Here is a 144,179-nt window from a genome sequence, read left to right on the forward strand (position 1 = left end):
TCACACATTGTACCCATGTCGGGAATTGAACTCAGGTCTTCGGCGTGACGAGCGAACGCTTTAACCACTAGGCTACCGGACCGCCCAAGCTGTAAAGAGGAACCATATGATCGATCACCAGTAAAACCTACGAAAAATACATCGTTCATAAGATTGCTTTTGTAAACTAAAATAAAAGTCACTCACTCGTCCATGAAATAACATCTTGCTAGCCTACTGAGATATGCCGAAGTCTAACAGTCGACTCGAGGCGGCCAGTCCTTGTTTTATACCTTTATACCATCGCCTTGTCTGTCATACAGATCCTAAAACAATAGGTGAGTTGCGTTTTAACACCACTTCCAGTTATATCACGGTGTGTCAGCTTAAAGTGGGAGGAAAGCCCGAAGTGATGCAGGTCTTAGACGTTCACCATTTTGTGGTACGCGTATTGCCCTGACAAACCAAAGAACATAATCGTGGCGAACCGGGATTCGAATCCACCATCATTGGTTTCTGGCGTGCCCAAGGGACGCAACTCTGCACAGCGAATCGCGGCGCATTAGACGACTTGGCCACACACAAATGGCATCGTGAATCAACATCAATGTTGTTACAAGATCTATCGGAGCAAGCCTCTTGACAGCCTACGTGATATATGTTCACATGATTAATATATATGTGGAATGTCTTGATCAGAAAATACATTTTGATTTAATCTGTAACCAGATATATTGCTTACTGGACGTTTTGGCGCGGAAGAAGTCATTCCAAATGAAGAAACGTATTGTAATCTCCTACTCGTGTTGCATTCTGTCATTCGTGCTGTTCAAAGTTGTGAAGACTGATGTTGGTGGCCTGATATTCGACAAACGGTGCATCAAAACGCAGCCAATGTCGTATTTGCAATGTCTTAAACGGCATTGTTTTCACACTTGTTCAATAATGCCATGGAAGAAAACAGTAAAGCAAAATGCTCGTTAAAGTTATTGCATTCGTAACTCTCCATAAGACGTATCCAAAGAGGGGAATCGCAGTCTTCTGTTGCTCGCCACTTCAACGTCCACCACAGCACCATTCACCGATTTGTGACCGATACACACAGTTCAATTTCACTGCAGACCGTCCGACAACCGGCCGACCAAGAGTTACCACCCATGCACAGGATCACATACACCACGAGATCTGACTTGGTTGTGGTTCAGGGAAATTTGAGAGCAAATCGCTACATGAATAAAATTCTTCAACCTCACCTACTTTCAATCATTGACCCCAGAGGGAGCTGTTTCAACAGAACAACGCTCCACCGCACGTGGCTCGTGTCACGGTAGACAACCTGCATAATGCCAACATCAACGTTTATCCCTGGCCGTCGAGATCTCCAGATCTCAACCAAATTGAACACGTCTGGAATGAACTCGATCGACGTGTACGTCAAAGTTACACGCAGAATGGCGCAGAATTCCGCAGGACAGAATTCGTACACTTGTCCAGTCAGTGCAGAGGAGATGCAGAGCCGTGATTGTTCCCCTGCCCCCACAAACCCGAATATCAAAAGGTCGGTCACCGACCTTGCCCCTAGGGCAATGTGTCGCGGATCAGCATCCCATGTGTCTGCTCTGTTACAACCCTTAATCCAAAAAATATAACAAAAGTGAAATCAAATGCATCCGTAACCCCGGATGTAAAAACAATATTTTTTTACACTAAGAGTTAATATCTTACATATTGCCCTTATTGTGAAAACAATCTTATGAACGAAGATTGACAGACATTTTGGGTATTTTTTTATGGTTTTACTATTTTTGCTCTGTTCCGTTCAATGATTCGCAATAGAATTTACTTTGCCTTCAACTTTGGGCATTTTCTGAGAAACTACAAAGAGTAGCGCCATGGAACTGGTATATGTGCACTGAACCTTTCGTATCGATCATATGGTTCCTCTTTACAGATGGGGCAGTCGGGTAGCCTAGTGGTTAAAACGTTCGCTCGTCACGCCGAAGACCCGGGTTCGATTCCCGACATGGGTACAATGTGTGAGGCCCATTTCTTGTGTCCCCTGCCGTGATGTTGCTGGAATATTGCTAAAAGCGACGTAAAACATCACTCACTCACTTAAACCTTCGAAGTTTCATGACTGTTCTATTATTATTAGTAGTAGTAGTAGTATTCATAGTAATATATGATATAAACATATTATTTGTCATTTCAACCCTCAATGTAAAAATGGGGCCGTCGGGTAGCCTAGTGGCTAAAGCGTTCGCTCGTCACGCCGAAGACTCTGCTTCGATTCCCGACATGGGTACAATGTGTGAAGCCCATTTCTGGTGTCCCCCGCCGTGATATTGCTGGAATATTGCTAAAAGCGGCGTAAAACCAAACTCAATCTATCATCTTCCATACTCACTCACTCACTCACTCACTCACTCAATGTAAAATAAAGTATTTTACATTAAGTGTTATAACAAGTGTTTAACCCGCAACCCTTTTAAGGAAAGTTTTGACATTAAGAGATGTAACACTGCTCTGTAGGTTTGTGTCATGACAGGGGACGGCTCGCACAACGTTAATAAATGGAGTAAGGCTCATTTAACTCAGTAAACATCGTATGCCTCAGGATTACTGGAAATGTGTCGTATGTCACTGCCACACTGTACGCCACACAGGCCGTATGTATTCACCAGCGATGGGGAAGATGTAGTGAACATGTTACAGTCAATGTGTAAAATGATTAATATTATCACTTGGGCAATTTAACAAATATACTGAAAATATGTCTACTTCTAGTTTATTATCACAAGGAATTCCATCCAGGTGTATGTTAGGTTTCACCTCACGGTGACTGAAACTTATAGGCTTAAACGAACACGAAAGGTAATATAAATTTATATATCTTCTTCAAAATATTTTTTTTTGATTTTTAAATTTTTGATATTTTGGGAAGAGAAGGAGGGGGGTACAATATGTGAAGCCCATTTCTGGTGTCCCCCGAAGAGATATTGCTAGAATATTGCTAAAAGCAGCGTAAAACCATACTCACTCTGTAAGCTGTTTCTAAGCTTGTTTCTAAGCCTTACACACAGGGTCTAATTTTTGGGTAAATATGTCAAATAAGTAGACAGATTTTTCAGACAGTTGACTGAAAAAGTTAAGCATTTTGTACATTAAGTGAATTACATTTTACACATTGACTGTGAAATAAACGAACAATGAGTTTGGTTTAACGCCGCTTTTAACAGTATTCCAGTTATATCACGGCGTGTCAGCTTAATGTGGGAGGAAAGCCCGAAGTGATGCAGGTCTCAGACGTTTACCATTTCGGCGAAACCCACAAGCACGGGTATGGTGCTGACAAACCTAGAAACATAATCGGGGCGAACCGGGTTTCGAACCCACGATCATAGGCTTCTGGCGTGCCCAGGGGACGCAACTCTGACAAGAGCATGAGCAGCTAGGGGTAGGATGCCGCACAATCACCCAGGTCATACAATATCGAACTCAGTGAAGACCCGGATTAGAGTTCACCTTCGGCCACCCAAGCTTGTTAGAGGTCAGATCTAACGGTAAGGGACGGTCATGTTCGCAGGCTTGGTCCATGCATGTCTTTGTATCCCAATTATCACGATGTCAATCACTGGATTGTCTGGTCCCAAACTCGATTATTTAGCGAGCGTCGTCATAGGGCTGGAATATTGCTGAGCGCGGCGTTGAACAACACAAAAACAAACTGGATTGTCAGGTACTGACTCGATTATTTACCGACCGTCGTCATACAGCGGGAATATTACTGAGTGCGGTGCCCAAAAACAAACAAACAGAAATGTCGACGCCCCCTACCGGTTCCATGCATGGGTACTGGGGAATTGAATACTCTCGGAAATTCCCATTGGCGTAGTACAAATTCTACTGTCCACTTTAGTCCATTAACATTTCAGAGACGAATCTAACATTTCAGAAATTCATTCAGTTTACAATCGTATGGGTTTACAACGTGAAAGCTATTTTGTGTTCAATAAATTATACCAACAAATCTTTATTCAAGCGTTGATATATTTACATAATCTTCAATTATTGATATTCATTTGGGAAATAGTTGTAAAATATTTCCATCATTTCCGGTTTAATCAAATGGATGAGATACACTTACGCTGTATTGGAATTCAAACAAATAGGAACAGTCGTGATAAACTAAGTTTTCTTCTTATATCCGTTCAATGGGCACCATAATTGGTAAAGAGATTGCACGTCAGGGCGCTCGGGAGACTAACATCTAGCCTCTGAAATGACTTTTTTAAAATTGAAAAACTGTTCTTAAATTATCTCAATAAGAACTCATAAATCAAGAGTGCAGGGGCTCTCTTCAAGCATTATTCTAGACTTTCCAACTATTCTAGACTTGCGTGGGATATATAGGATATATTTGTATCACGGTGTACATGACTGACAAGGACTGACCGCCTCGAGTTGACAGTTTAGCTGTGATAAAGTATCTCAGTAGGCTAGCACTATAAAAGCAGGAATAATCCTGCCTAGTACAAGAAGCGTCCCGTGAAGATTCGGGGTAAAATGTCATCAGTAACCCATGTTTGCGTAAAAGGCGACTATGCTTGTTGTAAGATGCGACTAACGGGATCGGGTGGTCAGGTTCAATGACTTGGTTGATGCATGTCATCGTATCCCAATTGCGCGGATCGATGCTCGTGATGTTAATCACTGGTCGATTATTTACAGACTGCCGCTGGAATATTCCTGGATGCGGCGTTAAACAACAAATAAATAAACAAACAAATGGTACAAGAAGCCGTACACACGTGCATCCTAAAATCTTGAACACGACGTTAAACCCCATGTCACTTCACAACTCCTTGCAGGCGTGTACAGGTTGTTTCCATGGAAACAGGATGTAGGAATTGGTTAAATGTCAACTTCCAATAATAACTAAACAGTAAGTAATGGGTATGTTGACAAAATAGCTCTAAGAACTATCTGCTGATGTGATCAAGATTGTTTTCGTTGTCGTGCAAGAGAGATGAAAATAACTTACATTATCCTTTCAAGCCATCAATTATTTAAACAACACCATTTATTTCTGTAGTTTACTATTCCTTAGTTATTTTGTATTGAATTAGTTGAATTAACTCCGCCCTGAACAGTGTTTCAATTATATCACTGTGTGTGTGCTAAAGATGGTTGACATTTAGAGAGGGAATAGATGGAGCTGATCATAGCATCCTGGAACGGTTAGGGAGGCAACACTCTTTCTTAAATGACAAAGAATATTCATACTGAAAATGTCCGAGATCTGTCACGTCAACATGACGTCACTTTTATTGTGACGTTAAAAGAAAACAAATACAACAAATTTAATACCAGCAAAAAAATATTTTTTTAAACAAAATAAAGACTCCGTTTCAATATGTTTCAATATGCCTTCCATGTGGGAGCGACCCACCCCTCCCTCACCAACAAACCACCTTAGACGTGACCTCAGCATTCCATACCAACTGACCGACCCACCCTTCCACCACTAACAGACCACCCTAGGCCTGACCTCAGTATTCCATACCAACTGACCGTCCCACCCCTCCCTCACCAACAAACCACCTTAGAGGTGACCTCAGCATTCCATACCAACTGACCGACCCACCCCTCCCCCATCAACAGACCACCCTAGTCCTGACCACAGCATTCCATACCAACTGACCGACCCACTCTCCTCCACTAATAGACCACCCTAGTCCTGACCACAGCATTCCATACCAACTGACCGACCCACTCTCCTCGACTAACAGACCACCCTAGTCCTGACCACAGCATCCCATACCAACTGACTGACCCACCCGTCCACCACCAACACACCACTCTAGGCCTGACCACAGCATACCATACCAAGTGACCGACCCACCCCTCCCCCACCAACAGACCACCCTAGGCCTGACCTCAGCATTCCATACCAACTGACCGTCCCACCCGTCCACCACTAACAGACCACCCTAGGCCTGACCACTGCATTCCATACCAACTGACCGACCCACCCTTCCACCACTAACAGACCACCCTAGTCCTGACCACAGCATCCCATGCCAACTGACCGACCCACCCTCCTCCACCACTAACAGACCACTCTAGGCCTGACCACAGCATTCCATACCAACTGACCGTCCCACTCTCCTCCACTAACAGACCACCCTAGTCCTGACCACAGCATTCCATACCAACTGACTGACCCACCCGTCCACCACTAACAGACCACCCTTGGCCTGACCACAGCATTCCATACCAACTGACTGACCCACCCGTCCACCACTAACAGACCACCCTTGGCCTGACCACAGCATGCCATACCAACTGACCGACCCACCTGTCCACCGCTAAAAGACCACCCTAATCCGGACCGCAGCATTTCATATCAAGTAACCGACCCACACTCCCCCAGTCAACAGACCACCCCAGGTCTGAGCACAGATTTCCGTACCAAATACCCGATGGTCGACCCCTTCTATCCTATCCGACTGTTCTCTTTATCATCAACAATACACTTCTCAAGTCAACATGCACCTACTCCAATCCAACCAAATAACCCCACTCCAACTACTACAAAACCCCCACCCCTCCATAATCAAGTCACACACACACACACACACACATCTCTCTCTCTCTCTCTCTCTCTCTCTCTCTCTCTCTCTCTCTCTCTCTCTCACACACACACACACACACATTGGCGCATGTTACACTATCACAGGAGTCGTAACCTAATTAACCTGCTGCACTGGTTCTTGAAGCTCTTCCCTCAGGGCGCAGTATCGGCTAATTAACCAGACGGCGTTATCCACAAGTCTTCACGAGCAAGAGACAGTTAGACCAAGCCGTGAATTATTGATGGCACGTGACGAATAACAAATGAATTATTAATAAAAAATAAACAATGAATGAATTATAGTGACAATCAGCATGTTTTCAATCTGTTCACGTCGTTATGTAAACATACTGCTATGTCCGTCGGTTGTCTTTGAAGTGGTAAAACAATGAGCGAACGAGGTTTTGCCATTTCTTGTCAGTTTCAACAAAATCAGTAATGGTACTCTCGTGTCTCTGAATACCCTAGTTCATCAATCACTTGATTGTCTGGTTTGTTTACGGGTTGACGTCGCGTGGCAGGAGTACTGCTGTGCTGAGGAGCGGTGGGTAAAGCGTTGGCTCGTCACGCCGAAGACCCGGGTTCGATTCCCGACATGGGTACAATGTGTGAAGCCCATTTCTGGTGTCACCCGCCGTGATATTGCGGGTATATTGCTAAAAGCGGCGTAAAACCATACTCACTCACTCACTGCTGCGTCAGGCAATAAATACTTACCATTTTATGCACATTGCATGAATGTCTGGTGTTACCGGTAGCGCGGGACATGTTCACCCTTTTCGCGAACACCTTGGGTAAGGTGAAATTGGGTTTAACGTCGCGTCCAAGATTATTGCACTTATATAGCGACGTGCATGTACGTGTGTGTGTTTGTGTGGCTGCTTGTACTAGTCCGGAATGATGCCGTTTTATAGTGCTAGCTCACTGAGATACCATGCCGCAGTTTAACATGAATACCCCACTCAGACACAGTATACTGATTCCGAGCCGACCAGTCCTTGTTTTAGCCCCTTAATGCCGAGCGCCAGACAGGGTAACAACAAGTACCATCTGTTAACGTCTTTTGGCATGACGCTGTCGGGGATCGAACCCCGGACCTTCAGCTCTCCGGGCGGACGCTCTACCATTAGACCACGGAGGCGGTCTGCGAACACCTTGTGTCATCACCGATTTTCAGCTGTCCATTCATATGATTTTCACAGCTATTTGCCCTTTACGCCAAGTGGAATATGTTTCGGTAGACAATCTAGGCTGGTTTTTGTCTTGCATTGACTTTTTATATTTAAAACTACGTGAGTATGGAGAATAATGTACAAAATGTAGACTTTTATCGTATAGTATAGGGGGCACGGGTGGCCCAGTCGTCTAAGGCGTCGCGATTCGCTGTGCAGAGTTGCGTTCCTTGGGCACGCCAGAAACCTAGGATTGTGGGTTTGAATCCCGGTCCTCCCCGATTATGTTTCTAGGTTTGTCAGCACCATACCCGTGCTCGTGGGTTTCACCGAAGTGGTAAACGTCTGAGACCTGCATTACTTCGGGCTTTCCTCCCACATCAATTTGACACGCCGTGATATAACTGGAATACTAATCAGAGCGGTGTTCACCCGACTCACTCACTCACTCTCGATTATCAGCTTATGTTGTTATTTTTTGCAGGTTATTGTATAACCCGCTCATTTATATAGGTTATTATATTCCTGTGTGAGTGAGTTTGGTTCAACACCGCTTTAAGCAGTTGTTCAGTCACGCGCAATCGCGAATCCAAAAAAGCGGATCCTTGCATACCGCAGGGACGCAACTCTGCAAAGAGTATTGCGACGCATCAGAACACTCAAACATTCTTGTGTCTGTCCCACTGTGAATCACGAATACAATAAAACCCCGTTAATCCGGACGTAGCAAAACACCGAACGGATTAAGAAGGGCAGGTAGAAATGCCCGTTTAACAGAGTATGGACGGTTTCCAATAATATGTCGACCGTTGCAACAGTAATACTGGGGATAACGGGTTTTGGTTCAGATTAAAGAGGTCCACATTAACAAGGTCTCACTTTATCATGATTTATTTCGCGTCTCTCCCATCCAGATTAGTTTTACCACAGCGGTCTGCAAATAGTGGAGCCTAACCCATTGATACTTTAACTAACGACACCCAGACCAGAAAGACATCGACGGTGACATCCAGGTTATTAAGTCGCCTCTTAAGAGGCGGACAAAGCAGCATCCTCACTGGTGATAGATGGACTAAATATAAAGAACATCATGGTTATAATAGGTCTTCAGCAACCCATGCTTGCCGTAAAAGGTGACTATGCGGGATCGGGTGGTCAGGTTCGCTGATTTGGTTGATGCATGTCATCGTTTCCCAAATGCGTAGATCGATGTTCATGATGTCACTCACTGAACTGTCTGGCCCAGACTTGATTATTTATAGACCGTCGTCATATAGCTGAAATATTGCTGAGTGCGACGTTAAACAACAAACAAACAAACAAACAAACAAAATGGAACACGTCTTAAAATTGCATTACTTCGGCCTTTTCTTCTACATCAAGCCATGATTTTATTGGCTCGATTATTTATCGACAACCGTCATAAAGCTGGAATATTGCTGAGTTCGAAGTTAAGCAACAAACAAATAAACTACATATAAGGATGCAACGAACGATTCAAGTAATGATTGTGATGTAACTGTTTACTCCACGTGTATTTGAGAAATTAGGGACGAGTGGGGGCTGTTTATCGTACAATAAAACAGTAGTAAAATAAGATTCAGTAAACTACGGTTATAACGAACACGCTTATAACGAACTTAAGGATAAAACGAACTTACTTTTTGGTCCGACTATTTGCTGTAGTTATGCTGTATATATGCTTATAACGAACTACGGTTATAACGAACTAAAATGAGTAGTCCCTTTGAGTTCGTTATAACCGTACTTTACGGTATATGAATGTGAAGCCCCGAGTCAACATGTCATCAACATGTTGTAAGACTTTGGAAGGATGTCAATAAATTATAGAAGCTTTAAAAACATTTACAGCGGTAGAAATTGGCACTAGTCCTATAGACCTTGCAAACTGACCAATGGTAAAGGTATCATAAGGACTAGTAGAAATTCGCCCTTTTTAAGGGTTTTGCTACATGTTATCATTAAAAGGACTAGCGGATGAATACTGTTTGTTTCTAAACTGATTTACTCGTACAGTAAACTACGGTTATAACGAATACGCTTATGACGAACTGACGGATATAACGAACGAACTTTTCAGTCCCGACTAGTTGCTGTAGTTATACTGTATATATGCTTATAACGAATTACGGTTATAACGAACTAAAATTAGAAGTCCCTTTGTGTTCGTTATAACCGTACTTTACGGTATATGAATGTGAAGCCCCGAGTCAACATGTCATCAACATGTTGTAAGACTTTGTAAGGATGTCAATAAATTGTACAAGCTTTAAAAACATTTACAGCATTAGAAATTGGCACTAGTCCTATAGACCTTGCAAACTGCCCAATGGTAAAGGTATCATAAGGACTAGTAGAAATTTGCCCTTTTTAAGGTTTTTGCTATATGTTATCACTATAAGGACTATCGGATGAATACTGTTTGTTTCTAAACTGATTTACTCGTACAGTAAACTACGGTTATAACGAACACGCTTATAACGAACTGACGGATATAACGAACGAACTTTTTAGTCCCGACTATTTGCTGTAGTTATACTGTATATATGCTTATGACGAATTACGGCTATAACGAACTAAAATTAGTAGTCCCTTTGAGTTCGTTATAACCGTAGTTTACTGTATTTAATAATGACTCCCCGAACAAAGCTTCATTTTGTGGAGGGCTAAGCATGGTATTCTCACAATCTTGACATCGATTATCTTCAACCCTTTCTCCCAATATCGATATATCTCTCCCACGTTTCGACCATTGCGATTATCTGCGCTGTCCAGGTCCATCTATGGGGAACAACTCAAGAGACACTTCCCTCTAAAAAATAACGTCGTCTAATTCACGACATCATCAAGTTGCGAGCGCATGTTCAAATCTCTACAAATGACATCAGACAGAACAATGTTTTGTCGTGAAAAAAACACACGCTTCGTTCTTCATTGTTCTGTACGATTTATGGCGTAGCTATCTTATCTAATTAGATATGCGTTTTTAAGTATTATAACTTGCCCTTTGATCCATTTGGATTTTGCTTTTCATTTTGTAAATACATATGTTTGAATAAAATAAATCGCTCTTTGATCCAATTGGATTATATTTTTTGTAGCTACATATAATGAAAAACGATAACTGATTTTCTTTGATCCATTTGAATTTTGTTCTTTATTTTGTAGATACATATATAAGGTAACTTGTAGACACATTTGTTAAACAATACCTTGTTCTGGGACCAAAGGTTTATAATCAACAAATGATGTGATTTTCCCACTAACATGAATGTGCATCTAATTCTACGAAGACTTAAGTTTGTTGTCTTTAAAAGAGGAAAGACGCTTCATACACAATACAGTAAACTACGGTTATAACGAACACGCTTATAACGAACTGACCGATATAACGGTTATAACGAGCTAAAATTAGTGGTCCATTTGAGTTCGTTATAACCGTAGTTTACCGTAGTCCTCGCCAGCCGTCTAAGGCGACGTGATTCGCTGTGCAGAGCTGCGTCCCTTGGGCATGCCAGAAACCTATGATTGTGGGTTTGAATCCCGGTTCGCCCCAATTATGTTTCTAGGTTTGTCAGCACCATACCCGTGCTCGTGGGTTTCACCGAAGTGGTAAACGTCTGAGACCTGCATCACTTCGGGCTTTCCTCCCACATTAAGCTGACACGCCGTGATATAACTGGAATACTGTTAAAAGCGGCGTTAAACCCAACTCACTCACCCCTCGCCACTTGAAATAGAATCACGAAATATCGTCATTATTAATTAATGAAGAAAGCTGTATGTGTGCTAATGTTTATGTCGTGAAAGCAAGCCATTCTTGAGATAAGAAATCCCTCTTACTGAATAACAAAATTTCAAAGTGCCCTTTTTAAGATACTTTGTAATGTATATCCATTTAGCTAGTGATACACATGATTGCTGCCTTTTGATAACGTGGTGACAATCCGGGAAAGGACTACCGAGTGGATATATTTAGCAGAACATGTACTTTCATATCAATCTGGGTCAATTGGTGATGGAGTGAGAGTCTTTAGTACTCCACACATTTGAAAATACAAAGCGCCAGAGAAAATGAACAGAAAATTATAACTTGGTGATATTAAATGTATTTTTTTTAAACGTAACCGTGTTGTACGCGGAAGGGAAATAGAATATGTTCGAGATGCAGGCACTACCAAATATACATCAGGACGTGCGTCTAGAGTTTAGATTTTACACATGGATGTTCGACAGATGTGTTACAACGGTCAGTTATCAATACACGTATAGATATGAATGTTCGAATATTGTCGTAATATAGATACTGATTGACGCACGTATGTACATGGATGTTCGACAGTAGTCTTACTGTAGACAGTTATTAATACGCGTATGTACATGGATGTTCGACAGTAATCTTACTGTAGACAGTCATTAATACGCGTATGTACATAGATGTTCGACAGTAGTCTTACTGTAGACAGTCATTAATACGCGTATGTACATGGATGTTCGACAGTAGTCTTACTGTAGACAGTCATTAATACGCGTATGTACATGGATGTTCGACAGTAGTCTTGCTGTAGACAGTCATTAATACGCGTATGTACATGGATGTTCGACAGTAGTCTTACTGTAGACAGTCATTAATACGCGTATGTACATGGATGTTTGACAGTAGTCTTACTGTAGACAGTTATTAATACGCGTATGTACATGGATGTTTGACAGTAGTCTTACTGTAGACAGTTATTAATAGACGTATGTACATGGATGTTCGACAGTAGTCTTACTGTAGACAGTTATTGATACATGTATGTAAATGTTTGTTCGAAAATTGTCTTACTATAAAAAGTTATAGATGCGAGTATGTACATGGATGTTCAACAGTTGACTTCCTATAGTCGGGTCCGTGACGGTGTCTCATTTAGTCACTGATTCGAGCCCCGGTCGAGTCCTGTCAAAAGACCTAAAAAAACACCAAAAAACACCAAAAAACACCCCCTAATAGTCCTGAATGCGACGTTTCACTAAAATTGGCAATAGACTGACTTAATACATGAAGCAATGGGACTCCCTACACAAGACAGTTCGAGTCGTGCACTGAACGCAAACATTGCCTACCATCAGTTTGAAAATGACCTGTTTTAAGTTACCGCGGAAATGTCAAAATATGATTCGTATGTACAAAACAAGGATCACACAATGAAGTATTATACATCAAACAACTGCCACAGATACGTGATTATAGTTACGTCTGGAGTGATCAGTCAGTCTTAAGAACTGGAGTATTTATTGCTGCTGATTGGCAATCTGGGAAAGATTTCAAACAGGTAGAACTCCTATCTACAATTACAGTCTTTTATATAATTACGCAAGCTTGTTTGTTTGTTGATTAACTCCGCAGAAAGGCCGAAGTGATGCAGTTCCAAGACGTGTTCCATTTTGTTTGTTTGTTTGTTTGTTGTTTAACGTCGCGCTTAGCAATATTCCAGCTACATGACGGCGGTCAGTAACTAATCGATCCTGGACTAGACAATCCAGTGATTGACATCATGAGCATCGATCCATGCAATTGGGATACGATGACATGCATCAACCAAGTCAGCGAGTCTGACCACCCGATCCCGTTTGTCGTCTCTTAGACTACCCCTGCATCTTCACGGGTCTAAATCGCAAATGATTCCGTGGCATTTGATTAGCTAACCAAACAATTCTGTTTTGCGTTGTTTTTCCATAAAGAAAATATTTAGCCACGATTAATGATATACCTTTTCCTCGTTGGCAGATAGGTAGAAGGGGCGGGTCTTGTGTTGCATTATTGTGCTGAACGATGCACTGATTCGTATGGTTGGATACAGATTTTTTCACTAACTATATATTTCTGGCAGTGTACTTTTCTTCCAGTTTTGAATCTGATCATTGTACTGAAACAAATGTTGCTTGAGAAACATTGTGCACTAGTTTGCCATATGAAACCAAACCACGTGAATCTCATATTCGTATTATTCATCTTCAGCCATGGACGGTCAGGTAGCCTAGTGGTTAAAACGTTCGCTCTTCACGCTGAAGACCCGGGTTCGAATCCCGACATGAGTACAATGTGTGAGGCCCATTTCTGGTGTCCCCTGCCGTGATATTGCTGGAATATTGCTAAAAGCGGCGCAAAACCATTTTCACTCACTCACTCACAACATGTATGGTATTCGCGTTTCTTTTGGCGGTGAGTATATATCGAAACTGGTCGAAGCTTGTGTCGATATCGTGATGATATATTAAATTTTGAAATCAAAAGATACTAAGGTGAGATATATCTATTTACTAATGCGATACATAGTTCGATACAAAAGGCGTTGAAGTGTCCAATACTCCTAGATATGCCATCGGACCCTTGTGCTGGCCTAGGAACATAATCACGAGGAACCCGGATTCTGGTACACCTATGGGACGCAACTCTGCACAGACTGTCATTAAATCTGTGTACACGATTATACACATTTGGATAGTTTAGGACAGTTTTAATAAAAAACATGTCTGTTAAGAGACATCTATCAAATTGGATCTGATAAATTACACAGCCTATGAAAACGTATGAATATCGATCCTATGATTTTTTTTGTCTTATAGATATTTGCATATTTTGGAATAATAACATCGCATAATTTTCTAGGCGATTGGTGAGCTCAAGCTGGTTCTGGAGATCTTTGGGCAGTTTGTGTTAGAGTTTAAACATATGCAATTGTTTGACCCAAATTCAGATTCTGAGGAGAGGAAGGTAAAGGATTCGATTATACACTTGCTAAGGCACTGTCAGGCCAAGGAAAGTATACACTTGGAAACATGATTTGAACAAAACAGACCCGTGAAGATTCGGGGTAGAATAAGATTTCAGCAATCCATGCTTGCCGTTAAAGGCGACTATGCTTGTCGTAAAAGGCGAACGGGATTGGATGGTCAGGCTCGCTGACTTGGTTGATGCATGTCATCGATCCCAATTGCGTGGATCGATGCTTATGACGTCAATCACTGGATAAGTGCGGCACTAAACAACAAACAAACAAAACTGTTCGTAAATTGACACGTGGCGTTACAATAAACATATGGTGACTCAAAGTTTCGACCTTTGGGCGTGCAACGAACCTATGGTCGTCAGTTTGAATCCCAGATGCTCCCTGATCAATCACCATGCCAATGCTCGTGGGTTTTACTCAAGTGGTGATAGTTTAAAACCTTCACAGACCCCATTCGCTCTCTCACTCCTCGTTTTGATTACGATGACACAAACAGCCTCGTAGATAGTGGACCACCTCATTACCTGTCTCGAATAAATTCCAAAAAGAGATAATTGCTTCCCGTTGAATACCATTAAAAAAACATCATCGGCTTGAAAACCTAGTTCTTTTTGAAATAAATTAGTCTCTTCAAAGTAGCATGCTCTTAGCCCGAATACCCACTCCTCACTGATAAACCATAATGCTATTGGCTGTGTTTACAACTGGAGGTATGATCATTCGGACGATATGTAAGTTCCTGGCTGTTTTAATTACCGTCGTTTTGGTTGGAAATCGATTGATGTGAGGTTTTAATGATATTTCATTGACATGTCTTTATCATCTAATAATCCCTCAATCGTTGCCATAACAACCGATTAATATCCAAACACTAGTCATGTTGAGAAAAAGGGGAAATGCTCGCATGATGAGTTAAATACCTTAAGATCACACAGGGGGTTTAACAAGGCTTGACTTTTGACGCGGAGCAAGCACGCAACGCTCTCGTGACTGCACCGCAGTGTTAAGATGAAGCTAAGCAAGGCATATAGTTGGCGTGCATATTGAATAGAGGATAAAGGAGAAATAACGGATTTTTTTTTCAAAAAACTCACAAAAAAACATTCTGTGAAGCGGGACAAATTTGGCTTTCATCACTTGCATATATTTTTGTTAATCTCATATACTCCTCAAGGTAATACACGACGCAGAAATGAGTGAGTGAGTGAGTGAGATTTACGCCGCTTTTAGCAATATTCCAGCAATATCACGGCGAGGGACACCAGAAATGGGCTTCACACATTGTACCCATGTCGGGAATCGAACCCGGGTCTTCGTCGTGACGAGCGAACGCTTTAACCACTAGGCTACCCGACCGCCCCTCCCAGAAGTGTGAATCCACTACACACACGTGTATAGAATGTACGCAGAGCAAAAATACATTGCGTCCCAAGGAACGCATACTGATATTCATTGTACCAAATTCTTGACAAGAAAGATATCAAATATCACAGTACTGTCAGTACACCAATTCATTACTTTACAGGACCATCATTTTTCCTGAAATTATTGAAAATAATTATTGAGAATCCACAGCATCCCCAGTTTTGAAAAAAGGCCTGATTTCTATTGGGTTTAACGTCGCGTCCAAGATTATTGCACTTATATAGCGACGTGCATGCACGTGTTTGTGTGTGGCTGCTTGTACTAGTCCGGACTGATACCGATTTATAGTGCTAGCTCACTGAGATACCATGCCGCAGTTTAACATGAATACCCCACTCAGACACAGTATACTGACTCCGAGCCGACCAGTCCTTGTTTTAGCCCCTTAATGCCGAGCGCCAGACAGGGTAACAACAAGTACCATCTTTTAACGTCTTTTGGTATGACGCGGCCGGGGATCAAACCCCGGACCTTCCGCTCTCCGGATGGACGCTCTACCACAAGACCACGGAGGCGGCTCTATAAAAAGAATGTCTTTCAGCAATATCACAGCAATATCACAACGGAAGATAAGAAATGTGCTTCAAACATTGTAACCATGTGGGGAATCGAACTCAGCGTGACGAGCGAACGCTTTAGCCACACGGCTGCCCCACCGTCAAGTTCATTTGACATCCCTTGAGTCTTGTATTTCTTTTCGGTTCTTTGAGGCATGATACGCGGATTCTTACAAAGGTTTGACATCGGTTTTTTCGAATAATACCAACATGAACCGAAAGAAATCCTTATAGGTACATTCGACAATGAAATATGTGATATCTACAATAGTTTAACCAGAAACAGTTGTATATATCAAAGCCGACAAAAATGACGAGATTCATAAACATTCCAGGTGTTGGAATACATACTGTGGCGTGACATGAATCAGGCGATTGATTAATTTATGCACATAACATGACACGCCCAGAAAATCAGTAGCCAATCAATGAAGGGTAGGTAGGATCAAAACAAAGCACCTGGTAATCAAAGCTGGAGGCGAGAAGAACTGCCACAGTCTGACTGTAACGAACCGGAACAAAAATGTCCGGGAGAAGGCGGCTGCTTCAAATGACATGGTCAGTTACCGATTCAAACATTAGTTCCCTGAGAACGGAAAGACACATTTGGAAAAATGCGAGTTAGAAATGAAACCAGAGGACATGGAATATGTATAACACAGGCGAGCGGAAACTTTGAGACGAGTGAACCTGCACGTTTGATATTTCTTTCCTTCTCGGCCTTCAGTTTCAAAGGGTAGTTTGGACAATGAATATGCATAACTTTCGTTAAACGTCCTGTGCATGACGATACAAATGAGCAGAAAGGGAATTCCCTCAACCGTAATATTGGGATGCCCCGACATTCTATAGTAATAAGGGGGCACGGGTGGCCCAGTCGTCTAGGAAGCCGCCATTCGCTGTGCAGTGTTGCGTCCCTTGGTCACGCCAGAAACCTAGGATTGTGGGTTCGAATCCCGGTTCGCCCCGATTATGTTTCTAGGTTTGTCAGCACCATACCCGTGCTCGTGGGTTTCACCGAAGTGGTAAACGTCTAAGACCTGCATCATTTCGGGCTTTCATCCCACATAAAGCTGACACGCCGTGATATAACTGGAATACTGTTAGAAGTGGCGTTAAACCCAACTCACTCACTCACTCACATAATCGGGACGAACCGGGATTCGAACCCACAATCATAGGCTTCTGGCGTGCCCAAGGGACGCAACCCTGCACAGCGAATCGCGGCGCCTTAGACGACTGGGCCACCCGTGCCCCCTGTCTGTACAAGAAATAGAATTTGCATCAGCAAAATGAACTGGAACATGTTCGCCAGTGTATTCTTTCAGGAAAATGGGACGATAGTTGCAAGGCATGCATATCCTTCCAAGATGAATCAACTATTTTGGACAGTTGGTCTTAGGAGGAACTATAGCTACAAGTAGGTTGGTGGTACCGACATCTCTGAGACGAAGCGTTGGCCATCTCAAGGGTCACCAAGGCACGTCTATGTGTTAAGGTGCAGTGGCCTGCAGAAGATAACGATAACTTCTTTCAGTGGCATTTAGAAGTTGGAGTGATGAAGTAAGACGAGTTCTATGGATGAACAACTTCTTTATTACAATTAGTGCGACGTTTCGGTGTAGATCCTAACACCTTTATCCCCATCTATTGCTTGATAAAGGTGTTAGGATCTACACCGAAACGTCGCACTAATTGTAATAAAGAAGTTGTTCATCCATAGAACTCGTCTTACTTCAGAAGATAACGATGTAGACGCCAAGTGTAAAGCTTGTCATGAGTGTCAACTAGTCAGTAAAGCCTACCCATGGCTTGTGCGCAGATACCCGACGGACCGTGGGTAGATGTCGCAGTTGACCTTGGCTCATCTCCAACTGGGGAGAAAATGTTGGTTGTTGTAGACAATTAGAGACGGTATTTTTGAGAACTGTCTCATCCGCAAGGATAATTGAATGTTTCGACCAGATGTTGGCGAGACACTGTCTTCCATGTACGCTTAAGACAAACAACGAACCTTAGTTTATTTCACAGGAAATGGGGGTCAATATTTTTCTCTAAACGTGATTCATCATCATAAGTGTCCCTCTTTGACGTCGTGCAAATGGTGAGGTAGAATAGAGCTTTGTTTAAATCTTTAATGATATTTCATTCCCAGAGTAAGGATTGGAGGCAAGAACTGCCACCATTTCGAACAAAACCTCATTCGACGACAGGCATCGGCCCTCCTCAGCTGATGTTTAGTCGACAAAGAGGACAAACTGTCAACTTTAAAAAATATGGCCAAACAAATCTTCAGTCAAGGACACAGGGTAGAAATTGAAAGGATGGTGATGAGACGAAGAAGACTAAGCCATATCATCTTCGACCAGGTGATGCAGTTCTTCTGAGGAGCCACATGAAAACAAATTGTCAACGACTTTTGAAAACAAGCCTTTCTGGAATGGAAATCAATTTGTGACACTATCACAATCCGGTGTGCAGTGTACAAGAAATGTTACTCATGTTACTTCAGCAGATAAAAGATCAGCAGTAGAAGTTTGTGTTGATGAGGAATCTTTAGATGATAGTGCAAATTGTATGTGTGCGAATGCTACCCAGCAAGTTATGTGTCGACACGACCTTACGAATTTCTAGGCAACCTGCCAGATTTCAAGATTATGACATGATCTTGAGGTGATGTGACTTAATGCGGAAATGTGATTGAACTGTTAATCGTATTGATTTGGTGATTTCAGCAAGAGTACATATGCTGTAGATCCGTGAAGATCCAGGTTAGAATAGGTCTTCAGCAACCCATTGTTGCCGGAAAAAAAAACGATGCTTGTCGTAAGAGGCGACTAACGGGATCGGGTGGTCAGGCTCGCTGACTTGGTTGATGCATGTCATCGTATCTCAATTTCGTGGATCAATGCTCATGGTATGAATCACTGAATTGTCTGGTCCAGACTCGATTATTTACAGACAGCCGTCATATAGCTGGAATATTACTGAGTGCGGCGTAAAACAACAAACAACAACACATTGGTGATTGAGTTAAAGCGAGAGCTAGCTACACAGTCAGTGAGTGAGTATGGTTTTACGCCGCGTGTAGCACTATTCCAGCAATATCATGAGGTGTTCTATTCCCAACATGGATACAATTTGTGAAGCCCATTTCTGGTTTCCCCTACCGTGATATTGCTGGAATATTAATAAAAGCGGCGTAAAACTATACTCAGTCATACTCATATGGTTATCCCAACCAACGGCAAGCGAAATGTACACAGCTCCACGCAGCGACTTGCGGTGCCTATAAATTTACGGCAAATTGCGAGCCTCAACCTACAGAAAAGGAGTTCAACATATGAACCATTTATTCACAAAAGGGAAACACTCCGAAATAATTACTTTTTAATGAACGCCTCATCATGCTCTCGTCTGAGCGGGGGTTGATTTAGAGGTTCAAACAAGCTCCTCAAAGCGATAGCCTGTTCGCGGAGCTCTCTATACTATCGCTTGCCGCCAGTCAAAGCTCCCAACTGTGATAGGTGACCACCAGCATGCTTGGAGTTGAACTCGCAACCGACGGACCGTTATGTTTACAAACAAGTGATGACTGCCGTGACGCCGAATAAGGTTTCAAGGGAGGCCACTCTGAAAACTCAGAAGGGAAACCTAAAGGTCATAATAAGTTGATCCTAACACTCAAGACCCGTGTTCTATTCTCGACATGTGTGCAATTCTTGATTTCCAAGCCGTTATAAACTGGTATTTCTCTTAAATTAACATGCAACGCTACACAATGACAATATGGAATTCAATTTAAACAATATACTGTCCTCATAAGGAGTTAATCAAAGTATGAACTTTAATCGACAACAAACTTGATACTGACACACGACATGTCACATAAACTTAATTAATTTCAAAGCGACGCGATTACAACAAGAATCGTGCGATGATGTTGATCGGAATCAACATTTCTCGTGTGGTCGGTTCTAAATTGAGAATGGCATATACAGTTACATGTAATTACGTATAAGTAACTTTATTCCATTTCGACATTATGTTTGCGCAATCATTTGGAAATGTCTAAAATGTCATAAGTTAATGTAGAAATAAATGTCTTTCTCCGGTAGACCCGTGAAGATCCGGATCAGAATAGATCTTCAGCAACCCATGCTTGCCGTAAAAGGCGACTAAGCTTGTCGTGAAAGGCGACTAACGCGATCGGGTGGTCAGGCTCGCTGACTTGGTTGATGCACATAGCTGGAATATTGCTGAGTGCGGCGTTAAACAACAAAACAACCAACTATGTCCGGTAACATGACATTGTACACATCTCAGTGAGGTATATACTCAACAACAAAACAAACTAATCATTCGTATTTACCATATGGTCGTGTGTAGTAAATCAAGGCTTCTCTTTTTGGTTTGAGTGAGTGAGTTAGGTTTAACGCCGTTTGTAGCAATATTCCAGCAATATCACGGCGGGGGAAACCAGAAATGGGCTTCACACATTGTACCCATGTCGGGAATCGAACCCGGGTCTTCTGCGTGACGAGCGAACGCTTTAACCACTAGGCTACCTGACCGCCCCTCCAGTTATATCAAGTTATGTCAACTTAATGAAGAAAGCCCAAATTGATGCAGGTCTCATGCGTTTACCACTTTGATGGAGCGAACGGGAATTCGAACCCAGAATCATAGGTTTCTGGCGTAACAAAGGGACGCAACTCTACACAGCAAATTGCGGCACCCCAGAAGACTGGGCCCCGGACCCCCACCATGTACATGTATATATTTTGTCTTCAATTTGTAGATTATTCTCCTTTCCCGCTGTTTTAGATTAATGTATTTTTAAGACAGTTCCAGACGAATTCTGCGTTTCGGCCGAAAGATTTGCAGAAAATGTAACTAACCGCAGAATTGCAGGAACATCTTGGAATACACTCTTTTTCATTACTTTCAAATTTTGCTATCGAATTTTGCACTTGGAAGATGCCCAAAAATGTAACACGTGTTTCAAACATACAAAATATGAATCCTGCAATATAACGAAGTTTGATTTTTTTAAATTTTCGTGTGGTATTATGACCACATAAACTATGTTTACATCTAACCTTGAATATCAGTGACACTATACTTATTTATTTTGTTTACATCTAACCATAAATATCAGTGACACTATAGATATTGATTTATGATGACCCTTTTTGGAATTTTTTCATTCGGATTTGGATTCCAGTTTTCGAAAAATGTGGTTATATCAATTTTTGAGGGGAAAAGTTTTGTTTTTACCGCGGAATATTTCAGTTGATAATATCTGCGCATAAATCATCTGGTACTGATACGAAATGGCAAACTTTGTCCTCTTATTGTTTTCTCACTTCAAAGACAACCGACGGCTACAGTATTGTGTTTGCATAACGATGTAAATGGATTTAAAACATGATGATTGCAACTGCAGCTCATTTATTGTCTATTTATGATTAATAATTCATTTGTTATTCGTCATCAATAATTCGCCATCAATAATTCACGGCTTACTCTAACTGTCGCATGCTCGTGAAGACATGTGGATAACGCCGGCTTGTTAATTAGCCGATACTGCGCCATGAGGGAAGAGCTTTAAGAACCAGTGCAGCAGGTTAATTAGGTTACGACTCCTGTGATAGTGTAACATGCGCCAATGTGTGTGTGTGTGTGTGTGTGTGTGTGTGTGTGTGTTTGTGTGTGAGAGAGAGAGAGAGAGAGAGAGAGAGAGAGAGAGAGAGAGAGAGAGAGAGAGAGAGAGACTTGGTTATGGAGGGGTGGGGTGTTGTATTGGTTGGGACGGGGTTATTGGGGTTGGATTGGAGTAGGTGCATGTTGACTTGAGGAGTGTATTGTTGATGATAAAGGGAACAGTCGGATAGGATAGAAAGGGTCGACCATCGGGTTTGTCTGTGTGTGTTTGTGTGTGCCTGTGTATGTGTGTGTGTTTGTGTGTTTGTGTGTGTATGTATGTGTGTGTGTCTACGATTGGTGTGTGTTTCTGTCTGTGTGTGTGTGTATGTATGTGTTTATGTATGTCTGTTTGTGTGAGTGTGTATGTGTTTGTGTTTGTGTGAGTATGCATGTGTATGTATGTCTGTGTTTCCTTGTGTTTGTGTGTATATGTGTGTGCTTCTTTGTGTGTGTGTGGTTCTTTGTCTGTTTGTGTGTGTGCTTCTTTGTGAGTTTATGTGTTTCTTTGTGTGTTTTGGTGTGTATTTATGTGTTTCTTTGTGTGTTTTGGTGTGTGTGTGTGTGTGTGTGTGTGTGTGTGTGTGTGTGTGTGTGTGTGTGTGTGTGTGTGTGTGTGTGTGTGTGTGATCCATATACCAGTCGGGAGAAATAACATCTTCTATGAAATTAAGTGAATGAGTGAGTTGGGGGTTGACGCCGCTTTGAACAATATTCCAGTTATATCACGACATGTCAGCTTAATGTGGGAGAGAAATCTGAATCGATGCAGGTTTCAGACGTTTACCACTTTGGTAAAACCACCGAGTACGTGTTGGTGACAAACCTAGAAATGTAATCGGGGCGAACCCGGATTCGAACCAACGACCATCGGTTTCTGTAGTGCCAAAGGGACATATCTCTTCACATGGCCTCGCGTGCCTGTATGTAAGGTGTGAAGAACGCCGCTCTCAACGACATTTCTGACTTTGGACACGGTGGAATATTTTCTTGAATGTAAAAACACGGGAACACATAGTACACGTCAAAACACTTTCTTATCGAAATTCCGCAATGCTTTACATGTTATGGTGAAAATATCTATATCTATATATAACAGCAGTTATACGGATAGTAGGAGAGTAGGCCGCTTTTAGCTGTACTCCAGCAATATCTCGGCGGGGGTCACAAGAAATGGGCTTCACACATTGTTCCCATGTGATAATCGAACCCGGGCCTTTGGTCTGAAAAGCGAACGATTTAACCACAGACGGAGATAGGCAACAGTTTGAAAGAGAAAGACAATTTGAGGCGTGACTTCAATTGATATTTTCAGGGTTGACTGCAATGATTGTTCAATCTGGAAATTCCATACAATCACAACAGTTATTCACCGTTGTTGTTGAGTTTATAAATGCCTTAAAGGGGTCGAGGGAAATGGGCTACTTTTTTTCAAAATCTTAAAAATTAAAAACATTATGGGGGACAAAGGACAATGTATGAGGTCACAGACGTCTACGCGTTGGATTATCACGTAAATAAAGTACTTTAAAGAACATATTAAATGGCATTTTCTTATTATTGCACCGCCTCCGTGGTCTAGTGGATAGATCATCTGCCTGGAGAGTAGAAGGTCGCTAGTTCGATTCCCAGCCGCCGCGCCATACCAAAAGACGTTAACAGAATTATGGTACTTGTTGTTACGCTGCCTGGCGTTCGTGGGGGCTAAAACAAGGACTGGTCGGCTCGGAATCAGTATACTATATCTGAGTGGGGTATCAATTTTAAACTAGCGGCATGGTATCTAAGTCGGCTAGCACTATAAAACCGTCATTCGTGAGGACTAGTACAGGCACACACGTCTCTATAGAAGGACAATACTCTGGAAACGCGTTAATCCAGTTTCACCTCACCTCACCTCACCTCACCTCACCTCACCTCTCCTTCATTGAAGTGCTCTTTTGGACCCCGCCTGAAACTTCACAAGGTATTTTACGGCGCCTCTGTGTGCTATATCCGCTCCTTGCTACTGACCGAGGTTGGCTGTATTTCCGTCGAGTGATAATTGAGTGATTTGTGATCTCAAAGATCGTCACTGGTGAAAATTCCAATACTAACCACTTTCCGGTGTCTTGTTCCTTTGGCACACTAACACTAATATGTGTTATTGTTAACCCATGAACCAGTGATGCGTGAGTGAGTATGGTTTGACGCCGCTTTCAGCAATATTCCAGCAATATCACGCATATTTTAAGCTATGTTAAGCTTTGACAAGAGGCTACGGAACACACCTAAATAACGTTTGTTGTAAGCATCAAGGAAACATAAGCCCCTTACACCACCCACCAAGTTAAAATGCTCCTATGGGGTCCAATATGCGTCCAATATGCCGTGTTACTTGTCAGTTAAAATGCTATTCTGTACTTCCATCTGGTTTTATCATTCTTTTGACTCTCGTTGGCCCGTGTTCTATATGATGTAAACATGGGGAATATTATATGATGATTATGATAACTCTGTGTTTGGAATGAGGATGTAAAGGATTCTTTTCTATTGCAGTTTGCTTTTTAAATTCCAATTATTTTGATATTATAATGTTGATGCAACAGTGGTCGTGTATTGTTAAGCTGCGGAACAAACCATGATGACTTTTGTTGTCAGTTAATATGCAGTTATTTGGTTTTATTTCAAGCGTCCAATTCGCTTTGACACTTGTTATCAGTTAAATGCTCTCAAAGAAGTTATCTCACGTGTCGAGCTTGCTGATATGATGATTATGATTATGATTACCCTGATATCAACGTTTCAGTAAGAATGGTATCATGCATAATAACGACCGTGACGCTTGGATTCCCATGGTGTTTTCATGTTCGCAGAAACCTTGGTCCAACGAGACGACTAAATGGATTGGATAGTCAGGTAGGAAGACTTGCAATTGGTTGTGGGGCGGTCGGGTAGCCTAGTGGTTAAAGTGTTCGCTCATCACGCCGAAGACCCGGGTTCGATTCCCGACATGGGTACAATGTGTGAAGCCCGTTTCTGGTGTCACCCGCCATGATTTTGCTGGAATATTGCTAAAAGCGGCGTAAAACCATACTCACTCACTGCAATTGGTTGATAGCGAGTCTCAGTACCTCGGTGACATGGATCGTTTCTCGTACTATCGGCCACTGCATTGTCTGGCCAAGACTCCATTATTTACAAGTTTGCAATCGTATAGCAGGAACATTGCAGGAACACTACACAGCACCCACACAAACAAACATATAATTCTTGGAACCTCTCTGCACCTTATTGTAGGCAATGGAAGTTTTAAGGAAGAACTAGAAGGTTTCATGTTGCATGCGCGCTTTATTCAAGGTCGTCGTCATCACAGTTCATACATTCAGAAGGCTATATATACAAACGTGTCTGGTGGTGCACGTTCATTGTCTTTATCAACATCGACAGGTTGTTAGTTTAATAATGTCCTGAAAAGAAAAGAACGATTAGTCAAATATGTGTCAATCAGCTATTGTGTCTGCACCTGCAACTCTGACAGACGATCTGTTGGGCCACGTCTGGAGCAGCGACGTTCAAAGGGAGAATAACCTGACTTACATGTTAAAATATGTTCTTTTCTCTGCGATCAATTGGATTGTTTAGGCAGAGTGAGTGAGTGAGTTTAACGCCTCGTTTAACAGTATTCCAGTTATATCATGGCGTATCAGGTTAATGTGGGAGGAAAGCCCGAAGTGATGCAGGTCTAAGACGTTTACTACTTCGGTGAAACCCACGAGCACGGGTATGGTGCTGACAAACCTAGAAACATAATCGGGGCGAATCGGGATTCGAACACACAATCATAGGTTTCTGGCGTGCCCAAGGGACACAAAACTCTGCACAGTGATTCGCGGTGCCTTAGACGACTGGGCCACCCGTGCCCCCTTGTTTAGGCAGAACATACTCCATGTAACAGTTATATTGTATTCATCTGAAGTGGCCATGAAGATGTATCTGCATTGTGGTGTAAGACATACTGGTACATGTACAGTGTAAGCATAATTTGGAAATTCAGTAAATTCATCAAGGCGTTTACAGTGCCACCTACCATATTTTCCAAACCCTCCGATTCCTCCAAACCCTCCAATTCCTCCGTATCCGAGACCTCCGTATCCAAGTCCTCCGTATCCAAGTCCTCCGTATCCAAGTCCACCGTATCCTCCAAGTCCTCCGAATCCTCCAAGTCCTCCAAATCCTCCCAGTCCTCCGTATCCGAGTCCTCCGTATCCTCCAAGTCCTCCAAGTCCGAGGCCTAATCCGTATCCTCCAAGTCCACCATATCCCAATCCTCCTCCTAATCCTCCAAATCCACCGTAAAGACCCTTACCGTAGCCAATAGGCTCGGCGACAGCGGCCGCCACCAGACATGCTACCAAGATAATGACGGAGTTCATGGTGCTGGCTTGCTGGAAAATAATTGGTATCATTGATTTCATTTTATTATCAAGGCGAGCTTTTTCAAGAAGAATGTGAAATCAACTAATTAAAAGTAAAGTGTGCTAATTCATAAGATTCTGACATTTACGTAAATTGTAAATACATTCCATTTTCATGAAGCACATGTAGAACTTTACATATTCTGTTCGGGTTGAGAATCTAACTCGGGAATTGGAATTACTGTGGTTATATCAAACCGTATATGTATATTTTGTATATACTCTAGTGTGAAAGACTGAGTTTTCCGAAGTTGAGAAAAGGGATATTTTAACTTCAGTGAACATTCCAATTGATATTTCAATGCAGTGAAGATAACACATGTTATTTAATTGCTGTGAACATAACACTTTGACGGAACTGATGTCATACGAGAGTGACCTCCCCTCAAATTGTCTCCCTTTATCGTAAGTGTCTAGCCCGTGTTAACTTCCTTTTAACGTTAGTTCCATATTGACAAGGCGAATTTATGGTCAATTATTGAGTCAATATGGCTTCTTGTGTTTTATTATTCTCTTGAAAATATTTCGTTATAAACTGTAAATTTCTCCTTTAAATCGTCATTCGAGAATGTCCGTTTTGCAAAACGCCATTTTTGTTACTTGATAGCGTGTATTCTTTCGCTTCCAACAGTCCAAGTTTTTAAGAATATTTCTTTGTTAATGTTGATATTGTATATAATTTCATACCTATATGTGTCCTACAAAATTGGCGTGACCCTTAATATTTTTTGTTACTTTTGTTTATATTTTGTAAGATTTGGCAAAACCTAAACTACATTTTAGCACATACAATTAGAGATGAACCGTTCCTGTGTGTTAGGTAGGCAGAATTAACGTTTCAAGGTTTTACATTATCGACATAAGTTTCTAACTTTCAAACTAATATCTTGGTTTCTTGGGTTGATGCTCTACTAGCATGACCATTCTGCCTTTTACGCCATATGGAATCTGTTTCGCCAGATTATTGAGGTTGGTTATTCTCTGTCTCGTCGTAATATCACCAATGCATAGAATATGAATATTTAAATAGTTTAAGATGAAATTGAACGCATCTATCACTGTTTCGTTTGATTTGTGATATAAGTTCATTTATGAATAAAGTCAGAATAGAAACAGATACAGAAAACACCCTTGGCACAGTCCAGCATGGCAAGTGAATACATCAGTATTTCTGATAAGACATCGTTATCTGATATACAAACATTTCTCAGTCTTGTTCTTAAAACCGTGTGAATGAAATCAAATTAGAATGTAATAAAACGCAGGCAATAAAACGATGGGTTTACGTTAACCAGCCAGTGCGCTATCACGCCAGCATCTTCATTCAAGGTCAATTAAAATAGAGTACACTACGGTTATAACGAACACGCTTATAACGAACTGACGGATATAACGAACTTACTTTTTTGGTCCGGAGTATTTGCTGTAGTTATGCTGTAGTTATGCTTATAACAAACTACGGTTATAACGAACTAAAATTAGTAGTCCCTTTGAGTTCCTTATAACCGTACTTTACTGTAGAGAGTGGCTGAGTAGCTGAGTTGTGTTCAACGCGACTTGAACGCAGACAGACAGACAGACATATATTTTAAATTCGTCTCAATGCTGTACATCATAAAATATCATGCATAAATTAGGACAAATTAGGAATAATAATACAGGACAATTCATTTAAAGTTATGAGAGACGATAGACAAAACATGATTATTTATACAGATACAAATGTTTTACGCATATAGAAATAGCTTTTATGCGTTGTATTATTAAAAAGCAGATGTTGGCAGTGACATATACCTCATGTTTAAACCATGTCTCATTGTTTGACCGGTTTAGAGAGATGGACATTTTAGCCGTTATACTTTGAGTGTGTGAGTGAGTAAGTTGGGTTTCACGCCGCTTTTAACAGTATTCCAGTCACGTTATACTTGTAAATAATGTAGATCTTAGATCATCGTATAGTGGACATTTGAATAAAACATATATTTCATCTTCAATATGATCATTACAGTTAATGCACACTGTCTTAAACCTTTAAATTAATATCAAATCCAGCTAGCATAAAGCAAAGTTAGCAACCCAAATATCAGGCCAAGCAACTTTGGTTAACTTTTACGTCTAACAATTGTTTGTTTAGCATGGTTTCACTCACAATCACGTTGTGTTTTGGAGAACTAAACGAGTGAGTGAGTATGGTTTTAAGCCGCTTTTAGCATTATTCCAGCAATATCACGGCGGGGGACACCAGAATGAGCTTCACACATTGTACCCATGTCGGGAATCGAAAGGAACTAAAAGAAAAAAGTGCAAATGAATAAGCAAATGACAGGTCAGAATGTTAGGACGCTCACTTACCTACGACTGTAGATGGGTCGACAAAGAATGACTTGATTTCAAAGTGGAAAGATACATCTCTGGCAGGGTAATATATACACGTGCAGTTATCACGTGACATGCATGTCACCATGCTGCGTGTAAAACCACTCCTGTTTTCTAATTTCCTTGAGCGCACCTTTCGTAATTCTTCCTAACCTACGGCAACATTTATCATACACACCTAATCGATCTTGGCGGTCAAACCCACGTCATACTTGACCATGCAAGTATGTAACATTATCTATCAAAAATAGTGACACACTGTCGGTTTTATATAGTTTTCAAACAAATTTTATAACTATATAGATTAAAATATAATTTCCTTAAAATTAATTAATCAAGCAATAATTTGCTACATGGAGTTGCTTCAGCTGACCTATTATTCAATTAACTATTTAGATCCCATCGCATGCAATAAGGAAGTGGGGATGTGGTGGACCAGTGAGTGAATCTAATAATATTTACGGCTTCTGCAAATTTCCGCAATGTATCGACGAGAACAAATAATAAACATTCATAAAAATCATGATCTTGCTTTCAATTTAAAAGCAGCTAAATAGAAAGGGTTCGACCATTTCTTTTACTGTTGTATTACTGTGAACGTATTTGTGATTGAAATGTTGCTTTACATTGAACGTGTTTGTGTGTTGAAATGATCTCTTAAGTTGAACGTGTTTGTGTGTTTGAAATGATCTTTTACTTTGAATGTCTGTGTTTTGAAAAGAATGTTTCACTTTGAACGTATGTGTGTGTTGAAATGATTTTTCACTTTGAACGTGTTTGTGTGTTGAAATGTTTTACTTTGAATGTCTGTGTGTATGGAAATGTTGTTCTTCTTTGAAAGTGTTTGTGTATTGAATTGTTGTTTTATTTTGAACGAGTTTGTTCATTGAAATGTTGTTTTACTTTGAACGTGTTTGTGTATTGAAACGTTGTTCTTCTTTAAAAGTTCTTGTGTATTGAATGGTTGTTTTACTTTGAACGTGTTTGTGTCTTAAAATGTTCTTTTACTTTCAACATGTTTGTGTGTTGAAATGTTGTTTTGCTTTTAACGTGTTCGTGTCTTTAAATGTTGTTTTGCTTTGAACGTGTTTGTGTGCTGAACTGTTTTACGTTGAACGTGTTTGAAATGTAGCTTTACTTCTGAACGTCTGTGTGTGTTAAATTCTTGTATTTTGAAAGCATTTGTGTGTTGACATGTTTAACTTTGACACCTTTTTGTGCTTGAACTATTGTATGACATTGAACGTGTTTGTGTGTTAAAATGTTTTTGTACTTTGAACGTGTTTATATGTTGAAATGTTGTTTTACTTTTTATGTGTTTGTGTGCTGAACTGTTTTACGTTGAACGTGTTTTAGGATTGAAATGTAGCTTTACTTTGAACATCTGTGTGTGTTAAATTCTTGGATTTTGAAAGCGTGTTGACATGTTTTACTTTGACGCCTTTTTGTGCTTGAAATATTGTATGACATTGAACGTGTGTGTGTGTGTTTTTGTAATTTGAACGTGTTTGTGCCTTGAAATGTTGTTTTACTTTTAATGTGTTTGTGTGTTGAATCTTTTTTTTTCACTTTGAACGCGTGTTGACATTTGTGTTACTTTGAAGGTCTGTGTGTGTTGAAATTTTGCTTTACTTTGATTTGTTGATGTATTAAAATATTGTTTTAATTTGAAGGCGTTTGTGTCTTGAAATGTTGTTATACTTTTAACACGTTTGTGTGCTGAAATGTTGTAATACTTTGATCGCGTTTGTGTGTTGAAATATTGTATTACATTGGAAGTGTTTGTGTATTGAAATGTTATTGTACTTTGAACGCCTTTCTGTGTTGAAATGATGTTTCGCTTTCAACATGTTTGTGAGTTGAAATGCTGTTTCGCTTTCAACATGTTTGTGAGTTGAAATGTTGTTTTGCATTGAACGTGTTTGTGTCTTGAAATATTGTTTTTCCTTTAACGTGTTTGTGTATTGAAATGTTATAGTTCTTTTGACGCCTTTGTGTGTTGGAATGATGTTTCCCTTTCAACGTGTTACTTTTAAAAAGCTTGTGTTTTGAAATTTTGCTTTCCTTTGAATGTTTTGATGTATTGAAATGTTTTTCTACTTTGAACGCTTTTGTGCATTGAAATGTTGTTTTACTTTCAACGTGTTTGTGCATGGAAGTGTTGTTTTACTTTCAACGTGTTTGTGTATTTAAATGTTTTCCTTTCAGCATGTTTGTGTGTTAAGATGTTGTTTACTTTGAAAGTGTTTGTGTGTTGAAATGTTCTTTTACGAATGTTCGTTTTAGCATGATGAAGACGCTTTATGTACAAGACATTCATAGACGAATAACATTATGCACATGAGCTGAAGGCTTTACAAACTCGCACACTCACACTCTCACTAACTCTCACTCTCAATATAAACTAAATGATTTGCCACTGGGGAGGGAAGTGTTTCAACTGATGGCCCAAAGGGAACTTGTCAACTTACATATTTTGGCGCGTGAAGCGAAGCCCCAGGGCTTTTAGGTTAATGAGGACACATGAGCTTTGGTTACCAAGTATCAACATGTGCCAAAATGAAGCCAGTTAACCCTCTGGTTGCCGAGTCAGTTGTATTTTGTTACGCACATTTTCAAAAGCTCCGTGCTCAGTGAAGATTTAATATATTGAAAATATTCTGCTTCACTCATGCCGAAACTAATATATATTATGACGCTCATCTCCGGGTTCAGTGTTTACTGATTAAGGTAGGGCAATATATCTGGGAAGTGTATTGGAACCATAAATGGTTTGTATTGCTCGGTTCCCGCCTATATAAAGAACCATACTCCAGGGTACTCGCCAGCAGCACCCGTCCTTACACTGACCCTTTTCCCGTTAACGACCCGATGATATCTGAACCCGTGCACTTGACGTTGTGACTACGGCGGAGCAGTTGTCATGCTTCTGAATACCTAGTAATTGTTATCATCATTTAAGCTGTTCAACTGGTGTCTTCAAAGTCGTTCGAAAATGCGTGCGTGCGTGGGTGCGTGCGTGCACACGCACGCACGCAGGCAGGCAGGCAGGCAGGCAGGCAGGCAGGCACGCACGCACGCACGCACACAGACACACACACACAAACACATACATACATACATACATACATACATACATACATACATACATACATACATACATACATACATACATACATACATACATACATACATACATACATACATACATACATACATACATACATACAGACATACATACGAGCGGCGATAAATAAGTTTTGAAACTTCAATATAAGACCAAGTCGCAGAATATCTTTTGCACTTTTATTTTTCAATATAATCTCCATTCACCTCAATACACTTATTCCGTTTATCCTTCAAGCTTTTAATACCACTTTTAAAGAAATCCACAGAACGGCCCTCTAACCTCGCCTCTGTGGCAGCCTTTATTTTCTCGTCATCCTGGAAGCGTCTTAGACGTAGGGCAGATTTCATTTGCCGGAACAGGAAATAGTCACTGGGGGCTAAGTCTGGGCTGTAGGGTGGGTGATTTAACTGTTCAAATCGACATTCACATAAATCACAAATGGATTTCTTTTGCTTTGCATACCTTCATGGTAAGGAAATTGATTACAGCGCGTTGTTAATGTTTGAGAGAATCCATGATTGTGACCACCCTTTGGTGAATGAAGCCACCACATCTAACTTAGTGTTGTGTGTGGAACTTGTTATGACACGTGTCAACCTGATGTTATGACTACTGCCACACCTGCCACAAGTTGACATTGTTTCTGTAAACACAAATGCCCAAGTTGCAAAACTTATTGAGTGAGTGAATCAGTGAGTGAGTTGGATTTAACGGCGCTTTTAACATTATTCCAGTTATATCATGGCGTTTCAGCTTAGGGTGGGAGGAAAGCCCGAAGTGATGCATGTCTAAGACGTTAACCACTTCGGTGAAACCCACGAGCACGGGTATGGGGCTGACAAAACTAGAAACATAATCGGGGCGAACCGGGATTTGAACCCACAATAATAGGTTTCTGGTGTGCCGAGGGGACGCAACTCTGCACAGCGAATCGCGGCTCCCTAGACGATTGGGCCACCCGTGCCCCGCAAAACTCATTGAACGCCCCTCGAACATACATTGTATTCTGATGTATTCAAATATATCTGAATTTGTGTGTGAAACATGCCAGCACTAGTGTAGATAACATGCTGAATGAGAGTTAATACATCTATAAGGCGATCATAGTCTCAGCTACTGTATTTTCTCAAACCTCCGAATCCCCCAAGTCGTCCGAATCTTCAAAGTCCTCAACCGAGTCCTGAAACTCCTGAAATCATGAAAAGCCATCCGTTTTCGAGTCCTCCGTATCCAAGTCCTCAAAGTCCTCCGTATGCGATTTCTCCGTATCCGAGTCCTCCGTAACCCAGTTCTCCGAATACTCCGTATCCAAGTACTCCGTAACCCAGTCCTCCGAATACTCCGTATCCAAGAATTCCGTATCCCAGTCCTCCAAGTACTCCGTATCCCAGTCCTCCGAATACTCCGTATCCAAGTACTCCGTATCCCAGTCCTCAAATCCTCCATGTCTTCAGTTACAGAGTCCTCCTTATCCAAGATCTCTTTTTCCAAATCCTCCGTAACCAAGTACTCAGTATCGTAGTCCTCTAAGTCCTCCGTATCCGAGTACTCCGTATCCCAGTCCTCCGAATACTCCGTATCCAAGTACTCCGTATCCAAGTCCTCAAATCCTCCATGTCTTCAGTTACCGAGTCCTCCTTATCCAAGATCTCTTTTTCCAAATCCTCCGTAACCAAGTCCTCCGTATCCGAGTCCTCTAAGTCCTCCGTATCCAAGTCCTCAGTATCCCAGTCCTCCGAATACTCCGTATCCAAGTACTCCGTATCCCAGTCCTCAAATCCTCCATGTCTTCAGTTACCGAGTCCTCCTTATCCAAGATCTCTTTTTCCAAATCCTCCGTAACCAAGTCCTCCGTATCCGAGTCCTCTAAGTCCTCCGTATCTGAGTCCTCTAGGTCCTCCGTATCCGAGTCCTCAGTATCCGACTCAAAATGCAAGTACTCCGTATCCCAGTCCTCAAATCCTCCATGTCTTCAGTTACAGAGTCCTCCTTATCCAAGATCTCTTTTTCCAAATCCTCCGTAACCAAGTACTCAGTATCCGAGTCCTCTAAGTCCTCCGTATCCGAGTCCTCTAGGTCCTCCGTATCCGAGTCCTCAGTATCCGACTCAAAATGCAAGTACTCCGTATCCCAGTCCTCAAATCCTCCATGTCTTCAGTTACCGAGTCCTCCTTATCCAAGATCTCTTTTTCCAAATCCTCCGTAACCAAGTCCTCCGTATCCGAGTCCTCTAAGTCCTCCGTATCCGAGTTCTCTAGGTCCTCCGTATCCGAGTCCTCATTATCCCACTCAAAATGCAAGTACTCCGTATCCCATTCCACAAATCCTCCATGTCTTCAGTTACTGAGTCCTCCTTATCCAAGATCTCCTTTTACAAATCCTCCGTAACCAAGTCCTCAGTATCGTAGTCCTCTAAGTCCTCCGTATCCGAGTCCTCAGTATCCCAGTCCTCCGAATACTCCGTATCCAAGTACTCCGTATCCCAGTCCACAAATCCTCCATGTCTTCAGTTACTGAGTCCTCCTTATCCAAGATCTCCTTTTACAAATCCTCCGTAACCAAGTCCTCAGTATCGTAGTCCTCTAAGTCCTCCGTATCCGAGTACTCCGTATCCCAGTCCTCCGAATTCTCCGTATCCAAGTACTCCGTATCCCAGTCCTCAAATCCTCCATGTCTTCAGTTACCGAGTCCTCCTTATCCAAGATCTCTTTTTCCAAATCCTCCGTAACCAAGTCCTCCGTATCCGAGTCCTCTAAGTCCTCCGTATCCGAGTCCTCCGTATCCCAGTCCTCCGAATACTCCGTATCCAAGTACTCCGTATCCCAGTCCTCAAATCCTCCATGTCTTCAGTTACTGAGTCCTCCTTATCCAAGATCTCCTTTTACAAATCCTCCGTAACCAAGTCCTCAGTATCGTAGTCCTCTAAGTCCTCCGTATCCGAGTACTCCGTATCCCAGTCCTCCGAATACTCCGTATCCAAGTACTCCGTATCCCAGTCCTCAAATCCTCCATGTCTTCAGTTACCGAGTCCTCCTTATCCAAGATCTCCTTTTACAAATCCTCCGTAACCAAGTCGTCTGTATCCGAGTCCTCTAAGTCCTCCGTATCCGAGTTCTCTAGGTCCTCCGTATCCGAGTCCTCAAATCCTCCATGTCTTCAGTTACCGAGTCCTCCTTATCCAAGATCTCCTTTTCCAAATCCTCCGTAACCAAGTCCTCTGTATCCGAGTCCTCTAAGTCCTCCGTATCCGAGTTCTCTAGGTCCTCCGTATCCGAGTCCTCAAATCCTCCATGTCTTCAGTTACCGAGTCCTCCTTATCCAAGATCTATTTTTCCAAATCCTCCGTAACCAAGTCCTCCGTATCCGAGTCCTCTAGGTCCTCCGTATCCGAGTCCTCAGTATCCGACTCAAAATGCAAGAACTCTGGAGTAGGAACATATCAGCACTCTCACCACTTTCCCCGTGTCTTGTTTCTTTGATACCCTGTCAATAATCTGTGTTGAAATAGTTGACGCATGCGCCAATGAAGAGTGAGTAAGTATGGTTTTACGCCGCTTTCAGAAAAATCACAACGAGAAATTGTAGCCATGTATGGGCTATATGAGTTACCACTAGGCTCCCCCTACATGCGACGAGCAGGGAGATGAGAGACGGTCAGTGGGTCTAATGTGTTTTGAATGATTCTTTTCCATTGCAGTTTGCTTTTTTAATTCCAAAAATAGCATATGATATTATAATGTTGATACGATAGAAGTTATGTGTTATTAAGCTTTGACAAGAGGCAACGTTTGTTGTAAGCATCAAGGAACCATAAGTCCCTTACACCACCCACCAAGTTAAAATGCTCCCATGGGGTCCAATATGCGTCCAATATGCCGTGATACTTGACAGTTAAAATACTATTCTGTACTTCCATCTGGTTTTATCATTCTTGTGACTCTCATTTGCCCGTGTTCTATATGATGTAAACATGGGGATGATTATGATAACTCTGATGTAAAAGATTCTTTTCTGTTGCAGTTTGCTTTTTAAATTCCATTTATTTTAATATTATAATGTTGATGCAATAGTGGTCGTGTATTGTTAAGCTGCCGAACACACGACGATGACGTTTGTTGTAAGCATCAAGGAAGTATAAGACCCGTATACCACCCACCCAGTACCCCATTCCCACTGTTATCATCACCCCCCAACCCCCCCCCCCCCCCCCCCCATCCCCAACCCCCCCCCCCACCCGTGGTAGAATGAAGAACTGGGGACTTTATGTGCCAAATGATTTGCAGCCCTATGTGTTTACTGAGTCACCAGCACGTCGCAAAACATTTTAAAGGTCTAAGCTGTATCTGTAGTATCCTTTCTGCTGTGGCATTTGTTTTCAGTTAATATGCAGTTATTTGGTTTCATTTCAAGCGTCCAATTCGCTTTGACACTTGTTATCAGTTAAAGTGCTCTCAAGGAACTTATCTCACGTGTCCAATTTGCTCTGACATTGTTTATCAGTTAAAATACAGTTATCGAGTTTTATAAACATGTCGTTCCTTTTGACATTAGCTTGCTTCAACAGAAGTGTATCATAAACCGTCCCAAATACTTTACAAATACATGTACACTGTTCATAAAGAAGTGTGCCTAATACTAAGTACAACAAGTACATGAAGAATCAACCTTCATTTGAGAAACATATATTGCTCTCAAAGTCAGTGTTTCTCTCTATATTAAAATTAAGAACTACTAATCATATATTACCCCTTAAAACTGGTCGATGGCTGAACATTCCCAGGGAAGACCATCCACATTTCCAAATTTGACGCATCAGTGACAAAAATGATGTTCGATGGAATTCTCTATTTTTACCTGTACCATATGTTCCCGTCCTTTTTCAGGTGAACAAGTGACTTGCCTTTGCCTGTGTTTGTGATGGGCGCCATTACTATTTGATTTTGATTCATAAACACATGCTCATGACAGTCAGAATCGTAAAATCGACTAAGCTTTATGCAGAGATTTCTCTTGGATAAAAAAATGGTTTGTTGCTTCATTTCATTATAATATATCGATGGGACGCTTTTCTCCAAAAGCGATACTGTAAAATAAACAATATCTTATGTTTCCAAACCTGTCTCAATTTAAGAAACCTTTGACCACTAACAGTGTAAGAGATCTGAAAGGCCTATCTAAATTCCTTCAACATGTGTAAATTACAATGTGTAAATTGTAGTAGAAACAACGTATTCCAATTCTATTATTCTTGTTAACTGCTGTCACTTTGTACAGATTAAAAATTGTATATAATTGTATCTCATGTTCTGAGAATCCCAAGTGTCCAACGCACAGTGACACTTTTTATAAGAATGCTCTCACGGGATTCAATCCCATGCGTCCAATTTGCAGTGACACTTGTTATAAGTAAAACTGTTGCTATGAGGTTTTATCCCAAGCTTCCAATTTGCAATGACACTTGTTATAAATCAAAATGTTCTGATCGGGTATTATCCCAAGTTTCCAATTAGCGGTGATAACTATTTTCAGTGAATGCTTCCATGCTTCCATTATTGTTGTGAATTTCGTTGGCTTGTGTTTTATATGATATTAAGGTGGGCAATAGCAGATATGATGATGATGAGGATGATATGATGCATTGTCTGGCCAAGACTCCATTATTTACAAGTTTGCCGTCGTATAGCAGGAACATTGCAGGAACACTACACAGCACCCACACAAACAAACATAAAATTCTTGGAACCTCTCTGCACCTTATTGTAGGCAATGGACATTTTAAGGAAGAACTAGAAGGTTTCATGTTGCATGCGCGCTTTATTCAAGGTCGACGTCATCACAGTTCATACATTCAGAAGGCTATATATACAAACGTGCTTGGTGGTGCACGTTCATTCGTCTTTATCAACATCGTCAGGCTGTTAGATTAATAATGTCCTGAAAAGAAAGAAAAGATTGGTAAAGTATGACAATCAGTTATTTAACTGCTTGGGGATTGTGTCTGCACCTGCAACTCTGAAAGACGACCTGTTGGGCAACGTCTGGAGCAGCAACGTTCAAAGGGAGAATAACCTGACTTACATGTTAAAATATGTTCTTTTCTGTGCGATCATTGGGATTGTTTAGACAGAACATACTCCTTGTAACAGTTATATTGTATTCATCTAAAGTGGCCACGAAGATGTATCTGCATTGTGGTGTAAGACATACTGGTACATGTACAGTGTAAGCATAATTTGGAAATTCAGTAAATTCATCAAGGCGACTACAATGACACCTACCATATTTTCCAAAACCTCCGATTCCTCCAAACCCTCCGAGTCCTCCGTATCCAAGACCTCCGTATCCAAGTCCTCCATATCCTCCAAGTCCTCCGAATCCTCCGAGTCCTCCGTATCCTAGTCCTCCGTATCCTCCAAGTCCTCCGAATCCTCCAAGTCCTCCGTATCCAAGTCCTCCGTATCCTCCAAGTCCTCCAAATCCTCCAAGTCCGAGGCCTAATCCGTATCCTCCAAGTCCACCATATCCCAATCCTCCTAATCCTCCAATTCCACCGTAAAGACCCTTACCGTAGCCAATAGGCTCGGCGACAGCGGCCGCCACTAGGCATGCTACCAAGATGATGACGGAGTTCATGGTGCTGGCTTGCTGGAAAATAATTGGTATCATTGATATGAACTAATTAAAAATAGATTCTGACATTTACGTAAATTGTAAATACATTCCATTTTCATGAAGCACACGCAGAACTTTACATATTCTGTTCGGTTTGAGAATCTAACTCGGGAATTGGAATTACTGTGGTTATATCAAACCGAATATATATATTTTCTATATATACTTTAGTGTGAAAGACTGAGTTTTCCGAAGTTGAGAAAAGGGATATTTTAACTTCATTGAACATAACAAATGATATTTCAATGCAGTGAAGATAACACTTGTTATGTAATTGCTGTGAACATAACACTTTGACGGAACTTATGTCATACAAGAGTGACCTCCCCTCAAATTGTCTCCCTTTATCGTAAGCGTCTAGCCAGTGCTAACTTCCTTTTAACGTTAGTTCCATATTGACATGGCAAATTAATGACAGATGGTCATTTATGGAGTCAATATGGCTTCTTGTATTTTATTATTCTCTTGACAGTATTTCGTTATAAACTGTAAATTTCTCCTTTAACTCGTCAATCGAGAATGTTCGTTTTGCAAAACGCCCTTTTTCTTACTTGACCAGCGTGTATTCTTTCTTAAGAATATTGTTTTGTTAATGTTGTTATTGTATATAATTTAAAACCTATATGTGTCCTACAAAATTTGTGTGACACTCAATATTTTTTTGTTACTTTAACTAAACTACATTTTGGCACATACAAGTACTGGTGAACCGTTCCTGTGTGTTAGGTAAGCAGAATTTACGTTTCAAGGTTTTATGTATTGGAGAAAACACGCTCACGAGGTTTTGGTAGACAGAGCATGCCCTGGCGAGAGCGAAAAACCAAGGGGGCGAAGCATGCATGCTCTGTCTACCAAAACCGAGGGAAAGTGTTTTTACATCATGCTTATAAACCGAAAAAAATAAACTTAAAACAACATTTATCAACATTTTTATGGTACGAACATACTTTCCATGAACCTTAGGAAACGCGCGTAAAATATCTGTTGCTGGCGTATGGATCTTGAAAAGGACATTCTAAAAACCAGGGAGGCATTTCAATACCTCTGTAGCCTCGTGGTACACTCACTGGGCTACAGATATTACAGAAAGTTACGAGTTCTATCCTCGTAAAAATAAAGAAAACATTTGTCATTTGATTTTACATTTCATTACATGTTACAATCTGAACGGAAGTTATATTATTAAAATGCACAGGTTATGAGATTTAACCCCACTGGATAGTTAAACCTCACAATAGGTTTTAATGCCTATAGAAAGATGTCTCTTACTTAATAGCGATCCCAATGAATAGGTTTATAAATCATCGAAATAACTTTCTAACTTGGTTAGATATCTAATATCTTGGTTTCTTTGGTTGATGCTCTACTAGCATGACCATTCTGCCTTTTACGTCATATGGAAGCTGTTTCGCCAGATTATTGAGGTTAGTTTTAAATGAATTTAAATGAAATGAATTTTATGAATATCTAAATAGTTTAAGATGAAACTGAACGCATGTATCACAGTTTCGCTTGATTTGTGATATATGTCCATTTATGAATAAAGGCAGAATAGAAACAGATACAGAAAAAAAAAACCTTGGCCCAGTCCAGCATGGCAAGTGAATACCTCAGTATTTCTGATAAAACATTGTTATCTATTATACAAACATTTCTCAGTCTTGTTCTTAAAACCGTGTGAATGAAATCAAATTAGAATGTAATAAAACGCAGGCAATCAAACGATGGGTTTACGTTAACCAGTTCGCTATCACGCCCGCATCTTAATTCAAGGTCAATTAGAATAGAGTACACTACGGTTATAACGAACACGCTTATAGGGAACTGACGAATATAACGAACTAACTTTTTTGGTCCCGACTATTTGCTGTAGTTCTGCTGTATGAATTCTTATAACGAACTGCGGTTATAACGAACTAAAATTAGTGGTCCCTTTGAGTTCGTCATAACTTTACTTTACTGTAGAGAGTGGCTGAGTGGCTGAGTTTAGTTTAACGCGACTTGAACGCAGACAGACAGACATATATCTTATATTCGTCTCAATGCTGTACATCATAAAATAACACGCATAAATTAGACGTTTATACATACAAATAATAATACATACCATTCATATAAAGTGATGAGAGACGATAGACACACAGGATGGTTTATACAGATACAAATGTTTTACCCATATAGAAATAGCTTTTTGCGTTGTAATATTGAAAAGCAGGTGTTGGCAGTGACATATACCTCATGTTTAAACAATGTCTCCTTGTTTGACCGGTTTAGAGAGTTGGACGTTTTAGCCGATATACTTGTGGTGAGTGAGTGAGTGAGTTGGGTTTAACGCCGCTTTTAACAGTATTCCAGTCACGTTATACTTGTAAATAATGTAGATCTTAGATCATCGTATAGTGGACATTTGAATAAAACATGTATTTCATCTTCAATATGATCATTACAGTTAATGCACACTCTGTCTTAAACCTTTAAATTAATATCAAATCCACTTAGCATAAAGCAAAATCAGCAACCAAAATATCCGACCAAGGAACTTCCGTTAACTCTCACATCTAACAATTGTTTGTTTAGCATGGTTTCACTCACAATCACGTTGTGTTTTGGAGAACTAAACGAGTGAGTGAGTATGGTTTTAAGCCGCTTTTAGCATTATTCCAGCAATATCACGGCGGGGGACACCAGAAATGAGCTTCACACATTGTACCCATGTCGGGAAACGAAAGGAACTAAAAGAAAAAAGTGCAAATGAATAAGCAAATGACAGGTCAGAATGTTAGGACGCTCACTTACCTACGACTGTAGATGGGTCGACGAAGAATGACTTAATTTCAAAGTGGAAAGATACATCTCTGGCAGGGTAATATATACACGTGCAGTTATCACGTGACATGCATGTCACCATGCTGCGTGTAAAACCACTCCTGTTTTCTAATTTCCTGGAGCGCACCTTCGTAATTCTTCCTAACCTACGGCAACATTTATCATACACACCTAATCGATCTTGGCGGTCAAACCCACGTCATACTTGACCATGCAAGTATGTAACATTATCTATCAAAAATAGTGACACACTGTCGGTTTTATATAGTTTTCAAACAAATTTTATAACTATATAGGTTAAAATATAATCTCCTTAAAATTAATTAATCAAGCAATAATTTGCTACATGGAGTTGCTTCAGCTGACCTATTATTCAATTAACTATTTAGATCCCATCGCATGCAATAAGGAAGTGGGGATGTGGTGGACCAGTGAGTGAATCTAATAATATTTACGGCTTCTGCAAATTTCCGCAATGTATCGACGAGAACAAATAATAAACATTCATAAAAATCATGATCTTGCTTTCAATTTAAAAGCAGCTAAATAGAAAGGGTTCGACCATTTCTTTTACTGTTGTATTACTTTGAACGTATTTGTGATTGAAATGTTGCTTTACATTGAACGTGTTTGTGTGTTGAAATGATCTCTTAAGTTGAACGTGTTTGTGTGTTTGAAATGATCTTTTACTTTGAATGTCTGTGTTTTGAAAAGAATGTTTCACTTTGAACGTATGTGTGTGTTGAAATGATTTTTCACTTTGAACGTGTTTGTGTGTTGAAATGTTTTACTTTGAATGTCTGTGTGTATGGAAATGTTGTTCTTCTTTGAAAGTGTTTGTGTATTGAATTGTTGTTTTATTTTGAACGAGTTTGTTCATTGAAATGTTGTTTTACTTTGAACGTGTTTGTGTATTGAAACGTTGTTCTTCTTTAAAAGTTCTTGTGTATTGAATGGTTGTTTTACTTTGAACGTGTTTGTGTCTTAAAATGTTCTTTTACTTTCAACATGTTTGTGTGTTGAAATGTTGTTTTGCTTTTAACGTGTTCGTGTCTTTAAATGTTGTTTTGCTTTGAACGTGTTTGTGTGCTGAACTGTTTTACGTTGAACGTGTTTGAAATGTAGCTTTACTTCTGAACGTCTGTGTGTGTTAAATTCTTGTATTTTGAAAGCATTTGTGTGTTGACATGTTTAACTTTGACACCTTTTTGTGCTTGAACTATTGTATGACATTGAACGTGTTTGTGTGTTAAAATGTTTTTGTACTTTGAACGTGTTTATATGTTGAAATGTTGTTTTACTTTTTATGTGTTTGTGTGCTGAACTGTTTTACGTTGAACGTGTTTTAGGATTGAAATGTAGCTTTACTTTGAACATCTGTGTGTGTTAAATTCTTGGATTTTGAAAGCGTGTTGACATGTTTTACTTTGACGCCTTTTTGTGCTTGAAATATTGTATGACATTGAACGTGTGTGTGTGTGTTTTTGTAATTTGAACGTGTTTGTGCCTTGAAATGTTGTTTTACTTTTAATGTGTTTGTGTGTTGAATCTTTTTTTTTCACTTTGAACGCGTGTTGACATTTGTGTTACTTTGAAGGTCTGTGTGTGTTGAAATTTTGCTTTACTTTGATTTGTTGATGTATTAAAATATTGTTTTAATTTGAAGGCGTTTGTGTCTTGAAATGTTGTTATACTTTTAACACGTTTGTGTGCTGAAATGTTGTTATACTTTGATCGCGTTTGTGTGTTGAAATATTGTATTACATTGGAAGTGTTTGTGTATTGAAATGTTATTGTACTTTGAACGCCTTTCTGTGTTGAAATGATGTTTCGCTTTCAACATGTTTGTGAGTTGAAATGCTGTTTCGCTTTCAACATGTTTGTGAGTTGAAATGTTGTTTTGCATTGAACGTGTTTGTGTCTTGAAATATTGTTTTTCCTTTAACGTGTTTGTGTATTGAAATGTTATAGTTCTTTTGACGCCTTTGTGTGTTGGAATGATGTTTCCCTTTCAACGTGTTACTTTTAAAAAGCTTGTGTTTTGAAATTTTGCTTTCCTTTGAATGTTTTGATGTATTGAAATGTTTTTCTACTTTGAACGCTTTTGTGCATTGAAATGTTGTTTTACTTTCAACGTGTTTGTGCATGGAAGTGTTGTTTTACTTTCAACGTGTTTGTGTATTTAAATGTTTTCCTTTCAGCATGTTTGTGTGTTAAGATGTTGTTTACTTTGAAAGTGTTTGTGTGTTGAAATGTTCTTTTACGAATGTTCGTTTTAGCATGATGAAGACGCTTTATGTACAAGACATTCATAGACGAATAACATTATGCACATGAGCTGAAGGCTTTACAAACTCGCACACTCACACTCTCACTAACTCTCACTCTCAATATAAACTAAATGATTTGCCACTGGGGAGGGAAGTGTTTCAACTGATGGCCCAAAGGGAACTTGTCAACTTACATATTTTGGCGCGTGAAGCGAAGCCCCAGGGCTTTTAGGTTAATGAGGACACATGAGCTTTGGTTACCAAGTATCAACATGTGCCAAAATGAAGCCAGTTAACCCTCTGGTTGCCGAGTCAGTTGTATTTTGTTACGCACATTTTCAAAAGCTCCGTGCTCAGTGAAGATTTAATATATTGAAAATATTCTGCTTCACTCATGCCGAAACTAATATATATTATGACGCTCATCTCCGGGTTCAGTGTTTACTGATTAAGGTAGGGCAATATATCTGGGAAGTGTATTGGAACCATAAATGGTTTGTATTGCTCGGTTCCCGCCTATATAAAGAACCATACTCCAGGGTACTCGCCAGCAGCACCCGTCCTTACACTGACCCTTTTCCCGTTAACGACCCGATGATATCTGAACCCGTGCACTTGACGTTGTGACTACGGCGGAGCAGTTGTCATGCTTCTGAATACCTAGTAATTGTTATCATCATTTAAGCTGTTCAACTGGTGTCTTCAAAGTCGTTCGAAAATGCGTGCGTGCGTGGGTGCGTGCGTGCGCACGCACGCACGCAGGCAGGCAGGCAGGCAGGCAGGCAGGCAGGCAGGCAGGCACGCACGCACGCACGCACGCACGCACGCACACAGACACACACACACAAACACATACATACATACATACATACATACATACATACATACATACATACATACATACATACATACATACATACATACATACATACAGACATACATACGAGCGGCGATAAATAAGTTTTGAAACTTCAATATAAGACCAAGTCGCAGAATATCTTTTGCACTTTTATTTTTCAATATAATCTCCATTCACCTCAATACACTTATTCCGTTTATCCTTCAAGCTTTTAATACCACTTTTAAAGAAATCCACAGAACGGCCCTCTAACCTCGCCTCTGTGGCAGCCTTTATTTTCTCGTCATCCTGGAAGCGTCTTAGACGTAGGGCAGATTTCATTTGCCGGAACAGGAAATAGTCACTGGGGGCTAAGTCTGGGCTGTAGGGTGGGTGATTTAACTGTTCAAATCGACATTCACATAAATCACAAATGGATTTCTTTTGCTTTGCATACCTTCATGGTAAGGAAATTGATTACAGCGCGTTGTTAATGTTTGAGAGAATCCATGATTGTGACCACCCTTTGGTGAATGAAGCCACCACATCTAACTTAGTGTTGTGTGTGGAACTTGTTATGACACGTGTCAACCTGATGTTATGACTACTGCCACACCTGCCACAAGTTGACATTGTTTCTGTAAACACAAATGCCCAAGTTGCAAAACTTATTGAGTGAGTGAATCAGTGAGTGAGTTGGATTTAACGGCGCTTTTAACATTATTCCAGTTATATCATGGCGTTTCAGCTTAGGGTGGGAGGAAAGCCCGAAGTGATGCATGTCTAAGACGTTAACCACTTCGGTGAAACCCACGAGCACGGGTATGGGGCTGACAAAACTAGAAACATAATCGGGGCGAACCGGGATTTGAACCCACAATAATAGGTTTCTGGTGTGCCGAGGGGACGCAACTCTGCACAGCGAATCGCGGCTCCCTAGACGATTGGGCCACCCGTGCCCCGCAAAACTCATTGAACGCCCCTCGAACATACATTGTATTCTGATGTATTCAAATATATCTGAATTTGTGTGTGAAACATGCCAGCACTAGTGTAGATAACATGCTGAATGAGAGTTAATACATCTATAAGGCGATCATAGTCTCAGCTACTGTATTTTCTCAAACCTCCGAATCCCCCAAGTCGTCCGAATCTTCAAAGTCCTCAACCGAGTCCTGAAACTCCTGAAATCATGAAAAGCCATCCGTTTTCGAGTCCTCCGTATCCAAGTCCTCAAAGTCCTCCGTATGCGATTTCTCCGTATCCGAGTCCTCCGTAACCCAGTTCTCCGAATACTCCGTATCCAAGTACTCCGTAACCCAGTCCTCCGAATACTCCGTATCCAAGAATTCCGTATCCCAGTCCTCCAAGTACTCCGTATCCCAGTCCTCCGAATACTCCGTATCCAAGTACTCCGTATCCCAGTCCTCAAATCCTCCATGTCTTCAGTTACAGAGTCCTCCTTATCCAAGATCTCTTTTTCCAAATCCTCCGTAACCAAGTACTCAGTATCGTAGTCCTCTAAGTCCTCCGTATCCGAGTACTCCGTATCCCAGTCCTCCGAATACTCCGTATCCAAGTACTCCGTATCCAAGTCCTCAAATCCTCCATGTCTTCAGTTACCGAGTCCTCCTTATCCAAGATCTCTTTTTCCAAATCCTCCGTAACCAAGTCCTCCGTATCCGAGTCCTCTAAGTCCTCCGTATCCAAGTCCTCAGTATCCCAGTCCTCCGAATACTCCGTATCCAAGTACTCCGTATCCCAGTCCTCAAATCCTCCATGTCTTCAGTTACCGAGTCCTCCTTATCCAAGATCTCTTTTTCCAAATCCTCCGTAACCAAGTCCTCCGTATCCGAGTCCTCTAAGTCCTCCGTATCTGAGTCCTCTAGGTCCTCCGTATCCGAGTCCTCAGTATCCGACTCAAAATGCAAGTACTCCGTATCCCAGTCCTCAAATCCTCCATGTCTTCAGTTACAGAGTCCTCCTTATCCAAGATCTCTTTTTCCAAATCCTCCGTAACCAAGTACTCAGTATCCGAGTCCTCTAAGTCCTCCGTATCCGAGTCCTCTAGGTCCTCCGTATCCGAGTCCTCAGTATCCGACTCAAAATGCAAGTACTCCGTATCCCAGTCCTCAAATCCTCCATGTCTTCAGTTACCGAGTCCTCCTTATCCAAGATCTCTTTTTCCAAATCCTCCGTAACCAAGTCCTCCGTATCCGAGTCCTCTAAGTCCTCCGTATCCGAGTTCTCTAGGTCCTCCGTATCCGAGTCCTCATTATCCGACTCAAAATGCAAGTACTCCGTATCCCATTCCACAAATCCTCCATGTCTTCAGTTACTGAGTCCTCCTTATCCAAGATCTCCTTTTACAAATCCTCCGTAACCAAGTCCTCAGTATCGTAGTCCTCTAAGTCCTCCGTATCCGAGTCCTCAGTATCCCAGTCCTCCGAATACTCTGTATCCAAGTACTCCGTATCCCAGTCCACAAATCCTCCATGTCTTCAGTTACTGAGTCCTCCTTATCCAAGATCTCCTTTTACAAATCCTCCGTAACCAAGTCCTCAGTATCGTAGTCCTCTAAGTCCTCCGTATCCGAGTACTCCGTATCCCAGTCCTCCGAATTCTCCGTATCCAAGTACTCCGTATCCCAGTCCTCAAATCCTCCATGTCTTCAGTTACCGAGTCCTCCTTATCCAAGATCTCTTTTTCCAAATCCTCCGTAGCCAAGTCCTCCGTATCCGAGTCCTCTAAGTCCTCCGTATCCGAGTCCTCCGTATCCCAGTCCTCCGAATACTCCGTATCCAAGTACTCCGTATCCCAGTCCTCAAATCCTCCATGTCTTCAGTTACTGAGTCCTCCTTATCCAAGATCTCCTTTTACAAATCCTCCGTAACCAAGTCCTCAGTATCGTAGTCCTCTAAGTCCTCCGTATCCGAGTACTCCGTATCCCAGTCCTCCGAATACTCCGTATCCAAGTACTCCGTATCCCAGTCCTCAAATCCTCCATGTCTTCAGTTACCGAGTCCTCCTTATCCAAGATCTCCTTTTACAAATCCTCCGTAACCAAGTCCTCTGTATCCGAGTCCTCTAAGTCCTCCGTATCCGAGTTCTCTAGGTCCTCCGTATCCGAGTCCTCAAATCCTCCATGTCTTCAGTTACCGAGTCCTCCTTATCCAAGATCTCCTTTTCCAAATCCTCCGTAACCAAGTCCTCTGTATCCGAGTCCTCTAAGTCCTCCGTATCCGAGTTCTCTAGGTCCTCCGTATCCGAGTCCTCAAATCCTCCATGTCTTCAGTTACCGAGTCCTCCTTATCCAAGATCTATTTTTCCAAATCCTCCGTAACCAAGTCCTCCGTATCCGAGTCCTCTAGGTCCTCCGTATCCGAGTCCTCAGTATCCGACTCAAAATGCAAGAACTCTGGAGTAGGAACATATCAGCACTCTCACCACTTTCCCCGTGTCTTGTTTCTTTGATACCCTGTCAATAATCTGTGTTGAAATAGTTGACGCATGCGCCAATGAAGAGTGAGTAAGTATGGTTTTACGCCGCTTTCAGAAAAATCACAACGAGAAATTGTAGCCATGTATGGGCTATATGAGTTACCACTAGGCTCCCCCTACATGCGACGAGCAGGGAGATGAGAGACGGTCAGTGGGTCTAATGTGTTTTGAATGATTCTTTTCCATTGCAGTTTGCTTTTTTAATTCCAAAAATAGCATATGATATTATAATGTTGATACGATAGAAGTTATGTGTTATTAAGCTTTGACAAGAGGCAACGTTTGTTGTAAGCATCAAGGAACCATAAGCCCCTTACACCACCCACCAAGTTAAAATGCTCCCATGGGGTCCAATATGCGTCCAATATGCCGTGATACTTGACAGTTAAAATACTATTCTGTACTTCCATCTGGTTTTATCATTCTTGTGACTCTCATTTGCCCGTGTTCTATATGATGTAAACATGGGGATGATTATGATAACTCTGATGTAAAAGATTCTTTTCTGTTGCAGTTTGCTTTTTAAATTCCAATTATTTTAATATTATAATGTTGATGCAATAGTGGTCGTGTATTGTTAAGCTGCCGAACACACGACGATGACGTTTGTTGTAAGCATCAAGGAAGTATAAGACGCGTATACCACCCACCCAGTACCCCATTCCCACTGTTATCATCACCCCCCAACCCCCCCCCCCCCCCCCCCCCATCCCCAACCCCCCCCCCCCCCCCCCCCCCCACCCGTGGTAGAATGAAGAACTGGGGACTTTATGTGCCAAATGATTTGCAGCCCTATGTGTTTACTGAGTCACCAGCACGTCGCAAAACATTTTAAAGGTCTAAGCTGTATCTGTAGTATCCTTTCTGCTGTGGCATTTGTTTTCAGTTAATATGCAGTTATTTGGTTTCATTTCAAGCGTCCAATTCGCTTTGACACTTGTTATCAGTTAAAGTGCTCTCAAGGAACTTATCTCACGTGTCCAATTTGCTCTGACATTGTTTATCAGTTAAAATACAGTTATCGAGTTTTATAAACATGTCGTTCCTTTTGACATTAGCTTGCTTCAACAGAAGTGTATCATAAACCGTCCCAAATACTTTACAAATACATGTACACTGTTCATAAAGAAGTGTGCCTAATACTAAGTACAACAAGTACATGAAGAATCAACCTTCATTTGAGAAACATATATTGCTCTCAAAGTCAGTGTTTCTCTCTATATTAAAATTAAGAACTACTAATCATATATTACCCCTTAAAACTGGTCGATGGCTGAACATTCCCAGGGAAGACCATCCACATTTCCAAATTTGACGCATCAGTGACAAAAATGATGTCCGATGCAATTCTGTATTTTTACCTGTACCATATGTTCCCGTCCTTTTTCAGATGAACAAGTGACTTGCCTTTGCCTGTGTTTGTGATGGGCGCCATTACTATTTGAATTTGATTCATAAACACATGCTCATGACAGTCGGAATCGTAAAATCGACTAAGCTTTATGCAGAGATTTCTCTTGGATAAAAAAATGGTTTGTTGCTTCATTTCATTATAATATATCGATGGGACGCTTTTCTCCAAAAGCGATACTGTAAAATAAACAATATCTTATGTTTCCAAAACTGTCTCAATTTAAGAAACCTTTGACCACTAACAGTGTAAGAGATCTGAATGGCTTATCTAAATTACTTCAACATGTGTAAATTACAATGTGTAAATTGTAGTAGAAACAACGTATTCCAATTCTATTATTCTTGTTAACTGCTGTCACTTTGTACAGATTAAAAATTGTATATAATTGTATCTCATGTTCTGAGAATCCCAAGTGTCCAACGCACAGTGACACTTTTTATAAGAATGCTCTCACGGGATTCAATCCCATGCGTCCAATTTGCAGTGACACTTGTTATAAGTAAAACTGTTGCTATGAGGTTTTATCCCAAGCTTCCAATTTGCAATGACACTTGTTATAAATCAAAATGTTCTGATCGGGTATTATCCCAAGTTTCCAATTAGCGGTGATAACTATTTTCAGTGAATGCTTCCATGCTTCCATTATTGTTGTGAATTTCGTTGGCTTGTGTTTTATATGATGTTAAGGTGGGCAATAGCAGATATGATGATGATGAGGATGATATGATGCATTGTCTGGCCAAGACTCCATTATTTACAAGTTTGCCGTCGTATAGCAGGAACATTGCAGGAACACTACACAGCACCCACACAAACACACATAAAATTCTTGGAACCTCTCTGCACCTTATTGTAGGCAATGAAAATTTTAAGGAAGAACTAGAAGGTTTCATGTTGCATGCGCGCTTTATTCAAGGTCGACGTCATCACAGTTCATACATTCAGAAGGCTATATGTACAAACGTGCTTGGTGGTGCACGTTCATTCGTCTTTATCAACATCGTCAGGTTGTTAGATTAATAATGTCCTGAAAAGAAAGAAAAGATTGGTAAAGTATGACAATCAGTTATTTAACTGCTTGGGGATTGTGTCTGCACCTGCAACTCTGACAGACGATCTGTTGGGCAACGTCTGGAGCAGCAACGTTCAAAGGGAGAATAACCTGACTTACATGTTAAAATATGTTCTTTTCTGTGCGATCAATGGGATTGTTTAGACAGAACATACTCCTTGTAACAGTTATATTGTATTCATCTAAAGTGGCCATGAAGATGTATCTGCATTGTGGTGTAAGACATACTGGTACATGTACAGTGTAAGCATAATTTGGAAATTCAGTAAATTCATCAAGGCGACTACAATGACACCTACCATATTTTCCAAAACCTCCGATTCCTCCAAACCCTCCGAGTCCTCCGTATCCAAGACCTCCGTATCCAAGTCCTCCATATCCTCCAAGTCCTCCGAATCCTCCGAGTCCTCCGTATCCTAGTCCTCCGTATCCTCCAAGTCCTCCAAATCCTCCAAGTCCTCCGTATCCAAGTCCTCCGTATCCTCCAAGTCCTCCAAATCCTCCAAGCCCAAGGCCTAATCCGTATCCTCCAAGTCCACCATATCCCAATCCTCCTAATCCTCCAATTCCACCGTAAAGACCCTTACCGTAGCCAATAGGCTCGGCGACAGCGGCCGCCACTAGGCATGCTACCAAGATGATGACGGAGTTCATGGTGCTGGCTTGCTGGAAAATAATTGGTATCATTGATATAAACTAATTAAAAATAGATTCTGACATTTACGTAAATTGTAAATACATTCCATTTTCATGAAGCACACGCAGAACTTTACATATTCTGTTCAGTTTGAGAATCTGACTCGGGAATTGGAATTACTGTGGTTATATCAAACCGAATATATATATTTTCTATATATACTTTAGTGTGAAAGACTGAGTTTTCCGAAGTTGAGAAAAGGGATATTTTAACTTCAGTGAACATAATAAATGATATTTCAATGCAGTGAAGATAACACTTGTTATGTAATTGCTGTGAACATAACACTTTGACGGAACTTATGTCATACAAGAGTGACCTCCCCTCAAATTGTCTCCCTTTATCGTAAGTGTCTAGCCAGTGCTAACTTCCTTTTAACGTTAGTTCCATATTGACATGGCAAATTAATGACAGATGGTCATTTATGGAGTCAATATGGCTTCTTGTATTTTATTATTCTCTTGACAGTATTTCTTTATAAACTGTAAATTTCTCCTTTAACTCGTCAATCGAGAATGTTCGTTTTGCAAAACGCCCTTTTTCTTACTTGACCAGCGTGTATTCTTTCTCTTCCAAAAGCGGCCTCGAAGTTTTTAAGAATATTGTTTTGTTAATGTTGTTATTGTATATAATTTAAAACCTATATGTGTCCTACAAAATTTGTGTGACACTCAATATTTTTTGTTACTTTAACTAAACTACATTTTAGCACATACAAGTACTGGTGAACCGTTCCTGTGTGTTAGGTAGGCAGAATTTACGTTTCAAGGTTTTATGTATTGGAGAAAACACGCTCACGAGGTTTTGGTAGACAGAGCATGCCCTGGCGAGAGCGAAAAACCAAGGGGGCGAAGCATGCATGCTCTGTCTACCAAAACCGAGGGAAAGTGTTTTTACATCATGCTTATAAACCGAAAAAAATAAACTTAAAACAACATTTATCAACATTTTTATGGTACGAACATACTTTCCATGAACCTTAGGAAACGCGCGTAAAATATCTGTTGCTGGCGTATGGATCTTGAAAAGGACATTCTAAAAACCAGGGAGGCAATTCAATACCTCTGTAGCCTCGTGGTACACTCACTGGGCTACAGATATTACAGAAAGTTACGAGTTCGATCCTCGTAAAAATAAAGAAAACATTTGTCATTTGATTTTACATTTCATTACATGTTACAATCTGAACGGAAGTTATATTATTAAAATGCACAGGTTATGAGATTTAACCCCACTGGATAGTTAAACCTCACAATAGGTTTTAATGCCTATAGAAAGATGTCTCTTACTTAATAGCGATCCCAATGAATAGGTTTATAAATCATCGAAATAACTTTCTAACTTGGTTAGATATCTAATATCTTGGTTTCTTGGGTTGATGCTCTACTAGCATGACCATTCTGCCTTTTACGTCATATGGAATCTGTTTCGCCAGATTATTGAGGTTAGTTTTAAATGAATTTAAATGAAATGAATTTTATGAATATCTAAATAGTTTAAGATGAAACTGAACGCATGTATCACAGTTTCGCTTGATTTGTGATATATGTCCATTTATGAATAAAGGCAGAATAGAAACAGATACAGAAAAAAAACACCTTGGCCCAGTCCAGCATGGCAAGTGAATACATCAGTATTTCTGATAAAACATTGTTATCTATTATACAAACTTTTCTCAGTCTTGTTCTTAAAACCGTGTGAATGAAATCAAATTAGAATGTAATAAAACGCAGGCAATCAAACGATGGGTTTACGTTAACCAGTTCGCTATCACGCCCGCATCTTAATTCAAGGTCAGTTAGAATAGAGTACACTACGGTTATAACGAACACGCTTATAGGGAACTGACGGATATAACGAACTAACTTTTTTGGTCCCGACTATTTGCTGTAGTTATGCTGTATGAATTCTTATAACGAACTGCGGTTATAACGAACTAAAATTAGTGGTCCCTTTGAGTTCGTCATAACCTTACTTTACTGTAGAGAGTGGCTGAGTGGCTGAGTTTAGTTTAACGCGACTTGAACGCAGACAGACAGACATATATCTTATATTCGTCTCAATGCTGTACATCATAAAATAACACGCATAAATTAGACGTCTATACATACAAATAATAATACATACCATTCATATCAAGTGATGAGAGACGATAGACACACAGGATGGTTTATACAGATACAAATGTTTTACCCATATAGAAATAGCTTTTTGCGTTGTAATATTGAAAAGCAGGTGTTGGCAGTGACATATACCTCATGTTTAAACAATGTCTCCTTGTTTGACCGGTTTAGAGAGTTGGACGTTTTAGCCGATATACTTGTGGTGAGTGAGTGAGTGAGTTGGGTTTAACGCCGCTTTTAACAGTATTCCAGTCACGTTATACTTGTAAATAATGTAGATCTTAGATCATCGTATAGTGGACATTTGAATAAAACATGTATTTCATCTTCAATATGATCATTACAGTTAATGCACACTCTGTCTTAAACCTTTAAATTAATATCAAATCCAGTTAGCATAAAGCAAAATCAGCAACCAAAATATCCGACCAAGGAACTTCCGTTAACTCTCACGTCTAACAATTGTTTGTTTAGCATGGTTTCACTCACAATCACGTTGTGTTTTGGAGAACTAAACGAGTGAGTGAGTATGGTTTTAAGCCGCTTTTAGCATTATTCCAGCAATATCACGGCGGGGGACACCAGAAATGAGCTTCACACATTGTACCCATGTCGGGAAACGAAAGGAACTAAAAGAAAAAAGTGCAAATGAATAAGCAAATGACAGGTCAGAATGTTAGGACGCTCACTTACCTACGACTGTAGATGGGTCGACGAAGAATGACTTAATTTCAAAGTGGAAAGATACATCTCTGGCAGGGTAATATATACACGTGCAGTTATCACGTGACATGCATGTCACCATGCTGCGTGTAAAACCACTCCTGTTTTCTAATTTCCTGGAGCGCACCTTTCGTAATTCTTCCTAACCTACGGCAACATTTATCATACACACCTAATCGATCTTGGCGGTCAAACCCACGTCATACTTGACCATGCAAGTATGTAACATTATCTATCAAAAATAGTGACACACTGTCGGTTTTATATAGTTTTCAAACAAATTTTATAACTATATAGGTTAAAATATAATCTCCTTAAAATTAATTAATCAAGCAATAATTTGCTACATGGAGTTGCTTCAGCTGACCTATTATTCAATTAACTATTTAGATCCCATCGCATGCAATAAGGAAGTGGGGATGTGGTGGACCAGTGAGTGAATCTAATAATATTTACGGCTTCTGCAAATTTCCGCAATGTATCGACGAGAACAAATAATAAACATTCATAAAAATCATGATCTTGCTTTCAATTTAAAAGCAGCTAAATAGAAAGGGTTCGACCATTTCTTTTACTGTTGTATTACTTTGAACGTATTTGTGATTGAAATGTTGCTTTACATTGAACGTGTTTGTGTGTTGAAATGATCTCTTAAGTCGAAAGTGTTTGTGTGTTGAAATGATCTTTTACTTTGAATGTCTGTGTGTGTTGAAAAGAATGTTTCACTTTGATGAACGTATGTGTGTGTTGAAATGATGTTTCACTTTGAACGTGTTTTTGTGTTGAAATGTTTCACTTTGAATGTCTGTGTGTATGGAAATGTTGTTCTTCTTTGAAAGTGTTTGTGTATTGAATTGATGTTTTATTTTGAACGAGTTTGTTCATTGAAATGTTGTTTTACTGTGAACGTGTTTGTGTATTGAAACGTTGTTCTTCTTTAAAAGTGCTTGTGTATTGAATGGTTGTTTTTCTTTGAACGTGTTTGTGTCTTAAAATGTTCTTTTACTTTCAACATGTTTGTGTGTTGAAATGTTGTTTTGCTTAGAACGTGTTCGTGTCTTTAAATGTTGTTTTACTTTTAATGTGTTTGTGTGCTGACCTGTTTTACGTTGAACGTGTTTGAAATGTAGCTTTACTTCTGAACGTCTGTGTGTGTTAAATTCTTGTATTTTGAAAGCGTTTGTGTGTTGACATGTTTAACTTTGACACCTTTTGTGCTTGAACTATTGCATGACATTGAACGTGTTTGTGTGTTGCAATGTTTTTGTACTTTGAACGTGTATATATGTTGAAATGTTGTATTACTTTTTATGTGTCTTTGTGCTGAACTGTTTTACGTTGAACGTGTTTTAGCATTGAAATGTAGCTTTACTTTGAACGTCTGTGTGTGTTAAATTCTTGGATTTTGAAAGCGTTTATTTGTGTGGACATGTTTTACTTTGACGCCTTTGTGCTTGAAATATTGTATGACATTGAACGTGTTTGTGTGTTTTTTGTACTTTGAAAGTCTTTGTGCCTTGAAATGTTGTTTTACTTTTAATGTGTTTGTGTGTTGAACCTTTTTTTTCACTTTGAACGCATGTTGACATTTGTGACACTTTCAAGGTCTGTGTGTGTTGAAATTTTGCTTTACTTTGATTTGTTGATGTATTAAAATATTGTTTTAATTTGAAGGCGTTTGTGTCTTGAAACGTTGTTATACTTTTAACACGTTTGTGTGCTGAAATGTTATTGTACTTTGAACGCCTTTCTGTGTTGAAATGATGTTTTGCGTTCAACATGTTTGTGAGTTGAAATGTTGTTTTGCTTTGAACGTGTTTGTGTCTTGAAATATTGTTTTTCTTTTAACGTGTTTGTGTATTGAAGTGTTATTGTACTTTTGACGCCTTTGTGTGTTGAAATGTGTGTCGCTTTCAACATGTTTGTGAGTTGAAATTTGATTTTACTTTTAAAAAGCTTGTGTGTTGAAATTTTGTTTTCCTTTGAATGTTTGGATGTATTGAAATATGTTTCTACTTTGAACGCGTTTGTGTCTTGAAATATTGTTTTACTTTCCACGTGTTTGTGTATTGAAGTGTTGTTTTACTTTGAACGTGTTTGTGTATTTAAATGTTTTCTTTTCAGCGTGTTTATTGTGTTAAGATGTTGTTTTACTTTGAAAGTGTTTGTGTGTTGAAATGTTCTTTTACTGAATGTTCGTTTTAGCATGAGGACGCTTTATGTACAAGACATTCATAGATAAATAACATTATGCACATGAGCTGAAGGATTTATAAACTCGCTCACTCACACTCTCACTAACTCTCTCACTCTCAATATAAACTTAATGATTTGCCACTGGGGAGGGAAGTGTTTCAACTGATGGCCCAAAGGGAACTTGTCAACTTGCATATTTTGGCGCGTGTAGCGAAGCCCTAGGGCTTTTAGGTTAATGAGGACACATGAGCTTTGGTTACCAGGTATCAACATGTGCCACACTGAAGCCAATTAACCCTCTGGGTGCCGAGTCAGTTGTATTTTGTTACGCACATTTTCAAAAGCTCAGTGCTTGCGGCATTGGGTCTCAGGCCAACGCGACAAACGCCAATGACTATTATATTAAAAATACCCACAATCTGCCAAATCTGATATTTTGAAGATTTAATATATTGAAAATATTCTGCTTCACTCATGCCGTAACTAATATATATTATGACGCCCATCTCCGGGTTCAGTGTTTACTGATTAAGGTAAGGCAATATATCTGGAAACTGTATCGGAACCATAAATGGTTTGTATTGCTCGGTTCCCTCCTGTATAATGAACCATACTCCGGGTTCTCGCCAGCAGCACCCGTCCTTACACTGACCCTTTCCCGTTAACGACCCGATGATATCTGAACCCGCGCACTTGCCGTTGTGACTACGGCGGAGCAGTTGTCATGATTTTGAATACCTAGTAATTGTTGTCATCATTTGAGCTGTTCAACTGGTGTCATCAAAGTCGTTCGAACATGCGTGAGTGCGTGGGTGCGTGCGTGCGTGCGCCCGCGCGCAAGCATACATACATACATACATACATACATACATACATACATACATACATACATACATACATACATACATACATACATACTTACATACATACATACATACATACATACATATCTTTTGCACTTTTATTTTTCAATATAATCTCCATTCACCTCAATACACTTATTCCGTTTATCCTTCAAGCTTTTAATACCACTTTAATAGAAATCCACAGATTGGCCCTGTAACCACGCCTCTGTGGCAGCCTTTATGTCCTCGTCATCCTGGGAGCGTCTTCCACGTAGGGCAGATTTCATTTGCCTTAACAGGAAATAGTCACTGGGGGCTAAGTCTGGGCTGTAGGGTGGGTGATTTAACTGTTCGAATCGACATTCACTTAAATCAAATATGGATTTGTTTTGCTTTGCATCCCTCCTTGGTAAGGACATCTAACTTAGTGTTGTGTCTGGAACTTGTTACGACACGTGTCAACCTGATGTTATGACTAGTGTCACACCTGCCACAAGTTGACATTGTTTCTGTAAACACAAATGCCCAAGTTGCAAAACTTATTAAGTGAGTGAATCAGTGAGTGAGTTGGATTTAACGGCGCTTTTAACATTATTCCAGTTATATCACGGCGTTTCAGCTTAATGTGGAAGGAAAGCCCGAAGTGATGCATGTCTAAGACGTTAACCACTTCGGTGAAACCCACGAGCACGGGTATGGTGCTGACAAACCTAGAAACATAATTGGGGCGAACCGGGATTCGAACCTACAATCGTAAGTTTCTGGCGTGCCCAAGGGACGCAACTCTGCACAGCGAATCGCGGCTTCCTAGACGACTGGGCCATCCGTGCCCCTGCAAAACTCATTGAACGCCCCTCGAACATACATTGTATTCTGATGTATTCAAATATATCTGAATTTGTGTGTGAAACATGCCAGCACTAGTGTAGATAACATGCTGAATGAGATTTAATACATCTATAAGGCGATCATAGTCTCAGCTACTGTATTTTCTCAAACCTCCGAATCCCCCAAGTCGTCCGAATCTTCAAAGTCCTCAACCGAGTCCTGAAACTCCTGAAATCATGAAATGCCATCCGTATTCGAGTCCTCCGTATCCAAGTCCTCAAAGTCCTCCGTATGCGATTTCTCCGTATCCGAATCCTCCGTATCCGGAACTTCCCTAGCAAAGTCCTTCAAGTTCTCCACGTCCTCCGTATCCGAGTCCTCCGTATCCCAGTCCTCCAAATACTCCGTATCCAAGTACTCCGTATCCCAGTCCTGAAATCCTCCATGTCCTCATTACCGAGTCCTCCTTATCCAAGATCTCCTTTTCCAAATCCTCCGTAACCAAGTCCTCAGTATCGTAGTCCTCTAAGTCCTCCGTGTCCGAGTCCTCAGTATCCGAGTCAAAATGTAAGAACATATCAGCACTCTCACTACTCTTTTTTCTTTGATACCCTGTAAATAGTCTGTGTTGAAATAGTTGACGCATGCGCCAATGATGAGTGAGTAAGTATGGTTTTACGTCGCTTTCAGCAAAATCACAACGAGAAATTTTAGCCATGTGTGGACTATATGAGTTACCACCAGGCTCCCCCTACATGTGACGAGCAGGAAGATGAGAGACGGTCAGTGGGTCCAATGGGTTTAGAATGAGGATGCAAAGGATTTTTTTCCATTGCAGTTTGCTTTTTTAATTCCAAAAATAGCATATAGTATTATAATGTTGATACGATAGAAGTTATGTATTGTTAAGTTTTGACAAGAGGCTACGGAATACACCTAAATAGCGTTTGTTGTAAGCATCAAGGAAACATAAGCCCCTTACACCACCCACCAAGTTAAAATGCTCCTATGCGGTCCAATATGCGTCCAATATGCCGTGTTACTTGTCAGTTATAATGCTATTCTGTACTTCCATCTGGTTTTATCATTCTTGTGATTCTCGCTGGCCCGTGTTCTATATGATGTAAACATGGGTAAGATGTGATATGATGATTATGATAACTCTGTGTTTGGAATGAGGATGTGAAAGATTCTTTTCTGTTGCAGTTTGCTTTTCAAATTCCAATTATCTTAATATTATAATGTTGATGCAATAGTGGTCGTGTATTGTTAAGCTGCGCAACACACCACGATGACTTTTGTTGTAAGCATCCAGGACATATAAGACCCGTATACCATCCACCACCCAGTACCCCAATCCCACTGTCATCATCACCCTACCCGCAAAATACCCCCCCCCCCCACCCACCCACCCACCCCACACACACACATACACCCGTAGAATGAAGAACTGGAGATCTTATGTGCCAAATGAACTGCAGCCATGTGTGTTTACTGAGTCACCAGCATGTCGCAAAAGTCACTTGCGTCTTTGCTTCAACAGAAGTGTATCATAAACCGTCCCAAATACTTTACAAATACATGTACACTATTCATAAAGAAGTGTGCCTCATACTAAGTACTACAAGTACATGAAGAATCAACCTTCATTTGAGAAATATATATTGCTCTCAAAATCAATATTTCTCTCTTTATTAAAATTCAGAACTACTATTCATATATTACCCATATATTAACTGATCGATGGCTGAACATTCCCAGGGAAGACCATCCACATTTCCAAATTTGACGCATCAGTGATAAAAATGATGTCCGATGCAATTCCCTATTTTTACTTGTACCATATGTTCCCGTGCTTTTTTAGGTGAACAAGTGACTTGCCTTTGCATGTGTTTGTGACGGGTGTCATTACTATTTGATAGTAATTCATGTACACATGCTTATGACAGCCAGAATCGTACAATCGGCTAGGCTTAATGCAGAGATTTCTATTGGATAAAGAAAGGGTTTTGTCGCATTATTTCATTATAAATATATCGATGGGACGCTTTTCTCCAAAAGCGATACTCTAAAATAAACAACATCTTATGTTTCCAAACCTGTCTCAATTTAAGAAACCTTTGACCACTAACAGTGTAAGAGATCTGAAAGGCCTATCTAAATTCCTTCAACATGTGTAAATTATAATTTGTAAATTGTAGTAGAAACAACGTATTCCAATTCTATTATTCTTGTTAACTGTTGTAATTTTGTACAGATTAAAAATTGTATATAATTGTATCTCATGTTCTGAGAATAAATGCTCTTGTTGGGTATTATCCCAAGTGTCCAACTTACAGTGACACTTTTTATAAGTTAGAATGCTCTCATGGGATTTAATCCCAAGCATCCAATTTGCAGTGACACTTGTTATAAGTAAAACTGTTGCTATGAGGTTTTATCCCAAGCTTCCAATTTGCATTGACACTTGTTATAAATCATAATGTTCTGATCGGGTATTATCCCAAGTTTCCAATTAGCGGTGATAACTATTTTCAGTGAAAATGCTGTAATAGAGTTTCATCTGCTTCCATCAATGTTGTGAATTTCGTTAGTTCGTGTTTTATATGATATTAAGGTGGAAAATAGCACACATTATGATGATGACATGATGCATTGTCTGGTCAAGGCTCGATTATTTATAGGTTTGCCGTCGTATAGCAGGAACATTGCAGGAACACTACACAGCACCCACACAAACAAACATATACTTCTTGGAGGCGAGGTGAAATGGGGTTTAACGCCACGCCCAAGATTATTGCACTTATATAGCGACGTGCATGCATGTGTGTGTGTGTGGCTGCTTGTACTACTCCGGACTGATGCCGATTTATAGTGCTAGCTCACTGAGATACCATGCCGCAGTTTAACATGAATACCCCACTCTGACACAGTATACGGACTCCGAGCCGACCAGTCCTTGTTTTTGCCCCTTAATGCCGAGGGCCAGGCAGGGTTACAACAAGTACCATCTTTTAACGGCTTTTGGTATGACAGGGATCGAACCTCGGACCTTCCGCTCTCCGGGCGGACGCTTTACCACTAGACCACGGAGGCTGTCTATAATTCTTGGAACCTCTCTGCACCTTATTGTAGGCAATGGAAGTTTTAAGGAAGAACTAGATGGTTTCATGTTGCATGCGCGCTTTATTCAAGGTCGACGTCATCACAGTTTATACATTCAGAAGGCTATATGTACAAACGTGCTTGGTGGTGCACGTTCATCGTCTTTATCAACATCGTCAGGTTGTTAGATTAATAATGTCCTGAAAAGAAAGAAAAGATTGGTAAAGTATGACAATCAGTTATTTAACTGCTTGGGGATTGTGTCTGCACCTGCAACTCTGACAGACGATCTGTTGGACCACATCTGGAGCAGCAACGTTCAAAGGGAGAATAACCTGACTTACATGTTAAAATATGTTCTTTTCTGTGCGATCAATGGGATTGTTTGGACAGAACATTCTCCATGTAACAGTTATACTGTAGTCATCTGAAGTGGCCATGAAGATGTATCTGCATTGTGGTGTAAGACATACTGGTACATGTACAGTGTAAGCATAATTTGGAAATTCAGTAAATTCATCAAGGAGACTACAGTGCCACTTACTATATTTTCCAAAACCTCCGATTCCTCCAAACCCTCCGAGTCCTCCAAGACCTCCGTATCCAAGTCCTCCGAATCCTCCAAGTCCTCCGTATCCTAGTCCTCCGAATCCTCCAAGTCCTCCGTATCCTCCAAGTCCTCCGAATCCTCCAAGTCCTCCGTATCCAAGTCCTCCGTATCCTCCAAGTCCTCCAAATCCTCCAAGTCCTCCAAGTCCGAGGCCTAATCCGTATCCTCCAAGTCCACCATATCCCAATCCTCCTCCTAATCCTCCAAATCCACCGTAAAGACCCTTACCGTAGCCAATAGGCTCGGCGACAGCGGCCGCCACCAGGCATGCTACCAAGATAATGACGGAGTTCATGGTGCTGGCTTGCTGGAAAATAATTGGAATCATTGATTTAATTTTATTAACAAGGCGAGCTTTTTCGACAAGAATGTGACATTTAGGTAAATATGAAATAATTTCCGCGTTTATTTAACACTCATATAACTTACATATTGTGTTAGTTTTGAGAATCGAACCCGGGCATTAGAATTTGTGTGAATATATCAAGCCGAAGATATATAACTGCTATCAATATAGCTGATCATAAACACACGTTTATGCTTACGTCGGAATCATACAGTGAACTCTGCCTCTGACAGAGGTGTATCATGGCAATGGAAAGGGTTTGTCGTTTACATCATACAGTCGACACTGAAATATACGTGGTCGTCTCCATGTATTTGGGCGCTCGGGTAGCCTAGTGGTTAAAGCGTTCGCTCGTCACGCCGTGATATTGCTGGAATATTGCTAAAAGCGGCGTTAAACGATACTAACTCACTCACTCACACACTCCATGTATTTACGCCAAGACATACTGTACTGGCATTGTCATGTAATTCAGTGGCTCTATATTGATGTTTTATCATTACAAACTCCAAGAAAATCAAGGCTTATGGCTAAAATAAGGAAACATAAATTGATTCTAAATAATATCTTGGTTTCCTGTGTTGATTCTATTCTAGCATGACAATTCCAAGGTATTTGTAATAAAAAGATTTTGTATAGAAACATTTAAACAGAGAATACAATCATCACAATAAGATTATTACTCTGAATGGTAAATTAAGTTTTGTCAACCTGCTTGTATTTGTACAGGAAATGTCTACCATTTTCGAGAACACCTGGATTCGCTTTTAAGCCCAATGGAATATGTTTCGGGTCGAAAATCGAGGATGGTTATTCTCTGGCGTTGACGTTTTATATCGCAAATATGCTAGAGCATAAATAATTTTAATATTAAACAGTTAAAAGTGAAACTAAACATCTGTCACAGTTACTCTTGATTTGTTATTTTACTTCATTTTGAATAAAAACAAAAGAAATGGATTCAGAATCAACATTGGCGCACACCAGCATGACAAAGGAATATGTCAGATAAGACGCCTGTATTCCATAGCTAGCAAAACATTTGCATATATTTTCCAAACAGTTTTCCGTCTTGTCACTTAAACCTTGTAAATGAGATAAAAAAGAATAGATTGTAATAAAACGCAGGCCTTATGTGTCACAAGCAATCAAACGATAGGTTTACGTTAACCAGTGCGCTATCACGTCAGCATCTTCATCCGAGGTCAATTAAAACAGCGAGATCATGAGTGGCTGAGTTGTGTTCTTTGAACTTTGAACCCTATTTCAGTTACATCAAGGCGTTTCAGTTTGATGTGGGAGTAAAGCCACAGGTTTGTTTTGTTTGTTTGTTTGTTTGTTTGTTGTTTAACGCCGCACACTGCAATATTCCAGCTATATGACGGCGGTCTGTAAATAATCGAATCTGGACCAGACAACCCAGTGATTAATATATTGAGCATCGATCCACGCATTTGGGATTCGATGACATGCATCAACCAAGTCAGCGAGCCTGACCACCCGATCCTGTTGGTCGCTTATTACGGCAAGCATGGGTTGCTGAAGATCTATTCTACCCTGGACCTCACAATCACAATAGGAATTAGGTGTTCGCGAAGAGGTGGAAAACATATCGAATAGCACGTCACAGTAACAAGCAGGCGATCATATGATACAAGCCCAAATAGGGAATAGAATGAGACATAATTTGGTCACTGAAGCGTTAAATTTGGACATGTCCACCACATGGATACCATAAGACTTCAACTGAGGCATTGAATGCTTGAATACACGTTATGTGTTTGAGGCCTAAAATTGAAAGTAGTAAATTGATAAACAAATAGCATGTAAAAATGTAAAGGCGATCACTCACCTGAGTCTGTAGATGGGTCGACGAAGAATGTCTTGAGTTGGATGTAGAAAGATACAGCTGTGGCAGGGTGATATATACACGTGTAGTAGTCACGTGACAAACACGTGATCAGGGTGTGTACGCCACTCCTGTGTGTTCAATTTCCTGGAGCCATCGTTCATCATTTGTTTTGACCAACGGCAATATTTAGCATACATCACTCATCCATCTGAAACATTGAAATGCGAGTTACATTTGACCATTATAGTATGTAGCCATAGCTATCCAAAATTGTGATACACTGTAGGTTTTATATATTCTTCCGCGTTTTTCTAACTGTATCATATGGCGTGGCTTCAGCTGACCTATACCATTGGGAAGTGGGTGTGATGGATGAGTGAGTGAGTTGATATTTAAGATGGCCTCATCAATTTTGCGACGAGATCAAATTTAACATTCATACATTCAAACATTATACATAGAATATTTTTCCAAGAGCAATTATTATTTTTAAACCAACTTCTAGCTCTTTACGCGATACGGGTTATTTTATGTTATAATAAAACAAATCATCTACAAAATACGAGCAAAACGTGAAGATCCGGGTTAGAATAGGTCTTCAGCAACCCATGCTTGCCGCATGGAAGTAGTTGAAGAGGCATGCAATTCCACGCGTACGTACAGTACAGTTTGTTTGTGTTGGGGTTTACTGTCAAAATGTGGATCGGGTGGTCAGGCCCGCTGACCTGGTTGACGGATGTCATTGTATCCCAATTGCGTTGATCGATGTTTATTATGTCAATCACTTGATTGTCTGGTCCAGATCCGATTATTTACAGATGGACGTCATATAGCTGAAATTCTTGCTGGGTGCGGCGTTAATTTTTTTTAAATAAACAAGCAAAAAAAGACATGCCCATATTGACAGCTACACGAGTCTCTCATAAGCGTTTTCACGAGGCCATACTTAATGCTAGCAAACAGACAGACAGAACATTTATGTGAATCTCACTACATATTATATTATTCGCTTTGCAGAGTTGCGTCCCTTGGGCACACCAGAAACCTATGATTGTGGGTTCGAGTCCCGGTTCGCCTGATTATGTTTCTAGGTTTGTCAGCACCATACCCGTGCTCGTGATTTCACCGAAGTGGTAAACGTCTGAGACTTCAGGCTTTCCTCCCACATTAAGCTGACACGCCGTGATATAACAGGAATACTGTTAAAAGCGGCGTTAAACCCAACTCACTCAATGTGACTAGCCAACTGAGAACGTGAATGAGAGGATAGAAAAGAGGGCTTGTTATTTGCCGACAAGCTGAATCTGGGGGCCTGTGGTATAGCTTCAGCTTATATGTATGTATATGTATGTTTCAGAACAGGGATAGTGAATGACGAAAATAAACTGAGACATGATCAGCATTCAAACTAAATCCATTCAAACCCAGCTAAATACAACCATTATTATTTGAGAGTTTATTACATATTTGCATCCTTGATATTGATACCACACATATATTAATGTCGTGTTAAGTTTGTTGACCTGGACTGTTTCTATCCCATGTACATTATCAGAAACTGCTTCTGACCAGGCTTGTCAGATTCGTAAGGGTTCTTTTGATCTGGGGCGGACGTGCATGAACAATACTGAAAATGAACCCTGTGGAATAAGGTCAATCGAAATTGTAAAAATCAGAGTCGTTTTGTTTGTTGTATAACGCCGTATCCCGCAATATTCCACGTAAATGACGGCGGTCTGTAAATAATCGAGTCTGGACCAGACATCAAGTGATTGATATCATGAGCATCGATCCACGCAATTGGGACACGATGACATGCGTCAACCAAGTCAGCGAACCTGACCACCCTATCCCGTTAGTCGACAAGCATAGTCGCCTTTTACGACAAGCATAGTCGCCTTTTACGGCAAGCATGGGTTGCTGAAGACCTATTTATAATCCGGATCCTCACGGCTCCAAAGGGCGATGACTTTGGCAAGTGTTTAAAGCGTCCAGGCGTCGTGACTAAGGCTGACAGGGGATTAGATAAGATGTATATTTCTCGCTCAAGCACTTACCATGCTGACCTTAATGCTCCCTCATTAAGTAGTCTTTAGGCGTCAAGGTCATTGACCTGGAGACATACATGGACTTCCGCGTGGCCTGTGGCCTGGGGAAAAACGGGAATTGCAGTGACGTTATATTTACGGGCTGGGAGACCCTTGGAGGTTTTTGAAACATTTTGTACCTGGAACACCAGAAACTGGTGGTCTTTGACTATAAGCTATGAAAATTACGGTGACCCATAAGGGACATTGAGTCTGTTTTTCAATATTTTGATATTTCACTTACTTTTATCGAAAACTTTTGCAAATTTACACAATTTGTCATAACAATATGTGATAAATCATGTATAAAATCAACAAAAAACATGGAAAATGTACTTTCAAGTTCCTATTGAATCGCTGAAATGTGAAGCGAAAATGCTAAAATCTAAAAAGGAAATGTCAAAAACGAAAAGGTCAAAAACTAAAATGAAAATGTCAAAAACAAACACGAAATGTCAAAAACAAAAGCAAAAATGTCAAAAACTAAAATGAAAATACAGAAAACAGAAATGTATTCTTTATTTTAGTCTTTGACCTTTTCGCTTTTGTTTTTGACATTGCATTTTAGTTTTTGACATTTTCGCTACACTTTTCAGCGATTCAATATCTTCTTTATACATTATCTATCACATATTTGTATGTTAAATCGTGTTAATTTGCAAAAGGTTACGATAACAGCGAGTGAAATATCAAAATATTGAAAAATAGACTCCATGTCCCTTATGGGCCACCGTAGAAAATGAATATCATTTCTCGTGGGATACACCTTGTCATCAGCCATATTATGTTTCACAGCCTTAACACTATTGTTAATAACATACCTACCGATGTAAACATCGGTTATAATTATACGGCAATGCAGGTCAGTTTGTTACGTATAATGAAGTCCAATATGTTATGTGTACTAATGCAAGATTTGTGTAAATAACAGTTCATTCAACAATCCATTTCTCTCTCGCCAGAAACCTGTGATTGTTGGGTTCGAATCCCGGTTCGCCCCGATTATATTTCTCTCTCTCTCTCTCTCTCTCTCTCTCTCTCTCTCTCTCTCTCTCTCTCTCTCTCTCTCTCTCTCTCTCTCTCCCCCCATACCTTTAACTTATTTGAAATGATGTAGTACTCAAAGCTTAAATTATATTTGTTGCCTGTTATTTATATCTCCGTTGGCTTGAAGTTTTACAACCGCAATAAATAATTGATTGAGTACTTGACTTGTCCATATGTTGGTACCGCGCTCCCTGTTCCAGAGTTAATAGCCCACAAGACCCGGGTTAGGACAGGTTTTCAGCAACCCATGCGTGCTGTAAAATGCGATAATGCTTGTCGTAATAATATTGCTGGAATGTTGCTGGGTGCGGCGTTAACAACAAACAAACAAAACCAATAACAGAGTTGTTTTGTTGTCAACAAATGCCATGCGTTTGTTAAGTTAAAGATTATTAAACACTTCTTGTACCATAAACGAGACATTAACAAAGAAAACAACTGCCTCACCATGAATATATACTCACCGACAAAAGAGTTGGTTGATGCATGTCATCGATCCAATTTGCGTTTATCGATGCTCATGATATCAATCACTGGATTGTCTGGTAAAGACTCGATTTAATACAGGCCGACGCCATATCGTGTATCAACCAAGTCAGCGAGCCTGACCACCAGATCCCGTTAGTCGCCTTTTACGACAAGCATGGGTTGCTGAAGACCTATTCTACCCCGGAATCTTCACGAGTATATTCATTGTTGTATGGTATTAGATGAAAACTGTAGCTTTGGATTTGTCAAGTGTAGTATAGCACTGTACTATGTTTTCATGTGTGCTTGCGTGTGTGCGTGCGTGTGTGTGAGCATGTGTGCGAGTGTATGGTATTTGATGACAACTGTAGCTTTGTGGATTTGTCAAGTCAAGTATAGGGTTGTACTTTGTGTATGCGTGCATGTATGCGTGCGTGTGTGTATGTGTGCGTGCGTGTATGTGTGTGTGCGTGTATGCGTGCGTGTGTGAATGTGTGCGTGCGTGCATGTATGCGTTCGTGTGTGTATGTGTGCGTGTGATCGCGCGTGTTTGTGAGTATATATGTGTGAGTGAGTGCGTGTGTGCGTCCGTATATGTTTGTGTGAGTGTGTGAGAGAAGAGGAGAAGACAAAAGCCGAAAAGGAGAAATAAGAACACAATTATTATAAGCGGCTTTAATGTTAAATCCGAAATCCCAGCGGTGGAACAGGTTAGATTTGTCTTGAAACAACTCTTCATTAGGAGTTTTATAACACAGGTGTAGTCCCTGTTTTAGCCCCTTAATGCCGAGCGCCAGACAGGGTAACAACAAGTACCATCTTTTAGCGTCATTTAGTATGACGCGGCCGGGGATCGAACCCCGGACCTTCCGCTCTCCGGGCGGACTCTCTACCACTAGACCACGGAGGCGGTCCTCAGAAAAATTAAGATTAGAGGAGGGAGGAATATATAGGGAACACAATAAATGCAACGTGCCAAGTAAGACGTATTGCAATAGCTTGGAGATAGGTATCAAGGTACACAGGACCGTGGATCAGATCCTGTGGCACCAGGATGGAGCATCCTACAGAGGCTGTAACACCCGGAGGAGAACATGAATGATATGAACGGAAGTCAAATGTATTTGTTTGCTTTATATAGGTTTGTGTGTTCGTGTGCGTGCGTTTGCCTACATTTGTATATGTTCGTAAGTTGAAATTTTAATTTTTAAAGTATGTTTTCACAGAACTGTTTTCCCTCTCTCTCTCTCTCTCTCGCTCTCTCAAACGCACTTTGAGCTCTCAGTATAGATTGAGGGATTTTTAAACAGGTGGCTGGTGAAACTTGTCACCTTGTATGCTATCCCGGAAGAGTACTTCAGTCACATTGCCATTTACAATGATTTGTGTTCTCCAAGACGTGACTAGCCGGGGACACGGGTGGCTCAGTCGTCTAAGGCGCCGCGATTCGATGTGCGAAGTTGCGTCCCTTAGGCACGCCAGAAACCTATGATTGTGGGTTCGAATCCTGGTTCGCCCCGATTATGTTTCTAGGTTTCGCCGAAGTGGTAAACGTCTGAGGCCTGCATCACTTCAGGCTTTCCTCCCACATTAAGCTGACACGCCGTGATATGACTGGAGTACTGTCAAAAGTGGCGTTAAACCCAACTCACTCACTCACTCCAAGACGTGTATAGCCAACCCATACCGAAAGCATCACTAAAACCTTCCCTTGGACTCCTGTAGACGGTGTTGACAATTACGCAACCATCAGGGCTGTCATGAAGAAACCCGGACTCATCTGTGAACAGTATACTGTCCCAGTCTAGTCTTCTGATTCTCAGAGGCTGTCAAAACCACGCTTGGCGTGACGATGGCGTGGACGCAAAATTGGGCGTGTCGCAGGATGTTGTGCTTCCTCAACTGATTGTTCGGCCACTAATTGGTCTCAACCCAGGAATTGTCCGGGCTGGTAATGTGACAGCTTGGCATCGATTCCGAGGATGCACCAACCGAATATGGTTGTCTTGTTGGCGTAACGTCACGCGTCGTCGACAGACCGTGGCAAGTCATGAGTGTTGCAATGCTGTAGACAACTAGATAATATTGTGTTTCGATGAACATTAAAATACCTAGCAACTTCGGTTTGCGCCGTTTCGTTTTGCAGCATACCCACGACGTTGATTTTCAGCGAGCCGTGGCATTAATTAAGCGTTATTTACGGGGACGGTCGGGTAGCCTAGTGGTTAAAGCGTTCGCTCGTCACGCCGAAGACCCGGGTTCGAATCCCGACATGGGTACACCGTGGTGTCTGATGTCTCCCGCCGTGATATTGCTGGAATATTGCTAAAAGCGGCGTAAAACCAAACTCACTCACTCACTCGTTATTTTCGGTTTATTCACCTTGTGCGCATTAAAAGGAAAAGCGTGCGACTATCATGCTCCCAAGAAACGACCTAAAAGTCAGTGAGATGCTTTCATAAATATATTTTAAAAGATGCATTGTTTAATTTCACAATAAGTTTATTTTTATTGATCGTTATATGAAACACAGTTACTTTTAGAAGATTTTAGATTGTCCATGTTCATTCATCGCAGGGGCGGTCGGGTAGCCTAGTGGTTAAAGCGTTCGCTCGTCATGCCGAAGACCCGGGTTCGATTCCCGACATGGGTACAATGTTTGAAGCCCATTTCTGGTGTCCCCCGCCGTGATATTGCTGGAATATTGCTAAAAGCGGCGTAAAACCATACTCACTCACTCACTCATTCATCGCAGCTGACAAAAGCAACCGAAGCGAGCATAAAATAATCACACTGTATCACCCTACGAACACATATCTTCGTAAAACTTCACCGACCACAGGTGAGAGGCTGAAGATTCCGAGTTCGTTTCCCGACGGAAACGTTTTCATTGTCTCTTTGCTTTCATTTTAATTGCATTTTGGAAATGTAAGTAATCATTTACTTTTCAATGTCAATGTCCTTTGGAAAAACCATCCTTAACATAGACACCTCACAATCCTCAAGGATCCGGTCTTTCCTTCTGACAAACCATTACAATACCAGCTACTACAGAGAGAGATGGGTGGGTCCTCACCAAGTCGTCTTAGACGCTGCCATTTCCTTGGCCGAATTTTATCATCGTGGTTCGAATCCCAGATTAGCAATGATCATGATTTGTTATGTCTGAACAATACCAAAACACTTGAGTTTGGCACAAATTGTACATGTGTGCAATTTGCATCATTTGGGGGCTTTCCTTCAACATGAAGCTGATACGCTGATAAGCCACTGGCAACGTTGTTGACATTCGTTAGCCTCTGCAAGTACTTGTTTAGGGGTCTGGTGGTCTGTAGTTAGCACGGACAGTCATGACTGTCAGACCGTCTCCGTGGTCTAGTGGTAGAGCGTCCCCCCGGAGAGCGGAAGGACACGGGGGTCGATCCCCGCCCGCGTCATACTTATGCTTGTCGTAAAAGGCGACTAACGGGATCGGGTGGTCAGGCTCGCTGACTTGGTTGATGCAGGTCATCGATCCCAATTGCGTGGATCGATGCTCATGATATCAATCACTGGATTGTCTGGTCCAGACTCGATTATTTACAGACCGCCGTCATATAGCTGGAATATTGCTGAGTGCGGCGTAAAACAACAAACCAATCAATCAAACCAATGCCCATGTTTCAAACGAAAACGTGTCGAACCAGAACTCGAACACAGGCTCATGGGATGCGACACGCATAAGGGGCACAACTCTGTACAGCGAATGGACTGGGCCACCTATCCTTGTAAGTAAAAGTATATTTAGAAATAACGCGTGAATGAAGAACGAGAAGATATAATGTTGCGTGCGCGCTTTATTCAAGGTCGACGTCATCACAGTTCATACATTCAGGCCACGTATACAAACGTGTATGGTAGGTCAGGTTCGTTGGTCTTCATCAACATCGTCAGGTTGTTAGATTAATAATGTCCTGTAAAGAAAAAGAAGATTGGTTGTTGTTGTTGGTGGTGGCGTTGGTTGTTGTTTAACGCCGCACTCAGCAATGTTCCAGCTATATGACGGCGGTCTGTAAATAATCGAGTCTGGACCAGACAATCCAGTGATAAATATCATGAGCATCGATTCACGCAGTTGGGATCGGTGACGTGCATCAACCATGTAAGCGAGCCCGACCACCCGATCCCGTTAGTCGCCTTTTACAGCAAGCATGGGTTGCTGAAGACCTATTCTACCCCGGATCTTCACGGGTCAGAAGATTGGTAAAGAATGTGACAATCACCAGAAACAGCTTGGAGATTATGTCTATAACTACAACTCTGAGAGGTGATCTGTTAGACTAAGCAATATCTAAAAGAAGAATAACCTGACGTGCATGTCACGGATTTCTCGGTGATTCTGTTTAACTCATCAATTGGCTTTTTCGCCAGGATATATGTCGTGTATCGTTTAGTACGCGAGGAGATATAATTCTGAATGATACTCAATACGTCAAGGCGAGAATGGTTCCACCTACTTCCAAAACCTCCGAATGCTCCAAGACCTCCGTGACCGAAACCTCCAAGACCTCCGTAACCGAATCCTCCAAGACCTCCGTAGCCAAGTCCTCCAAGTCCGAGGCCTAATCCGTATCCTCCAATTCCTCCGTAACCGAGTCCTCCAAGTCCTCCGTAACCGAGTCCTCCAAGACCTCCGTAACCGAGTCCTCCAAGCCCTCCGTAGCCAAGTCCTCCAAGTCCGAGGCCTAATCCGTATCCTCCAAGTCCACCATATCCCAATCCTCCAAATCCACCGTAAAGACCCTTACCGTAGCCAATAGGCTCGGCGACAGCGGCCGCCACCAGGCATGCTACCAAGACAATGACGGAGTTCATGGTGCTGGACTGCTGGAAAATAATTGATGTCCTTATTGTAGGTGAGATGAGATGAAATTGGGTTTAACGTCGCGTCCAAGATTATTGCACTTATATAGCGACGTGCATGCACGTGTGTGTGTGGCTGCTTGTACTAGTCCGGACTGATGCCGATTTATAGTGCGAGCACATTGAGATACCATGCCGCAGTTTAACATGAATACACCGCACAGAAACAGTATACTGACTCCGAGCCGACCAGTCCTTGTTTTAGCCCCTTAATGCCGAGCGCCAGACAGGGTAACAACAAGTACCATCTTTTAACGTCTTTTGGTATGACGCGGCCGGGCATCGAACCCGGGACCTTCCGCTCTCCGGGCGGACTCTCTACCACTAGACCACGGAGGCGGTCTGTGCTTATTGTAATCATATGAAGAGAGTATGTTTATGCAACAAAACTCTGACATTAAACACTCTCATTAATTTCACATATTGTAACCATGTTTGGGTTCGAGTGAATCTCTGCTGTCTTCCGAAAATCGCCCAGCTCCATCGCACCATTTTATTGTTTCTAGATGCTGATATTTGTTGTTAAACGCCGAACTCAGCAATATTCCAGCTATATGAAGGCGATCTGTAAATAATCTAGTCTGGACCAGACAACCCAATGACTGACATCATGAGCATCAATCCAAGCAATTGGGATACGATGACATGCGTGAACCAAGTCAGAGAGGCTGACCCTCCGATCCCGTTAGTCGGCTCTTACGACAAGCATAGTCGCCTTTTACGGCAAGCATGGGATGCTGAATTGGCGAATTGGGCATAATCGCCTTTTACAAGAAGCATGGATCTTCACGGATCGGGTACAATGAATTATGGCGTCGCCCCCCGTGATATTGCTGGACTATTAGTAAAGACCATGTACGGTCACTCACAGAAAGATATAAGGTCAAAGAAGTGTCACAGTTCTATGACTCAAAATTATCTTTGGGCAGCTTTTATAATTACTATTGTAATTGCCTAACGCGATGTGTCACTGTATGGCTAAGATGTCATGGAGACACCGCTTCGGAAGATGTCAGTAGAAGTGGTCAAAGCATTGAATAATCTAAATCTATAAAAACTGTGAAAGCTTCACTCACCTGGGGATGATGTGTTGACGAAGATTGCCTTGAAGGAGGATATGGTAAAAATGAAATGAAAACAGGAGTATATATACAAGTACAGTGACCATGTGACGACCGCGTGAAAACCACTCCTGTTTTCAAACTTCCTGTTCCTTTACCCACGGCAAAAAAATGCCAACATCACTCATAGATCTGGGGCAGTCACGCCACCATCACGATTTAACGCCACCCCCCCCACCCCCAACACACACACAGAGAGAGAATATTGCTGAGTGCGGCGTTAAACAACAAACCAACAACAAACCAACCGTTCAAACTGCACTACATATCAAAAGCGAAATAAAATCGAAAAAACGTGTCACCACTTTCGTAAAGAACACAATTACTTGGAGAGTTCTTTGTTTCGAATTATTGTTTGTTTGTTTGTTTGTTTGTTGTATAACGTTGCACTCAGCAATATTGCAGCTATATGACACTGGTCTGTAAATAATCGAGTCTGGACTAGACAATCCAGTGATTGACATCATGACCATCGATCCACGAAATTGGGATCGATGACATGTATCAACCAAGTCAGCGAGCCCGACCACCCGATCCCGTTAGTCGCCTGACAATATAATACATTCTGTATGTTTTGATTGTTAATTTATATAATCTCTTGCTGTAAATATGGCCTTTGTTTCGGCTGTAAAGATGGAACAGTTATCTGGTAGTCGTTGTGATACAGTCCTGGATCCAACAAGCGTGACGATGGCAACAGCGTCACCATCCTTGGATCCATCTGTAAATATAGATTGGTAGTATAAGGAATCTTAGTTGATTATATTCTTGTTCATTAAGTAGTTGATTTGTTTCAGACTTTTTCAGTTTAGTTAAGGTGGATCCACCTCTACAACATTGTGGAGAAGACAAACGCTGAGTGGGGGCTATACTATCAGTATATAGTTCATAAGCAGAAATATGCGATTGTATTCTTATTCCATAAGGTGATGTTTTTTTTATTGTAGAGTTCTTCACAAAGAGGATTAAAACACAAACATAAGCTGCATTTGGTTGATTAGAAAACAATATTGTGATACTTTGTAAGGACAATTTTAGACAACGTTGCTTAAGAAATAACTCATTCACCTCCACATACAGACCATGAATGGGAAATACAGTAAAATACGTCTATAACAAACACGCTTATAACGAACTGACGGATAAAACGAATTTAATTTTTGGTCCCGGCCATTTTCTGTATAGATGTTGTGTATATGCTTACAACGAACTGCGGTTATAACGAACTAAAATTGAGTTCCTTATAACCGTAGTTTACTGTATTGTGAAGACTCCAAGGTAGAGCGGATCAGTTTAGTTTAGAGCGGATCAGTTTAGTTTAGAGCGGATCAGTGACCTGTACAAGTACAAGAGGGTTGACTGATCCTCTCCCAAGTATTAAATTAGAATCGACTTTCAACAAATCAACAGCCTTCAGTCATTTGTTTTTAAGGTATTTAATATGCTGTGAAAAAAGCTGAAATGGCCATCTGGAATAAGTCACAAGAACTAGGCCTCCTTTACCACTTTGACAGGGGTGCCATTCAAAAGTAGTTCAGGGTCCTTATGATCATGAGCATCGATCCACGCAATTGGCATGACATGCATCAACCAAGTCAGCGAGCCTGACCACCCGATCCCGTTAGTCGCCTCTTACGACAAGCATAGTCGCCTTTTACGGCAAGTATGGGTTGCTGAAGACCTATTCTACACCGGCATCTTCACGGGTTTATCAAGCGAGGGCACCGAGAACAATGTGGAGTCTGACGACTGTATGCTTTGGATTCAAGCGAGTCTTTTTAAAAGCGAGGCCCACCTTTTTTATCATGCTTTATATTTTTTTATCATTATTTATTTTTCTATTTTTAGTATTATCTTATATGTCATGTAAGGCACCGCAATTCGCTGTGAAACATATGCTTGTAGGTTCGAATCCCGGTTCCAAAAAAAAGCGTTAAACGCCTGAGGCCTGCATCACTTCGGGCTATCCTCCCACATCAAGCTGACACGCCGTGGTATTTCTTGAATACTGTTTATTAATAAAGGCGTTAAATTCGACTCACTCTTAATTTAGCGCTTTCAAAAGAATTGTTTTCTTTTGTGAATGTGCGAGAAAGGTTATTTTTTACAAGCCCGGAGTACATAGGATGTACGACTTAGCTTCCCCTCCGGGGGCTGACACTGACTCGCATCTACGTAACTGATTGATGGTGATTACATTAGGCTAGTGGGTATGAGCTCTCAGCAATCATAACGACAGGTTACATGTGCTTGCTCATACGCTTGCAACGGTTGGGAGATTTTGAGAGGATTTCCATTCAAAATGTCGATAAATCGAAATAATTTAACAATAAAAGTTTCTTGTTATGACAGGTTGACGGATGTATTATTCATTTCTAAACACCTTCGTTTCTTTATATTTTTCTGTTTCATAATCATTTCTTTTTATATATTTTTTTTTCATTTAACATAGATTTTGCATTTTATATGGTTTGGCATTTTACATAGTTTTTGCATTTTTATTGTTTTTTTCTTTATTTGATATAGTTTTTCATTTCATATTGTGTTTGCATTTAATATATTTTTGTTATTTTATTTTATATTTTTTGTTTCTTCATTTTGTATAGTTTTTGCATTATTTTTTCCCCTTTATACAGGGTTTTCATTGTATCTAGTTTATGCATTTTACATAGGTTCATAGTTCATTCCATATAGTGTTGTCATTTAAAACAGTTTGACTCGCTATTCACAGACACAGAGAAACCCTATTCTCCGGGTCCTCTTAATCGGGAAATCCCGCCTCCCGGACGACTTCTGTCTAAAAGGTCTATAGTTTTTCCATTTTTATATATTTTTCTCATTATGTATAGTTTTGTTTTTCATTTCATATAGTTCTATAGACCCGTGAAGATCCGGGATAGAATATATCTTCAGCAACCCATGCTTGCCGTTAAAGGTGACTATGCTTGTCGTTAAAGGCGACTAACGGGATCGGGTGGTCAGGGCCCCGTTCCACAAAGTGATCTTAGCGCTTAGTCGATCGTAACTCCCATTCTTTAACACTGACTTACGACAATCGTAGCTTTAAGATCGCTTTGTGGAACGGGGGCCAAGCCCGCTGACTTGGTCAGGCTCGCAGACTTGGTTGATACATGTTATCGTATCCCAATTGCGTGGATCGATGCTCATGATAACAATCACTGGATTGTCTGGTCCAGACTCGATTATTTACAGACCTCCCTCATATAGCTGGAATATTGCTGAGTGCGGCGATAAACAACAAACAAGCAAACTTACCATTTTTCAATGTGTAATTGTTATCTTTATATCTATCTGACGCGGAATGAGATCACACGGGGATTCTGGAGCAATTTTGTTTATCATTTTGTGGACCGCCTCCGTGGTCTAATGGAAGACCGTCCGCCCGGAGAGCGGAAGGTCCGGGGTTCGATATCCGGCCGCGTCATACCAAAAGACGTTAAAAGATGGTACTTGTTGTTACCCTGTCTGGCGCTCGGCATTAAGGGGCTAAAACAAGGACTGGTCGGCTCGGAGTCAGTATACTGTGTCTGAGGGGGGTGACCATGTGACGACCGCGTGAAAACCACTCCTGTTTTCAAACTTCCTGTTCCTTTACCCACGGCAAAAAAATGCCAACATCACTCATAGATCTGGGGCAGTCACGCCACCGTCACGATTTAACGCCACCCCCCCCACCCCCAACACACACACAGAGAGAGAATATTGCTGAGTGCGGCGTTAAACAACAAACCAACAACAAACCAACCGTTCAAACTGCACTACATATCAAAAGCGAAATAAAATCGAAAAAACGTGTCACCACTTTCGTAAAGAACACAATTACTTGGAGAGTTCTTTGTTTCGAATTATTGTTTGTTTGTTTGTTTGTTGTATAACGTTGCACTCAGCAATATTGCAGCTATATGACACTGGTCTGTAAATAATCGAGTCTGGACTAGACAATCCAGTGATTGACATCATGACCATCGATCCACGAAATTGGGATCGATGACATGTATCAACCAAGTCAGCGAGCCCGACCACCCGATCCCGTTAGTCGCTTGACAATATAATACATTCTGTATGTTTTGATTGTTAATTTATATAATCTCTTGCTGTAAATATGGCCTTTGTTCCGGCCGTAAAGATGGAACAGTTATCTGGTAGTCGTTGTGATACAGTCCTGGATCCAACAAGAGTGACGATGGCAACAGCGTCACCATCCTTGGATCCATCTGTAAATATAGATTTGTAGTATAAGGAATCTTAGTTGATTATATTCTTGTTCATTAAGTAGTTGATTTGTTTCAGACTTTTTCAGTTTAGTTAAGGTGGATCCACCTCTACAACATTGTGGAGAAGACAAACGCTGAGTGGGGGCTATACTATCAGTATATAGTTCATAAGCAGAAATATGCGATTGTATTCTTATTCCATAAGGTGATGTTGTTTGTATTGTAGAGTTCTTCACAAAGAGGATTAAAACACAAACATAAGCTGGATTTGGTTGATTAGAAAACAATATTGTGATACTTTGTAAGGACAATTTTAGACAACGTTGCTTAAGAAATAAAACATTCACCTCCACATACAGACCATGAATGGGAAATACAGTAAAATACGTCTATAACAAACACGCTTATAACGAACTGACGGATAAAACGAATTTAATTTTTGGTCCCGGCCATTTTCTGTATAGATGTTGTGTATATGCTTACAATTGCAACGAACTGCGGTTATAACGAACTAAAATTGAGTTCCTTATTACCGTAGTTTACTGTATTGTGAAGACTCCAAGGTAGAGCGGATCAGTTTAGTTTAGAGCGGATCAGTTTAGTTTAGAGCGGATTAGTGACCTGTACAAGTACAAGAGGGTTGACTGATCCTCTCCCAAGTATTAAATTAGAATCGACTTTCAACAAATCAACAGCCTTCAGTCATTTGTTTTTAAGGTATTTAATATGCTGTGAAAAAAGCTGAAATGGCCATCTGGAATAAGTCACAAGAACTAGGCCTCCTTTACCACTTTGACAGGGGTGCCATTCAAAAGTAGTTCAGGGTCCTTATGATCATGAGCATCGATCCACGCAATTGCCATGACATGCTTCAACCAAGTCAGCGAGCCTGACCACCCGATCCCGTTAGTCGCCTCTTACGACAAGCATAGTCGCCTTTTACGGCAAGTATGGGTTGCTGAAGACCTATTCTACACCGGCATCTTCACGGGTTTATCAAGCGAGGGCACCGAGAACAATGTGGAGTCTGACGACTGTATGCTTTGGATTCAAGCGAGTCTTTTTAAAAGCGAGGCCCACCTTTTTTATCATGCTTTATATTTTTTTATCATTATTTATTTTTCTATTTTTAGTATTATCTTATATGTCATGTAAGGCACCGCAATTCGCTGTGAAACATATGCTTGTAGGTTCGAATCCCGGTTCCAAAAAAAAGCGTTAAACGCCTGAGGCCTGCATCACTTCGGGCTATCCTCCCACATCAAGCTGACACGCCGTGGTATTTCTTGAATACTGTTTATTAATAAAGGCGTTAAATTCGACTCACTCTTAATTTAGCGCTTTCAAAAGAATTGTTTTCTTTTGTGAATGTGCGAGAAAGGTTATTTTTTACAAGCCCGGAGTACATAGGATGTACGACTTAGCTTCCCCTCCGGGGGCTGACACTGACTCGCATCTACGTAATTGATTGATGGTGATTACATTAGGCTAGTGGGTATGAGCTCTCAGCAATCATAACGACAGGTTACATGTGCTTGCTCATACGCTTGCAACGGTTGGGAGATTTTGAGAGGATTTCCATTCAAAATGTCGATAAATCGAAATAATTTAACAATAAAAGTTTCTTGTTATGACAGGTTGACGGATGTATTATTCATTTCTAAACACCTTCGTTTCTTTATATTTTTCTGTTTCATAATCATTTCTTTTTATATATTTTTTTTTCATTTAACATAGATTTTGCATTTTATATGGTTTGGCATTTTACATAGTTTTTGCATTTTTATTGTTTTTTTCTTTATTTGATATAGTTTTTCATTTCATATTGTGTTTGCATTTAATATATTTTTGTTATTTTATTTTATATTTTTTGTTTCTTCATTTTGTATAGTTTTTGCATTATTTTTTCCCCTTTATACAGGGTTTTCATTGTATCTAGTTTATGCATTTTACATAGGTTCATAGTTCATTCCATATAGTGTTGTCATTTAAAACAGTTTGACTCGCTATTCACAGACACAGAGAAACCCTATTCTCCGGGTCCTCTTAATCGGGAAATCCCGCCTCCCGGACGACTTCTGTCTAAAAGGTCTATAGTTTTTCCATTTTTATATATTTTTCTCATTATGTATAGTTTTGTTTTTCATTTCATATAGTTCTATAGACCCGTGAAGATCCGGGATAGAATATATCTTCAGCAACCCATGCTTGCCGTTAAAGGTGACTATGCTTGTCGTTAAAGGCGACTAACGGGATCGGGTGGTCAGGGCCCCGTTCCACCAAGTGATCTTAGCGCTTAGTCGATCGTAACTCCCATTCTTTAACACTGACTTACGACAATCGTAGCTTTAAGATCGCTTTGTGGAACGGGGGCCAAGCCCGCTGACTTGGTCAGGCTCGCAGACTTGGTTGATACATGTTATCGTATCCCAATTGCGTGGATCGATGCTCATGATAACAATCACTGGATTGTCTGGTCCAGACTTGATTATTTACAGACCTCCGTCATATAGCTGGAATATTGCTGAGTACGGCGATAAACAACAAACAAGCAAACTTTTTCTCAATGTGTAATGGTTATCTTTATATCTATCTGACGCGGAATGAGATCACACGGGGATTCTGGAGCAATTTTGTTTATCATTTTGTGGACCGCCTCCGTGGTCTAATGGAAGACCGTCCGCCCGGAGAGCGGAAGGTCCGGGGTTCGATATCCGGCCGCGTCATACCAAAAGACGTTAAAAGATGGTACTTGTTGTTACCCTGTCTGGCGCTCGGCATTAAGGGGCTAAAACAAGGACTGGTCGGCTCGGAGTCAGTATACTGTGTCTGAGGGGGGTATTCATGTTAAACTGCGTCATGGTATCTTAGCTGGCACTATAAATCGGCATCAGTCCGGACTAGAACAAACAGCTACACACACATACACGTGCATGCACGTCGCTATATAAGTGCAATAATCTTGGACGCGACGTTAAACCCCATTTCACCTCACCACCTCACTTGTCATTTTGTGATATGAACAAAGTCTTGATTTCTCTTGTTCTCTTGAGTTGCCGCAGACCGGTTACTTATTTGATTTACCGTGGCTGACACCACGTGTTGCACTACATATTGTTCTCAAGGCATCAAGATGAAATATTTCTAAGAGGATATCTAGTACAGGCAAAACAGGAGATAAGATAATACCTCATCAATAACTTTTCTTTCCATCGACATAGGTTCCCTGTGACCAGAAGAGGTCTTCAACAACCAATCCTTGTCGTAAATGGCGTCTATGCATGTCGAAAGACGCTACTAACGGGATCGGGTGGTCAGGCTCGTTGACTTGGTTTATGCATGTCATCGTATCCGAATTGCATGGGACCCGTGAAGATTCCGGGTTAGGAATAGGTCTTCAGCAACCCATGCTTGCCGTAAAAGGTGACTATGCTTGTCGTAAAAGGCGACTAACGGGATCGGGTGGTCAGGCTCGCTGACTTGGTTGATGCATGTCATCGTATCCCAATTGCGTGGATCGATGCTAATGATATTAATAACTGGATTGTCTGGTCCAGACTCGATTATTTACACATGTGAAACCACTGAAAATATGGGTGTAAAAAAACTAACGCATTGGAATTATCTCACTATGCCGGGACGAAGACCGTTAAGCCAGTTACACAGAGGTCGTGCGATTTGGTGGCTGCGGGATGGGATAGGTATTAGACGTGTTGCAAAACGCCTCTGAAAGTCCCCATCAGTGATTTCGCGACTGTGGAAGAGGTTGCGAACAACGGTAATAGTTCACGATCGACCACTTTCAGGTTGACCAAGTGAGTGAGTGAGTATTGTTTTACGCCGCTTTATGCAATATTCCAACAATATCACGGCGAGGGACACCAGAAATGGGCTTCACACATTTTACCCATGTGGGGAATCGAACCGGGGCTTCTGCGCGACGAGCGAAAGCTTTAACAACTAGGCTACCCGACCGTCCCTCAGGTTGACCAAGAGTGACAGCTAGGGTTGATGACCGTTACCTTATTCTGACAGATCTACGTCAAAGACTCACCAAGGCAAGTGAACTGAGACTCCAGTTACGGACTGCTGCGCATGTGCACAGGCCATGCTAACTGTCTCCAGGACGCCTATGTCTTCAGCAACCCATGCTTGCCGTAAAAGGCGACTATGCTTGTCGTAAAAGGCGACTAACGGGATCGGGTGGTCAGGCTCACTGACTTGGTTGATGCTATCATCGTATCCCAATTGCGTGGATCGATGCTCATGATATCAGTCACTGGATTGTCTGGTCCAGACTCGATTATTTACAGACCGCCGTTATATAGCTGGAATATTGCTGAGTGCGGCGTAAACCAACAAACCAACCAACCAACAAACCAACCAACCTTCCTTGGTGCAGGGTTCATATGCATAATCACGGGCAGCAATGGTTGCAGGTGTGTTTTACTGACGAGTCTCGCTTCAACCTCCAGTTCAACGATGGAAGGATTTGAGTCTTCAGACCTCGACGGAAGTTCTAATCGCCTCAACCTCAACGGTGTTATCCCCACCGTTGTTGTTATCGATCGATATAAAGTTCATAATAAGAAAGTAATGGTCAACAGATCGGCACTGTATATTGAAGCTTATTCGACGGATCAGTACTGGAGATTAACAATCTCAAAACAGAGACCATTCCAGTATTTATTAAGTAGGGGTGTAATGAGAAAAAAGATATAACTGGAATACTGTTAAAAGCGGCGTTAAACCCAACTCACTCACTCACTCACTCCACTATACGACTGTTTTGTGATGACAGGTCAGCTTATGTAGTAGTCGAAGATCTCTGACTACAAACAGAATACAAACAGAATACCGATGGGAAAAATGGCAAGTTTGGGTTACTCGAGTTATGACTGAAACTATTCAGTTTTTTTCGCAAGTGTCTACCTTGTCATAGAGAACCTTTGGGAGAGTATCTCATAAGCATTTAGTAGTATTACAGGAAGAAGCCAAATGGCATGGACATATCAGTAGTATTGTTAAGTAACCTAGTCCTATGACTAATTGATTGAGAAGTTATAAATACCGCTTGACCCGCAGACGCTAGAAACAAGGTATGCATCTTTTACTTTGCCTGTACTCAATTACAGCTCCAATATATGGGACCACAGCAACAGGAATTACTGTCAGATAAACTTCATCTTGACACTTTGAGAACAAAATTTTAAAGTATAAGAGAATTGCAGAAATTATGTTACTTTATATTACAAAATGATAAACAATATTACTCCAGGATGTGTGTGCAATCTCGTTCCGCTTCAGATAAATAGATCTGTTACAAGAAAAAAATTTGTGAAACGTCGCCTTGCAGTAAGTCTTTTCTTCAAGCAACTACCCTCCTTTGGGATCTGGGGCTGACACTGACACCCGTCTATATTACTGATTGATAATGATTACATTTGGCTAGCAGGTTAGCGCCCTCAGCAATCATAACTACATGTAACATGTACTAGGCCATGTGTTTACAACGGTCGGGGAGATTTTTACGAATAGTTCCATTTTAAATCGAGACAAAATAACAATAAAAAGTTCTTTTTTATGACAGGTTGACATATGTGTTATTCATATGAAAACACCTTTATTAGATAACATGCCGCTTTTGTAAATATTGTTTCTTCATTTCATCAGTAATTGTTTTGATTTCTTTGTGTTTTAGTTTGCGTGTTTTTTTCTATTATTCTGTTTTATATAGGTTTCTTTTCATATTTTTTTTCATTTTTTAATGATTTTGCATTTTAAGTAGTTTGGCTATTTATATAGTTTTCGCATTTTATATAATTTCTGCCTTTTATACTTACTTAGTATTGGAGATTTTACGCGCGCTTTTATATACATTTCATTTGCCCTGCAAGTCTTTCCACAATGTAGGGTTTTATGGTTCATCGAGTGCAGCGCGTGCTATATGCTGACATATTTTTTCAATAAAACCCCTACAAGTGATTGTCAACGGTCAGTAAATAAACTTCATTCTTATAATCTTTCCGAAAAAAACAGGACAAAACACGATAATGCGTAACAAAAGAGTCCACTTAACTCGGAAATTCAATATTTTAGGGAATAGTTTGTTTTTTTGGTGTGTTTTTTTCTTTTATTGAGCTTATCTCCCATTTCCCATGTTCACGATTACATCTCCACTAAATCGGATAACTGTACGCAACAACAGGAATAAGGGCACGACATAAACCTATGATCGTGGGTTCGAATCCCGGTTCGCCCCGATTATGTTTCTAGGTTTGTCAGCACCATACCCGTGCTCGTGGGTTTCACCGAAGTTGTACCCGTCCGAGACCTGCATCACTTGGGGCTTTCCTCCCACATTAAGCTGACACGCCGCGATATAACTGGAATACTGTTAAAAGCGGCGTTAAACCAAACTCACTCACTCACTCACAACTTGAATTATTCTTGGAGAAGCATTATCTTGATACCTAGAGAGCAATATGTAGTGCAACACGTGGTGTGAGCCATAGTATATTAGATTCCGGGGTAGAATAGGTCTTCAGAAACCCATGCTTGCCGTAAAAGGCGACTATGCTTGTCGTAAAAGGCGACTAACGGGATCGGGTGGTCAGGCTCGCTGACTTGGTTGATGCATGTCATTGATCCCAATTGCGTGGATCGATGCTTATGATATTAATCACTGGATTGTCTGGTCCAGACTCGATTGTTTACAGACCGCCGTCATATAGCTGGAATATTGATGAGTGCGGCGTAAAATAACAAACCAACCAACTGAAGACTCAGATCCTTCCACCGTTGAACTGGAGGTTGAAGCGAGACTCGTCAGTAAACAACACCTGCAACCATTGTTGCCGATTCCCGTGATTATTCATATGAACCCTGCACAAAGGAAGGAGAGCAGCTCGATGACGAGGCAAGGAGAGGTGTTCCTAGAGCCGTACGTCTTGAAATGATCCTGGCGGCAGTCAGCATGATCCCTATAACATTTTTAATTAAGGTTTTTATCAACAACCATCACCCTCGACCATCACTCCCTACCATCACCCTCAACCATCACCCCCGAGCATCACCCCTCACCCCCAACCATCACACGCAACCATCCCCCGCAACCATCACCCCCAACCATCAACCCAAACCATCACTACCAACCATCACTACCAACCATCACCTGCAACCATAACCAGCAATCATCACCCCCGACCATCACCCCCAACCATCACCCCCGATCATCACCCCTCACCCCTCACCCCCCAACCATCACACGCAACCATCACCCGCAACCATCACCCCCGACCATCACTACCAACCATCACCCCCAACCATCACCCGCAATCATCACCCCCAACCATCACCCCCGACCATCTCCCCCAACCATCACTACCAACCATCACCCGCAATCATCACCCCCAACCATCACCCCCGACCATAACCCCCAACCATCACTACCAACCATCACATCCGACCAACCCTCCGAACCATCACCCCCGACCATCACCCCCGACCATCACCCCCGACCATCACTACCAACCATCACCCCCAACCATCACTACCAACCATCACTACCAACCATCAATACCAACCATCACCCCCAACCATCACCCCCAACCATCACCCGCAATCATCACCCCCAACTATCACCCCCGACCATAACCCCCAACCATCACTACCAACCATCACATCCGACCAACCCTCCCAACCATCGCCCCCGACCATCACCCCCGACCATCACCCCCGACCATCACTACCAACCATCACTACCAACCATCACCCGCGACCATCATCCCCGACCATCACCCCCGACCATCACCCCCAACCATCACTACCAACCATCACCCCCGACCATCACTACCAACCATCACCCCCAACCATCACTACCAACCATCACCCCCAACCATCACTACCAACCATCACCCCCAACCATCACACGCAACCATCACCCGCAACCATCACCCCCAACCATCACAGCCAACCGTCACCCCCGACCATCACCCCTCACTCCCAACCATCACCCCCAACCATCACCCCCGACCATCACCCCTCACCCCCAACCATCACACGCAACCATCACCCGCAACCATCACCCCCGACCATCACCCCTCACTCCCAATCATCACCCGCAACCATCACCCCCAACCATCACCCGCAACCATCAGCCCCAACCATCACCCCCAACCATCACCCCCAACCATCACCCCCGACCATCAACCCCGACCATCACTACCAACCATCACCCCCGACCATCACTACCAACCATCACCCCCAACCATCACTACCAACCATCACCCCCAACCATCACACGCAACCATCACCCGCAACCATCACCCCCAACCATCACCCCCAACCATCACCCCCGACCATCACCCCTCACTCCCAACCATCACCCCCAACCATCACCCCCGACCATCACCCCTCACCCCCAACCATCACACGCAACCATCACCCGCAACCATCACCCCCGACCATCACCCCTCACTCCCAATCATCACCCGCAACCATCACCCCCAACCATCACCCGCAACCATCACCCCCAACCATCACCCCCGACCATCACCCCTCACTCCCAACCATCACCCCCAACCAACACCCCCGACCATCACCCTCAACCATCACCCCCGACCATCACCCCTCACCCCCAACCATCACACGCAACCATCACCCGCAACCATCACCCCCAACCATCAGCCCCAACAATCACTACTAACCATCACCCCCAACCATCACCCGCAATCATCACCCCAAAACATCACCCCCACCTTCACTACCAACCATCACCCGCAACCATCACCCCCAACCATCACCCCCAGGTATCCCTCTGACGCCCCAGCACGCACAGATCTGTCAATGACCTCAGTTTCAGTTCAATATACCCGTGGCTACGCCTAGGCCACTTTTCAACAAAATGGGCTGCTTGTCAGCTCATGATGTATGACGCGTGCACTTTAAAACGTCTTCCTGGTCATTTTTTGTCAAGATTCAGGAATCAAAATATCATGCCACTCATAAACCCTCGCTACACAGTAAACATTCCTTAATTATCCATCCTGGTAAGAGGAACGTGATGAAGTTATTAACAAGTGTTATCTTCTTTAGTTTTGATACCCCGAACCCATATGCATCTTTGGAAAATATCCACATTTCACATATATTCTCATTTTGATAGGGGCGGTCGGGGAGCCTAGTGGTTAATGCGTTCGCTCGTCATGCCGAAGACCCGGGTTCGATTCCCGATATGGGTACAACGTGTGAAGCCCTTTTCTGGTGTCCCTCGTCGTGATATTGTTGGAATATTGCTAAAAGCGGCGTAAACCATACTCGCTCACTCACTCGTTTTGATAAATGATAACGGGATTACTACGCGGATTAATTCAGTTTGCACAGCGGTTTTTCGATTCATACCTCAATGAACCAAAACAAATACACAGTCAATCCTTTGGTTAACGCTTGAGTAGACAATGAAATTCACAAAAATAATAAACTATTTCTGACAGTGCAGATCGATTATTCGATGTACAAGGAAACAATTCTAACGGAGCTTGACTTCCAACTGGTCAATAGCATTTGTTTATTATTTGGTAAATGTTTCTATTATTCGTTGCCTCCGTGGTGTAGTGGATAGAGCGTCTGGGGGATGGGTCGATCCCCTCGCCGCATCATGGCAACACTATCAAGGAGGGTAAGGATGCGATGTGAAAAAGTTGCGACCAGAAACAAAATTATGTCATTTACTACAATCTGTAAGTATGCGATATCACAAAGTGGAGAAGAGAAACTAAATTATGTCATTTACTACAATCTGTAAGTATGCGATATCACAAAGTGGAGAAGAGAAACTAAATTATGTCATTCACTACAATCTGTAAGTATGCGATATGACAAAGTGGAGAAGAGAAACTAAATTATGTCATTCACTACAATCTGTAAGTATGCAATATGACAAAGTTGAGAAGAGAAACTAAATTATGTCATTTACTACAATCTGTAAGTATGCGATATGACAAAGTGGAGAAGAGAAACTAAATTATGTCATTTACTACAATCTGTAAGTATGCGATATGACAAAGTGGAGAAGAGAAACTAAATTATGTCATTCACTACAATCTGTAAGTATGCGATATGACAAAGTGGAGAAGAGAAACTAAATTATGTCATTTACTACAATCTGTAAGTATGCGATATGACAAAGTGGAGAAGAGAAACTAAATTATGTCATTCACTACAATCTGTAAGTATGCGATATGACAAAGTGGAGAAGAGAAACTAAATTATGTCATTTACTACAATCTGTAAGTATGCGATATGACAAAGTGGAGAAGAGAAACTAAATTATGTCATTCACTACAATCTGTAAGTATGCGATATGACAAAGTGGAGAAGAGAAACTAAATTATGTCATTTACTACAATCTGTAAGTATGCGATATGACAAAGTGGAGAAGAGAAACTAAATTATGTCATTCACTACAATCTGTAAGTATGCGATATGACAAAGTGGAGAAGAGAAACTAAATTATGTCATTCACTACAATCTGTAAGTATGCGATATGACAAAGTGGAGAAGAGAAACTAAATTTTGTCATTTACTACAATCTGTAAGTATGCGATATCACAATGTGGAGAACAGAAACTAAATTATTTCAACCACTATCAATCTGTAAGTATGCAATATGACAAAGTGGAGAAGAGAAACTAAATTATGTCATTTACCACAATCTGTAAGTATGCGATATCACAATGTGGAGAACAGAAACTAAATTATTTCAACCACTATGAAATGTTAGGATGGGTTATGACAAGTTGACGGACAGAAACTAAATTATTTCGCCTACTATGAAATGTAAGTATGCGATATGACAAATTGCCCGACACACACTTCATTTCACTACAACACAAAAGTCTTTTACTTTATTTCGGCAAAACCTACAGCGGAATTTTGTAAAATATATTTGCAGCTATGCGGGGTCGGGGTATTTTTTGGTAGCTAGGAAAACACTAGGCAGACCTACTGCAAAACTTACTGTCCTAATTCTAGGGATAATTAAGTTTATTCAATATTTTAGGCCATATGACCTATAGTACAGAAGTGTTTTTGTTGTATCAACATTTAACAGTCACGTGTAGGTAATAATAAGTTTACATAAAATATTAACGTCTAATTTAAAAAATCTTCTTCAAGAATATTGACAGAAGAGATGATAATGTATTAGCATTGCCGGAGTTCAACAATTTTTTCATCAGTTGTTCCAATTATGTTAAACGTGGTCGATGATTAACTGTTGACTATTTTATACATTTTATTTATATATCCACACAATGCTACAAGTAGTTTTCTTGCGACGTCATTGTTGTTGCTTTTCCATTAGCAATCAGCTTATCGATCCACGAGGTAAGGAAACAGTTGTTATTTGTATGACTCCGTATAGATTATTCCATCATAACAGCCAATCCTTATATTAGATTTGACCCGTGAAGACCGGGGTAGAATAGGTCTTCAGCAATCACCCATTTTTGTTTGGAATTGGATCATCCCCGCCAGCAAACATAGCCAATGTTCATGGACCAGCACCTTCAATGTAAGGTTCCATAATAGAAATCTCCTCAAAACCACAGTAGTTGGAGATTGGAATTGACTTTGTCTGTTACACTGATTGCTTATACCCAGTGACACGTGACAACTTGTTTAGCATCGTCCTGACAACAACCACTCAGAAAAACAACAAAATTTCGAAATTATTCATCATTACGAAATGCCACGCCTGTCCGAAAAATGAGCGTCTGCGTGCCATTGGTATGCTTGAAGCAGGATCGAGTCAAGGTGATGTTGCAAGACAATTTAACGTCCACAGAAACACCACTTGGTGTTTATGACAACGTTGGCAACAGACGAATGCAGTCAGAGACCATGCTCGGAGTGGCACGCGTAACCAATAATCGACAAGACAACTGGATTCGAACAACACACCTACGAAATCGATTCCAGCCAGCAACAGTGACTGCAAGAAGCATCCCTAGTTCTCGACGAATGTCTTCACAAACAGTACGTCGGTTCAATAATACTCATAAATTAACACTCAATATTTACACACCCATTAAATATTCTAAACATTATGCTCTTTAGTTAAAGCGAATTGTCGCGCAGCGCTTTGTTACCAAGTCAGTGAGTGGATATGGAGTGAATGAGTGGGGTTTAACGCTGCTGGATGTCTTCAGTGACTGCCATTGTGGTAAGTCAGTAATACAGTCAACATTGATCTCTCAATGAAACATGGGCCACTACCAGGGGTTTGTGGCACGCGCGGTATCAATTGTTGCGGGTTTAGTTATTTTATTTCAGGAGTGAGTGAGTTGGGTTTAACGGCGCTTTTAACAGTATTCCAGTTATATCACGGCGTGTCAGCTTAATGTGGGAAGAACGCCCGAAGTGATGCAGGTCGCAGGCGTTTGCTAATTTGGCGAAACCGACGAGCACGGGTAGGGTGCTGACAAAACTAGAAACATAATCGGGTCGAACTGGGATTCGAACCCACACTCATAGGTTTCTGGCGTGCCCAAGGGACGCAACTCTGCACAGTGAATCGTTTGCTTCGGTGAAACCCACGAGCACAGGTATGGCGCTGACACAACTCCCAATCATCAGTAGACAATATGCGAAATGTGTCATATGTGATATGAACGACCTAGTACAATATACAATTTAACCTACCAGCTATACAAAGTGCTGGACAAGGCAACACGTCTACAGGACTGTGGTCTAGTGGACAGAGTGTCTGCCCGAAAAGCGGAAGGTCGGTGTTTTGAGCCCCCGTCGCGTCACACAAAAGGACGTTAAAAGATTCTACTTGTTTTTACCATGCCTGGTGCTCGGCATTAACGGGATAAAACAAGGACTGGTCGCTTTGGAATGTAAACACATGCAGTGAGTGAGTGAGTGAGTGAGTTGGATTTAACGCCACTTTTAACAGTATTCCAGTTATATCACGGCGTGTCAGCTTAATGTGGGAGGAAAGCCCGAAGGGATGCAGGTCGCAGGCGTTTGCTAATTTGGCGAAACCGACGAGCACGGGTAGGGTGCTGACAAACCTAGAAACATAATCGGGGCGAACCGGGATTCGAACCCACAATCATAGGTTTCTGGCGTGCCCAAGGGACGAAAACTCTGCACGGCCAATTCCGGCGCCTTATAGACGACTGGGCCACCCGTGTCACCGTAAACACATACAAGACATGTTTATATCTAAATATGTACAGGAATGTATTTAAATCCTGAAGGGAATAGACATTTGTCGTGTTCTATCTGAACACGTTCAGGGTCAAAACACATGAAATGAGGCATTTTCTCTCAGCCTAAACACAACATCCACATATATCTAATCATGTTTAGAATTTATAAATGTTTAAAGTTTAGAGATGATTAGAATTTAAAGTTTTAACATTTTAAAAATGGATACTTACTCAAATAAAGTGCCCATCTTTAGGAAATGAGTCAAATATGGGAAAGATGTATGATATATATTGAAATAAGATGTGCAAAAGAGATTCATTGGCACATGCATAACAAATGCACCACCATGTCTCGCACAACAAAATTGGTAAAATATTTACAACAAAATGTACAAAAAAACAAGCACCGTTTATAGTGACTCTGAAAATTGACACCTGTGACCACAACAGTCTCCATAGCACAGGTACCATCGCGAAGGACTAAAAATTAGAAGATCACAGGTTCCTATCCGCCGTACCCTTAATGTTCTGGGTAACATCCTTTTGTCCCCCCCCCCCCCCCCACACACACACACACACACATCCGACCACAGATGCTCATGAGGTCAATCACTGGATTGTCAGAAAGTTGAACATTAATCAAATATGCCGGTCAAAAACAATATTTCCGGACAACATGACAGGAATAGTGTAGAAACTGCTTATTTATCAATTATGAAATGTATGAGAGGTAGGGTCCCCCGTCGTGATATTGCTGAAATATTGCTGAAAGCTGCGTAAACCATACCCACTCTTAGAACTGAGGCTGACGCCAGGCAAACACTCGATATCTGGAGATTACATTTTAGTCATTAGATCTGGAGATTATATCCTGGTCAATAGTTTAACGAAGTAGACACAACTTATGGATAACAATTTCTTTAATACTGTAAAGGCGACGTTTCGGTATAGATCCTTATTCCGTTGTCATGCCCGACTTGTGATGGTGTTGGTTGCCACGTCTGAATGTAGACGACGGAAGAATTGTTTGATAGGCATTACTTAGAAGTTGACGGATGACAAAGTAGACACAATTTATGGATAACAACTTCTTTAATACTGTAAAGGTGACGTTTCGGTACAGATCCGTATACCGTTGTCCATAAATGGAAAGCTCTTGTTGTCTGTAGTGACTGTCCAATGGAGGGGAAGGTCAACCTCTACAAAGGAACCCGACAGGATTGGGATGTTCTACCTTCGTCTCCTATACCAGCAATGGCGCAGGGTCTCAGGCGACAGGAAAACAGCACCATCTTCACTGTCCAACCTTGATATCTCTTCATCATATATGCGCTGAACAGGCAAGGACTCAGTGTCCACACGCTGACGCAGGGGACTCGGGAATCTTCTTTCTTTGTCATTTTCTTGCGGAAGATTGTGCGGAGACTTGATCCTGACAAATGCACCACCACTGTAGGCGACATGTCTTGTAGGCGAATAGAGATGGAACCCAGTCGTCAAGCCCTCGACATCTGGGAATCATATCCTGGTCAATATTGTAAACTACAATTGGTTGTGAACAAGGAGAAGACGTGACAAGTCAGCACATGAAGCTGAGGGTAACACTACCAAATGTATGGATGCGTTATGCACAGAAAGCTGACAGATACTAAAATATTTCACCCACTACCAACATAAGGATCCTTTACTAAGTGTCTGACATACACTTGGTTATTTCAACAGACACTAAAATCATCCACTACCAAATGTAAAGATGCGTTAAGACAAGTGGCTGACAGACACTAAAATCATCCACTACCAATATAAGGATCCTTTACTAAGTGTCTGACATACACTTGGTTATTTCAACAGACACTAAAATCATCCACTACCAAATGTAAAGATGCGTTAAGACAAGTGGCTGACAGACACTAAAATCATCTACTACCAATATAAGGATCCTTTACTAAGTGTCTGACATACACTTGGTTATTTCAACAGACACTAAAATCATCCACTACCAAATGTAAAGATGCGTTAAGACAAGTGGCTGACAGACACTAAAATCATCCACTACCAATATAAGGATCCTTTACTAAGTGTCTGACATACACTTGGTTATTTCAACAGACACTAAAATCATCCACTACCAAATGTAAGGATGCGTTAAGACAAGTGGCTGACAGACACTAAAATCATCCACTACCAATATAAGGATCCTTTACTAAGTGTCTGACATACACTTGGTTATTTCAACAGACACTAAAATCATCCACTACCAAATGTAAGGATGCGTTAAGACAAGTGGCTGACAGACACTAAAATCATCCACTACCAATATAAGGATCCTTTACTAAGTGTCTGACATACACTTGGTTATTTCAACAGACACTAAAATCATCCACTACCAAATGTAAGGATGCGTTAAGACAAGTGGCTGACAGACACTAAAATCATCTACTACCAATATAAGGATCCTTTACTAAGTGTCTGACATACACTTGGTTATTTCAACAGACACTAAAATCATCCACCACCAAATGTAAGGATGTGTTAAGACAAGTGGCTGACAGACACTAAAATCATCCACTACCAAATGTAAGGAGGCGTTAAGACAAGTGGCTGACAGACACTAAAATCATCCACTACCAAATGTAAGGATGCGTTAAGACAAGTGGCTGACAGACACTAAAATCATCCACCACCAAATGTAAGGAGGCGTTAAGACAAGTGGCTGACAGACACTAAAATCATCCACTACCAAATGTAAGGAGGCGTTAAGACAAGTGGCTGACAGACACTAAAATCATCCACCACCAAATGTAAGGAGGCGTTAAGACAAGTGGCTGACAGACACTAAAATCATCCACTACCAAATGTAAGGATGTGTTAAGACAAGTGGCTGACAGACACTAAAATCATCCACTACCAAATGTAAGGATGTGTTAAGACAAGTGGCTGACAAACACTAAAATCATCCACTACCAAATGTAAGGATGTGTTAAGACAAGTGGCTGACAGACACTAAAATCATCCACTACCAAATGTAAGGAGGCGTTCAGACAAGTGGCTGACAGACACTAAAATCATCCACCACCAAATGTAAGGAGGCGTTAAGACAAGTGGCTGACAGACACTAAAATCATCCACTACCAAATGTAAGGAGGCGTTAAGACAAGTGGCTGACAGACACTAAAATCATCCACTACCAAATGTAAGGATGCGTTAAGACAAGTGGCTGACAGACACTAAAATCATCCACCACCAAATGTAAGGAGGCGTTAAGACAAGTGGCTGACAGACACTAAAATCATCCACCACCAAATGTAAGGAGGCGTTAAGACAAGTGGCTGACAGACACTAAAATCATCCACTACCAAATGTAAGGATGCGTTAAGACAAGTGGCTGACAGACACTAAAATCATCCACCACCAAATGTAAGGAGGCGTTAAGACAAGTGGCTGACAGACACTAAAATCATCCACTACCAAATGTAAGGAGGCGTTAAGACAAGTGGCTGACAGACACTAAAATCATCCACCACCAAATGTAAGGAGGCGTTAAGACAAGTGGCTGACAGACACTAAAATCATCCACTACCAAATGTAAGGATGTGTTAAGACAAGTGGCTGACAGACACTAAAATCATCCACTACCAAATGTAAGGATGTGTTAAGACAAGTGGCTGACAAACACTAAAATCATCCACTACCAAATGTAAGGAGGCGTTAAGACAAGTGGCTGACAGACACTAAAATCATCCACTACCAAATGTAAGGATGTGTTAAGACAGGTGGCTGACAGACACTAAAATCATCCACTACCAAATGTAAGGATGTGTTAAGACAAGTGGCTGACAAACACTAAAATCATCCACTACCAAATGTAAGGATGTGTTAAGACAAGTGGCTGACAGACACTAAAATCATCCACTACAAATGTAAGGAGGCGTTCAGACAAGTGGCTGACAGATACTGAAATAATCCACTACCAAATGTAAGGAGGCGTTCAGACAAGTAGCTGACAAACACTAAAATCATCCACTACCAAATGTAAGGATGTGTTAAGACAAGTGGCTGACAAACACTAAAATCATCCACTACCAAATGTAAGGAGGCGTTAAGACAAGTGGCTGACAGACACTAAAATCATCCACTACCAAATGTAAGGATGTGTTAAGACAGACACTAAAATCTTGTGTGTGTGTGTGTGTGTGTGTGTGTGTGTGTGTGTGTGTGTGTGTGTGTGTGTCTGTGTGTGTGTGTGACCGGGCAATAGACCGTGTGAGTTTTAGTTTAGTTCAGTTTTGATTTGACTTGTCCAGAACACGTAAGACCTGCCCCTAGTGTACAGTACATACACCCTGTGAACTCAAAAGAGCCCACTAGTCCGATGGTCGATGACCAGATGCTGGTAACACGAATACGTAATTACACCCGAAACACAAGTGATATCACCCTTGGCAAGTGACTAAGTTCAAATGCGCCTCTGTTCACCTAGCGAGGAATAGGTCGGTTGCAATTGGTTGGTTGATTTGTTGTTTAACGTCACACTCAGCAATATTCGAGCTATATGACGGCGGTCTGTAAATAATCGAGTCTGGACCAGACAATCCAGTGATTGATGTCATGAGCATCGATCCACACACTTGGGATCGATGACCTGCATCAACCAAGTCAGCGAGCCTGACCACCCGATCCCGATAGTCGCCTTTTATGTCAAGCACAGTAACCTTTTACGGCAAGCGTGGGTTGCTGAAGACCTATTCTACCCCGGAATCTTCACAGGTCAGCAGGGAATAGGTACCCGATATGTGAGGTGAGTGTAAAAACCTTCTAGCTACCCCAGGAAGCTTCGGTTGTATACTCCCCAGGGAGTTGATAATGATAACTGGAATGCAAACGGATCCACTGGTCGGGGACCAATTAGCAATTCGAGCAGATACTAGTACCTGGATAACTGCGGTATATTTAATGTATAAATAATATGCTACTACTACTAATAATAATCTAAATAACTTGTGGACCCTCGGACGAATTTGTTCTTTATGCCTAACATCGATTACATCACCAGTCACTATATGTGATACATGCAATCAATTCACCTGATAGCATCATACATTCACGTTTTAGCCTGATTTAATTAGAGAGTGTTGCCATGGCTCGTCGTGCGTTGATGGCGTGATAGGCCCATAAAACTCCTGGTTAGGGTCTTAAAGCAATTAATGTTCGCAGAAATAGCCACGGATGGTCAGGTCTTCTATCGGTACAGTGCACTTTGGCTACAGTCTTATCAAAACAATGTTATGCACCAGCGGCTGTCACTAATGAGCTCCCATTACCTTCAGTATGAATGGACTCTCCCACTATGAGAGACTGAGAAAGAAAAAAACCTGATAAGAGATAAAAAATTTATTTATACTTTGCTTTCCAACAAGATTAACTCTCTCATTAAAATAGCACATCACTGCGTCAGAAAATAATAAATATTGATAAAAAGTCTCACTCAGTACAATAGCACATTAAATCTTGTCACTTTGGGGGCTTTTCTGTCCATTTGATAGCTGATCTTTCAGTCTCTGCAGTCTCTGGTCAAGTTCAACATAGATTCGTTTGTGAGGAGGGGGCGCGCACCTTCCTGGAACTGTACCAGTTTGTTTCTCTCGGTCTTCTCCAGTTGCTGCAACACTCGGATCAAGGGGAATATGTTAGGATGGGCACGCTGGACCGTCTTGTTGAGGTGACTGTGCTATCCTCCAAGAAGATTATTTGTCCTTGGACCTGTGTTGTCACCGTGGTTCCAAATTGATGGTCGTCATCCACCAATATGGTCACCATGGAGTCGTTGAGGGGGATGGCTTGAGGGATGTTGGGAGTGTGGTCCATGGCATCCAACCAGGCATCTCGGACTTGTCGGAGAGGGAGGAGTGGCAACGCTGCGGCTCGGCGTACCCACTGGTTGACTTCTGGGTTGTCTCGGTATTGGTTCACCATCCCAAGCTGATGGACCTTAAAATAATAACATAAATTTTACTTACAATTAATATTCATAACATGTTAAAATTACTATTCATATTTATAATAATATATAAAATATAATATGTAATGTGTAATAATATTATATACTCTTCAAAAAAAGAAACTTGACATAGATGTTAAACCTCTTTTTGCCAAATATCTAAAATAATTACATTAAATGAGAACCAAATATGTCAAACAGAAAGATGGTGTGTCTATAATTCGCGAAAACACATGCAAAGCACATAAACGTAGCGTTTGGGGATCAATTTTACAGCTTCATCCAAACGCAACCGCTTGTAAAAAACGTGCAGCACAGGATCCTGCATTTAGGCATGCAGGCCCCCCTGCTGAATGGGTATAAAAATCCACATCAACGGCTGTTCATACAGTCCTTATAACGGTAGTAGAGGCGGTGACAGAATGCCAAGACTGAATGCAGCTCAACGGAACAACGCCATTGGGAGATTACAAGCTGTAGCAACTCAGCAAGAAGTGGCCAGGCACTTTGGCGTATCCAGACAGACAATCTCCGCACTGTGGACCCGATACAACAACACTAACAGAGTTGACGACAGACCAAGGTCAGAAAGACCAAGGGTGACAACCCAAGCACAAGATCGATACATCCGCCTGCGACACCTCCGAGACTGCACTACCACAGCCACGTCTACAACCACACAGATCCCTGGGGTATGCAGAATATCTGATCAAACGGTACGCAACAGACTGAGGGAGGCTGGACTTTTTGCACGAAGACCTGTTCGACGTCATGTATTGACCCAACGTCATCTGGCGGACCGTCTGCTTTGGTGCCAACAGAGGGTTAGATGTGCACGTGCAAGGTGGAGAAATGTACTGTTTACTGACGATTCCCGTTTCCTACTCACACTTGCTGATGGACGCGCATGTGTCTACAGACGACGGGGTGAACGTTACGCCCCCAACTGTGTGCAGCAGGTTGTCCCATTTTGCGGCGGGAGTGTCATGGTATGAGCCAGAATTCATCACGGTGGTAGGACGCCTCTCGTGCATGTGGCAGGTGCATTGACAGGTGTGCGTTACAGAGACTTGATCCTACAGCCTTACGTTCTTCCTCACGTCAACGTTCATGGCTGACAGTTCCAGCAGGACCACGCTCGACCGCATATTGCACGTGTTTGTCAGGACATTACCATGGCCAGTCCGGTCACCAGATTTGTCCCCGATTGAGCATCTGAGGGACGAGTTCGCAGAAGGAATCCACCGCCCCAAACACTTCCGGTGCTTCTTGATGCACTTCAGCAGGAATGGCAGCACATCCAACAGCGTGTTATTGACAACTTGATTGCATCTATGCGTCGTCGGTGTCAAGCGGTGATTGATGCACGTAGTGGGCACAACAGATACTGACATTTTCTGTACCCCTGTGACATTAACTGTATCGTGTACGTGTGTCTGTCTATGTGACACGGTTAATGTTTTGAACATTGTGTACATTGATCTTCAAATAGTGTTTCAATTATGGTTTCTGTGTCCTATTTTGAAACAATCGCATTTTATTACATTTTGAAAGTCAGTGTCAAGTTTCTTTTTTTGAAGAGTATATAATAATATATGTGTACGCAAGTGGAGCAAAAACAAATCTGTTGCAAAGCAGAGGATTCTGTCATCTTGTCCATCATCAATGCAGAGGAAGCGCTGACCATCTGTTGTCTTCCACGTGCCGGGCAGGTCAACCTGAGTCAAGGACCTTGGTAGGGCAGGTCTTGTCTTTCTTCGTCGACGGTACAATCCACTCTTCAACGTGTTGTAGAACTGAAGGGGAGCAGCTTCTTCTCTGTTCAGGATTTGCAGCTCCTCGTTGTAGATGGCCTGAACAGGCGTTGTCTCTTCCTAGACTCGTCCTCGGAGATTGCTAAGGAATCTGGTGTTGGCCTCATCTTGGGGAGGATGGTTGTGGGGCGTACTGTTTCGGACAAAATCACCAACAGTTGTACATTTGCCGAGGCACCCGGTATCGACACACTTCCAGTGTACACAGGTCTGACGGCGATTGTTAAGTCTGCATCTGTACCCAACAAGGAGCACCTGCCTGCCACGTCTCTGGGACAAGACATACTCTACACGCTGTGGATTTGCCATGGCATCTGATGAAACTTAGATTTTTCCTGCACCTATTTGATAGCTAAACTTCCGTTTGAGTCCTAATCCATATTACTCACTGTAGCTGCATGTTTGGACTAACTAGTTTCATCTTCTATGGCTTAATTTCTCATACTTAATTAAATGTTGTTACTGATATTATACGTTGTTGTTAATTATATGCTTCTCTCTCCTCATGTGATACTCAGGTAAATACATTGTAACAACATAACAAGATCAGAGAGTTACAAGTTTTATCTTGATATGTTGTTACAGTATCTTTGTTTGAAATATTTAACCTGTAACGAGATAGTGAGTGGACTAATCCATTTGTCAGTTAGGGGTGGATTATTATTAGTGTAGGCAAACTCGATCATTCGCGATTTTCAGTGTAGAACTCGATAACAAAATCTAGCGTTGTGATCCACTATCAAATGTAAGGATGTGATATGGCAAGAAAGCTGACAGAAACTAAAATCATCCACTATCAAATGTAAGGATGTGATATGGCAAGAAAGCTGACAGAAACTAAAATCATCCACTATCAAATGTATGGATGTGATATGGCAAGAAAGCTGACAGAAACTAAAATCATCCACTATCAAATGTAAGGATGTGATATGGCAAGAAAGCTGACAGAAACTAAAATCATCCACTATCAAATGTAAGGATGTGATATGGCAAGAAAGCTGACAGAAACTAAAATCATCCACTATCAAATGTAAGGATGTGATATGGCAAGAAAGCTGACAGAAACTAAAATCATCCACTATCAAATGTAAGGATGTGATATGGCAAGAAAGCTGACAGAAACTAAAATCATCCACTATCAAATGTAAGGATGTGATATGGCAAGAAAGCTGACAGAAACTAAAATCATCCACTATCAAATGTATGGATGCGCTATGGCAAGAAAGCTGACAGAAACTAAAATCATCCACTATCAAATGTAAGGATGTGATATGGCAAGAAAGCTGACAGAAACTAAAATCATCCACTATCAAATGTATGGATGCGCTATGGCAAGAAAGCTGACAGAAACTAAAATCATCCACTATCAAATGTAAGGATGTGATATGGCAAGAAAGCTGACAGAAACTAAAATCATCCACTATCAAATGTAAGGATGTGATATGGCAAGAAAGCTGACAGAAACTAAAATCATCCACTATCAAATGTATGGATGCGCTATGGCAAGAAAGCTGACAGAAACTAAAATCATCCACTATCAAATGTAAGGATGTGATATGGCAAGAAAGCTGACAGAAACTAAAATCATCCACTATCAAATGTAAGGATGTGATATGGCAAGAAAGCTGACAGAAACTAAAATCATCCACTATCAAATGTAAGGATGTGATATGGCAAGAAAGCTGACAGAAACTAAAATCATCCACTATCAAATGTAAGGATGTGATATGGCAAGAAAGCTAACAGAAACTAAAATCATCCACTATCAAATGTAAGGATGTGATATGGCAAGAAAGCTGACAGAAACTAAAATCATCCACTATCAAATGTATGGATGCGCTATGGCAAGAAAGCTGACAGAAACTAAAATCATCCACTATCAAATGTAAGGATGCGCTATGGCAAGAAAGCTGACAGAAACTAAAATCATCCACTATCAAATGTATGGATGCGCTATGGCAAGAAAGCTGACAGAAACTAAAATCATCCACTATCAAATGTATGGATGCGCTATGGCAAGAAAGCTGACAGAAACTAAAATCATCCACTATCAAATGTATGGATGCGCTATGGCAAGAAAGCTGACAGAAACTAAAATCATCCACTATCAAATGTATGGATGCGCTATGGCAAGAAAGCTGACAGAAACTAAAATCATCCACTATCAAATGTATGGATGCGCTATGGCAAGAAAGCTGACAGAAACTAAAATCATCCACTATCAAATGTATGGATGCGCTATGGCAAGAAAGCTGACAGAAACTAAAATCATCCACTATCAAATGTATGGATGCGCTATGGCAAGAAAGCTGACAGAAACTAAAATCATCCACTATCAAATGTATGGATGCGCTATGGCAAGAAAGCTGACAGAAACTAAAATCATCCACTATCAAATGTAAGGATGTGATATGGCAAGAAAGCTGACAGAAACTAAAATCATCCACTATCAAATGTAAGGATGTGATATGGCAAGAAAGCTGACAGAAACTAAAATCATCCACTATCAAATGTAAGGATGTGATATGGCAAGAAAGCTGACAGAAACTAAAATCATCCACTATCAAATGTATGGATGCGCTATGGCAAGAAAGCTGACAGAAACTAAAATCATCCACTATCAAATGTAAGGATGCGCTATGGCAAGAAAGCTGACAGAAACTAAAATCATCCACTATCAAATGTATGGATGCGCTATGGCAAGAAAGCTGACAGAAACTAAAATCATCCACTATCAAATGTATGGATGCGCTATGGCAAGAAAGCTGACAGAAACTAAAATCATCCACTATCAAATGTATGGATGCGCTATGGCAAGAAAGCTGACAGAAACTAAAATCATCCACTATCAAATGTAAGGATGTGATATGGCAAGAAAGCTGACAGAAACTAAAATCATCCACTATCAAATGTAAGGATGTGATATGGCAAGAAAGCTGACAGAAACTAAAATCATCCACTATCAAATGTAAGGATGTGATATGGCAAGAAAGCTGACAGAAACTAAAATCATCCACTATCAAATCTATGGACGCGCTATGGCAAGAAAGCTGACAGAAACTAAAATCATCCACTATCAAATGTAAGGATGCGCTATGGCAAGAAAGCTGACAGAAACTAAAATCATCCACTATCAAATGTATGGATGCGCTATGGCAAGAAAGCTGACAGAAACTAAAATCATCCACTATCAAATGTATGGATGCGCTATGGCAAGAAAGCTGACAGAAACTAAAATCATCCACTATCAAATGTATGGATGCGCTATGGCAAGAAAGCTGACAGAAACTAAAATCATCCACTATCAAATGTATGGATGCGCTATGGCAAGAAAGCTGACAGAAACTAAAATCATCCACTATCAAATGTAAGGATGTGATATGGCAAGAAAGCTGACAGAAACTAAAATCATCCACTATCAAATGTATGGATGCGCTATGGCAAGAAAGCTGACAGAAACTAAACTATTTTAACCACTACCAATGTATGGATCCTTTACTAAGTGTCTATCGGACACTAAAATATTTTATCCTCTACGAAACGTAAGGATGCGATATGACGAAGTGGATGACAGACACTTGATCATTTCATCCACTACCAAAATGTCAGGAGGCGTTTAGAAAAGTGGCTGACGGACACTAGATTATTTCATCCACTACCAAATGTCAGGATGTATTTTGACAATGTGGGATGAGAGACACTAGATTATTTCATCTTAGCGGCGTTTGGAAGTTCGAGTAGTAAGTTATCATACGACATCATGATGAACAACTCGATTATGTTTCTAGGTTCGTCAGCATCATACTCGTGCTCGTGGGTTTTGAAATTTGCTCACATCAAGAGGGAATATCTATTTGGAGGCAAGGAGCCTTCTGATTTGCAACCAAAGCGGAACCAGTTGCATCATGCCTTATTCAAAGAACAACATTGACCTTGATCATACAGATCAGACACAAATTTCACCAAAACAGATAAAATGTCACGGGGACTTTTCCAGGTTGTTTCAAATTTAGATGAATGATTAGAATGGAGATTCATTGCATATTGAAGCCATTCCCCGGTGATACAGTGAGTGAGTGAGTATGGTTTTATTCCGCTTTTAGCAATATTTCGGCAATATCACGGCGGGGGACACCAGAAATGGGCTTCACACATTTTACCCATGTCGAGAATCGAACCCGGGTCTTCGGCGTGACGAGCGAACGCTTTAACCACTAGGCTACCCGACCGCCCCTCCGGTGAGTGCGGCGTTAAAAAACAAACAAGCAAACAACATACCTTTCGCCTCCTTTGTCAACTACCTACTATTGATTCAAGTTCTTTTTCATATTTGATAAACTCTGATTTCTACATCTTCGCCTGTTTAATTTTTAATATCGATGTGTTATTTTTTTCAAAGCTTATGCCAAACTTCAATATCAGACTTGATGTAGTCAAACATTATTGATATCTTTAACAACCACTGTTATGGGCGTTTGTGTTGTGTGACTTCCTCGATATTTCTTTACGGTATTGACGTCTCATTATCATAAATAGCAGTGCATTGCAACATCAATAGTTCGTTTCGTTGCACTTATAAATAGTTTTTTATGTGAGCGTGATCAATGAAGGATAACGACCCATCCAGTTATGTATGCCCCGTACCAGGTAGTAGAATAACGCCAAGTTGCATTGTAAATCTACGGTTGCCCATACGGGACATGGAGCCTGTTTTTGATATTTCACTTACTGTTATCGTAAACTTGTGCAAATTAACACAATTTGTCATTCAAATATATGATAAATCATATATAAAGTAGATAATCGCTGAAAAGTGAAGCGAAAATGTCAAAAAATAAAATGAAAATGTCAAAAACAAAAACGAAAAGGTCAAAAACAAAAACGAAAAGGTCAAAAACTAAAATGAAAACGCCAAAAACGCAAACGAAAATAATGTCAAAAAACAAAAGCGAAAATGTCAAAAACTAAAATGAAAATACAGAAAAGTATTTCCACCACAGTGATAATGTTCCCACCGCGTAGATGATATTTCTACCGCAGTGATAATATGTCCACCGCAGTAGAAAGTCACGTGAGATGTAAGCCTCGTTTGCTCTACTGGTTGCAGCGGCCAATTATGAAACGGACAGTTGATGAGGTAGGGTAGTTGACATCTATCCTTGATCACAGTAAAATGCATGATTAACATAGATATCTGGTATAACATGTTAGCCAAGTAGTCAATAAAGTTGATGTTAATGTGAACTAGAGATACTATCTTTACCGCTGAAAAAAATGTGCAGGTCTGTGAATCTGATAATGATATATTTTCCTATAGGTCTGCGTATTTCTCGAAGACATTGGTGTCGAAACGTTTCCGACAAAACAAGGTAAGTTACAGAAAAAATGGAAACAGTCTAAATTGTAATTATTTCGGGCCGAATTATAGATAAAACAATTTGCAAAACTAAATCGCTTTCAATAACGTAAACATCTAACAACGTAGTGTTAAAGACACCAGTAAATGATCACTGAGTGATCACTTCTTGTTCACATAAAAAGGGGTTAAATCATTTTGGTACGGGTTTAATTCTACAGTTGTTTCCTCCCACATTAAGCTGACTGCATTTTAAGTTTGCCTGTTACCAACGATGAATACAGCGAATTCAAAGAAAACTTTGAGTTTGCAGTGTTAAATGCTGTCGGGTTTGGTATTGCGTAATAACCGTTGTCAGTTGTTATCTATTTTAGTTGACAGTAAAGAGTGAGTGAGTTGGTTTAACGCCGCTTTTAAAGTATTCCATTTATATCACGGCGTGTCAGCTTAATGTCGGAGGAAAGCCCGAAGTGATGCAGGTCTCAGACGTTTACAACTTCGGTGAAACTGGAGACTCTCCTATATGATCAGCATTTCTGCGTAAAGAAAAAGTACAAATTGTTTTGTTAAAACTACCATTTCTACTGCGGTGTCCGGGAGTTTGTATACAAAGGCGTGCGTCTTAAAATAGTGTTAAAACAACAAAAACGATATAGTGAAAAAATATTTTATATAAGACCAGTGCCAGTCTAGCTCGCAATCGGCCGTCTTCTCTTGTTTGTTTGTTTGTTTGTTATTTAACGCCGCACTCAGCAATGTTACAGCTATATAGCGGCAGTCTGTAGAATAATCGATTCTGGACCAGACAATCCTGTGATTGACATCACGAGCATCGATCCACGTAATTGGGATCTATGACATGCTTCAACCAAGTCAGCGAGCCTGACCATCCGATCCCGTAAGTCGCATAGTCGCCTTTTACGGCAAGCATGGGTTGCTGAAAACCTATTCTACCCCGGAATCGTCACGGGTCCATGCATCTCCAGTGATAGAAAGTTTGAGAACAGACTGTCATCGGGGGAATCCCTCTGCCTGCGGTCATGTGACGTTGTGACCTTGGCCCTGTCAACGAACAATTAAACTTGTTTTGTTATTGTTTTCGAAACATTTCCGCAGTTTCGCAGGAAGTTCATTAAAGTAGAGTTGTTGTGGAAAAAAGAGTGTTCGGTTGTTTTCTCCATTGTAATTGCTCAAATTGTGATATTATAGTTTCACTTGACGATGACTATTTACATGACTTTGTATTCATACGCATGACCTGATTTGAACTCGGGATGCGACGTACGGAGTCAATCAGCTGATTTTTACGTAGGTACAAATGACGAATAACAAAGAAAATACTGAACTCGCTCCCGTGTAATACCAATTTAATTAAACTCGTGAATAGTTCTGGTATTACATGGGAGGTCGTTTAGTATCATATAAATATATACATCGTCACCTGAAAACCAGAGTGTCCTAAGTCCTAAGTCGAGATATTGCCATTTGAACATTGTCATATCGATATCTAGTTTATTACCTATATTTTAACTTCAATTAACAAAATAACTATTGTCTGGTTGTAAAACGTTACTTCTATTATGTTTAATTTTCAGTAATAACTAATAAAATATCACAAAAAGCCGATCTTTGTTTTCTTGAGTCAAGAAATAAGTGAAATTTTCATAACCATATTGTTCCATCTCAATGTGACTTCTATTTATGTGTTTAAATCATTATCAGTTAGGTCAATCTGGTAAAAAGCAAAGAAATATGTGGAAATTGGCTGTAGTTTTTCGTTGAAAACAAAAGCAACAAACAATATTATCATGTAACATTTTATTTAAAAAGAAACGTGTATCAACATTCAACAACCAAAACAAAACGAAGTTAACGATCCTGGTTGTAACTGACACTTTGCTTTGTCCTAATTTTAAGGACAGATATGATGTCAACCTAAAACTCTTTGCAGCCCTGAGTGTACCTGTATGCCTGTCACTGAATGTGTATGATGTTGCAGCAACATATTTTGTTCAAAGCAACATTATTCTTACACAATCATGTATGAAAAATTCCAAGGTCAGGAACGATTTCAAAACACGATTTCTTCAAAACATTAATACCAAAGAACACTTATTCTAATAATTACTTGACACCATGACTTGATAAGAAAGGTCCCTCAATAACATGAAATAACAACAGCTATAACTGTTTCATGAACAAGTGAATTTGAAACAAACTAAATGATCAACTTGGATGTCAGACCTCACCAGTTCCTCAAAATCATCAGTTCCCCTTGTGAACATTATGAACACATCAACAGCTCCTTTTATCTAACTGTTATAGGCATTCATATATGAAATATCAACATGTCAGGAACCATTTCACAACATTAATACCGAAAGAAAACTTATTCTTGAAATATATCTCCAAATCTTGATTTCTCCAAAAAAGGTCCCCAAATAACATGGAATCATACAATGAAAGAAACTAGGTTATTAACTTGAATGTCAGACAATACTTTAAGATCATCATCAGCTTGAAGTATCAATAATCTAATGAAGGTCACTGGTCATGGGTTCATGAACATGAACAATACAACTAAATGAAGTTCACCTTCCTGGTCCATTGCAACATTGCAAAACAAACTCTTAAGAATAATTATAAATGAACACTTCAACAGTTTCAGGAACAACTTTAAAACACGAATTCCCCAGAACATCAATACAGAAAAATCACTTATTCTTAAAATGACTTGACACTGTGACTTGATAAAACAGGTCCCTCCATGATACAAAATAATGACGTAACAGTAATGTTATGCACATCACTGCCAAAGGGGGGGGCACAGGTGGCCAAGTCGTCAAAGGCGCTGCGATTCGCTGTGCAGAGTTGCGTCCCTTGGGCACGCCAGAAACCTATGATTGTGGGTTTGAATCCCGGGTCGCCCTAATTATGTTTCTAGCATTGTCAGCACCATACCCGTGCTCGTTGGTTTCACCGAAGTGGTAAACGTCTTAGACCTGCATCACTTCAGGCTTTCCGCCCACATTATGCTGACACGCTGTGATATAACTCGAAAAATGTTAAAAGCGGCGTTACACCAAACTCACTCACTGCCCAAGGGTTCACGAACAATACAACCATAACTAAATGAAGTTTACCTTCCTGGTAGTAACTGACACTTTCCTCCAAAGAGCAAAACAATAAATCTACATTGATAAAAAGTGCTTTGTTATAAAATTGAGCACGGAAATGATGTCAACTTAAAACTCTTTGCAGCCCTGGGTGTACCTGTATGCCTGTGTCTGAATGTGTATGATGTTGAAGAAATATATTTTGTCCATAGCAACATAAATGTCACTGAAAAACAAACTCCCAAGAGCATCATAAATAAACACTTCAACAGTTCCAGGAACAATTTCAAAATATGAATTCCTCATAACATCAATACAGAAAGATCACATATTCTTAAACAATGCCGGGGATGCAGGTGCGACGTTAAATTTTAACTCACTCACTCACAATCATAAAACACACAATAAATAAAACGTATAAAAATAACGTTTTTTAACATGTTTACATATTTCAGGTCTGGTGAGTCATTTGCACGTGTAGCAGATCAGTACTTTAAAGACATTATGTGGTTGAGGTTTTCCTTGTAGAAACTATTAGTCATCTTTACCTGGTGTTGGGTTCCTTCCCTAATACAATCATGCCAAAACGTCACGTTCTAGTAGACCATACAACGCCAGCCCCTAAACAATCCAAACCAACTAGCACCAATTGGGAGTTTTGTGTGCTTTGTGAGATGAGGATGCAGAACTTTTGCACTGTCCAGCCAAAAGTACCAAGGCATCCATTGGTAGCGGCTACCGTTCATTGTCAAATCACATAATGCAATTTCAACAAATGTCACCTGAAGTTTAATCAAACAAAGCTCGATCTACTACAAAAGAAATCGGCGGCTACTTCAGCAACTCATGATAAAATTTATCTAAAAGAGCCAATATGTTTCCTTAGCGATGAGGTCTCCATGAAGCTTCTACGTATGACATTGATTCGAGGGTTCGGAGATGTGCAATTGAACTAGAAGACACGGCCCTATTGACCAAGTTCGCACCTGGTGACATGATTGCCCTTGATGCCAAGTACCACCTGTCACGCTAATCTGTACAACAAAGCAAGAAGTGCTGAGAGTGCATCTGCTGAAGAGGATCCCGAAGCTCGTCTCCATGGAATTGCTTTTGCTGAGCTAGTGACCTTTATGGAAGATTTTCGTTAGGAAGAAAGTGTTGCCCCAGTCTTTCAGGTATCACATCTATCACGCTTATACAAGGTCCGCTTGGAACAGTTGGGTGCTGCTAATGCTGAGGGCGGAATTCACACAACAAGACTGAAACTCCGGCTGCTATTCGTGTTCCCCTATCTGAGAGCGCACCCACAAGGACGGGGCATACTTCTCATGTTTGATGACGAAGTGAGCTGTGCTATCAGGAGAGCATGCGATTATGATAGTGAGTCAATGCATTTGGCACGAGCTGCACAAATCGTATGAAGAGAAATGTTTGACAAAAATTCTTGTTTCATGGATCATTCAAGTTAGGATCTGAGAAGGATGCGTTACCGCAATCCTTACTGGCGCTTGTGAACATGATACAAGATGGTCCAAATATCAAGCACCGCAGCCAGCACAACTTCAGCTCTCTCCATATCACAACTCTTGATGTTCAATAGTGTTAAACATACATGAGGTTCAGATCCTTCTGGTACAGTTCGTCACAACTGAAGATCCATTCTGTCAAATGCTCAAGACACCTTATCCATACACTATTAGGTCTGGGGACGTGTGTTTCTTACGATCGATTCATACAACTGACATCTGACAGAGCGAATGGAGTCTGTCAAAGATTTCAGATGGATGACCAAAGATGCGACATAGACTTTTCACAATAGGGGCTGTTGATATAATTGACTACAATCCAAGTGCTGCAACAGCAAAGGATTCATTTCACGGCACTGGTATCTCACATATGCAACATCCTTCCCATGATTTTGCAGGAACTGAACGTGATGTATTGGTCATCAACACATCTTCATCCAAGGCTATTACTCCTCTGCCGTCGAAATACACAATGGTACCACCAGCCACATTAAAAACCAAGGAGTTCACTGTTCCAAATATCAATGCACCTGTAAGACCTCCAAACCTTCAGTTGGTTACAGGAGCTACATCGACTGAATACACATGGTTAAACACAATACTGGCAGCTCTCGTGAAACAATCTTCCTAGTCCAGTGGGGGCACTGGTGACCCTGTCGTCTAAGGCGCCGCGATTCACAGTGCAGAGTTGCGTCCCTTGGGCACGCCAGAAACCTATGATCGTGGGTTCAAATCCCGGTTCGCCCCGATTATGTTTCTAGTTTTGTCAGTACCATACCCGTGCTCGTGGGTTTCACTGAAGTGGTAAACGTCCAAGACCTGCATCACTTGGGGCTTTCCTCCCACATTAAGCTGACACGCCGTCATATACTGTTAAAAGCGGCGTTAAGAAGCGTCACATTATTGCCATGAACTAATTAATTGTGGGTGTATATAAGAAGGGGTGCACTGACGATGCAAATGTGTTAATGCAGCCCTCAAGTGCACTGCTCTTTGCTCCTGTTCTGGAGATTGTTAGCAATAAGTTATGGTGTGCAAAATATATGGCACTTGTACCACAATTTTCCCAGAAGACTGAAGAGACTAATAATGGATCGCCAGATACCATCTTCTTTACTTATCGTATCATGATAAAGCTGATGTAATTTTGTTCAAAAATGTGTCTGTTTCAGTTAACCAAAAGATTAGTTCCATTGTACAAATGTGTTGTTATTTTATTTTATGTTAGGGGGAAAATATTGAAGTTGTTGTAGTTTATTATGATGTACGCTAAACTTAAAAAGTTTGTGACTGTCGTTTTTGTAACAAATGTGTCTGTTGCACTAACAGCTTGGTATCACATAGAAGGGTGTTATTTGTTGTTCATATGGACAATACCCGTTTCGATCTTTCATTTGATATGCTTTTGTCATGGTTTATGCTAAATTAATGATGATGGTATTATGAAATATAGCGCTAAATGGTATGTTTTGGTCGTCCAAGGTCATTGACCTCTCAAGGTCGTCACGGGTCAAGTCCAAGACGGCTCCACATCTGAAAATAAACTTTATGGTATATAGATTGACTGTAAAAAGTTTCATGCTTTTATCACAATTTGCACAATAGGTTTGCTTAACAGCTGTACTAATCTCTGGAAGGGTATAGATGACGTCTGGTTTTCCATGAGGAGAAGTGTTGTTTCAGCATTTTCTCAATGGATGAGTATTCCAAAGTCGAACCGTAAGATTTAATTCCTTACGCAATAACTCCATGTAGCAAAATCTCGCACACTTGATCGACATATCCGAAGATGTGTCCATAATGCCATTGTCGACTAGCTCTTTGAAGTGATTGATCCAGAAAGCCATCCCCTGTTGTTTGAACTTACTCCACCATGCTTCGATCCTCTGATTACTCGTTACTTCCCATACAAACAAGTAGCTTGAAGTCGGGCTCTACTGTCGCCAAACGATTCCCTGAGACACGCTTACATTATTTCTACGTTAACATTTTCTCTGCCTCTATCTGCCCGTATTACCTAAGGAATCCCTCTCAATGACATAATTGTACTGACAAAGTTGGTACATATTCCATAAGGGTTTTTGTTTGACGCTGAAACTTCTAACAACAGCACTTTCCCTGAAAACCCATCGATGCAACCATGCACACTGAAACCGTATGGTTTCAGTTTATCCCAAGATTGCACCAGGTACATGGGATTGTGACTGATAGGGAAACTGTGCGTTCAGTATTGAATATATTGGATTTTGATGGTGTATTGTCAAGGCTGCGGTCTGTAAATAATCCAGTCTGGGCCAGACAATCCAGTGATAAATGTCATGAGCATCGATCCACGCAATTGGGATCGATGACATGCATCAACCAAGTCAGGGAGCCTGACCACCCGATCCCGTTAGTCGCCTTATACGACAAGCATGGGTTGCTGAAGGCCTATTCTACCCCGGAATCTTCACGGGTCCATAGATATTATGTGCAATGATCCATGCCGTCTGGATACGACGACACATGCACTCTAAAAGAGGACATAAACATAAATGTGTTTTGAACAGATTTGATTCCCTAAAACAAAAAACATTAAGAAAATATATTGTCATGATCAACGGTAATTTATTACCACCAGACCCGTGAAGATCCGGGGTAGCATAGGTCTTCGATCAGCCTTATCGGTAACACCCGTCCATGTGCCAGAGATAGTTGGGACCTTTCACACTATTATCTCGTCGTCTCAGACCCCTCTGACTGTTTGATAATACACCATCAAAATCCAATGTAATCAATACTGAACGGACAGTTTCCCTATCAGTCACAATCACATGTACCTGGTGCAATCGTCTACGCATAGATCGGTAACCCAGAATGAAAGCACTGCCTCCGAGTCCTTGTTCAATGGCGTCAATTACAGTATCTACATCATCTTTAAACTTTCTCCGAGTCAGCTGTAGATTTCGCAGAATTCTCTTCAAGTGTCTAACGTTCATATTTTCGTCATGGACACATAAAAACATGGTAAACGTCTTGTAAGAGAAACCTAAATGAAAATAACGTTCAATTAGTTCATCTACGTCTGGAGATTCTGAGCCAAAAGGCATGTCATTTCCAGGAATAGTCATCTTAATGTTTTTGGTGCATAAACAAAATGGCCGTCACTCAAAAACGAGGTTATCATTGTCACGTGACGTTCGACCGCGTTGGAAATTATGGAGAAAGAAAACCGAGGTAGAAATAATATTTTCTTACCTTTTCGCTCTTGTTTTTGACATTTTCGTGGTTTTTTTTTGACATTTTCATTTTAGTTTTTTACCTTTTCGTTTTTGTTTTGGACCTTTCCATTTTAGTTTTTGACATTTTCGCTTCACATTTCAGCGATTCAATAGCTACTTGAAAGAACATTTTCCATGTTTTCGGTTGTTTTTATACATAAATTATCACATATTTGTATGACACATACAAAAGTAAGTGAAATATCAAAATATTGAAAAAAATACCCCATGTCCCTTATAGGGCACCGTAAAAATCGTATATTTTTCTGTAATATCAACCCGTCAAGATCCGGGTTAGAATTGGTCAATTCGTTTGTTGTTTAACGCCGCACTCAGCAATATTCCAGCTATATGACGGCGGTCTTATAAATAATCCGAACCAGACAGTCCAGTGATTGACATCATGAGCATCGATCTACGTAATTGGGATACGATGACATGAATCGACCAGGTCAGCGAGCCTGACCACCCGTTAGTCGCCTTTTACGGCAAGCACGGGTTGCTGAAGACCTATTTTACCCCGAATCCAAGACATGCCCTAATATGTTTCTGAGTTTGTCAGCACCATACCCATCCTCATGGGCAGTTGCAATGCAAATACCCGTGCCACTTCTCGAAGATGGGATGACAGAAAGAATGCCTTAAATCAGGAGAGGTCATGTTCATTATTACAAATAAACGTATTCAGTGTATTCATTCCATCAGAGAATGTCATTCGTATATTTTGTTTTTATTTATTTCCCCGGGTGTAAACATATTAACGCATATTCTGCAGTTCCCTTGGTCTGATACAGAGGAACCAGCGCCACCTACCACGCAGTTGATATTAACGATTCTCGGGTTAAACTTTTTCCTCGATTTTTTCCCAAACCTCGTTGAGCTGAATGTTAAAACATTGTAACACGTTGATAATAAAACATACAATGATCAGAAATGAACTTGTGACGTATATGATAATATCACTACGTTTTTTTCATAACTACAACACTGCGTCTCTGTCGGCAACCATTACGTATATACATGTATCACTGAACTGCAATGGCATTCCTATTTCCGATTCTAGTACGTTTCTAATTAAATTCACTGATGCATCGCGTAAAATATGCTTTTTGCCGGCTCTGCAAATGAAAGCAAGTGAAATTATGTGTTATCATACGAGAGAGAGAGAGTCAATACAGGCCCAGCTGCCTGATGACTATCGATTGATATAATCTGAAATAATCAGTAAATGTCAATGAACATATGCACTCGTTTTTTGATTCCTCGGTCCTCGTAGATTTCCTTACTCGACTATGTTTGTCGTAAGAGGCGACTAACAGGATCGGGTGGTCAGGCTCGCTAAAGCATGTCATCGATCCAACTTAATCACTGAGTTGTCTGGTCCAGACTCGATTATTTACAGACCGCCGTCATATAGCTGGAATATTGCTGAGAGCGGCGTTAAACAACAAACAAATGGTCGCCATAATACATGTCCTGTTTTACGTGTCTTACCATTCACTGTGGAGAGGTGCGTCGTTCCTTGGGCGCACCAGAAACACATGATCGTGGGTTCGAATCCCGGCTCGCCTTGATTAGGTTTCTAGGTATATGAGCGCCATACCTATGCTCGTTGGTTTCACCAAAGTGGTAAACGTCTGAGACCTGCATCACTTAGGGCTTTCCTCCCACATCAACCTGACACGCCGTTATATGACTGAACGCAGGTGAACTACAGAATCCATGTTTTCACATCAGACCGGACCGGGGAAGATTCCGGGGTAGAATAGGTCTTCAGCAACCCATACTTGTCGTAAAAGGCGGCTAACGGGATCGGGTGGTCAGGCTCGCTGGCTTGGTTGATGCATGTCATCGATCCCAATTGCGTGGATCGATGCTCATGATATTAATCAGTGGATTGTCTGGTCATGACACGATTATTTATACAGACCGTCGTCATGTGGCTGGAATATTGCTTCACATTAGACCGTATAGTTGTCTATTCATTACCATTTATACAACATGCTTTACATTGGTTGGTTTGTTGTTTAACGTCGCAACATTTCAACTATATGACGGCGGTCTATATCATGAGCATCGATCCACGCTGTAATCTGAGTGGGCAGTTTGCAAGGTCATGTTATATACAGCTAGTTTGAATATACAGATCACATCAAACCAAAACCAAAACATAACACAGAGCCTCTTGTCCCACGTTCTATCTTACATGGTTTGCTTTGTTTGTGTGTTTGTTTGTTTTTTCTCGCCGCACTCAGCTATATGACGGCGGTCTGTAAATAATCGAGTCTGAACCAGACAATCCAGTGATTGATAGCATGAGCATCGATCCACGCAGTTGGGATACGAAAACATGAATCAACCACGTAAGCGAGCCTGACCACCCAATCCCGTCAGTCACCTCTTACGACAAGCATAGACCTATTCTACCCCGGATCTTCACGTGTCTAAATGGTTTGCAGTTGCGATCGATCTTTTAAATAACATGGGTTGTATTAGCGATCAATCGTTTAATTAATGAAGCGTCCGTTTGATCAGCGAGACTTCAGCGAGAATGTACGCGGTCGTTATGTGTAGTTAATCGTGTTTTCGGAACCGACGATTAGGAAGCTGGTGGGCAACCTATCCGTTGACTGAGGGGTGAACAGCAGTCAGGTAGATCAGCTTGTTTGGTTCCCAAGACTTAGCTTTGTTCTAAATATTATCTGATAATTAACATTTGTCAAAGAAGAGAAACTGTTTTGTTATATGAATATCTTATTTAATTAATTATGTGAACATGCCAGTAACCTGTGATCGTGGGACCGAATCCCGCTTCGACCTGATTACGTTTCCAGGTTTGTCAGCACCTTGACAGCTTGATGGGGACAAAACCCACGCTCGTTGTTTTCCTATAAGGCGGTTCACTTTTACCGCTTTGGTGAACACCACGAGCACAGGTGTGGTCCACATCAAGCTGACACGTAGCGGCAGAGAATTGTTACGTGTCAATACCCAAATTGAAACAATATGTTAACCTTAACTCAGAAATCTACGCGTAACGAACTTAACACAGGCATTACAAAAGCTCACTAGGTTTACATATGAATACAAATTACTGCACAGCAATGACAATGGCAGTACTCAATAGTGTTGTAGAACAATATTCATTTTTGGTTGGTTGGTTGGTTGGTTGTTTAACGCCGCACTAAAAAAATATTCCAGCTCTATGACGGCGGTCTGTGAATAATCGAATCTGGACCAGACAATCCAGTGATTGACATCATGAGCATCGATCCACGTAATTGGATTCGATGACATGCCGATCCCGTTAGCTGCCTCTTACGCGAGTGAGTGAGTGAGTTATGATTTAAAGTCACATCGGCAATATTTCAGCCATATAGTGACTAAATCAGGTTATACAGTAAAAACACATTCTTATGGATATCAAAATCTGTTGACAAAGGACAGTAAAAGCACTAGACCATCACCGATATAGATTTAAAACTAGCATGTTACTATAAAAATGTGACTATTCTGAACAATACATTGTAAAAATGGGCTAGAGATCACCATACTAGGGACCATGGGGACTTACGGTACATCTGCTTCCTGCGTGGTACCCCAGCAGGATTTACACCATTTCTCTGGCTACTGGTGATTGTTAGACATTTGAAGCCAAAGTATTTAAAAAACAACAAGCATTCTACGATTAAAATCCAGGAAAATGAAACATACTTAGAAGGAAGTGGGACCTACGCACCCTCTCGGGGGGGGGGGGGGGGGGACAATTATTATACGATACTTCAACCCCCTTTGAAGGTACAGCCACAAACAATCACAGTTATGGAATCATTCTACCAAATTAAAATCACATATTTTTTACAATACATATAATCACAATTTATGTATTAACTCAATTTCTTTTAAAAATACAAGAATTAAATGAGAACTTACATTAAAAATATCCTTTGTGGATGAAACCTGGAAATAATTATCCCTTGTGATGGAAAAATCAATACAGTCAAGCAGGACATGCTTGACTGTGATTCTTTCATCACAAGGGATACAGAATGGAGGATCTTCACCTTGCAGTAAATACTCACGTGTATAACGCGAATGGCCAATACGACATCGTCGCATAATGACCTCTTCAAATCTGGACTGACAACCCAAGTAGGTGTAACCAATAGTTGGTTTTATTGCATGTAATTTGTTAATATCTACTTGGGTGTCCCACTTCTTCTGCATTAGGTCTTTGATATAGCATCTAATAACAGGTTTGAAGTCACTGTATGGTAGAAGAAGTGGTGTCACAGATTTGTTGAGAGCTGCCTTTGCTGCAGCATCAGCCATAGTGTTACCCGTGATTCCAACATGACTTGGCAACCAGCAAAAGGCGATGTCGTATTGGCCAGTAGCAAGGTCATTATATAATTCTAAAATATCTAAAATGAATGGATGATGTGAAGAGCTAGATTTGATTGCCTGTAGACACGAAAATGAATCAGAAAAGATGATGAACCGTTTACAACTGGAATGTTTTTGGATATATTCCAAAGCAGTTAATATTGCTTTGGCTTCAGTGGTGATAATTGAGCTATGGTCTGGTAATCGGTATGATACAGTTCCTGATCCAATGACAGCAGCACTGGTGAAGATTGTGCTACCGTCCTTGGATCCATCTGTAAAAATGGAACGGTGGGATTCATATTTAGTTCTGACTTGTAGATATTCTTGCTGATATATCAATTGATTTGTGTCTGATTTTTTTAAATGTGTGAGAGTAAAGTCTATTTCCGGTCTGACAAGTTGTCAGGGAGGAGAAGATAAATGCCTGAAAGTAGCAATATTATCAAGATTGATATTGGCAGCTGTAATGTGGGGTTTAATCCGAATGCCTAGTGGTGGGACCAGCTTAGGCTTACTGTGAAAAAGTTGTTCATAAAGTGGTTGAAAAACAGTTGTATGCGGGTTTTAATGGATTAGAATGTAATCTAGTAATGTGTTGTAGTGATAATTTGATATGGCGTTGCCTCAATGACGGTTCATCAGCTTCTACATATCGGCTGTCACCCTGATGGTGAATCGGATCTAACTTTTGTAAATTGCTCTTACAGGCTCCACCATAAACGATTGAGTCATAATCTAATTTAGGGCGGATCAGAGACCTATACAAGTGGAGTAGGGTTGTCTGATCACCTCCCCACTTTGTATCAGCATCTACTGTAAACAAATCTAGAGCATTCAGACATTTTGTTTTAAGTTAATTAATATGTGGCTTAAAAGTCAAATGGTGATCGAAAATGCCTCTTACGACAATCATTGTCGCCTTTTACGGCAAGCACGGGTTAATGAAGACCTATTCTATCTCGGACCTCCACGGGTCCTAATTGATAGTGTTGAGTATTGTACATGTGTTGAGTATTGTACATGTGTTGAGTATTGTACATGTGTTGAGTATTGTACATAGGACGCAAAGCAATTTCTAACTCAAGATTCAAGATTCTTTATTCAGTATTTTGTTCCATGAGTACAATTACAATTACACTAATTGCTGCGTCACGTGATGTCAGGAAAATAAATACAAGTAGTCTTATTTCACAGTAAATACATGATTTAAGTATAAGGCCAAAGCCTTTGCAATGTTGATATTTCTGGAGTTGAGAAGACTACATAAACTGTGATTATCATGATGGTCATTGGATAACCAAGGCAAATAGTGGTTTCTGACAGACGAATATTTTTAACATAAAAACATAACATGAAATTCATCCTCTAATTGCCTCCCTTTACAGTGGGTACATAGATATAGACTCAAGTCTTCATTTGTATGTTTTGACTTTCGTAGCACGTTAATCTTAAAACCGTGTAGCGATATTCTGAATTTACAATATGCTCTCCTGAGTGCTTTATTCGTGAGATTATTGATGTAAAATTCTGGCTGTAAAAGTGATTTCAAATTTGCAGAATGTGACAGATATTTTGACGAAGAAATAGAGTCATGCCACTCTTGAGAATACATATCACACAGCCTTTGTTTTAATTTTAGTAAAAATAGATTTTCATCGCCAATATGTTGAGAGATCCATACAAATAAAAAGCCTGAAGAAAACAAAATATATCTTACATCGGATACCCAGGTGTGTTTATCATTATCATCTAACTGTTTAAGTAGATTGTAACATTGTTTTGGATATCGACATGGATTCATACGTAGCAATCTCAACCAGTATTTAAGTACCCTTATTTTGCTAAACACGAACATATTTAATCGCCCAGTTTCATCAAGAATAGCTTTATTTGAGGCATATTTTCCGATACAAAGATAGTTTTTGAAATAGGACGTATGTACTTTTTCTATACATTCATAATATTTTGCCCCCCAGATTTCAGCCCCATAAAGTATTATAGGAGCAATCTTACAATCAAACATTGTACAAGCTGTTTCGAATGTTATATAGCTATTTCTTTTGAAAGCATGATAAATGGCTCTAGTGGCTTTAGAAGCCTGTGATGCTAGGCTTTTACAGGCCATTGACCAGATGAGCCTTGAGGAGAAAAATACTCCAAGATACTTGTAGTAAGTGACAAGTTTTACATTTATAGAACCAAAGGACCATTTTTCATTTTTTCGTATAATACCACCGTTTCGGAATACAATTATTTTTGTTTTATCAAGATTCACACTTAGGCCCCAGGTAATGCAAAATTTTCTTAAGATATCTAATTGTCTTTGTAGACCAATAACTGTATATGAGAACATAGTCACATCGTCGGCAAAAAGTAGCAGCATAATATCTTCAATACTTTCTGAAACAAACACACCATGACAGCACGTTTTGTAAATGTCAGTTACAAGCTCATTAATAAAGAAGATAAACAAAAGTGGGCTTAAGATACAGCCTTGTCTTACACCGGAGCTAGTTGTAAAGAAATCTGTTTTACCTGTGTCTGTTTTTACTCAAGCCTTAACAGCAGAATACATACTAGCTAAGACATTATACAACTTGTCATGGCAACCTTTTCGTAAGAGCATATATAATAGTTTTTTCCTTTCCACAAAGTCAAAGGCTTTCTTGAAATCAATGAAAGCACAATAAAATCGCCCCTCTCGCTTTGTTAAATATTTAGTACAAAGGGCCTGGAGTGTGAAAATGTTGTCTGTTAGCGAATAGTTGGATCTGAATCCAGCTTGTGCTTCATGTATTAAATCGTTAATATCCATCCATAATCGTAGTCTTTTTTTCAAGTATTGACGTGAATAATTTCCTAGTTGCATTTAGCAGGGATATTCCTCTATAATTGTTTGGGTCAGAGGTAACACCAGATTTATGTATAGGTATTATAAGTCCAGTGTTCCATGCTTCAGGAAATATACCGGTATTTAATATTTTATCAAATAAAGGTCTCAAGTATTTAATAAGAATTGTTTCTGAAAGTTAAAATTCTTGAGGGATTCCATCTTCACCAGGAGATTTCCCGAGTTTTAATCTTTTTAACGCTTCATCTACTTCTTCATCAGTAATAATATCTGATAACAACTCATCTGTAATGGGTAGGCTATCACAATTATCACAAGAGTGACTATCAATGAATTCATTTACAAGTACATTAAAATCTTCATTCACTTCTGTTTTGTTAGAGTTTAACAAATCTTTAAAATATAACTGAAGAGCATCAGGAGATATTGCACATTTAGAGTTTTTGCTACATAAAACCCGTTTAAGGGTGTTCCAAAATGTTTTACAATTACCATGTTTTGCAGCATCTTTCAAATCTTCAACTATTTTACCATCAAATTGTTTCTTTTTCAGAACACAGCATATTTTGAATTTTCTTTTGGCTGTAACATATTTTTGCAAATTTTCATTACATCTGAACTGCTTAAATAAATTAAGATACCTATATTTTTCCTTTTTCAGTAGAGTACATTCATGGTCAAACCAAATTGGTTGACTTCTGGATTTATTTTTAAATAGTGTACAAAAACCTCCAGAAGAACAAGCAATGTGGATCAGTATATCTCCCAATGTCTTGACTGCAGTATTTACATCTGTTTGTAAAGCTGTGTAAAATTCTTCAAATATATTTGTAGACTGTAGTAATTGTTTATATTTCAAAGCATGTTGATCGATTAATTTGTATTTAGGAATAGGTGATACTGTTGTTATATGGTCAGTATTAGTAATCACATTATCAAACATGTGAGATGTAGTACAGAGCAGAGGCATGTGGTCTGAATCTATTCTTGAACACACTTTGAGATCTACTAGTTTGGGGAGTATGTCTGTTGACACAAGGAATAAGTCTACAACACTTGTGCCTAGATGCGAGACAAAAGTGAATTTGCTTGGAATGTCAGACCTCATTCTACCATTAACAATATGAATACCAAATAACTTGCATAATTCAAGTAGACAAATTCCATAAGTATTTACATCTTTATCACAAATATCCCTTGGAAGGTTAAATGAGTCGCTAGTATAATCTGCAGGAATAGGGAGGTAATTTGTACTGTCATCTCGAATAAAATTCTCTCCATGTCCTACTCTCGCATTGAAGTCCCCACATAATATGTATTTACACTCATCACCATAATCATATAATTTATATGTAATAATTGTTTCTCGATTATATCAATGCCATTATCGTCGGAGTCAGTATACAATTTTGACTTATTTGGATGAACATACACAAAACCAAGTATAAGTGGGGAATTTCTCTCAGTATCAAGCATATTAAAGAAAGCACAACTTGTCCAGTATGTATATATCCTACTAAATTGGGAAGTGATGTTATGACTTGTGATGCTATACCTCCTGAGTAGCGCCCATACCCTGATAATCTTGATGGGGGACTCACAAAGCAATCATGAGAATTAAATAATGAGTATAGCTTATTTTCATCCACACGCCAAGTTTCAGTGAAGCAGAGCACATCAAATTGTGAACAAAATTAAATAAAATCAGGATACATCAACTTTGATAGAAGTCCATGGATATTCCAAGAACATATTGTGTACACTGGATTTGTGAATTTACCATCGTGAACATTGTAAGAATCAGTTTGTGCTTTTCTGTAATTGGGACCACTGCCAAGATCCTATGTTGTATTGTTGATTGTACTGTCCATTCTGTTAGGTGACCTTGGTCGCCATTCCTCCTTTGTCCCACTTTCTGGACACTGTCACTTTCCTGGTTATACACAAACACATGACCATCAATAATCAACTTGTCATAGGTCATGTAAGCAACAGAACCATCATCTCTCGCTTTCTTCGTGTGAGGAAAGTTTTTAGATCAAATGTCTATCGTACACGTTGTGTGAAATCTTCTGAAACTCGGTAGTCACTGCTTCCTCTAAGTACCCTTTTAGCTGTTCGCAGAATGTTGGTTTTGTCTTTAAATGCCGTAAATTTCACGATGATAGGCCGATTTCCAGATTTAGACTTAGACTAGAGTCGATGACATCTTTCAATCCCAATCTTATCAAATATGTCAAGCTGTAATACATCGTTGATAAAGTTTCGTGCCTTATCTTCAGTAGATGCCCATGTCTCCCCCTTGTCCTCCTGAATTACTAACTCATTCTCTGTTGACGTTATTCACAAATCAATTCCGTATAACATTTCAGTTACAGATAACGATCAGATCCAAATGACGTGTGTGGTCCTACCGTTGGTGCTGGCGTTGTGTTTTACCATTGGAGGTATGTATCGTGCTCTAACGTTAAGCGTGGTGAAAATATAATGCAATTGACACAAATAATAAACGATCAAATTCGTAAATCGGCGAGTGTTCATGATCTCTCTTAGCAAGCATATTTCAATATATTAGTTGCAACAGTGCCTGTGGTTGGATTAGACATCATGCAGCACGCTAATTAGCATATGTAAATTATTGAAATATTTATGACAAAGTTGTTCCCGATTTCAAACCAAAAGGGGTAATGCATTAAAATATTGCACTGGAAGTGTCCGTTATCAAATAGGGGTCAATAATGCAGAGTATACTTTTTTTGTGGATGCGAAAAAAGGTGTAGGTGAATTATGGTGTAGGCGAACGGAGGTCAAGCCCCAATTTAGCTCAAATGCAGTCAGGTGTAAAACAGGAGTGAACAATGGGGGTTATAGTATAGTATGTGCCATCTTCTGACCCTTGCAGACACGAGACATGGTTTGTATGAAAAATAATAAAACACTTTTATTTTTATACATCGATTTGTTTATTTTATGTACAAAACTTATGATAGTTCTCGGATACAGTAAAACGCACGACAGTCGGAGGACACTTGGGCACATACATTAAAAGTCAGGAACTCCGTGTGAGGCAGCATTTATATAAAACAAATCAAATGTCACCATCTACTCTGTTTTCAAGTTATCAAGTCTGTTGTCAAGGAGACCGTATTTCTTCTTTTTATGCTTGGTCAAAAAATGTTTTTTTCATGGCAAACTGAAAGGCCATAGACTTATAGTTCAACGGATTCTTTGGAATATACTTGTTTCTTAATTGAAGATAGAGTTTACACACAAGCATAACATGATACTCATTAACTACAACATTAAGGTTACAAGATGTACAGATATTGTTAAACTTTTGAAATATACCTTTATAGATCTGTAAATCATAATAACCTGCTCTGAACTGCAACAATTAATTGATATATCGTTAAAGCGAAAATCTATACAATATACACATTCCCAAAGTACAATACCATTTGAGGTGGAGGATCGAACCCCATTTTTTTTGGTTTGGTTTGTTGTTTTACGCTGCACTAAGCAATATTCCAGCTATATGACGGCGGTCTGTAAATAAACGAGTCTGGACCAGACAATCCAGTGATTAATATCATGAGCATCGATCCACGCTAATGCATCAACCAAGTCAGCGAGCCTGACCACCCGATCCCGTTAGTCGCCTTTTACAAGCATACTCGCCTTTTACGGCAAGCATGGGTTGCAGAAGACCTATTCTACCCCGGATCTTCACGGGTCTAGAAGTACCTGATAACCTGATAGAGCTTGAACATTGTACCAAAATGTTTTGGAATCCTTCATGGTATGTATCAATTCCGATTGACGTTCAATCTCTAAAGAAATTTTAGCATTCCTAAGAGGGGCGTTCAACAAGTTTTGTAACTTGAACATTTGTGTTTACACAAACATTGCAACTTGTGATGCCCTACTATACCTCAGTGTGTGGTTGGTCTTTACATTTTAAAAGAGGCAGGGAGTCCACAGACGATGACCCAAGGTCAGGCAGGCCTTCGGATGCCGCCCAACCGGAAACCATTGCTGCTATAGAAAGAAGAATTTTGTCTGACCGACGAGTGACAGTATCCGGGAAATTCCAAAAATCAGTCGGAACTGTTGGAACCATTATTCATGAGCACCTTGGTATGTCCAAGCTAAAAGCAAGATGGGTACCTAGAAACCTCAGAGCTCAAGATCGCCATCAGAGAACTGAAAGTTGTCGATACCTGCTGGATCTTTATACTGCTGATGAAGCCGGATTTCTTCTCGTCTAATAACAGGTGATGAAACCACTGGGAACCATAAACTAAGTTGGAATCCATGCAATGGAAGCGCCCCAATTCTCTGCCCCTGAGGAAGTTTCGCACTCAACCATCGGCTGGCAGGTGATGGCCACTGATTGATTACATGCCACCAAAAACTACAATTATGCTAATGTAATGACAGAAACGCCGTGGAATGTTAACACGTAGTATACTACTTTTGCATGACAACGCTCCGGTTCGCAAGTCGAGAAATGCACAGGCTATCATATGTGAATGTTGATTCGAACAGTTAAATCACCCACCCTACAGCCCCTGACTTCATTTGTTCCGACAAATGAAATCTGCCCTACGTGGAAGACGCTTCCAGGACGACGAGGACATAAAGGCTGCCACAGAGGCGTGGTTAGAGGGCCAATCAGCGGATTTCTATAAAAGTGGTGTTAAAAGCTTGAAGGACAAATGGAATAAGTGTATTGAGGTGAATGGAGATTATGTTGAAAAATAAAAGTGCAAAAGATATTCTGCGACTTTGTCTTATATTGAAGTTGCAAAACGTATTGAACGCCCCTCGTACATACAGCTTTATACTTATTTCGTGCAGCAAGAAAGTGCTGAAGAGACATTCACATTTAGCGTCAAACCAATCTCTAAAACCTGAAAATGGTCTTACACAATGCTTCATACAATCAGCTGATCGCAGTAAGATATCTGGGAATAGTTTAATCCCATAATCAAGGACATGGTCATGCCGGTTTCTTGGAGTTGAAGAATCTTGATTACACTGTAGGCTCATTCTTCAACAAACTCGGGGACTATGTTGGTATACAGGCAGTGGTGGATCGTTCCCCAGCCTGTGGTGTTGAAATGGTTGAAGGATACATGGAGGAAAGGACCGTCAACCCAATGTTCTAGTGACGTTGACGGCAAACTTGACAACGTGCTGGAGATGTTTTGGTCCACAATAGACAAATATGTGAAATATTTACTTTGATGAACCGACAACAATTCAAGATTTAACCTACCAACTTCAATATCAGTAGGCAATGTGCAAGACACCTGAAGCATAGTTTTTGCATATGCCACCACATGACCCTGGTATCAAGGTGGCACACAGTTTTTTCCTCAATTCTTTTTCCTGTTTTACCCTTCACCTGTTAAGAGATCAATTTAACCCTGTCATTCAAGAGTTGTGCATATTGAAACAATTCTATGTAATTTTAGTAGTTATCTTCGTTGGTTGGTTGTTTTGCGTCGCACTCAGCAATATTTGATCTGTGTGAATATTGCTGAGTGTGGCGTTATACAACAAAGAACAATATAAAAGTTGTGATGACCACAGCTTCAACTCCCAGTCACTAACACATCCTCGATTATCAAGGGTATTATATCTCCAATCTACGATGATACATATCTTTGAGAATGACTCACCAACGCTTTCTCTTTCCTTCCAGTCTGCTCAATAACGTTCAACACACAAGGACGAGCCGAGGTTGTCAACCCCATGAACTTCGGCTTTGATATTCGTGGCAAGGACTGGATCACGTACAAAATCATGGCGTGTAATGACTTCAACATCAGACTGTACTTCCGTGAACAAGTGATGTACAGGATGCTACTCGGGGGATGGTTCGACACTCAAAGCCGATTCTATGCATTTGGGGCAACTGCAGACTTCTTTGGGTCGGTCTTAAACTGCACTGGCTATCTTCAATTTTGGACCTCTTGGGAAGATGGGCATTTCAAAATTGGTCGGGGCAAGGTGAAGGACGCAGACATTCTCTACGGTGATACTGCTCACATTATCCCCGGTGTCGATAGTTTAACTGTGAACGCCCCAAGCGCTAAATGGATTTTTGGTAAGTTGAGCCACAACACCCAGCCATTCACACCCTGCTAGTTGAAGGGGTGAGAAAGTTTCATATAACTGGAATATTGCTGAGTGCGGCGTTCAACAAAAAAGAAATGTTTGTTTGTTTGTAAAATTGCAGCTATATTACGGCTGTCTGTAAATAATCGAGTCTGGACCAGACAATCCAGTGAATATCATTCACATATTTTTTGTAACACTATTTTTATAACACTAGACCTAGATCCACTCTTTAAAAAAACCCTGCACAGGTAGATTTTCAGAAAATTTAATTTAATATCAAAGATACAAATATGAAACTTTGGCGCACGATAGTCGCATGTTGTTGTACAAAGGCGTTGAAAATATTCGTTGTCATGTAACATTAGGCAACAAGGTTGCGCTGAACTCACTATCTCGTGTGACCTCCCAGGGCAGCAATCACGGCTCTGCATCTCCTCGGCACTGACTGGATAAGTGTACGAATTCTGTTCTGCGGAATTCTGCGCCATTCTGCTTGTAACGCGTTGGCCAGTTGCGGGAGTGTTTTCAAGGTAGTCTACCGTGACACGAGCTGTGTGCGGTGGAGCGTTGTCATGTTGAAACAGCTCCCTCTGGCGGTCAATGACTGGCAGAAGGCGAGAGTAGTGAGGGGTAGTCTACCGTGACACGAGCTGTGTGCGGTGGAGCGTTGTCATGTTGAAACAGCTCCCTCTGGCGGTCAATGACTGGCAGAAGGCGAGAGTAGTGAGGGGCAGGACTCTGGGACGGAAGTGTACTCTGCGCATGCGCATTGTGGGTAATGCGTGCGCCTCCAAGATGGCGACACCTTCGGTTCGATGATGTCACTCAGAAGTGGGTTCTACGTCACGTCCGGTTCCGAGGGGGGGCATCTCCCCATACAAGATGGCAGCATGGCGCATCCAAATGGCAGGAAGAGGGTGGAGGAGGAGGAGGAAGGCGGGAGGAGGAGGAGGAAGGTGGGAGGAGGGAGGAGGGAGGAGGAGGAAGGGGGTCGGGTTCTTTGTTTTGGTTGGTGGTGAAGAGGGTAGTCAAAGCAAAGGATGAAAGCGGTCTTTCGGGAGAGATGGATGACCCTGAAAAGGAACGTTCGGAGAAAGAAGATTAAGCGGGAACGGGAACCGGAACAGGAACGGGAAAACAAGAACGGGAACGGAAATGTCATCCTAGCTGTCTGGGGGCCGTGGCACTCAGCCATAGTAACAGCAGGGTGGCCAACGACTAAAGTAGTTACAGTTAGGTCATGACCTCTCCTGTGATGCTGCTGTCTCATATAGGTGTGGTGGAAAGGTCATGATGTGTATCTCAACACCTCCTGTGTTCGGGGTGCTCTTGACGTGCGACACTCTTGGGGATCCGTTGTCGGGGATCTCCTTCCTCCTCCTCCTCCTTCTTCAAAGGAGGGTTGCGGGGCCCTCTGACGAGCAACCTTGAGGATCCTCTGTCGCCGGGGAGGGTGCCTTTTCTCCTCCAGAGGAAGGGGGAGCCTGAGCGCTCTGACGACCAGCCTTGGGGGTCCGTTGGCGCCGGTGAGTCTTTTTTCCTTCTCCTATTAGGGTGAATCCAGTCCAGAATCCTCTGGAATCCAGAGACCCGAACAGGGCTAGCCTAGCCGCTGATTGGTCCAAACCCCAGGCTTCTGATTGGTCAGATTTCCATCTTGATGTCGATTCTGTTTTTTTCCCTGGGGTGGGCATGCTGATTCCCCATCTTAAAGACAACCCAAGCTTCTGGAAGCTTCAAGAAGTTTCTGATGGGTCAGATGTTGATCTTGGTTTTCCCCAAATGTATGGGAAGCTTTGTCTATATAAAGGAAGGGCTGACATTCATCAGACACTCATAGCCATCCATCATGACTGACAAACACAGTCCGTTGACATGGTACAACATCGCCCCACCCTTTGACTGGTTTGAACTGAAAAAAAAATCCCTTGTGTATGAAAGCGAGGGGAGTGCTATACCCCAGACACAGTATGGAGCCCTCCGTTACAAAAGCAAGAAGATTCCTATCGAGAAAGGCGTCTATTCATCCGCAGATTTGGTGAAAACCCTCACCCGTTTGATTCAGGAGCATATTATGGGTGTCTTGAAAGAACAGTCCTCAGACAGTGTCCAAAGTGATGGGAGACAGTTTGTCATTGCTACCAGGTATCCTCAAGATAGACTACAATTTGACATGCTTGGAGATGGAAAGGTGTGATTCCAAGCCCCTGAAGAAGTAGCTCTCCATTCGCTCTTTTCCATGGACGTGATCATGCCAAGTCCACTCTTGAGAATGCTGGGATTTGTTCAACTAACGCACCTCTGTGAGGAGGACCACAAAACCTACTCAGAGACGCCCGTCCCCTTGAGTGCTTTGGCCCAGTGGCAAGTTAGGGCTCCCATGACAGTGGCCTATGTGGAAATCACAGGTGATACAAAAGCGAATTGCCTGTCAGAATATGATACCGTGCACATTTACATCGACCTGGTCAAAGATCAAATTGTTGGCAATACGATGGCACCATCGCTGATCCAGGTGCCTGTGTCAAAGAAGATGATGCAAGACAGTATTGTGATTAAAAGCCCTCAGCACATTCGCTACATCGGACTGCGTCATGGTTCCTTTAACGGTATAAAACTCTATATCATGGACGACACAGGACGACCAGTGACATTTCAAATGGGGAAAGCCATCGTGACACTTCGCTTCAGACGTCGTCGCTAACACAGATGCACCATGTTGGGACACGCGTTGGCACACCAGATGTTTGTTTATCTGTTTATTCAGTACATGAGTGGGCCAGCGGCCCATAGTACAATTCGGTTCACCAGACATGTATAAAAATACAACTGTGTACACCTAAATACACAACAGCAAGGCATTCATAGATAAAGAATATTACTTCTGCAAAAATGAATTCCTTAACTTAAAAGCGTGGTAAATATAACAAGCCAGACTTCTAATTGTTGACTGATGCAGAGACGACATAAGTATGTAAAATTGTTCTATTGATGGATTTACATAATATTTTTGAGGAATATATGTCACTCGGAGAGCATAATATTTTTCACAAACCAATACAAAATGGTATTCAGACTCAACATAGCCTGTTTTACAAACCATACATAACCTTCGCTGTCTTGGGATACCAAAATATCTCCCGGTTTCTATGTGGAGTGAGTGGGAGCTAGCTCTAAAACGTGCCAGTGCAACGCGAAACTTATTGATTGTAATAGCCGATAAATAAAATTCCCTGCTAAACCTAAATTTATAACAAAGATATGATGAATACTTGGGGCTATTGGTCAAAGCAAAATGCCAATCTTGTTCATAAGAGCATTTTAATCTTTGTATGAACTCATCAATAAATGAAATAGAAATAACAAGATGCTGATTTTCCCATACGTAGCCAAAGCCATAGGCGTACAAAAGTAATTTAACTCTAGAGGCCCAATTAGTCTTACCTGCTATGGCCTGCTGCACAAGCATATTGTAACTTTTTCGTGGATAACGCGAATCGGGCATCTTTAAAATCTTACACCAATAATTCAAGCATCTTTTGAAAGCATAGATATACAAAGGGTATCTCCCACACTCTCCACGCACAACATGATTGGAAGATGTATTGAGGACAGTTAGGTCAGCGTGGGAGTGGCATCAAAGTATACAAAGGACGGTATCATCAACATGGCAGTGACCTCGGAGGTATCTTGAAGATGCCGTTGCCTTTCCTTAAATCTGCTGGAACATCGGCGCTCAAGATGGGTAATAAGATCCTACCCAGGCTGGTGAGTGATGTGGTTGCTGGCAAACGCAAATAGTCAGAGAGCTTGAAACATCGTAGAATGGCAGCCCTGATGGATGTCTTGGAGGAAGGTGAGAAGCCGAGACCCCCTAAAAGACTTAAAGCTGCCCCCACCCACTCCCTCCAGAAACAGGGTAAAAGGAAAAGAAGAAGGGTTTAAAGGTCAGTCCTCATCAGACTTTCAACCTGACCAAACGTCCTTCAAGACAGAGCGAGGAAGTAACATCCATCCATCCATACATCCATCCCTCATCATGATGCGCCGAGATGCAAATGTTCAAAGACCCAGTTGGATATCTTGACCGTACCCCTTGTGTCCACCTCGGTGCAAGAGGGTCAGTGGATTCACTACAGTCCTCTGTGGCAGGACCGCTCCAGTTTAACATTTCCAATACCGTGAATGCTTACATTGATTTGAAACAGTGCTACCTGAGAGTATGTCTATGCATGACGAAAGAAGATTGCACAAATACCAGGCTGGCGGATAACCCCATATCGACAGTCAACAACTTGACGCATTCCCAGTTTCGCGAAGTGGAGGTGCAAGTGGGACAAAATTGGTTGCGGGAGATCACACCCTCCATGGGCACTTACCCTTACTTACAGAGCTTACTTGGAAACCCTTCTGAGTTATGGTACAGGAGCCAAAACATCTCACCTTCGATGTCCTGGATGGTTTGCTGACGATGCTGGTAAAATGGATGCCTTCAATCCTGATGCTAATGCGAATGCAAGAAACACGGGCGTCAGAAGGTGACATGATCTTATCGTGCCCACCAAAGAAGTGGAACTGACAGGACATCTACACTGTGACCTGTTTCTTCAAGACCATTATCTGCTGGATGGCGTCCCTATGAATCTGGATTTGCTACGAAGTCCCGATGAGTTCTTCTTCATGAGTGCTGCTGATGGTGTTTACAAACTGGCCCTGCCCAAAGCCGAATTCTATGTCCGTCAATTCAATATCGATCCTGCTGTCCGAGAAACACACGTGTCCAGTCTGAACGTTGGGGTGACTGCCAAGTATCCCCTTTCCTGTGTGCAAGTGACCACCCATGATATCCCGAGAGGTGCCAGAGACTTTCACAAGGATCAGCTCATCCATGGCCAATTACCAAAACGAATAGTCCTGGGACTGGTGGAGAATAGACTGGGATGGCAACAGGATGACCCCTTTTAACCCAAAGCCTATGTGGTCAACACAGATTCAAGCGATCAACCTGGCACACACTGGGTGATCATCTACTGTCCAGCTCCTGGATCCATGGAAATGATGGATAGCTATGGACTGTATTCATTATCCCTGTTTGAGAGACTTTGAACGCATGGGTCAGATGGAACAATGATGGAATACGTGCCCCTTACAACATGAATACAGCACGTTGTGTTGGGTGTACTGTCTCTACATGCAGACCTATCGCATGCGTGGATGGACTTTTAATCAAGCGTTAGATACGTTGGATTCGAAGGACACCACCAAGAATGATGCCATGGTATCAGCATGGTTTCACACCAAAGTGTCTACCTCCGTTCCTGTGGATGAAATGCCTGCCTTTCGACTGAGTGCCCAGACCCGTACCCTACATCAAAAGAACCAACCTTTCTGCCTTTATTGACCTGACGCTTGTTCACTGCATTTTAGGAATGTACATACGTTCACACCCTAGTTGCAAAAAGTTCTTGTTCACTGCGTTTTAGGAGTGTACATACATTCACACCCTACTGGCGAAAACAAGAAAGTTCCTGTTCACAAAAATCACAAGACGCCCCCCTCATCCTGTGACTTTTTTTTTTTTTTTGGTTCATGTTAGTGCCTATTAAAAAAGTTGAAAAAAAGAACTGTTGTGTTGTCTTTAGGATTGGGAATCGGCATGTCCACCCCAAGGAAAAAAACCAGGATCACAGTCTGACCAATCAGGAGCTTGGGTTGTTGATCAATCAGAAAGCTTGCTCACCACGTTCTGGGCTCTGATTGGTCGAACCGGGGTTGTGCTTTTTCTCCCATGGCAAAATCCATTTCCTATGGACAAGAAACACAAAGGTCGGGCCGGTTCGGAAACCAGCCCCAGGCCAAGCGGCGGAACGGACCAATCTGCGCGCTGCATTTAGGAATAATCAGTGCGCTGCATTTTGAATGATGTTGGACTTACCCTCTTAGGGGGACAATAATTTTATGCTAATTCACCCTCCCTCGAGGGTATAGCCACTAACAATCTAAGTTATTAATTAACACTACCAATACGTAAAATAATACATTAAACACATCACAATTTATGAACGAGTTCGATTTCTTTTAAAAAACATAATATTAAACAAGAATTAACATCATTAAAAAGGTTCTTAATTGTTTTAACACTGAAATATTTATCCCTTGTAATGTAAAAATCAATGCAGTCAAGCAGGACATGCTTGACCGTGATTCTTTCATCACAAGGGACACAAAACGGAGGATCCTCACCTTTCAATAAGTATTCATTTGTATATCTGCTATGGCCAATACGACATCATCCATAATGACCTCTTCAAATCTGGACTGACAGCCCAAGTAGGTGTAACCGATATTTGGTTTAATTTCATGTAATTTATTGATACCTACTTGGGTGTCCCACTTCTTTTGCAACAGATCACGAATGTAAGATCTAATTGCAGGTTTATGACCAGTGTAGGGGATGAGAAGTGGTGTCACAGATTTGGTGAGTGCTGCTTTAGCAGCAGCATCGGCCATTGTGTAACCAGTGATACCAACATGGCTTGGTAACCAACAAAAGACGATGTCATATTGTCCAGTAGCAAGATCATTAAATAATTCAAGAATTTGGATTAAAAGCGGATGTTTCTAAGACATATTGTTAAACGCCTGAAGGCATGAAAGTGAATCAGAAAAAAATAATGATTTTTTATGTTTAGATTGATGACTGATATATGTTACTGTTGTAAAATGGCATGTGCTTCTGCTGTAAATATGGAACTGTTATCAGGTAATCGTGAAGATATTGTTCTGGATCCAATGACAGTGGCACTAGCAACTGCGCCACCATCCTTGGACCCATTTGTAAATATTGACTTTTAAATGTCGTAAGTGTTTCTTAGTTGATGGTATTCTTGTTGGTAAATTAATTGGTTGGTATCTGATTTCTTTAGTTTTGTTAATGTCAGGTCTATCTCTGGCTTTACCATTTGCCAAGGAGGAGATGAGAAAAGTTGAGTAGGAGCTATATCTTGGATTTTAATATTAGAAGCTGATATTGCAGATTTTATTCTGATTCCGAGTGGTGGAGTGAATGTTGATTTGTTATTGTAAAGATCTTCGTAGAGAGGATTGAATATACATTCAAAAGCTGGATTTGACTGATCAGAGTATAATTTAGTGATGTATTGTAAAGATAATTTTAGACGGCGTTGTTTTAGAGGTGGCTCATCTGCTTCTGACTGATCAGAGTATAATTTAGTGATGTATTGTAAAGATAATTTTAGACGGCATTGTTTAAGAGGTGGCTCATCTGCTTCTGACTGATCAGAGTATAATTTAGTGATGTATTGTAAAGATAATTTTAGACGGCGTTGTTTAAGAGGTGGCTCATCTGCTTCTATATGTAGACTGTGAACGGGAGACTTTCTGAAGGCTCAAAGTCAAAGCCTCAGGCCCTGATGATGTATAGCATCTAGTTTTTGTAAATTACTTTTGCAGGCTCCACCATAGTTTTGAACAGATCAGTGACCTGTATAAGTGTAAGAGGGTTGTTTCATCCCCTCCACACTTTGAATTAGAAACAACTTTCAATAGATTGAGCGCCTTTAGGCATTTAGCTTTAAGGTATTTAATATGTGGAAGGAAAGTTAAGTGGTTATCAAATATAAGTCCCAAGAACTTGGCCTCCTTAACAACTTTGATACGGGTGCCATTCAGAAATAGTTCAGGGTCCTTGTGTGGTTTATATTTTATGCAGAAATGCCGGAATGCAATTAGTTTTTTATTTGGAAAATTTAAAACCGTTTTCTAGACACCACTTGTGGATTTTATTTAGACATAATTGTAATTGCCTTTCTATTGTGTGCATATTTTTACCATGACAAGATATATTAAAATCATCCACAAAAAGTGATCCATCAACTGAATCATTTAAAACTTTTGAAAGACTATTTATTTTTATACTGAATAAAGTGACAGACAAAATACTGCCTTGTGGGACACCCTGATCCTGATTATAATGATCAGACAGGGTTGTACCCACTCGGACTTGAAATTGCCTGTCTGTTAAAAACTGTGATATAAAATGAGGCAGACAGCCTCTTAATCCAAAACCATGTTTAAATGTTGTATCGTAAGCTTTTTCTAAGTCGAAAAAGATCGATAAAGCATGTTGTCTATTGACAATGGAATGTTTATTGAACGAATCTAAACGCACTAAATGATCGATAGTACGTCTGTTGTTCCGGAAACCACATTTTATATTGGTAAGAAGATCATTTGTTTCCAAGTACCACGCTCATCTATTATTTACCATGCGTTCCATAGTTCTACAAACACAGCTAATTAGAGATATAGGTCAGAATGATCCCGCCCAGGTTTGGGTATGGGGATAACAATGGCATTATGCCATGAAGGTGGAAACGTCCCTAATGTCTAGATATCATCGAATATAGTCAACATAGTTTCAAGACATGATTCGGGCATGTGTTTCAGTAGCTGATTATCAGCACCTGCTGCTGTATCATGAGCTTGCCCTAAGTGAAAATACCTCATTGTAATCTTCACCATTATCAGATGTAAAATTTACTTTTTTCTTTTCCTGTTGGAGCTGATATTTTTGAAATTCAGGAACGTAATTTGATGAAGACGAATGTTGAGAAAGTTTTCCCAATTCTATCGGTAATAGCAGATTTATCAGTTAGTAAAGTATCGCCATCCTTCATATGGTTAACTGTAGAATGTGATCCCTAGCCTTTGATCTTTTTAATCATGTTCCATACCTTGGACATAGCAGTGCGAGAGTTTATTTTGGAGACATAGTTCTTCCATGATTGACGTTTATTTTTATTAAATAGACGTCTTGCCTTAGCATTTGAAATTTTGACAGTGTTTAAATTATGGACAGTAGGATGTTTACGGAAGTATTTCTCCGCCTTCTTACGACATTTCCTAGCTTGTTTGCAAGTGTCATCAAACCATGGTTTACTAACACGTGGATTGACAGAGGACTTAGGAAGTGATTCATCAGCAGTTATATTCAGTTGATCTGAGAACAACTGAATCGGGTCAGTAACATTCTGAAAGGACATAGGTTGTAATTTATCTTTGCATAAAGATTGAAATAAAAGCCAATCAGCCTTCACAAAATTCCATTGAGGTGAAGGTGGATCATCAGTGGGATTAATGGGTTTAAGTACGGTGGGGAAATGGTCATTTCCACATAGGTCATCGTGGACTGACCAGGAGAATTCGTTCAACAAAACTGGGTCCGCCAGAGACAGATCTTAAGATGAATATGTACCAGTAGCAGGGTGTAAGTAAGTGTAGGAGTCATCATTAAAGATGCATAGATCATTATCGGAAACAAAATCCTCGATCACTTTTCCCTTTTGATTAATGGTTGAACATCCCCATAAAGGATTATGCCCATCTAGCTCACCCATGATGACACAGGGCTTTGGGAGCTGGTCGTATAGTTTTTGTAGATCATTTCGCTGAAGATTTGAAGAAGGAGAAATGTATAAGGAGCAAAGTGTGAAGGCAATATACAGTGTAAGTCTAACTGCAACTGCTTGCAAATTCGTGTCAAGCGGAACAGGACTGTGAACAACGCCCCACCGCACCAACATAGAAGCACCTCCAGTAGCTTTATCTTCCGGAGGAGAAAAAGAATGATAGGAACTATACTGCCTTAATTCCAATTTATCTTTATTTTTTAAGAAAGTCTCTTGTAAACAAATTGCTGATGGAATAAAATCTGTTGTTAATAACTGTATTTCATTAAAATTGTGCCTAAGCCCTCTGCAATTCCATTGAAGTACATTTGAATGGTTCATGGTGGTTCCACAGGAGATCGCTCACGTGAACGTGACGAGGAGTCACAACTGTTGTTGTGATGTGAAGATAGAGTAACATCCATCTCTAAAGGATCAAAGAAGTTGTGAACATCTACAGATGTTTCAGTAGGAGTCGGGATCTTTGTTGTAATTTTCCTGTTTTTTTCTTTTCTTTTGTTTTCCTGACGTTTCAGTTGATGGTTGTACAGTAGCTGATATTCTTGGAGCTGCTAAAGATTGAGTCAAAGCTTGACTCATAATCTTAGATGGTGGAGAAATGTCACATGCTGGAGTATCTAATTGAGGTGTCTGACTTTCAGATGTTGTCGTAATAGGCATTGGGTGTTCTGAATTTGCCCATGTCAAATCTGTTTGACATTCTATTGATCTAGTTGTGGAAGGGCGAGAGACAGCTGCAGCATAGGTTTGTGTTGATTGAGGAGACCAGCTGGCAACAAGTTTTTTAGCATCCAGATAAGACATATTATTTTCACATTTGACAGTCAAAATATCAAGATTAAAGGGTCTAGATATTCAGAAACAACGCTTCTGTACGTATTCGTGCTAGGGAATTTCCAGGTGTTTCCCCAGGAATGTGGAAGTTGTCCGTCAATGTTTATGTCATTTCAAGAACACGGTCTCATGAAAAACATATGAACGTCAAATGGTGTCATTCATACATTTATAAACGTTAATTTCGCGGTCATGTGACCGACCTCTCGTCCAATGGAAAAGCTGTATATCGTGTAAACTTCAAATTAACAAATTATAACCTCATAACAAACATTCACAAATAGTGATAAAATCAGAGGTTTGCAGAAAGGTGAGCGTATCCTGCCCTGCCGGTGGCCCCGTCATAAACAAACGCAAGGGCAAATCAATTGTTCACCTGAATAAAAGTCGAGAACATACGGGTCAAAGCAAATTGAGAACTGAATTAGACAACATTTTTGTCACTGACGTGTCAAATTTAGAAAAGTTCACTACATTGTCCTCCAAACAATTATAGTTCCACATTAATTTAAAGTGATTTATACCAGATTCAAAAACTCATTCAGTGCTCTAACTGTGGTATTGCCGAAGCGCTATATGGCCGAAATACTTACGATACATTGTATGGCCGATTGTATGGCTATGCGTATGTATCTGATCCGCCGTTTCTGGCCGATACATTGTCGATGCGTAATATGGCCGAAAAAGTAAATTGGTCGAATATTGACGAATCTGTATATGTTGATACGCTTTGTCAGGTGATCGTTTTGTCAAGTGAACAACTGACTTGCCTTCGCATGTGTTTGTGACAGGTGCTGCTGTTAGGGAAGGACACTCTCACCTATTCGCGAACACCTGGTATCACTATTTCATCCTGATTAATAAACGGGTCTCCACACAATTGGGATAGATAACATGCATCCACCAAGTCTGCGAGCCTGACCACCTGATCCCCTTAGTCGCATCTTACAAACATAGTCGCCTTTTACGACAAGCATGGGTTGCTGAAGGACCTATTCTACTCCAGTCTCACCCTTTCAATCGTTATTGATGAGCAGTCTTACATCTAACACACGATCACCAGGATGTATTGTTTGCTTTCTTAGTTGATGGATGACAATGAAGGCATACTTTAAGGATAACCACTTCTTTATCATACTGTCATGAGGACGTTTGGGTATAGACCTCATATCGTTGTCAAACAAAACTTGCAGTCAAACACCTCACGTCCTGGCATTTCTTGCTTGATTTGGTTGGTTGGTTTGTTGTTTAACGCCGCACTCAGCAATATTCCAGCTATATGACGGTGGTCTGTAAACAATCGAATCTGGTCCAGATAATGAAGTGTTTGACATGTTTGAGCATCGATCCATGCAACTGGTTGGTTTGGTTGTTTAATGCCGCACGCAGCAATATTCCAGCTATAAGACGGCGGTATGTAAATAATTGAGTCTGAACTAGACAATACAGTGATTAATATTAATATCATGAGCATCGATCCACGCAATTGGGATCGATGACATGCATCAACCAAGTCAGCGAGCCTGACCACCCGATCCCGTTAGTCGCCTCTTACGACAAGCATAGTCCCCTTTTGGCTGTCTTTAAACCCAATGTACTCGTTCCCATTTCTAACATGAACATACCCTTCTATATTCAGAGTATGACAACTGTACGGGACCCCCTGACATAGAGAAGATGGACGGTGTGAGATATCAAGGCGGTTTTCTACTGAGGGCCTACTCTGACGTCTCTGGGGCCTTCTGCGTCACGGAGTGCGTCATCCGCAACAGATGCTTCAGCCTCAGCTTCAACAGAGCTGACAATGTGTGTGAACTATTCACTACCCCTATCAACACAACAGACGTGGCATTAGCCACAGGCTGGGAGACATATATCTTCCCCGATATCAAGTTATATAATTAAATTAAGAGATTAAATGTTTCAGATTTGGGGGTTGTAATGGGTATTCGATGTTCGGAAATGTGGAGTGAGTAAGTGAGTGAGTTGGGTTTAACGCCGCTTTAACAGTAGTCCGAAGTGATGCAGGTCTCAGACGTTTACCACCCGTCAATGGTGAAACTCACGAGCACGGGTATGGTGCTGACAAACCTAGAAACATAATCGGGTTGGTTGGTTGGTATATTTGTTATTTTATGCCACACTCAGCAATATTCCAGTTGTATGACGGCGGTCTGAAAATTTTGTTTGTGTGTTGTTTAACTTCGCACTCAGCAATATTCCAGCCCTATGATGGGTTTTTGATACGCTTGGATTTTATTTTACTGCATATTTCTGCATTTCTGATGCGTATTTTACGCAGATACGCAGCTTATCTGGAGCTCTGCAATACTTTCTATTGATCCAACGACTTCCGAATAAGGAAGTGTAGCAATCAATCAATCAATCAAACATGCAAATAATGCACATCAATCATTTAATCATGCATATCAATCATCCAATCATTCAAATAAATAATGATTAGAATCAAATAAACTATTACTAACATACAATTGGAGATATATGGTGTTATAGATCGGAAAGGGTAAGTATAGTAATGTCATTCCGTACAAGGAAATGTTACTATACGTCTTTGTTACGTGAACATAGGCGAACTGCCGGTGAAGCTATTGCTATTGTCCTAACATCACGTTTTGGCCACCTGTCGGTGGTCACTGTATGTGACGAGACTCAAATTGTTTTCACAACTGTCACCATTCATATACATCCATCTCTTGATCAATGAGAATAGCTCCAACATTTTTGCTGTTGTTATGATTTTAAAGTATTATTTTATAATTCATTGTACAGGATAAATTACAAATGAAGTAAATATACAAAACAAAATGTGTCTCTCTCCCTCTCTCTCTGTCTTGATATCGACGGACACAACCTCGCACTGGACAATGAGAGGTGTAACCTGTATCATACCATTGTCAATAGCTATAGTAGCCTCTCAACTTAGCCGAGTTGGTCTGGACCAATGTCTGTTAATACGAGTTGTGACATTTCTATGTTCTACGTTAATCCTATTCACGGAGCTCAAATATTATTTAAATAAATACCAATAGGAATAGGAGGATTATTGGGGATATATTATTATTATCACACATCCTATTTTACTAGAAAATCTAAAGTGACCTCTTTAAGCTAGAACAAGGGATAGTAATGACTTCCAAATATAGCGCGGTGGAAAGTCACGTGACAATGATATCGATAACCTCGTTTTTGAGTGACGGCCATTTTGTTCATGCTCCACAAACATTCAGATGACTATTCCTGAAAACTACATGCCTTTTGGCTCAGAATCCACAGACAGAGATGAACTAATCGAAAGTTATTTTCATTTAGGCTTCTCTTACAAAGAGATTACCATGTTTTTATGTGTCCTTCATGACAAAAATGTGAGCGTAAGACACTTAAAGAGAATTCTGCGAAATCTACAGCTGACTCAAAGAAAGTTTAAAGATGATGTAGATACTGTAATTGATGCCATTGAACAGGAGCTCGAGGCAGTGCTTTCACTCTGGGTTACCGATCTATGCATAGACGTAAGAAATTGAACCTTACAGTTCAACTTTGGAATACTCATCCGATGAGAAACTCCAGAAACAAAACTTCTAATGGAAAACCAGACGTCATGTATACCTTTCCAGAGATGTACGGTGCATGCGACAACTTTAGACAGTTGAACGACGATGATCTACTGCCCCTTGCAGAGGCACTGACATATTTGTTACTTGACTCAGGAGATCGGAACGTAATTAAGGTTTCTGTTTTGTAAGCATCATCGTTTGAAACCAGTTTTGTATAATAAACCTCAGTTCAGGGGCGTATCAAGATGGAGTGAAAAACCATCATCTATGATATAATAAAAACAAAATGATGACGTTGCCACATGGCACCTTCTGCATCTTGCCTTTGTTTCGCCAGTACCAGCTGATCTTCGCAGTTTTCACTATACTGTATGACTTTTGCTTTTGTCTTATCATTGATATTTGTTTAGCCTGGATTGTTACTTTAATGTTAGGGACATTGAACCCTCCATCCTTTTTTTCACAAATGATTTGGTTTCTCTTAATTTTGTCAGGCTTATTCTTCCAGATAAACTTAAAACAATTTCTTTGAAATGCATTAACAACATCAGTGCTTGGATTTGGTAGTGAGCTGAATAAGTAATGTAGCTTAGAAATAATTAATTATTTTAAAATCGTGTTTCTGCCAAGGGGAGTAAGGTTGCGAGCTGACCAAATAGACATTTACCGTTCACATATTCTAATCTTTTCTTAATAATGTGTTACTATCATATCATCAAGATCCTGGGTAAATGTAATTACTAAAAGGACAAAGTCACTTGGGTCCCAATTGAGATTAAGTTGGGGGCATGATTTCATTTTTGAGCGTTTTTTTTATTCAATCCATATGAGACGCGGTTTTTTCAAAATTAACTTTTAGACCTGAAAATCTGGCAAAGACATTTAACACATTAAACACAGCAAAGAGACATTGTTCGGAACCGTCTAAAATACATGTTGTATCGTCTACAAACTGATTGATTAGAAATTCTACATTGTCTATTGTTACCACTTTGATATTTTTGTTGTTTTTAATCATTATGGCAAGAATCTCTGCACAGAGAATAAATATGTATGGCGAGAGTGGATCACCCTGACGACATCCCCTTTGCATATCAAACATTGGCGAACCATAACCATTTACAAGTACACTGGATTCTATCCCGTTATATAATGTCATGAACCACGAAAGTATTGATCGTCCAAAATTGAAAAAAGCTAGTGTCTTATCTATGAAGGACCAGTCAACTGTATCGAATGACTTTTCAAAGTCGATAAGTAGAAGTAGTCCTGGAATGTGGTGTGATTCTGTGTATTCCATAAGGTCATAAATTAATCTTGTTATCTCGTCGATGTACCTACCAGACATAAAGCCATTTTGGTCGTTGCTAATTAATATATGGAGCACAGATTTAATTCTTTTGGAGATAGCAAGGGAAGCTATTTTGTAAAAAACTGATAAAAGTGAGATAGGTCTCAAGTTTTTTAAAAACATTTGTTTGTTACCTTTTGGAATGCAAGTAATCAGTTCCCTTTTTAGAGTTATGGACAATTCACCTTTATCACATGATTGATTTATAGATCGGATTAAAAATTTGTTGATATCTGACCATTTTTTTAAAAGAAATTCAGCAGTAAAACCATCGGAACCGGGGCTTTTATCTTTTTCAAACACTTCAGTGCTGCAAATAGTTCTTCATAGTCAAGTTTGCCTTCTAGTGATGATAAGTTTTTACCCAGCTTAGGCACATTACAATCCTTCAATAATTTTTTAAGATCAACATTACTAACATCATTTTTCTAATGATAGAGTTTGGAATATAATTTTCTAATTTCTTCTTGAATTTCCTGTTGATTTGTTAAAACATCTCCATACTCGTTTTGCAGACAAGAGAAAGATTTATTTTGGAAATTTCTAGACTCTAACGATAAGAAATATTTGGTTGGTTTTTCCCCCTTTTCGACTGCGTTTACTTTTGCCCTTATCATAAGCCCTTGCGTTTTGATCTTATTAATATATTCTAATTTTTCATTTATCGTATCAATTTCCTTTAGTATCTTAGATTTGGCTTCAATGTCGTTAGTCGCATCCATGTCCTTGGTTAACTGATTAATCTTAGATATGAGTTCAGTTTCATCTCTTTCTCGTTGACGCTTTTTATAAGATGAATATTTAAAAGTCCTGCCCCTTATCTGCAACAGAAGAATTTCGAAAAACATCTGGTCGGCAATGGTAAGTAAAGTCACTGTCAGTAGAGTCATAGTTCTTGTATTGTAAAATTGTTTCCGATATGTTTTTTTTGACAATAGCTACAGTCTTTGTCCCTGAGAAGCGAATTATTAAATTTCCAGAATCCTGCCCCCCTGTCTATTTCATTTAAAGTAAATGACATTGATACTGGAGAGTGGACCGACATAAAGCTTGGCTCTATTTGAGTAGGGGCGGTCGGATAGCCTAGTTGTTAAAGCGTTCGCTCGTCACGCCGAAGACCCGGGTTCGATTCCCGACATGGGTACAATGTGTGAAGCCCATTTTTGGTGTCCATTGCTGGAATATTGCTAAAAGCGGCGTAAAACCATACTCCCTCACTCACTCTATTTGAGTAGCTGTAATAGAATGGATCATATTATGCGACACAAGAAAGTAATCAAGTCTAGCTTGCTTCAATGGAGATGGTTGGCGCTAGGTGTATCTTTTTTCATTCGGATATCTCTCTCGCCAATGGTCAACTAGGGCCATTTCATCTTTTAATTTCATTATTCTATCTCTCGCCTTTGGATTATTGTTGTGTTTATAATTGAAGGTGTCAAAGTAATAATCTTGGACTACATTCCAATCTCAACAGATAATTATATGATCGCTATTTAGTGATTTTGTCGCTGTTTCAAGATCGTTGTAAAAGGTATGGTCGTCAACATTCTGACCATAAAGGTTGATGATAGCTAACTTGTATTTATCGATTGTGATTTTGACGATTAAACTATTACCATCATTAATTGCTCACTTGAGACCCGCTAAGAGTTTTTCAAAGTGTAAATTGCAATACCCAGAACAGTTTTAAAAATATGCTTTGGACCCCTATTGATGCACATAGGATAGACAACACGGTCGACGGACAAATTAATATGCATACATGCAATTTCATTTAACCACGCTGTTTAGAAATGATTCATAAACAATCTCAGTCGATGTTCCCGATTGCTCAGACGGCGGTGGTGAAGACTTGTGAGCGTATGTACTAGTATTTGTTCATTGGTAGATAATAATATCCAACCATTGCAGAAAATGCCAACCTGCATGTCGTCTGCTTTTGCAGTCGGTTGAAAGGTGAATTAACTACCACCTTAAATCATAGTGATTTAAGAATGAGATTATAATTCATCACCATTAAGGTAGCTTTATATTTGCATAATGTCGGCTAAGCACTCGAGGCATCAATTGAAATTTTTATGACACACTTCTATACAACGTTGTTAAATGAAATCACATATACATATACATATGTATTTGTCTGTCTTCCATGTTGTTTATTCTATGTGCATCAATGGACGTCCAAAGAATATTTTTTAAAGCTGTTCTGTGTATTGCGATTTACACTTTGAAAAACTCTTAGCGGGTCTGAAGGGGGCATACCGACAGAGAAGTGTTCCACCTTTACTCTTATGGAGAAGACGGGCGAGTGCGAATTAAACTGGCACTGGTTCCATATAAAATAGTTTTTACTATATCGTTTTTGTTGTTGTTTTAAAACTATTTTAAGACGTGCGGCTTTGTGTACAAACTCCCAGACACTGCAGTGGTAATAGTAGTTTTAACAAAACAATCTGTACTTTTTCTTTAGAGCAGAAAATGCTGATCAAATAGGAAAGTCTTCCTCATACTATAGGTGTTCTTTACTGTCAACAATAATTATAGATATCAACTGTCAAAGGTTATCATGCAATACCAAACCCAACAGCATTTAACACTGCAAACTCAAAGTTTTCTTTGAATTCGCTGTATTCGTTGTAGGTAACAGGCATTCTTAAAATGCAGCTGCAGGTATTGGCCGTTGGATATCTCATGTTTGGTGAATCTGGCAGAAACTCAAGTCGTGGGTTTGTATCAAATCCACAAGGTGGTATGGATTCAGATCCAGTGGCGAACATCAATATGTCAGAAAATTGCAGTGTTGATTCCCCCTCTGAAATCACACCCATAAACAGGCATACTTTATTATTTTTTAATTTAAAACTACAGTTTTGCATATGTGTCTGCATTGTGCTAAAGAAACAAACACAAGACAAATAAAAATGTAATGACTGCCTTCAGGGATATCAAATCATACTAAATCCTAAAAAATGCACTATAAGTCTCATTTGTATGTAGAGGGCACGGGTGGCCCAGTCGTCTAAGGCGCCGCGATTCGCTATGCAGAAACCTATGATTGTGGGTTCGAATCCCAGTTCGCCCGGATTATGTTTCTAGGTCAGCACCATACCCGTGCTCGTGGGTTTCCCCAAAGTGGTAAACGTCCAAGACCTGCATCACTTCGGGTTTTCCTCCCACATTAAGCTGACAGGCCGCGATATAACTGGAACACTGTTAAAAGCGGCGTTAAACCCAACTCACTCACTCACTCACTCA

At 40.7% G+C, this 144,179-nt stretch overlaps 7 protein-coding genes across 7 annotated transcripts in view; 2 read left to right on the forward strand and 5 right to left on the reverse strand.

Moving 5' to 3' along the window:
- Positions 1–25,708: 25,708 nt before the first annotated feature.
- On the reverse strand, positions 25,709–26,685 carry LOC139472753 (uncharacterized). Its single transcript, XM_071255220.1, has 2 exons — positions 26,340–26,685; positions 25,709–25,719 (listed from the first exon to the last, which is right to left on the reverse strand). Exons 1-2 carry the CDS (start codon positions 26,683–26,685, stop codon positions 25,709–25,711), a joined length of 357 nt encoding a protein of 118 aa, XP_071111321.1.
- Positions 26,686–33,428: 6,743 nt separating this feature from the next.
- On the reverse strand, positions 33,429–47,336 carry LOC139472754 (keratin, type II cytoskeletal 2 epidermal-like). The gene is made up of 11 exons (XM_071255221.1): positions 47,326–47,336; positions 46,997–47,168; positions 46,633–46,758; positions 45,967–46,023; positions 45,038–45,241; positions 38,544–38,878; positions 35,398–35,527; positions 34,918–35,061; positions 34,396–34,521; positions 34,032–34,157; positions 33,429–33,665 (listed from the first exon to the last, which is right to left on the reverse strand). The coding sequence occupies exons 1-11, from the start codon at positions 47,334–47,336 to the stop codon at positions 33,429–33,431; spliced, it is 1,668 nt and encodes a 555-aa protein (XP_071111322.1).
- Positions 47,337–47,528: 192 nt separating this feature from the next.
- Positions 47,529–51,480, reverse strand: LOC139472755 (uncharacterized). The gene is made up of 2 exons (XM_071255223.1): positions 51,126–51,480; positions 47,529–47,662 (listed from the first exon to the last, which is right to left on the reverse strand). Exons 1-2 carry the CDS (start codon positions 51,478–51,480, stop codon positions 47,529–47,531), a joined length of 489 nt encoding a protein of 162 aa, XP_071111324.1.
- Positions 51,481–58,572: 7,092 nt separating this feature from the next.
- On the reverse strand, positions 58,573–76,927 carry LOC139472756 (uncharacterized; the record flags this gene model as incomplete). The annotated part of the gene is made up of 5 exons (XM_071255224.1): positions 58,573–58,850; positions 61,888–62,260; positions 72,224–72,619; positions 75,885–75,904; positions 76,906–76,927. Coding segments are annotated over 5 exons (1,089 nt in total), but the record flags the coding sequence as incomplete, so codon positions are not given.
- Positions 76,928–82,493: 5,566 nt separating this feature from the next.
- LOC139472757 (uncharacterized) lies at positions 82,494–86,833 on the forward strand. The gene is made up of 2 exons (XM_071255225.1): positions 82,494–82,654; positions 85,015–86,833. The coding sequence occupies exons 1-2, from the start codon at positions 82,494–82,496 to the stop codon at positions 86,831–86,833; spliced, it is 1,980 nt and encodes a 659-aa protein (XP_071111326.1).
- Positions 86,834–121,939: 35,106 nt separating this feature from the next.
- LOC139472758 (uncharacterized) lies at positions 121,940–137,903 on the forward strand. Its single transcript, XM_071255226.1, has 3 exons — positions 121,940–121,991; positions 125,255–125,659; positions 137,638–137,903. Exons 1-3 carry the CDS (start codon positions 121,940–121,942, stop codon positions 137,901–137,903), a joined length of 723 nt encoding a protein of 240 aa, XP_071111327.1.
- Positions 137,904–143,488: 5,585 nt separating this feature from the next.
- Positions 143,489–144,179, reverse strand: part of LOC139472759 (G2/M phase-specific E3 ubiquitin-protein ligase-like) — a 1,260-nt gene continuing 569 nt past the window's right edge. Inside the window, exon 3 of the mRNA XM_071255227.1 lies at positions 143,489–143,736. Coding sequence (XP_071111328.1) covers positions 143,489–143,736 — 248 coding nt within the window. The remainder of the gene's footprint in view (positions 143,737–144,179) is intronic.

This window comes from Haliotis cracherodii, unplaced genomic scaffold (assembly GCF_022045235.1).
Source record: "Haliotis cracherodii isolate W230 unplaced genomic scaffold, xgHalCrac1.p SCAF_25, whole genome shotgun sequence".
In the NCBI taxonomy this organism is placed as follows: domain Eukaryota; kingdom Metazoa; phylum Mollusca; class Gastropoda; order Lepetellida; family Haliotidae; genus Haliotis; species Haliotis cracherodii.

Bases quoted from the DNA above. Each gene is read 5' to 3' on its own strand.
- LOC139472755 (XM_071255223.1), bottom strand. From the start codon at position 51,480: ATGAACTCCGTCATCATCTTGGTAGCATGCCTAGTGGCGGCCGCTGTC. The intron at 47,663-51,125 runs GTAGGTGTCATT...GGAGGATTTGAG, and splicing joins CGGAGGTTTTGGAAAATATG to GACTGGGATACGGAGTACTT.
- LOC139472758 (XM_071255226.1), top strand. From the start codon at position 121,940: ATGACGTGTGTGGTCCTACCGTTGGTGCTGGCGTTGTGTTTTACCATT. The intron at 121,992-125,254 runs GTATGTATCGTG...CTTTCCTTCCAG, and splicing joins GTTGTGTTTTACCATTGGAG to TCTGCTCAATAACGTTCAAC. The intron at 125,660-137,637 runs GTAAGTTGAGCC...TTCTATATTCAG, and splicing joins AAGCGCTAAATGGATTTTTG to AGTATGACAACTGTACGGGA.
- LOC139472757 (XM_071255225.1), top strand. From the start codon at position 82,494: ATGGAAGGATTTGAGTCTTCAGACCTCGACGGAAGTTCTAATCGCCTC. The intron at 82,655-85,014 runs GTACTGGAGATT...TTTTTAATTAAG, and splicing joins GAAGCTTATTCGACGGATCA to GTTTTTATCAACAACCATCA.
- LOC139472753 (XM_071255220.1), bottom strand. From the start codon at position 26,685: ATGAACTCCGTCATTATCTTGGTAGCATGTCTGGTGGCGGCCGCTGTC.
- LOC139472754 (XM_071255221.1), bottom strand. The intron at 46,759-46,996 runs GTAACTGAAGAC...TTGCATTTTGAG, and splicing joins TCTTGGATAAGGAGGACTCG to TCGGATACTGAGGACTCGGA. The intron at 45,242-45,966 runs GTTTGAGAAAAT...CGATTTGAACAG, and splicing joins ACGACTTGGGGGATTCGGAG to TTAAATCACCCACCCTACAG.